The 144,179-nt window shown below is 42.9% G+C and overlaps 4 protein-coding genes across 8 annotated transcripts; 3 read left to right on the top strand and 1 right to left on the bottom strand.

Annotated features, from left to right (window-relative positions):
- The first annotated feature begins 12,696 nt into the window (after positions 1 to 12,696).
- Positions 12,697 to 16,021, top strand: dtx3la (deltex E3 ubiquitin ligase 3L a). Its single transcript, XM_014157421.2, has 5 exons — positions 12,697 to 12,952; positions 13,109 to 13,191; positions 13,299 to 13,453; positions 15,150 to 15,361; positions 15,688 to 16,021. Exons 2-5 carry the CDS (start codon positions 13,116 to 13,118, stop codon positions 15,755 to 15,757), a joined length of 513 nt encoding a protein of 170 aa, XP_014012896.1. The 5' UTR covers positions 12,697 to 12,952; positions 13,109 to 13,115; the 3' UTR covers positions 15,758 to 16,021.
- A 19,567-nt stretch (positions 16,022 to 35,588) lies between these two features.
- On the bottom strand, positions 35,589 to 40,524 carry LOC123728991 (uncharacterized). Its single transcript, XM_045702128.1, has 5 exons — positions 39,585 to 40,524; positions 38,784 to 38,892; positions 37,770 to 37,889; positions 37,506 to 37,584; positions 35,589 to 37,414 (listed from the first exon to the last, which is right to left on the bottom strand). Exons 1-5 carry the CDS (start codon positions 39,731 to 39,733, stop codon positions 37,323 to 37,325), a joined length of 549 nt encoding a protein of 182 aa, XP_045558084.1. The 5' UTR covers positions 39,734 to 40,524; the 3' UTR covers positions 35,589 to 37,322.
- LOC106578523 (metalloreductase STEAP1) lies at positions 40,517 to 53,969 on the top strand. 4 transcript variants are annotated; one of them, XM_045702127.1, is made up of 7 exons: positions 40,558 to 40,776; positions 43,124 to 43,242; positions 43,673 to 43,715; positions 43,920 to 44,277; positions 47,487 to 47,653; positions 52,420 to 52,584; positions 52,832 to 53,969. In XM_045702127.1, exons 4-7 carry the CDS (start codon positions 44,040 to 44,042, stop codon positions 53,147 to 53,149), a joined length of 888 nt encoding a protein of 295 aa, XP_045558083.1. In that variant the 5' UTR covers positions 40,558 to 40,776; positions 43,124 to 43,242; positions 43,673 to 43,715; positions 43,920 to 44,039; the 3' UTR covers positions 53,150 to 53,969. The 4 variants fall into 4 exon arrangements, with proteins under 4 accessions (XP_014012897.1, XP_014012898.1, XP_014012900.1 ...); XM_014157422.2 differs by lacking the exon at positions 43,673 to 43,715 and having other exon boundaries at positions 40,517 to 40,776; XM_014157423.2 differs by lacking the exon at positions 43,673 to 43,715 and having other exon boundaries at positions 40,517 to 40,776; positions 52,886 to 53,969.
- A 531-nt stretch (positions 53,970 to 54,500) lies between these two features.
- Positions 54,501 to 64,114, top strand: LOC106578525 (metalloreductase STEAP2). 2 transcript variants are annotated; one of them, XM_014157426.2, is made up of 6 exons: positions 54,501 to 54,762; positions 55,925 to 56,361; positions 56,557 to 56,715; positions 58,257 to 58,784; positions 62,069 to 62,233; positions 62,493 to 64,114. In XM_014157426.2, exons 2-6 carry the CDS (start codon positions 55,972 to 55,974, stop codon positions 62,775 to 62,777), a joined length of 1,527 nt encoding a protein of 508 aa, XP_014012901.1. In that variant the 5' UTR covers positions 54,501 to 54,762; positions 55,925 to 55,971; the 3' UTR covers positions 62,778 to 64,114. The 2 variants fall into 2 exon arrangements, with proteins under 2 accessions (XP_014012901.1, XP_014012902.1); XM_014157427.2 differs by having other exon boundaries at positions 55,925 to 56,274.
- Positions 64,115 to 144,179: the final 80,065 nt, after the last annotated feature.

A 144,179-nucleotide genomic window follows, 5' to 3' on the forward strand; every position in this document is an offset into this window, starting at 1 on the left:
ATACCACTGACATACATTTCTGAGCTGTTTTAACTGCAACTATGCATATATTTAAAGTAATTTCTATTTTGTACACGTCATACCCAGTTATAAACAGTTATAACCCTAGGTGAGTACATAAGGTGCTCCATCTCTGCAGGTATTTTTGTATTCATTAGGATGCCCATTATCTGCTGCCATGACAGCAGCTACTGTACTCTTCCTGGGGTCCAAACAGGATTAAAACAATTACTTTACAACAAAACGCAACAGCCTACATCCTTAATAGCACAATGCGTCATACGTGACATCATTACATTATTTCACTATTATTACACCTCTACAATATGAAATGTACAATACCACAATACAACAATATTATAGTGTGTGTGTGTGTGTGTGTGTGTGTTAGAGTTTGTGTGTTAGAGTGTTTGTGGGATCTGTCTATCAGGTCAAAATCACTCCAACAGGTCCCCCTCCACCCTCTGAAGATATGTACAACTTAATATTATGTCACCAGAGAAACCTGGATTGAATAAATACTTGTTTATATTTGCCCTAGAATAACTACTCTCATAAAAAAAGGGTTACAAAAGGGTTCTTCTGCTGTCTGTGGAAAAGGTTCTTGTAACGCTTGGACGTCGTGGGTGTGGAGTCGTAAGGAACGAATTAGTTTCTTTCTTATCGATTCACCTGCATTTGCAACTCAGTCTCACAATCAATTCGTGCATATATGCACATAAATCATTACAGCAAATTTCGTGCGTTTTGGTGTGGCTTAATTCGTGCGAAAAGTACCACAAAAGAGAATATGCCCAAAACAACAGGGCGTAACAAAACCCAAAGTCCAAAACACGATCCACTACTCAAACACAGTGAAACTGAACGTAACAAGCCCACACTGTCACGGGCTGGCTCAAGAAAACAGGAGAGGTAGAGTCAGGCGCAGGAGACAGAGAATTCTTGACCACACTTCTTTATTCCAGAAAGTAGATATGGTCGGCAAAAAATAGGGACGCAGTCCTTAAATACTTCTGCGGTGGTGAACACAAAGAAACCAACCACAGGCAGAGGAAAACCAGCACACGTTCCTCAAGCACACAAAACGGACAAGAAACATAATCACGCACAAACACAGACATCCTGCGCTAAACTAAATAATCCCCCACTACTAATAACTAACCCAAAACAGGTGCGTGCCTACCTAGACCTAACCAACAGAAAGTGAAACAAAAAAGGATCGATGGCAGCTAGTAGGCCGGCGACGACGACCGCCGAGCTCCGCCCGGCCGAGGAGGGGCGCCACCATCCGTCGGTGTCGTGACAGTACTCCCCCCCCTGACGCACGGCTCCCGCAGCACGCCGACGCCGGCCTCGAGGACGCCCCAGAGGGCAAGGCGCAGGGCAATCCGGATGGAGGCTGTGGAACTCCCGGATGAGCGCTGGGTCCAATATGTCCTCCACCGGTACCCAGCACCTCTCCTCCGGGCCGTACCCCTCCCAGTCCATGAGGTACTGCAGGCCCCTCGCCCAGCGTCTGGAGTCCAAGATGGACCGGACTGTGTACACCAGGGGCCCCCCGATGTCCAGGGGGGGTGGAGGGACCTCCCGTACCTCATTTTCCTGCAGCGGACCAGCTACCACCGGCCTGAGGAGAGACACATGAAATGAGGGGTTAATACGATAATAAGAAGGAAGTTGTAATCTGTAACACACCTCGTTTATTCTCCTCAGGACTTTAAATGGCCCGACAAACCGTGGACCCAGCTTCCGGCAGGGCAGGCGAAGGGGCAGGTTCCGGGTCGAGAGCCAGACTCTCTCCCCTGGGGTGAACACGGGGGCCTCGCTGCGGTGCCGGTCAGCGCTCGCCTTTTGTCGCTCCCTGGCTCGTTCCAGGGATTCCTGCACAGCGTCCCAGGTCTCCCTTGAGCGCTGAACCCATTCCTCCACCGCAGGGGCCTCCGTCTGGCTCTGATGCCATGGCCCCAGGACCGGCTGATAACCCAACACACATTGAAATGGCGACATGTTGGTAGAGGAGTGGCGCAAAGAGTTCTGAGCCATTTCGGCCCATGGCACGAACCTTGCCCACTCCCCTGGCCGGTCCTGGCAGTAGGACCGCAGAAACCTGCCCACCTCCTGGTTTACCCTTTCTACCTGCCCATTACTTTCAGGGTGAAACCCCGAGGTCAAACTGACCGAAACCCCCAGTCGCTCCATAAACGCCCGCCACACTCGGGACGTGAACTGGGGGCCTCGATCTGAGACGATATCCTCGGGCACCCCGTAGTGCCGGAAGACGTGGGTGAATAAGGCTTCCGCGGTCTGCAGGGCCGTAGGAAGACCGGGTAACGGAAGCAGACGGCAGGACTTAGAGAACCGGTCCACAACGACAAGGATCGTAGTGTTGCCCTGAGACGGCGGGAGATCGGTCAGGAAATCCACCGCCAGGTGGGACCATGGTCGTTGTGGAACCAGGAGGGGCTGTAATTTCCCTCTAGGCAGGTGCCTGGGAGCCTTACTCTGAGCGCACACCGAACAGGAGGAGACATAGTGCCTCACGTCCCTCACCAAGGTGGGCCACCAGTATCTCCCACTAAGACCACACACTGTCCGCTCAACCCCTGGGTGACCCGAGGAGGGAAGCGTGTGAGCCCACCGAATCAGACGATCACGAACACCGAGCGGAACGTGCTTACAACCCACTGGACACTGCGGAGGAGTAGGCTCCGTCCGTAACGCCCGCTCGATGTCCGCGTCCACCTCCCAGACCACCGGTGCCACCAGGCAAGAGGCTGGAAGTATGGTAGTGGGATCGGTATACGAGATGTTAAACTGAAATCTAGTAAAGAACATCGCCCACCTGGCTTGATGCGGGTTCAACATCGCCCACTTGGCTTGAGGGTGACGCGTCCCCTCAAGCCAATGTCTCCACACCTTCAGGGCTCTGACCACAGCCAACAACTCCCTGTCCCCCACATCATAGTTACGCTCCGCCGGACTCAACTTCCTAGAGAAGAAGGCGCAGGGGCGGAGCTTGGGGGGGGGGCGCCCGAGCGCTGGGACAGCACGGCTTCTACCCCAGCCTCTGACGCATCCACCTCCACTATGAAGGGCAAAGAGGGGTCCGGGTGCGCCAGCACCGGAGCGTCGGTGAACAAAACCTTCAGACGACTAAAGGCCCTGTCCGCCTCCACGGACCACCGCAACCGTACCGGGCCCCCCTTCATCAGTGAGGTAATGGGAGCCGCCACCTGCCCAAAGCCCCGGATAAACCTCAAAAACCGCTGCACCTCCTTCACCGTGGTGGGAGTCGGCCAATTACGCACGGCTGATATGAGGTCACATTCCATCACTACCCCTGATGTGGAAATGCGATACCCCAAGAAAGAGACGGCTGGTTTGGAAAACTCACATTTCTCAGCCTTGACGTATAGGTCATGCTCCATCAGTCGCCCAAGCACTTTACGCACCAGAGACACATGCTCGGCGCGTGTAGCGGAGTAGACCAGAATGTCATCGATGTACACCACTACACCCTGACCGAGCAGGTCCCGGAGAATCTCGTCCACAAAGGATTGGAAGACTGCGGGAGCATTCTTTAACCCATACGGCATGACGAGGTACTCATAATGGCCAGATGTGGTACTAAATGCCGTTTTCCACTCGTCCCCTCCTCGGATACGCACCAGATTATATGCACTCCTGAGATCCAATTTCGTGAAGAAGCGCGCCCCGTGAAATGACTCTATCGCCGAGGCGATGAGAGGTAGTGGGTAACTGAAACCCACTGTGATGGCATTTAGACCTCTATAGTCAATGCACGGGCGCAGACCTCCCTCCTTCTTCTTCACAAAAAGAAGCTTGAGGAGACGGGTGAGTTAGATGGCCGAATGTATCCCTGCCTCAAAGACTCAGTGACGTATGTTTCCATAGCCGCTGTTTCTTCCTGAGACAGGGGATAAACGTGACTACGAGGAAGTGCAGCGCCCACCTGAAGGTTTATCGCACAGTCTCCTCGTCGATGAGATGGTAATTGAGTCGCCTTCGTTTTACTGAAGGCGATAGCCAAATCGGCATACTCTGAGGGAATGTGCACGGTGGAGACTTGGTCTGGACTCTCCACCGTAGTCGCACCAATGGAAACTCCTATGCACCTGCCCGAGCACTCATTTGACCACCCCTTAAGAGCCCTCTGTCCCCACGAAATCTTAGGGTTGTGAGTGGCTAGCCAGGGAATCCCTAGAACCACTGGAAACGCTGGGGAATCAATGAGGAAAAGACTAATCCGCTCCTCATGACCCCCCCGCATTACCATGACCAGTGGCACAGTGGCCTCCCTGACCAGCTCTGACCCTAGTGGTCGACTGTCTAGGGCGTGCACGGGGAAGGGTTGGTCCAACTGGACCAGGGGAATCCCTAACTTAGCCGCGACCCCACGGTCCATAAAACACCCAGCCGCGCCTGAATCGACTAGCGCCTTAAACCGGGAGTGAGGGGAGAAACAAGGAAAAGACACTGACACATACATGTGACGGACAGGGGGCTCAGGGTGAGGCTGGTGCTGACTCACCTGAGGTGTCAAAGGAGCGCTCTGCCTGCCTTCTGGACTCCCAGCTGAGTCTCTCCAGCACCGGTCCACAGTGTGCCCTCTGCGACCACATGAGGTGCAGGAGCGAACTCCCCCTCCAGTCTTCCTGGCTGCTGCCCCCCCCTATCTCCATAGGCGTGGGAGCAGGAGGGCTGGAGGGTGGAATGAGCAGGGCCCGGGTCGGACATCTGCGGGTGGCCAGCAGATTGTCCAGTCGGATGGACAGGTCCACCAGTTGGTCCAGGGTGATGGTCGTGTCCCAACAGGCTAATTCCCGGCGGACGTCCTCCCTCAAACTACAACGGTAGTGATCTATAAGGGCCCTCTCATTCCACCCTGCTCCCGCGGCCAGGGTCCGGAACTCGAGAGCAAAATCCTGCGAGCTCCTCGTCTCCTGCCTCAGGTGAAACAGCCGCTCACCCCTCCGGGGGATGATCGAACACTGCCCGAAAGCGGCGGGTGAACTCTGGGTAGTTGTCCCTGGCTGAGTCCGGACTGTCCCACACGGCGTTTGCCCATTCCAGGGCCTTACCCGTGAGACAGGAGACGAGGACGCTGACGCTGTCCTCCCCCGAGGGAGAGGGACGAACGGTCGCCAGGTATAACTCCAACGGGAGTAAGAAGCCCTTACACCCAGCGGCCGTCCCATCGTACTCCCTGGGGGGAGCGAGTTTCACCCCACTGGTACTGGGTGCTGTGGGTGCTGGTGGGGGCGCAGGCTGTTGACCTGCCGCGTTCAGGGGGCCGAGAGCGCTTCAGTCCCAGCTCTCCATGCGCGCCAACACCTGATCCATGGCGGTCCCCAGATGGTGGAGCAGGGTGGAGTGTTGGGCAACTCTTTCCTCCATGGACAGGGTTGGCGCTGAAGCTCCTGCTGACTCCATCAAGTTTGGTGCGTGATTTCTGTCACGGGCTGGCTCAAGAAAACAGGAGAGGTAGAGTCAGGCGCAGGAGACAGAGAATTCTTGACCACAATTCTTTATTCCAGAAAGTAGATATGGTCACCAAAAAATAGGGACGCAGCCCTTAAATACTTCTGCGGTGGTGAACACAAAGAAACCAACCACAGGCAGAGGAAAACCAGCACACGTTCCTCAAGCACACAAAACGGACAAGAAACATAATCACGCACAAACACAGACATCCTGCACTAAACTAAATGACCCCCCCTACTAATAACTAACCCAAAACAGGTGCGTGCCTACCTAGACCTAACCAACAGAAAGTGAAACAAAAAAGGATCGATGGCAGCTAGTAGGCCGGCGACGACGACCGCCGAGCTCCGCCCGGCCGAGGAGGGGCGCCACCATCCGTCGGTGTCGTGACACACACACAGAACAGGTGGGGACACGGGCTTAAATAACACAACTAATCACTTAATTAACACAGGTGCAACTAATAAAGGCATAACCAACAGAAAAAGGAAAAAGGGATCGGTGGCAGCTAGTAGGCCGGTGACGACGACCGCCGAGTGCCACCCGAACAGAGGAGTCACCCTTGGTAGGAGTCGTGACAGTTCTACATGGAACCTAAAAGGGTTCTTCAAAGGGACACCCAAAGAACTCTTTTAGGTTCTAGATAGCACCTTTTATCTAAGAGTGTACTTTTCTAAGAGTCTACTTTTCAGAGAATGTACAGTTGTGTAGAGCATATCTGAGTTCTGTATTGCAGTTCTATGAAGTATTTATACTATTGGCAGACTTTGTATACCATTGGCAGACTTGTATAGATACACAAAAATACGGTAATTTTGGTTATGTACACAGTCTTATGATACGTGGTATAGAAAAGTACAATCTTAGGTGAGTACATGGGAAGCTATATCTCTGCAGGTGATCTGTCTATCTGGTCAAAATCACTGATACAGGTCCCGCTCCACCTCTGGTGGTGTGGATAACTTGTTATCCAGAGAAACCTAGATTCAAATAAAGGTCATATCTTTTAAATTACTATAGGCAGGATTAGGTGTTTTTGGCTGGGGTCAAAATGACCCCAAAATACTTAAATGTTTTAGTTCATGTGGATACAGAAACACAAAACAATGGTTTAGATTTAAGTAATTACCTGTGTCATAGGCTATCTTAGTATGTGAGCTTATTGCTCCCCTTTATAGACTACTCTGGTGGCAGCAGTGGCCTTATTGTCTCACAGATTAACCTAAACCATGCACTCAGTTTAACCCAGGTGCCTGCCTGCCTGTCAATGCAGACAGCAGAGAACACTAGGGCGTTATGGACAGATACAGCCAAAGACAGTCTTCATCCCAACTGGAATCATACTCTCTACATAGTGCACTACTTTTGACCAGATCCTTATGGGTCCTGGTCAAAAGTAACGCACTACATAGGAAATAGGGTGCCATTTGGGACATATTCAAGATAAAGACACATCCTGAGTCAGAGTTGGAGGAGCAAATTGGTGCTCCCGCCTTCCGGGCCAGTAAGTGTACCAGGTGGTTATAAATAGACCATTGAAAAACAGACATTAGATCAGACAGCCTCTCTGAGAGACTGGAGGTTGTCGGCAGGACCCAGGGCCACTGTACCGGTGTTAGTCAGTTGTGCTGCTGTGCACACAAGCATGTTCTCTTCTCTGTTGTTGGACTCTTAAAATGCTGCAGAGATTGTAACATGGAGGTCAAAAGTACACTCTTAGAAAAAAGGTGCTATCTAGAACCTAAAAGGTTTCTTTAGCTGTCCCAATAGGATAACCCTTTGAAGAACCCGTTTTGGTTCCAGGTAGAACCATTTTGGGTTTTATGTGGAACCCTCTGTGGAAAGGGTTAGCCTATGGGGACAACTGAAGAACCCTTTTTCTAAGAGTGTAGCTAAAACAGAAAGATTTAGAATTTATTAATTTTCCCTCTCTCCATCTCTCTCCTCTGAGTATCTTTAGGGTATTCTTTTGTTGATTAGACTCAGTCTGGGTAGAGATAATCATGAATCACATTCATTTCTTCCAAATGTTAATGAGACCTGTGTAGAATCAGCACTGGCATAATGACGTGGGTGCTCATGCATCAGTATCTTTTTGTATTGTTGTGTGTTTTGTCAACGTATTCTATCTCCAGATTTAGTTGTATGTTTGAGTGTGTCTCTAGCAGTACAGTGGCATCAGTCTCGCCCCTGGGCTAAGAAGCAGGGTTACTAAAGGGTTTGACATTCCACAAAACAGAATGTATTTTCACCTAGGCCTTAAAATGTTCTAACCCCTGAGTAACAGTATGGATAGCCCTAAGGTAGGTAGCTAGGAAACTCAATTGATGAGAAGGAGATCCCCAAAGACTATAGCTCACCAATGATCCCTGAGGCTGTGTCCCAAATAGCACCCTATTCCTTATATAGAGCACTACTTCTAACCCAAGCCCTATGGTCCCTGGTCAAAAGCAGTGCACTATACTGGGGTTAGGGTGGGACATAGATATACAGTGATGTATTTTCTAGCCTTAATATATTCGAATGTATTATTTTCATAATCTGCAACCCTGATCAAGGGAGATTAAAGCCTTGTTTACAATTTGTGCTGAAATGTGAGTTTCTTGATCCAATCATTATAATCCAATCACTATCTGATAAAGGTCTGTCGCTTCTAAACATTGTAATAAAATGTCTGTCACGTTCGTTGTACGAAGGAGACCAAGGCGCAGCGTGTGTATCGTTCCACATTTTATTTTAACTGTGAAACTATGCAAGAAATACAAATAAACTACTAAACAAAACAACAAACCGTGACGAAGAGGTGCAACATACACTAACTCAAAATATAATCTCCCACAAACCCAGGTGGGAAAAACAACTACTTAAATATGATCCCCAATTAGAGACAACGATGACCAGCTGCCTCTAATTGGAGATCATCCCCCCCAAAAAACATAGAAAAACGGAAACTAGAACCACACAACATAAAAAAATTTAACTAGTCACGCCCTGACCTACTCTACCATAGAAAATAAAAGCTTTCTATGGTCAGGACGTGACAGTCTCTCTCTGTCCACTGTGTCTGCATTGTGTCTGCATGTTAACCTCCCCTTTTATTGGTAATGGTCAGAGGTTAGCATGTCTTGGAGGCATGATCTTTGACCCTCTGTAACGTTCTCATTATTCACGATTCATTCAGGATTATCCATAATCATATTCAATTCTTATTTATAGTAAAAGATACTCTAAAATGACAAAACACATTGTTTACCATTCATTTCTATTGGGCAAAAAAAATACATCTGAAACAGAACCAAAACTAACTGCAAATGCATCCAACAAGTTTGTAGAGTCACAAGACTGATGTTGTCATTGCGTGCTAGGAATATGGGACCAAATACTAAACTTTTGACTACTTTATAAGATTCTTAGGGGTGTTGATAATTTGGACCCCTACCTTTGAGATTTTTTTTTTAACTTGTTTAACAAAATATTGTTCTCTGTGCAATTATGTTTGTATAAAATTATATAATTTCCAAAAAATGTTTAGCATGCTGTCACGGGTGTCGTAAGGATTGGACCAAGGTGCAGCGGGAACATGTATACTCATCTTCTTTTTAATGTGAAGAAGGAAAACAACAAATCACGTATACAAAACAAACAAACAACACTAACAGTCCTATCAGGTGCTCAGACACTAAACAGGAGACAACTACCCACAATTCCCATTACAAAACACCCCTATACATAGGACCTTCAATAGAGGCAACGAGGAACAGCTGCCTCCAATTGAAGGCCAATCCCAATTAACTAAACATAGAACTAAACAACCTAGATCTAACATATAAATACACTAACCTAGAACATTAACCAAAAACCCCGGAACACTCTAAACAAACACCCCTCTACATAAACACATAGCCCAACAAACCCCGAAACACTCTAAACAAACACCCCCCTGCCACGTCCTGACCAAACTACAATAACAAATAACCCCTTTACTGGTCAGGACGTGACACATGCAATATAAACTCAGCAAAAAAAGAAACACCCTTTTTTCAGGACCCTGTCTTTCAAAGATAATTCGTAAAAATCCAAATAACTTCACAGATCTTCATTGTAAAGGGTTTAAACACTTTTTCCCATGCTTGTTCAATGAACCATAAACAATCATTAAGACACTAACAGCTTACAGACGGTAGGCAATTAAGGTCACAGTTATGAAAACTTAGGACACTAAAGAGGCCTTTCTACTGGCTCTGAAAAACAGCAAAAGAAAGCTACCCAGGGTCCCTGCTCATCTGCGTGAATGTGCCTTAGGCATGCTGCAAGGAGGCATGAGGACTGCAGATGTGGCCAGGGCAATAAATTGCAATGTCCATACTGTGAGAAGCCTAAGACAGCGCTACAGGGAGACAGGATGGACTGCTGATTGTCCTCGCAGTGGCAGACCACATGTAACAACACCTGCACAGGATCGGTACAGCCGAACATCACACCTGTGGGACAGATACAGGATGGCAACAACAACTGCCGAGTTACACTAGGATGGGCACAAACCCAGCGTCGCTGGACCAGACAGGACTGGCAAAAAGTGCTCTTCACTGACGAGTTGCCGTTTTGTCTCACCAGGGGTGATGGTCGGATTCGCGTTTATCGTCGAAAGAATGAGTGTTACACCGAGGCCTGTACTCTGGAGCGGGATCGATTTGGAGGTGGAGGGTCCGTCATGGTCTGGGGCGGTGTGTCACAGCATCATCGAACTGAGCTTGCTGTCATTGCAGGCAATGTCAACGCTGTGCGTTACAGGGAAGACATCCTCCTCCCTCATGTGTTACCCTTCTTGCAGGCTCATCCTGATATGACCCTCCAGCATGACAATGCCACCAGCCATAATGCTCATTCTGTGTGTGATTTCCTGCAAGACAGGAATGTCAGTGTTGTGCCATGCCCAGCGAAGAGCCCGGATCTCAATCCCATTGAGCACGTCTGGGACCTGTTGGATCGGAGGGTGAGGGCTAGGGCCATTCCCCCCAGAAATGTCCGGGAACTTGCAGGTGCTTGGTAGAAGAGTGGGGTAACATCTCACAGCAAGAACTGGCAAATCTGGTGCAGTCCATGAGGAGGAGATGCACTGCAGTACTTAATGCAGCTGGTGGCCACACCATATACTGACTTTTACTTTTGATTTTGACCCCCCCTTTGTTCAGGGACACATTATTCCATTTCTGTTAGTCACATGTCTGTGAAACTTGTTCAGTTTATGTCTCAGTTGTCGAATCTTGTTATGTTCATACAAATATTTGCACATGTTAAGTTTGCTGAAAAGAAACGCAGTTGACAGTGAGAGGACTTTTTTTTTTGCTGAGTTTAGCTCAGTATTTAAATTATTTATTTTGTTCAGCCATTATTGCTCATCTTTATCAAGGGTGTCAATCATTTTTGTATATCTACGTTTGTGTGTGTCTGTGTGTATGTGCCTGCCTATCTGTCTGTCTGCTTGTGTGTGGTACCGCTATCTAGCTATATTGTGTCATCTGTAAAGTGTAACCCCACATGCATCATTGGAAATTAAAGGCAATAAATATGATTCAAATCCATAGAGTACTTGTCATTCTCTCTCATTGTAGCCTAGTGTTTATCAATGCACAGTGACCCCTCCAATTGGCTACTAACTGACTGACCAACCCCTCTTAACCTGTTAGAAAGAATCATAATTTGTCAGCCACACTGAGGTACAGTATTCTCTCTCTCTTCTGTCTCTCTTCTGTCTCTCTCTTTCTTTTTTTCTATATCGCTTTCAAAAGAGTGTGGTTTCAAACTGTATGCATACAGTTTCAAACAAAGGGAGTAGCAAGAGAGAGAGAGTGAGAAGGAGAAAGAGAAAGAGAAGACAAAAAATATTTTAAAAATGTAGACATAGAAAGTGAAAGTAACAAAAAGGCTGAGCAGAGTGGGGGCAAAGGAATCTCCTTAAGGAGCATTAAAGGCGCTGAAAGCATCACCACCCAGACAACAAAACTATTCCTGTTGATCCAGGTCGGTAGCGAACTAGTCCTATAGAACTCTCCTCTCCCCGTCTCCCACTCAGAGCTGTGGACTTAAAGGCAGCTGAGGGCAGAGAAAATTCCAATCTCTCTTCATCATTCGACCATTCCTCCTATGCACTTATTATTGTCCCATAGGACTTGACTTATAGCCCAGGGATACAACTTATTTGTGTCAACACTTGCACCAAAGTATAGACGAGAACGAAACACTGCCCAAAAGAAAACATGTACTATTGTGTAAAAAAGTAATCTGCATTTAAAATCTGCAATATTACAGGTAGAGGTATACAAAATAAATACACTGGCAAAAGAAAGCAACATAAAAATGTAAATATACACTATTCTGTCTTCATTGGAGCAGTAGTGTGTGCTTGTCAGGATGTTAGTTTGTCTGTCAGTGGGTGTGAGACAATACCATTTTGTAATAGTGTGTCAGAATGTCTAATTACGAAAGTACTGTATACTGTCTATCAGTCAGTCAGTGACTACTCCTATCTTCACTTATGGAGATAATGTGCATGTTAACAACATCTCCATTGAAGGTTGCTCATAACCCCATTCACCAAACATTTAAAGGAAACATTTAAACAACACTGTAATTTCAACCAGTGCATGATACTAACTGACATGGTAATCTATGTCCCCATCACACTTACTCCTAAAACACAATAGGACCAGTCTGCCACACCCAGTGACCCACAACACCTGTATCATGCATGACTTGACCTGTCTGGGGAGTTTGGAGCGGTCTGAAATAGTTCTGGTCTATGTTGACATCTACTTGAAGTCACTGTACTGATGGAAAGTCCCATTTCCTGGTGTAATAGCCATTCATTTATCAGTCGAATTAAATTGTCAATGCCACCAAAACACCCGCAAACACATTTTGAGAAATGGCATTGGAAAAAGTGTAGCCTGGTCATTGATGACTCAGTTGACAACTCAAGGAACACAAGAGCTCAAGAACATTGTTATTCATCACCTTTGTTACAATCTACTGTAGATTAAGGCATTTAAGGCATCGACACCAACCCATCTAAATGTGATTAAGAAGGAACCAACAATAAACCACATGATAATGTCTACTTTCTGCCACGCCTCCTTTCGTTGTGAGGCTGAACAAGGAAGAACCTCAACCCCTTTGCATATACTTGCCAAAAGTACCTTCCGCCACACCCACCCACACACACATGACAGGACTGCCAGCATTATTGTCAAAAACATTTGACCGCAGCATAATACTCAGGTGACGGCTTGGTAGAGGAAACAGAGTTACTCAGACCCAGTCCCAGACCGTAATGGTTAGTATTGGGACGAGCTGAATGAACGTGGTCTGAGCTACAGGACCAGAGGAGGAAATAAGTCCCTTAAAGAGAGACCCCAGGAGTAACAAGGCTGTGGAGACCGTCACACAGGTGAGTGTATGGGACTAAGTTTAATACATCTTGGCAATGGCCAATCATCAGACTTGCTGGATGTTTTCACAGTTTAATACTACAATGTCTTCATTGAAATAGTTTAAAATCCTCTCTTACTGAAAGGTACATTGTCTTATTTCTCTCCCCACACAGCCCTGCTATGGGTGCTCAACAAGATAAAATGTACTGCACCAGGTACTTGGATGGACAGGGACCCCCAGCACTGATAGACCAAGGTACACTACCTGGATATTCTTTCTCTCTCTCGCTCATCCCTTTCTTTGTCTCTCTAATGCTTAAGATTGAACTCTGACCCTACCTGGTTGTGTGTGTCTGCCCCCAGCTAATGGGGATGTGAAGGGGAGCTATGCTGAGGTGTCAGAGGGCAGCCAGCCGGAGGGACAGATGACATGGGTCATTCTACACAGAGACCTCCCTGGATACACAGGGGACAACACCATACAGATCAATTATGTATTTGCAGATGGAATACAAACAGTAAGTTAGGGTTAAAACAAAAGGTTCCAGTATTTAGCTATTATACAGAATAGCATACATCATATAGCCTGGTCCCAGATCTGTTTGTACTCTTGCCAATTCCATTGCTGTCTTTGCCAAGCCAAACATGACAATGAGTGACAGGAGGAGTTGGCATGATAGCTCAAATGTCAAATTCAAGTTTGAAGTGTATTTGCCATGTGTTGGATATTTTACATTTTAGTCATTTAGCAGACACTCTTATCCAGAGCGACTTACAGTAGTAAATACATTTCATATTTTTTGTATTATTTTTTCCCCCATACTGGTCCCCCATGGGAATCAAACCCACAACCTTGGTGTTGCAAACACCATGCTCTACCAACTGAGCCACACGGGACCTTTACTCCCTTATTCACTCATACTGTTCTATTCTAAGTGTGTTCCACTTCTGAGTGTTCTGAGGAAAGGAAGCACATTCTACAGGTGCTTAAAGAGTCTGGTGACATTCCATCCTGTTGATGTGATGATGTGGTAAATCAGGTTAGGCTAGTCGCTAGTCATTGAGATGTTGCATACCACCGGGGAGGAAACACAGAATGGGTGATGTAATGCAATCACTACAAGTCAGCAACTAGCATGAAGGAAATCAAATATCTTTGAATGTATTCAGAACAGGTGCACCCCACTGGACAAAAACTGGCTGAATCAGCATTCTTTCCTTGTCATTTCAACAAAAAAGTAAATGTGATGATGTTGAATCAACCCAACTTTTAACCTAAATTTTAACCCAACTTTTAACCTTAATCCAATGTCATGGTGACATTTTCTATTGATTTCAAGTTGAATTTACATTAGTTTATAATGAAAAGGAACAAACACGACCGGTTACCCGGCTTTAACTTTACCACTAATAAAAAGGAAAACATCAAACAGACAGGAGTGTACATAGTATTGCATCTCAGATTTTAGACTGGAGGAACAGTCATTCATGGCAGCTATTTGCTAGACTTTTGGGGGCCCTAAGTAACATTTTGTTGGGACCACCCACCTTTTGGCAATGCGTTTTAGTGGCCCACCTATTGATGGCGGAGAGACAAAATTGAAGTTTTAGAGTTATTTTCTACACATTTTGTCTTGGGGCGTAGAGAAAATGTTGCAGTTTTTAAGCAAGTTTGCTGCAATTCTATACATTTTGCCATGACTTAAGCCAGCCTTTTTTTTGGCAGGGGGGATTGCATCAGCAGTCACTCAATAAGCCCATGTCAGCTAAAATTATTTAGATTGGTAAGTCTACACTCTTAAAAAAAGGTTTCCTAAAGGGTTCTTCGGCTGTCCCCATAGGGAAACCCTTTTTGATCCCAGGTAGAACCATTTTGGGTTCCATGTAAAACCCTCTGTGGAAAGGGTTCTACATTGAACCCAAACGGTTCTACCTGGAACCAAAAGCATTCCACATGGAACCAAAAAGGGTTCTTCAAACTGTTCTCCTATAGGGACAGCCGAAGAACACTTTTAGGTTCTAGATAACCCCTTTTTTTCTAAGAGTGGGGCCCATTGATCATCAGCTATCATACTAAAAACTGCAAACATTTGCCTCCAACCTTTGGCAAAATGTGTAGATTTGCAGGAAATCTGCCGCAAAAAATTGAAGTTTTAGAGTTATTTCACAGATCCATGATTATTTTGGATTAATTCAGATATTCTGATTTTGCAGGACAAACATCCCAATCCAGGGCAGACGTTTTTGGGAATGAGGACATTGGCGTATTTGCCCGACAACCGCGATGGAAGGAGGATCCTGGGGCTATTGAATAAGGCCTTCTACCAGAGACTGGTCTTTACTGTAGCAACCAATGAGAATGGAGAGGATATGGTCACATGGGCGGATATACCCCATAAAACAACCCCTGATGCAGGAAAAGACAGGTTAGTGCTGGATGTGTGTACTACAGAGCAATAGAAAAAGGTCAAGTTCCCATGTTAGTGGACTCTGCATTCACGGTAAACCCTCAATGCATTTTGTCTCAATCGGAAATTACCTTTACATTTAAATCGTGCTATAACACTGAACTTTGGCGATACAGATTGAATCAAGCCCTAAATTATTTATCTTTTAAATACTCGCATTAGGTCTATTATGTCTGTAAATCTATGTAATCTGTCTGACCCAGTGTTTCATCTATATTATCTCTGCATCTGTACACACAATTTCCTTTAGTCATAGATATTCATTTGTTTTTCTGATAATTCAGTGACAGCTATCCAGACCCAGACTACCTGAAGACAGCGAGGAAAATACTGAAAGACAAAGGCATCGAATGAGAGGCGACTAAGATACAATCAACATCAGTTATCAACACTGTCAACGTCAACAGTAATGTCTGAAAGGTGCTGAATGCTCTGTCGTAGCCTACAGGTCCTAGTGTACAATTATTTTAGACCTCTACAGCAGGATTACATACAAGTTTATTAGCTGCTGTAATGTATCGTGTCAGTTTTGTTTCTTGAAAGCTTTGATAATATATTAGTATTTTAGATTACAGGGTCCTTATGCGCAGAATGTACAATAAACAGCTGTTTGCTGTACACTCCCTCTTGTGGTTGTTTATGTCTCTACACTCACTGTGTTTCCCTCCAAAACCAGCTCATAGGCACCTTGTTCCCTATGTAGTGCACTACTTTTGACCAGGGTTGTATCCCAAATGGCACTCTATTCCCTATATACTGACTACTCCTATTGAATAGGAGATGTGCTCTTCAGGATACAGTATTCTGACATATGTCAGTGGTTCCATAAAGATAACAGCATTCATTTGAAAACTAAGGTTTGTCACATATCCACACACCAGCCTCTCCAAACCACACAAATGACTTTTAAGCACAGGATGCTTCCCAACCTTCGTCTACCTCGCTGCAACAACACCCTAAGCCCTAGCCCCTTTTCCTGAGAAAAAAGTTTACCCTTATAGTTATTATTTTTCTTATCTCCTTCCTTCCTTCCTGCTGGCCTAGCGTGTTATTGGTCCAGATTGCCGAGTGTGAACTTTCCCAGGGTGATGGCAAGGCCGCCTGTTCTTTTCAAACTGAATTACAGCCTGGGCTTCATACAGACAATAAAGTCTAATCTCATTGGCTGGTCCCATTAGGGAGGTGTCTGTCATCCAGGGGCGCCTCTTAAACCACTTTCTCCTGGACGTTTCACAGTAGAGTCATCCGTCCCAACTGTCAGGGTCTGGAGCTGGAGCGGCAGCCACAGCCACCGCAACGACAGCTATCAAATCTGTCTCACTGAGGCACTCAAGTCCCCCCTCCCATCCACCTCGCAGGCTCGTATCCTCCAGCACATTCTGGCCCCCATCGTCGCCACTTCCCCTGTCATCAGAAGCCTCCTATCTCTGTCTTTCTTAGAAAGACCCATGAGGAAAAGAGATGACTTGATTCTCAGTGTGTGCATGTGTTTGTCAGATTGAGAGAGAGAGAGAGAGAGAGAGAGAGAGAGTGAGAGAGTGAGAAAATGTGAGTGATCGTGTCTCTGTCTCTGTTAGCAGTGTTTTGTATTACCCTTTGTGACGCAGACAGCCCTGTGTGTAGTTAGTCTTAACTTTGTCCAACTGTATACATACTGTACTTCTCAAGGCAAAGTCAATGAAGGTTAGATATGGTCAGAAATCATTGAGAAATAATGACTACTTAGACCAAAGCCAAAAAACACTTTTTTATCAGCCATAGAAAGCTTGAATTCTCAGCAGAAATATTTTCTCTCTCCCTTTATTCCTCCTCTTTCTCAAATGGCACCATATTCCCTCTCTCCCCTACCTAGTGCACTACCTTTGACCAGAGCCCTATGGGCCCGATTCAGACCAGAGTTAAGCTGTCATAAGTGGAACATAATTCCCTTTTTATGCACTTTTCTCTCTATGCGTATTCTGACCAACTTATTCGTTTGGCGGGGAGATAAAGTAAATTAAGGTGACTTTCACTTAATTCCCTAATAATTCCTCCACCTTTATGCGCAAGGAAACTATGAATAAGGTCTAGCGAACCTTCCAGTTCCAAGTGGGAAAAGCATGTCATTATTTTTGGGGGATAGAAATAACACCATTCTCTATACACTGCAATTTACAACTTGATAAACACTATTGACAAGAGCTAGGTACATTAGTAATCCATTTGGACAAAGGAATTGTAAATATAAATGAATCTTGTTTTAGATATATTTTACCTTATAATCGCTGGAGACATATGGCAGCAAACTGAAGCATATCAACATATAAAGTTTCCCACTGTAAAGTTGATGAAAAACTGTGCCATTATGCAACATTACATTTACACTGCCTTTTAAACATGCTGGGATGGGCACTCCCAAATGTCTTAATTATAAGCTACCCTGACTTTCTCTGTCTCCTATTTCTATCATGTTAAATATTTGCCACTATCAGTATCGACTGTCAGTAGGCCTAATAACTACACATATTCAACTGCCAATTTACTGTATGTTCCCTTCAGTTGGTTTAGCCTACATTATCATTCCATTTCCTTCCATTCTTTCATTTATCTTAATTTGCTTCCTCCTGGCTGTTGCTGAGGATCATAAGTAACAGTGGATAATATATTTTTTTAAAGACGTAGGCTAATTAAATCGTTATGGAGTGGAGTGCAGACCAAGCCATGGCACAAAACTTTGGCTTTAGAAGTGTGGGGGGGGGGGGGGGGGGCATAATTATTATTATTATTAATTTGTTTTGGATAAACACTCCAAACAGCCTACCAGATCATTCAGAGGCGTCCGCATGGTCCTAAAGCACACCGTTGCCTCGTTTTGTATCACATTCCAATTATAAAACTGGGGGGGAAAAAAATGCAATTTCAAAATGTGGGGGGGACATGTAAAAGGTTACGACCTTGTTTGGCCGTGTCATCACACAGTTCCATTGTTAGTGCAGGGAATAGACAAGGCTATAGCCTACTATTGTACACTATTCTCTATTATAATTATATATCAACTAATCTTTCAACATTACCATGGATTGAAGAACTTAATGTGGCAATTTTCAGAATGACTCAATCCAACGTTTTCTTTATTTTGTGCGACATGGCTCTCCAAACCATTTTTTTATGATTCATAAGTACTTTCCTAAACCTAAATAATCCTGAGCTGAAGTAAAATATCCAAGAAATGTTCCATACGCACAAAAAGCTTATTTCTCTCAAATGTTGTGCAAAAATTTGCTTACATCCCTGTTAGTGAGCATTTCTCATTTGCCAAGATAATCCGTCCACCTGACAGGTGTGGCATATGAAGAAGCTGGTTAAACAGCATGATCATTACACAGGTGCACCTTGTGCTGGGGACAATAAAAGGCCACTCTGAAATTTGCAGCTTTGTCACACAACACAATGCCACAGATGTCTCAAGTTTTTATGGATTGTGCAATTGGCATGCTGACTGCAGGCATATCCACCAGAGCTGTTGCCAGAGAATGTAATGCTCATTTCTCCAATGTCGTTTTAGAGAATTTGGCAGTAAATCCAACCTGCCTCACAACCACAGACCCCGTGTAACCACGTCAGCCCAGGACCTACATATCCAGCTTCTTCACCCGAGGGATGATCTGAGACCTGCCACCCGGACAGATGATGAAACTGTGGGTTTGCAAAACTGAAGAATCTCTGCACAAACTGTCAGAAACAGTCTCAGAGAAGCTCTGACTTCAAAATGGACCGAGTTGCTCCTTCTCAAGAAATCAACATTCGACTTATCTGACGTCAAAAACTACAGACCTGTATCCTTATTTATTTTCTTTACAAAACACTTGAGCGTGCTGTCTCTGATCAACTTTCTCATTATTTCTCTCAGAACAATCTTCTGGATCCTAACAAGTCAGGCTTCAAGACGGGTCATTCAGACTGCTGTTCTCTGTGTCATTGAGGTGCTCCGCACTGCCAAAGCTGACTGTCTCTCCTCTGTTCTCATCCTCCTAGATCTATCTGCTGCCTTCCACACTGTGAACCATCAGATCCTCCTCTCCACCCTCTCAGGGCTGGGCGTCTCAGGCTCTGCACACTCCAGGATTGCATCTTATCTGGCAGGCCGCTCCTACCGGGTGGAGTGGAGAGGAGTTGTGTCTGCACCACGTACCCTCACTACTGGTGACCCCCAGGGCTCGGTTCTAGGCCCTCTCCTCTTCTCCAAGTCACTCGGCTCCGTCATATCCACACATGGTCTCTCCTATCATTGCTATGCAGATGACACTCAACTGCTTTTCTCCATCCCCACTTCTGACACCGAGGTGGTGACACACATCTCTGCGTGCCTGGCACATATCTCAACTTGGATGTCGGCCCACCACCTCAAGCTCAACCTTGATGAAGACGGAACTGATCTTCCTCCCGGGAAAGGACTGCCCCACTCAAAGACCTCTCCATCACGGTTGACAACTCCACAGTATCGCCCTCCCAGAGTGCAAAGAATCTTGGTGTGACCCTGAACAATACCATGTCATTCTCTGCACACATCAAAAGAGTGACCCGCTCCTGCAGGTTCATGCTCTACAAAATCCGGAGAGTACGACCCTACCTCACACATGAAGCAGCACAGGTCCTAATCCTGGCACTTGTCCTCTCCTGTCTGGATTACTGCAACTCACTGTTGGCTGGGCTCCCCGCTTGTGCCACCAAACCCCTATAACTTATCCAGAATGCTGCACCCCGCCTGATTTTCAACCTTCCCAAGTTCTCTCATGACCACTACATTGACCATGGTGCAAGAGGAACTGCCCCTCCCTACCTTCCGGCTATGCTCAAACTCTACACCCCAACCCGAGCACTCCGTTCTGCCACCTCAGGTCTCTTGGCCCTCCCAAGCCTACAGAAGAGCAGCCCAGTCCAAGCTCTTCTCTGTCCTGGCACCTCAATGGTGGAACCAGCTTCCCCCAAAAGCTAGGACAGCAGAGTCCCTGCTCATCTTCCAAAAACATCTGAAACCCTACCTCTTCAAACAGTATCTTAAATAATCTTCCTCCTCACCTCGACCCCTCTCCCCTCAAAAAAAATAAATAAATAAATAATAATATGGCATCGTGTGGGCGTGCAATTTGCTGATGTCAACGTTGTGAACAGAGTGCCCCATGGTGGCGGTGGGGTTATGGTATGGGCAGGCATAAGCTACGGACAACGAACACAATTGTATGTTATCAATGGTAATTTGAATGCACAGAGATACCATGATGAGATCCTGAGGCCCATTGTCGTGCCATTCATCCGCCACCATCACCTCATGGTTCAGAAGAATAATGCATGGCCCAATGTCGCAACGATTTGTACAAAATTCCTGGAAGCTGAAAATGTCCCAGTTCTTCCATGGCCTGCATACTCACCAGACATGTCAACCATTGAGCATGTTTGGGATGCTCTGGATTGACTTGTACGACAACGTGTTCCAGTGCCCGCCATTATCCAGCAACTTTGCACAGCCATTGAAGAGGAGTGGGACAACATTCCACAGGCCACAATCAACAGCCTTATCAATTCTATGCAAAGAATATGTGTCGCGCCGCATGAGGCAAATGGTGGTCACTAAGGCTGTTGCGTTGACCGTATTACTGCCACACAGGCGATCATGAGTCATGAAGGCAGTCAAATTCCACGTGACCGTTTAGTCATGGTAATTAGGCTTCTCAAAGCTCTGATGCTGCTGATGGTCATTAGTAGCCTACCAACTTGCTAACTGCCTGGTACTCAGCACTTTATTGTCCCTCTAATCACTCTGACATCAATGCAAATGTAATCGAAAATCTAATCAAACACTTCATGAGAGCCCATCAGCTCATGTTGTGCAACGTTTCTATAGGCTATGCAATTGAGCTAGACAACAGAGCGATGACCTCTATTAAAAAGGGGAGGATCCCATCAGCTTTCTGGCTAGGCCTAATATATTTATTTTTCAACTTTCCTAATATTAAGCACATTGCTTATCTTTACAACAGGCTGGCATGAAAATGAACCATGAACCATGAACCATGAGAAAAGCTCCTCCATTCGCTATTTAAGTGCACAGATGCCATATTTTTTCCCGCTGCCCCTGTTTGGAGACAAGTGCATGATAATGGTGCATTCTAAATTAAAACAAATTTCACAAATATATGATTTAGTATATGTAAAGAGAAAATCAAGAATAGTCTGACGAGTGACACTATTTATTAGAATCATAGCCACACACCTCATGTAGCCTAGCCCATAGGCCTCAACTAAAGTGGCCAAATTACTTCTTAAAATTAAGCACGTTAATCGGCTTTACAGGGGGTGTAGAGCCTAACTGCATACATAAGCAGCGTGTGAGTTTTAAGTTTGGGGAATATCATTTTCACCATAAAAATTCACCTTTATAATAAACTCAGTTAAATATTTCAAATTGTTGCATGTTACGTTTATATTTTTGTTCAGCGTAGATGGCTTTCTTTCATTGATCCCTAATATTCTCAACCTGTTCCCTCGATATATTCTAGTGAGTCTGTAGATTTTTTTTTAACTATGTAAAAGGCACACTGTATTTAAAGGGATGGCTTAAGATAAATGTACTGAAAACCCTATTCAATGAAAACTCCACCACAAAATCTGTTGGCCAGCAAGTGGCAGGGTTTTCAGCAACTGAATGAAATGTATTCAGAGTGTGCAAGGTAGCCACACCTGAAGAGCGCATTACACGACTGAATAAGGTAGGCTAAGTCTGAATACCAACAACTGAGAAGTGCGTAGTAAAAGCATGTGGGCCCCTACGGGAATAGGTGCCATTTGGGATGCAACCAATGTCTCTCTGTACTAAGCGGTGTACAGTTCCCTTGTTAGTGGTGATGAATGGGCTGTGGAGCTGGTTTCATTAGAGTCTTTAATTTGAACCACAATTAGATGCAATCCCTTTCAGAAGACAAAGCAGATTCCCAGACAGTTCATTAAAAGACATGGGCCACAAACGCTGAAGATGGATGCTTCTGTTCTCACTGGCCTGGGTCTCTCAGTCTGGGCCTTGTTCACAGTTTACTGAACTGAACCCCCATGAGGCAACTTTCCCCTCTTTACTCTGTAGTCCCCACACTGGCAGAGAAATGGTGGTGATTTTAGCAGAAAAAGTAGGTAAAAGGAAACAGTTAATTTCTATGTAAAAGTGTTGATGTTGAAAATACCACACTTTTCTCATACAATAGTGATAATTATGTCACATTGTTAAGAGAAATTAGACTATAATCTTTAGATGAATGGAATGTAAAACACTGTTTGGTTAGTGTGGTTAGCTAGCACCATGCGAACAGATCTAATATTTTAGTTATCTTATCAAACAATAGGGATGATGATAAAGTTTGATGATGGTCAGGTTGTTCATAGAACTGACTGAGTGGGGGCAAACCCATTATTATAAACAAATACCTCCGGACAAACACGCAATCAGTAGCTGTGTGCATTATTGATCAGGGATAGAGAGGAAGGAGTAATGAAGCTATGCCTTGTGTCCAGGGTTTTGGAGTGAGAGAAGAAGAAGAACTTTTAGGTCAACCAAGAGCTTTAACCACACAGAAAGTGCCTGTGGGTTTCTTGGAAAAACAGTGTAAAAAAGAGGAATGAAAACACAACATAGAATTGAATCGTCAGGGCTGTCATATGAGCTATTGTGTCTCGTCAGGGGAACAGCCAGTCTAGCGTCCCTCCCTGTCCGTCTGACAGAAGTTTGCGCTGCATCCCATTTGTGTCACTGTGTCTCCTGTTTTACAGGCCCTATAAACCCTCCATGACAAGGGGGAAAAGAGATGGTAAGCCATCAATTAGACCTGAATGGTGTCCGTAAAAAAAAACAGGCTGATGCCACAAAGGTGAGCTGAGTCAATCTCAGAAGGAAAATGGTTTACGGTGTGATAAATCTTACAGAGAGAGGTGGATAGCATGGAGACATCTCCGGCCCTGTGGAGGTTAGGGGATGTCCTCTCCTCTTTCCCTGAGGTTATCAAAACAGAAAGGTAAAAAAAAGAGTTATTTAGCTATCTGATCCAGACAGAACAGATCCGTGTGTACAACAAGGTCATCTTATTTAGAGAGCAAACTGGCCAAGATGTTGATTGGCTTTTTTCATAAAGGTTGAAATGAACTTTGACAATCCCTGAAAAGGCACATGGAAAAAGATTTGTTTACATAGGACAAGGTTTATCAACAGCGTACAGAGGAGGGAATGTGTGTGTGATACGTTAAGGGATGGGGGAGACCAGCCGTCTGTGAATATGTCTGTGATTTCCAACATTCTGGTAAAGACAGGATTCCAAGATTCCAATGCATCATCGGGGGTACACTGCCTGCACTCCAGGACACCTACCACACCCGATGTCACAGGAAGGCCAAAAAGATCATCAAGGACATCAACCAGCCGAACCACGGCCTGGTCACCCCGCTAGCATCCAGAAGGCGAGGTCAGTACAGGTGCATCAAAGCTGGGACCGAGAGACTGAAAAACAGCTTCTATCTCAAGGGCATCAGACTGTTAAATAGCCATCACTAGCCAGCCTCCACCCAGTACCCTGCCCTGAACTTTGTCACTGTCACAACCAGCTACCACCCGGTTACTCAACCCTGCACCTTAGAGGCTGCTGCCCTATTTACATAGACATGGAATCACTGCTCACTTTATGATGTTTACATACTGTTCTACTCATTTCATATGTATATACTGTATTCTAGTTAATGTCATCCTATTCAATTATTGCTGTATATATACTATTATATCCTACGTATTGTACAGATATACTAAATATTCTATCCACATACTGTCCATAATGTCTATAATGTTTATACATCCAATCATATATATATATATTTATACTCCGGACTCCGACATTGCTCGTCCTAATATTTATATATTTCTTAATTCCATTCTTTTACTTTTAGATCTGTGTGTATTGTTGTGAATTGTTAGATATTACTGTTTTGCTGGAGCTAGGATCACAAGCATTTTGCTACACCCGCAATAACATCACGACCAATACAATTTATTTGATTTTTAAGGTACCAGACTCCATGCTTTCAAAAAGCCACCACACAAACCTCTGTCTCACACACACATTGAAAAGGCAACACTCGTCACATACCCACTCAATCCCTATAATGCCATTCATATCATATCTAGACCCTGGCTCTTTCCACCCTTCCCCTTTCCCTTCCCCTGTATCTCTTTGAGGCTGTGCTCTTTTCATTTCTGACAGAGACCTGTCACACACTCTGTGCCCCCAGTGTCCCCACTTTGTCCTCTTACATGGCTAGCCAAAGACTCAGAGATGGCCCGACCTGATAGCCCTCAGGCCGATTGTATACTAAGGTTAGCTGTTTGCTACTCTCATACAGAGACACTACAGTGTGTTGATATCTTTCTATAGCCCCGAAGAGCAACGCTTCTATGGAGTCAGAGATCTGATACAGTGAGACCTTCATTGGCCCCTCGCCTGCACTCCTCCTTTTAGCTAACATTCAGTCTTTTGAGAGGCCAGAGATGGAGGGCTGTGATACAGTCAACCTAGAGTCGTCGTCTTTCTCCAACTTGTGTCACTCACTCAAAACCCAGTGACGCACTTCACGTTGCCTTTATGCTCTCTGGACACTGTTTAAAAAAAATGCAAGTCCATTAAATAGATACAGTATATGACCAAAAGTATGTGGACACCTGCTCGTCAAACATCTCATTCTAAAATCATGGGCAACAATATGGAGTTTGTCTACTATAATAGCCTCCACTCTTCTGGGAAGGCTTTCCACTAGATGTTGGAACATTGCTGCGGGGACTTGCTTCCATTCAGCCACAAGAGCGTTAATGAGGTCTGGCACTGATGTTGGGCGATTAGGCCTGGCCACGGGTGAGGCTGAAATAGCCGAATCCACTCATTTGAAAGGGTGTCCACATACTTTTGTATATATAGTGTAGGTGGTAAAGACAAAGAAAGGAAACCACAAGACACATTTGTCAGACCAACCACATCTACCGTATGTCTTACAGGCCCTGCTAGTGAGAGCCCCTTGCTCTGGCTCAATACCTCCTTACCCCAATAAAGCTCCAGTGTAGTGCTCTGTTTTCAGATGAGACCAGTGGGACCACTCTGCTGGTGGTGTTCTCTACTGCCATTTAGATAGAATAATACAGAGAGAGGGGACCATGTTACATAGAGAGTAGTGCGTTTGTAGATACAGTAGCTAGCTGCCCATAGAGAAAATGTGTCATTGCAAGTACAGTGCAATACAGTACAGTACAGTACAGTACATGTGTCAGAAGGTGAACATTGACAGGTTCTTTAGGATCTGGGTTGAGCAGGCAGAGTGAAGTAGAGACAAAACACAAAAAAATAAAAAGCATATAAAATGGACCCCTACTTTACAACTGCCCACTCAGAGGCCCAGATCTTGCCGACTACGCCAAATATCACACAGTGGAAAAGTGACAGGTACTTTAGGATCTGGGTTGAGCTGGCAGTGTGATCCCAGCTTCAGCCCAGACTTAACCCCAGCTCAGCCAAACCCAGCCCCAACCCAGCCCATGCAGCTCCTCTCCCAGCCATGATCCTGACCTTGCAGGTCCCTGGGTGCTCCAGCATGGGTCCTGGATGGATGGGGTGACCCTGCTTGCTTAGTCCCCAGTCCCCTCAATGCACAGCACAGCCCCCCTCAAAACTCGATTCAGTGATTAATGAGCTTTAAGGTGACAAATCGCCCCTGTGGCTCAGCTGTGGGATCGAGCACTCCGGCGCTTCATACGTTGGCCATCGCCACCCATTCAATCGATGCTGCAATGTTTCTTTTTTTTAATCCTCATTTTCTCTCTTTGTTTCTCTCTCTTCATTCCACTTTCTCTATTACCCCCCTCTCTCTGTTTGTCTCCCTCTGTCTCTCTCTGTCACTCTCTCTTTCTCTACCTCTCTCTCTCAAAGGGACATCACAACAAAGCAGAGAATAAAATCTCCTTTTTCAACACTTTTGACACACTCATTTGATCTGACAGAATGCAATGTACTAGTGCGCAGCCTTTATGCTTTCCCGTAAAGTGTGTTTGTGGAGGTTTTGTGTTATTTCAATGTACTCAACCCATTTTCAACCCAAATGGAAAACTCACTTGACTAATATTATGTTGGCCATTGAGGATGTAACGCATAACCCCTATGCGTTATCAAAGCAATAACCTTGATATTTACACTTCCCAACCCTTGCCATAATATTCTAATATCCTGGTTCTATTTGCTCTCTTAACGATGGGTGTATTTTAATAAACAGAGTGGGTGGAGAGGTGTGAGTTGGCAACGGGGACATAAAAAGCTATTCACACAGTGGCAATGAGGACGTAATCAGAGTGTACACAGACACAAATACACACACAAACACACGCACGCACACACACACACGGGCAGAGGCGATTCAACGGGTAAAGGTCAGATCCGAGAGAAAATTGGCTTTTCTATATTGAATAATTAATGTGATCATCTTCTCTCTGATGGCCCTGCTCTCATTCGCTGGGACACTGCTTCATGTTAAACAAACAGGACATCTGATTGGTCAGGGGAAGACTTAAGGGGTTGTACGATATGCTGTCAACATTATACAAGCTCAGGGGACTCCAGTGACATGTAAAATGTTTGCCACTTGGCTAGCTGAGCTAAAGACATAGTTATTTCACCTGAAATGAAATAGGCTTCATTCCTTTTGAAAATTCTTATAAATAACCAACCAGACAACATCATTATTTGTGAGACTTTTAAAGCAGCGCCAAGGTTTCAGCTTTGTACTGTAACAAAACACGCTCTTTCTCTCCTGAGATAGACCCACATGCTTCCAGGATAAATGTCATATCTCTCTATGTGCAGCCGGGCTGGGCAGCAGGTAGCCTCAGAGACAAAGTTATTACAGAGGCAGAGCTGCCAAAATGGATGACACTGTGGTGGGTAGACCACTTCTCCCTTTTATTTCTTAATAAAAGGATTTCTCTCCCCGACGGCTGATAGATTTCTGCCTGTTTCTGCCTGGAGAGAAGCAGAGGAGAGGGGAAACCCAAGGAGGATATGTTTCCTGACAGTGGGTCTGTCTTCTTAATGACATAGACTTCAACATAACCTTCAATAGCCGCTCGCCACACATGGTGCCGGGCAGAGCCGCCCTCTTCACTGACAGTTTACCCAGGTCCCCCGGCTCCAATAAATGTCATGCGCTCATCACTCTCTGACCACCGGCCAATTTGAAACCCCCGACTTAACGGACGAGTCATAAATCGGAACATACAGACACCATTTCTCGCTCTCTCTCAGGTCTATCTATGTGTGTGTGTGTGTTTGGCCTGAGGAATCTCCACCTCTCCACCATAATATTCCATATGTTCATTTCAGCTCCCTCCCTCCCTCCACCTCCTCCTCCTCTTCCACCTATCTCTCTCTTCATCTTCTCTTTCTTTATGGCCAACATTTAAAGCCCTGATGGTCTCGCTAAGCTAGCATTTGTCTGGAGGGCTTATGGGGTGTTGGAGTGGGTGGGCAGAGGTAATATTTACCATGCGTGAGGGACTTCATAACTCACCACTGGTATAGGCAGTTTTCATAGGGTTGATGGGGTGATATTAGAGGCATGGTATAGGCAGAGTGAGACACTCTTTAGATAAGGTTGGGGGAGGTTAGGGGCATGGAGATATGAAGAGGTTACCGCAAATTACTATTTCCCACTGCAGGAATGACCTGCGAGATTAACAAAGATGATAGATTATTTGAGGCTGCCAAATATAATAAAAAACAAGAGCAGTAAAACCTGAAATCTGTTTTCTTGATGAACGCTCCACACACTGGTGACCTTACTTATAGAGATCAAAACTACATTTCAAGGAGTGACACTTGTTACCCATAACCCTCCGTTTAACTTTCCATGGCTATGTCCAAAATGGCACCCTATTCTCTACACAGTGTACTACTTTTGACCAGAGCCCTACAGGCCCATGGTGCTCTGGTCAAAAATAGTGCACTATATACACTCTTAGAAAAAAAGGTGCTATCTAGAACCTAAAAGAGTTCTTAAGCTGTCCCCATAGGATAACCCTTTGAAAAACCCTTTTGGTTCCAGGTAGAACCCTTTTGACTTCCATGTAGAAACCTTTACATGGAACCCAAAAGAGTTCTACCTGGAACCAAAAAGGGTTCTACCTGGAACCAAAAAGGGTTCTTCTATGGGGAAAGCCGAAGAACACTTTTGGTACCCTTTTTTCTAAGAGTGTAATGAATAGGGTGTCATTTCTTCCCCAGTACTCTCTCCCCGTGCTCATTTTCCCTGGTCATCAGGACCTTGGCTGTCAGAGGGTTGTTGGACGAGTGCAGCCTCTCACAGTGACAGGTATTCATGTGTGATTAATGGGCCAGGACCAGCTCTGTGTGGGTGAGGCAGAAGTCCTATCAAACCAGAGAAAATCACAGCAATTAGTGACTGACTGATGAGGTCACTCACCATGCTGCTTCCTGCTGGGGGTTTAGAATATCCTGTTCACCCTGACACTACTCAGAAGGACTATAATACACCACATAGACAAATAGATAAAGGCTTTGTCCGTCCTGTTTGGGTTGCATTTGTTTCTTGCAAAGCTGAAGACATTTGTTTAGTCTCTGAGTCATTCAATTATAAGAACCCAGCATTCAAAATGCAACACAAGCAATTGACAAAGTGAGACATCCATCCTATTCTCATCCTATTCTCATCCATAGGGATCAAGCGTGTGTGTGGGGGGGTGGAGGTCGACATGGGAGCGTAAGGTGTTTTTAAAGAGGAACCAAAGAGCAATCTCCATTCTTGTCACCTGTGTTCTGACCACCCCAGAGGACAGGGGACACGGGCGGACCTGGACATCTGACCCACACATTTAAAATGGAGGCTTGAACAAGGCCCCTCTATCACCAAGGGTCCAGAGTGATGAACTACACCTACACCTCCATGAGACAGCAACAATACATCCCTTCAATTCCTCCCTCCCTCTGCCCATACCTTCCAATAACTCCTTCTCCTTCTCTCTCTCTCTCTCTCTCTCTCTCTCTCTCTCTCTCTCTCTCTCTCTCTCTCTCTCTCTCTCTCTCTCTCTCGCCCTGCACGAGCGTCTAGCCTTCACCTAGGTTTACCCATTCGACTCATCCCCCCTTCAACTCTCCACCCCTTCACCTCTCCACCTCTTCTCCGATCCATCCATCCCTCCACCCAGCCCACCCGCCTCCTCAACCCCTCCTTAAAGACATCGCGGAGATACAATCATTTCCAAACTCCTTGTGAGTGATCCCCCAGCCCGAACGTATGCGTGTTAGGGTGTTAGGGTATTCAGGCCCATGGGTGGCAGATGACTGATAGCGCTGTGTCTGCGAGGGGAAACTGAATGATGGCTGTTGGACCACATGGTAACAGAACAGAGGGTGTGTGTATTTAGACAGAGCTGAGGAGAGGAAGGATAGAGCAGCAGCCAAACCTACCCTGTCCTGCAGCTCAGATCCTACCAAATCAGCACAAGCAAGATTATTAGACTTATTTAACATTATCATACCTTGTATCATACCTTTCTAAGGCTGATAAGTCATTATTTTCTAGAATCACTTTATGCAACGTACATTAATTCTGACCTAATTAACACATTATAAATGCATTAATAGAACACCATAATATTTGCGCGGTAGGTAGTCTAATGGTTAGAGCGTTGGGCCAGTAACCAAAAGGCTGTTGGTTGGAATACCTGATCTGACAAGGTGAAAAATCTGCTGATGTGCCCTTGAGCAAGGCACTTAACCCTCATTTGCTCCCGGGATGCCGTACTACTATGGCTGACCCTGTAAAACACATTTCACTGCACCCATCTGGTGTATGTGACAATAAAACATATTTGTTGTTAGTCGGTATAAGTGATCCAGAAAATCTGAGTAAGTTGGGGAAAAATATGACTATGAGTACTCTGAGTAGTCTTTTGCCAACTCACACCTGGCCCTGGCCATAGTAGCAAACCATTTCCTTCCAGTTGAAGTGATTCAGAAGAACCTCCTGTGTGGAATCAGGTCCGCCCACACAAACAAACCACAACAGACTGTTTACAGGACAATAATCATACTCACATATTGGTAATTAGGTGTCAAAGGCATCCTCAAGTCTAGCAACCCTCTGGAAGGTATTGATCCCTAAGCTGTGGTAAACAACAGAGTTAATTGTGAGTTAAATGGAAGACACAACCACCAGTAGTCATAATAGCTTTAATCCGCCTTAAATTCGGCTGGACAGTTATCAACCAGACGGAAGGGGGCGGGAGAGGGGGGTTCTGACAGCGCTATCGCCGATGACGACTGACAGGCGGGTGTTTTGGAGCGCTGGTTGCGGTGTTGGGGAGGAGTGACGCATTGTCTCCTGGGTAATGCTGGCCTACGGTAATGAGTCCTCAACGTGGCTGTCTCCCAGGCTCCCGGTTTGTCTGGAGGAGGAAAGTTTACTACAACTTATAGCTGTGATCACAGAAGCTGATAAGCCCAGGGGCCGTATGTATCAAACATCTCAAAGTACTGTAGAAGTGCTGATTTAGGATCAGTTTTTCCTTTGAGATCAAAATGAATTAGATTACATGGACAGAAAGAACCTGATCCTAGGTCAGCCCTCCTATTCTGAGATGCTTGATACATACGACCCCAGCCCAGCTTTGCAAGGTGGCTGTGGGATTGTTGTTTTTGAAGTTGTGCTGTTGGGTCCACTACAGCCCCCACAGAGTAAGGCCCCCATTTGGGTTTCTCCCAAAGAATAGACATGCATACGTATGCACACGCACACACACGCGCACACACCCCTCCCCTGCCACACCCCCTCCAATAGGGTTTTTCAAATCTCCGCCTCGGCCCAGCCCTCCTCGATTTAATAAGGAATTACAATTATTTGTCATTCTAATCTGTCTAGTCAGACAGAAGGAGATATAAAGACGACGGTAAGGCCGTGTTGGACAACAGGGCGTGTGTATGATTCATCACTCTGTCCTCCGGCCCCAGATTAATATTTGAATGTAATTATTACTTCCCTAGCCATTAGCGTACTGGCTAAATGAAATCACGTGAAAGAGGTATTTCATTAAAGTTACCACAGATGGGGAAAGGAGAAATCACTGGCGAGGCGATCCCAGTCCTAGATGACCGATGGGACCCTACAGACAGACATGGAACACTCAGGGTTCTGGAATGCTGTTCTGCATTTTAATGTGGAACTGGTATGATCGTTGCAGTGTAGCCATGGCTATAAAACATTCAGAAGGACATCCCTTTATTATTTAGGCCACAATAAACAAGACATAAATCAATGACTAAATCTAAATGTTTGGATTGAATTGGATTTTATACAAACACTTCTAATGTGGAAATATTGAGTAATTGAAAAGGGGTCAGCGGCTTTATGAATAGGCTGAATGAAATCAAATGTACAAGGTGAACAGGTGTTGAGAGCCACAAAAAATGCATTATAGTTGAAATATTAGAAGACCAATATAACTTATTTTATATAAACTTGATTCATAAACATTTTCTAGGGAATGTATTACTTTATTTTTCTTCTTTAAAAGGAAAACAAATTGTATGTAAAACTGTTAGCCTTTGAGACAGACTGTTACTGTTCCTATAATACATACTGTAGATATTTTTTTAAACAGAGCTGCAGTTCAATCAATTACAAAGCTGGCACCCCCACCACTGTTTAGGTAAAAACCTCCGGGATGGGGTTGGAGAAATGTGTGCGTGTGTGTGGGTGTGTGTGACAAACGCACCCAGTGGAAGAAAGCCAAGTGGAGTTAGCCAGCTGGAGGTGACAGCTTAAAGACTGTCAGGTATGTTCCTGTCCCACTGTGTTAAAGAACACACACACCATGCTACATGGCTCTATACTCACATATCATTTGCACTGCTGCTATAAGGGCGTCAAAAGAATGGAGACATTTTGTAAATGAGAGGTTTGGAGAGAATGATATCATACAATAGATCCATACCAACTCAGATGGATCTCAAGGGGCATTAACACACACACACACAGACACATACATACATATATACACACACACACACACACACACAGTGAGGGAAAAAAGTATTTGATCCCATGCTGATTTTGTACGTTTGCCCACTGACAAAGAAATGATCAGTCTATAATTTTAATGGTAGGTTTATTTGAACAGTGAGAGACAGAATAACAACAAAAAAATCCAGAAAAACGCATGTCAAAAATGTTATAAATTGATTTGCATTTTAATGAGGGAAATAAGTATTTGACCCCTCTGAAAAACATGACTTAGTTCTTGGTGGCAAAACCCTTGTTGGCAATCACAGAGGTCAGACGTTTATTGTAGTTGGCCACCAGGTTTGCACACATCTCAGGAGGGATTTTGTCCCACTCCTCTTTGCAGATCTTCTCCAAGTCATTAAGGTTTCGAGGCTGACGTTTGGCAACTCGAACCTTCAGCTCCCTCCACAGATTTTCTATGGGATTAAGGTCTGGAGACTGGCTAGGCCACTCCAGGACCTTAATGGGCTTCTTCTTGAGCCACTCCTTTGTTGCCTTGGCCGTGTGTTTTGGGTCATTGTCATGCTGGAATACCCATCCACGACCCATTTTCAATGCCCTGGCTGAGGGAAGGAGGTTCTCACCCAAGATTTGACGGTACATGGCCCCGTCCATCGCCCCTTTGATGCGGTGAAGTTGTCCTGTCTCCTTAGCATAAAAACACCCCCAAAGCATAATGTTAACACCTCCATGTTTGACGGTGGGGATGGTGTTCTTGGGGTCATAGGCAGCATTCCTCCTCCTCCAAACATGGCGACTTGAGTTGATGCCAAAGAGCTCCATTTTGGTCTCATCTGACCACAACACTTTCACCCAGATGTCCTCTGAATCATTCAGATGTTCATTGGCAAACTTCAGACGGGCATGTATATGTGCTTTCTTAAGCAGGGGGACCTTGTGGGCGCTGCAGGATTTCAGTCCTTCACGGCGTAGTGTGTTACCAATTGTTTTCTTGGTGACTATGGTACCAGCTGCCTTGAGATCATTGACAAGATCCTCCCATGTAGTTCTGGGCTGATTCCTCACCATTCTCATGATCATTGCAACTCCACGAGGTGAGATCTTGCATGGAGCCCCAGGCCGAGGGTGATTGCCAGTTCTTTTGTGTTTCTTCCATTTGCGAATAATCGCAACAACTGTTGTCACCTTCTCACCAAGCTGCTTGGCGATGGTCTTGTAGCCCATTCCAGCCTTGTGTAGGTCTACAATCTTGTCCCTGACATCCTTGGAGAGCTCTTTGGTCTTGGCCATGGCGGAGAGTTTGGAATCTGATTGATTGATTGCTTCTTTGGACAGGTGTCTTTTATACAGGTAACAAGCTGAGATTAGGAGCACTCCCTTTAAGAGTGTGCTCCTAATCTCAGCTCGTTACCTGTATAAAAGACACCTGGGAGCCAGAAATCTTTCTGATTGAGAGTGGGTCAAATACTTATTTCCCTCATTAAAATGCAAATCAATGTATAACATTTTTGACATGCTGTCAAGATTCCCACCGAAGGTGGCGCCCCCTCCTGCTCGGGTGGCGCTCGATGGTCGTCGTCACCGGCCTACTAGCTGCCACTGATTCCCTTTTTGTTTTCCCCCTTTCTGTTATTGTTTGCACCTGTTCTTAGTGGGGGTGATTAGCGGGGCTATATGAGCTAGCTGGCCCGCCTGCTCTTTGTGCGGGATTGTTTATCTGTTGTATGCTTGTGTACACGCTGGTTGTGTTTTTGCGCTAGTGCGTTGGTTTTGCGCCGACTGTGTTTTCCCCTGTGTTTGGGGCACTTTGTTTTGTGTGCGCTCTCATCGCTGTTTGGGGTGGCTTGTGTTTTTCGCCATTTGGCCCATTAAAAGTCACTACCCTGTATTCGCTGCTTCCTGCGTTTGATTCCTCACCCACGACGCCCGAGCATTACCCATGCATTGTTCTGGATTTTTTGTTGTTATTCTGTCTCTCACTGTTCAAATAAACCTACCATTAAAATTATAGACTGATCATTTCTTTTTCAGTGGGCAAACGTACAAAATCAGCATGGGATCCCCTCACTGTACATATATACACACACACACATATATACACACACACACACACACACATATACATATATATATATATATATATATATATATATATATATATATATATATACACACACACAGAAGCCGTCACAGTATGAATGTGGTGATCTGAGACAGGGTGATCCTTAGTGCTAGTGACTGGGTCACATGGTCATATGTAACGGAACCCTCCCACTCTAGAACCATACTAGCTCCATTCTCCACTCCTCCACTGAGCTAATGTTCTGTCACAGCTAATGAGAGTGGTGGAACCAGAGTGATGGATCCGCTCTGGCATCTCCTCACAGAGAACTAGCCTACACTCAGTGTGGTGGAGATAGAGATCTCTGCTGCTTAGACTCCTATAGGGATGTGTTGTGTGTAAATGTGTATAATACAGAGAGACACATTCGCTAATTACTATTAGCTTGTGTCATGTTAGGTCCTTTCTTACTTTGAGCCAACAGTTTGTCAAAGAAACCTAGTTCTCTTCATATACTGTAAAACATTATGCATCAACTATATTTAATTGTGAATTACACCAAAACAAATCCTAACAGTTTAACCATTAAGGCAAGGTGGTCTGCGGGCTACAGTCCACAACAATAACACTGCCTTGTATAAAGCGAGCAGACACTTTTTACAAGGTTGGTTCCCTTCCGGCTAGAGGGGACAGCCTGTTTTGTCCTTGAGATCCTGTACTCAGCATAGCTCTCATACTCTCAATGGTGATTTATAGATGGTATTGTTGTGCTTCTCAATATTGTTCAATACACAGCCTGTGATTACCTTGTCCCCCTGCCACCCCGGACCTTGTCAAGGCTTCCTTCCAAATGGCACCCTATTCCCTATGTAGTGCAATACTTTTGATCAGGGCCCATAGGGCTCTCGTCAAAATGTGTGCACTATATGTCATTTCGGACATAGTCCCTGTCTCAGATGTCTGCCTGGTGCTATAAGGCCCCTGATGGCCCTGGGGCCCCTTGACAAAATCATTGGTTTGGGCAGAATTTTGATAGCTTGGAATCCAAACTGATATGCTCTGTTTTAATGAAATTGAGCATATCAGTTTAGATTCCAGGCTATGATTTTTTGGGTCTTTCAGTTTTAATAAGAGGGAATTCAACACTGTTTGTGTTATGTGGGCAGGAAAGGGGATGCACTGTCATGGGCCTGTCCTGTCTAACCATATAAAGCACCCGTTGAAAGGGAGGTAAGGGCACATACAACCACATACGCATGAAGCCATGCACACAGCATAGGATCATATGCACTCCAAAATACTGATGCCACAGGGAAGAAGTCGTAATACATCCTTTTTCCAAAAAACATAGTGAACGAGAGTTTGGCCATGCTTTCAAAATATCTGTAACTTGACACGCCTAAAACAAAAACTATTTTCATGTGTTACAACATACATGTTAAATAAACAGCTGTTAAATTGGACTGGATGGAATGAAGTGGAACAGCATTCATCCACATTTGGATGGAGGACAGGACGGAGCCAATGCTAACTGTCAGATGGACATAAAACTGTCAATTAAAAATGATCTTTCAGAGCCTATCCATTTTGAAGTCAGTTCCACGACCACTATCCCAATTTAAGCCCTGATATTACCGTAGTGTAAGTGTTAGTTGAAGAGCTATTTCAATTCAATCATTATATTGGATAACATATTCACAGAAAATAATAGTCTACTTACTATCAGAATTAAACAATTCGTTGATCTCTTTGAGCACCCATCATTCGGTTATGTTACACTTCTTCAGAAAGCAGGGAAATCTATGCCTTTAAGCTGTGAAGCGTGGTGGCTCGTATGTGCTGGAAAAATGAAGTATCAAAGCAATAGCCTTTATGCAATGCCTGCTCTCTTCCTAGCCCACTTTCTCTATCCATAGTGAAATGCATACACCTTTTCTTTGAAATATTGGAATTGCTGTGGTTTAATGATAATAAAAGTCAATTTGTGCAGATAACCGTAACAAGACAAAGGAGCTTGCAGACACTGCCACCTATTGGCAAGAGAGGAAAGCTATCTGGCTAAACTAAAGCATAGATTGTCTAACTCCCAAATGGCACCCTATACCTATAAAGTGCACCCTGTGGGCCTATGTCAAAACTAGTGCACTATATAGGGAATACGCTGACATTTGGGATACAGCCATAGACATTGATGTCCGTGGCAAAGTGTCTTCTAGCAGTGATCTGAAAAGCCTTCGCTGTGATGGATGGCAAAGCCCAGCTGACCATATTGCTGTGCTAATAAAAACCTGCCCTGCAATTCACATAGCTCACTGTGGTTTTTTTACCCCGGCACCATTGCTTTTAAGAGGAAAACTGGTTTAGGTGTCAAAAAGAACGATGCCCCTCCTCAGACCACGACTCACCTCAGAGGTATAGAATGAAAGGAGAGCTATATTTACAACTAAGTTTTCGCCCAGCTTGAGACAGCAGGAAAGACCTTACAGATGAAACTTTTACCCCACTACTCCTTACTTGAACGTTTTGACTTCATTGCTTCATTACAAGATGGGCAGTTACCGTACAATAACAATGATTTTAATCAAAATGTAAAAAATAACAAGGATAAAAAGATACAGCATAATAATTAAAGATCAAATAAAAAAGAAGACCTTGAAAAAAACAAAAGCAGTGTGTGTATAAAATACGGTGCTGCTAACACTATCAAATGATGAGGAACGATCTGATGGTGAGCAAGCTGTCACCGTGCAATATTAACCATGGGCCATCATGGTGTCAGTATACAGTGCAGTCAGCAGAAGATCGCTGGGTACACAGGAAGTCACTTGTTATCTCTTTGCATCCAGGGGCGTCTGTAAGGCCACTTCCTGTTTTAATTACAAGGAGAACAATTAGTGACAACATTTTATAATTCATGTGCAGATGATCCTATATATGTATTGGAGTTAACCATCTCACCTTCCATGAGATTATAGAGGTTGCAGTAGTTTGTGCCGTGATCTCTAATGGCATACCAGCTCTCTGAGACAGACATGGCCTGCAGAGAAAGAATGGCTCTGGTTAGAAGTGTTTAAGACCTGAAACATGTTACTGTAGTGTTAGCTGCAGATAACCCACGAAAAAAGATGTGATCCCTAAATAGGCCTACACATTATATTATTGTCCTTATATGTCATATGGATGTATAGAAGTGACGACAGGATCAGAGAATATCCCTCCTACCGAGACGTGACAGTGGGTGAAGAACTCAAAGGAGACCAGACGGAACGTCAGGTCATCGACAGACTTCTTAAATGGTGTGGTGTGTTTGGCTGCTATGAAGTGGATAGAGGCTGCCTGGAGCTGGGGAGCAGAGAGAAAGAGATAAACAGAAAGAGATAAACAGAAAGAGATAAAGAGAAAGAGAGAGAGAGAGAGAGAGAGAGAGAGAGAGAGAGAGAGAGAGAGAGACACACATAGGGTTGTAAAACTACCAGTATTTTATCAAAGTTACTGGAATTTTCTCTCATTTTGGTAATTAACAGGTAATCTATGGCAATCTATGGTAACTTTGGCAATTTATACTTAAATAACTGAAAATATATATTCATATAAAATATGAATTCAAGAGAAAACAGCTAAATTCATTTTAAAAAGCATCTAAACAACAATTACATAATTTCCAATTAACTCTGCAACTTTTCCAACAATTTACTTTTTTGACAACTGCCACTAGTTTGGCACCAAAACATTTACAACAATCACATATAGACAGAGTAAATAAAGTTGAGTAAAAATATAAAGGATAATTCATGGTGAAACCCTCACATTAAACACCAACGGTATTCCCTAAGTTGATTGAATATATTTAGGTCACATGCGGTTGGTGGCACCTTAATTGGGGAGAACGGGCTCGTGGTAATGACGGGAGCGGAATCAGTGGAATGGTATCAAATACAGCTAACACACGGTTTCAAGTTGTTTGATGCCATTCCATTTGCTCCGTTCTGGCCATTATTATGAGCCGTTCTCCCCTCAGCAGCCTTCACTGATTTAGGATAATGTTTTAAAGCTTTGTTACAATGTTTTATATTAAAATCATCTCAATTTATGATTTTATATATTTTACATGTTTTGAAAATTCCATAAAAGGCTTGAACGTTTCAACTTTGAAAGTTACCAGTAATATACTCTTCGTTTGCAACACACACAAGTAATTATACGATATAAAAACACACAAACACACATACACCATACCTTGTAGAGGCACCTCTGTCCCCCCATCGCACAGCTGGACATGGTCCTCCACTGCTTGATCTGAGTGACCAGACCTTCATAGACCTGTCTACAGGGGATCCCAAAGTACCTGTAGTAGGACCCAGAACATAGAAACACATCGATGACAGGGCTTAATACTTAGTCTCGTCGGGCCATCAGCTTGTCTAGTTGAGAAGCCTGGGCCCCGAGGCTACTCATTACTAGTATCCACCACAGTCATTTCAGGTAAAATGGTACTGGCACCATCTTGTGGATACAGAGGGTAGTGTTCAACTGGGCCTAACAGAACTGCTAATTAAATTAACAAGTGGTTGTAATAAATCAGCACTATGTAAAGTTATTGATTTTTATTTGGAGCCATTTTGCACAGAGAGCTATAATAAATGATTAGTCATCATGAGGGGAATGTCCATGAGATCATATGTTTGTATTTATTTTATTTAACTAGGCAAGTCAGTTAAGAACAAATTCTTATTTACAATGACAGCCCACCCCGGACAAACCCTAACAACGCTGAGCCAATTGTGCGCCGCCCTATGGGACTCCCAATCACAGCCGGTTGTGATACAGCCTGGAATCGAACCAGGGTCTGTAATAACACCTCTAGCAGTGCCTTAGACCGCTGCGCCACTCGGGTATGGGTCAGACCATAAAACAGCAAGAGTGAACAACAGCAACAATTTGTTTTTAAAACAACCAGCACAGTAAAAACAGCACGCACCATCTGGTCAAAACATAGACATATAGTCATAGCATAGTAATGGTCAAACAGTAGCTTACCATTCTACTTTGCATTGTGCATGGAGCGGTCCCGCGGATATGATCTTGAGATTTGAGGTCCCAAAAACTAGAGCCACCGAAAGGATCCACCCTGTCAAATGCATCTTGTGAAAAGTAATATTTTTTGAAGCAGTATCCAAGTAACACATTCACAACACCAACAACAAAGTTCTGAGGCCTGTTTTGGGAGACGGATAGAAAATCACAGGATGGTCATGTGCGTTAGGAGGAAAGGAAACAGCCTAAATTCAATTAACTTTAGAAAAAAGATCCATCATTCTACAGAGCAGAGACAGAGCTACAGAGGACAAGACTAGAGAGACATCTATGGGTCATTGAAATGAAAGCATCCACTGTGAACTTGTGAAATTGTAAACTGCTTCATCAATGAACATACATTACAGCCATACATTCCAGGCACGTGCATGTTCAGGGTTCAATAATGAATTGGAGACTCTCCAAAAAGGAGAGAAAAACGTTATTTAAAGTTGTTGTAAGAGGATAAATCGGACATTCAAGATACAGTGTGGTTGTTGAAAGCTTTTTTGTTGTTGCAAATAAAATCACATTTTTATATTGGTTAACTCAGTCTTTAGAATAGAATATAACTTATTTGATCGCTAGAGGTGTCTGTATGTGTTCGTTGCTCATGTTTGCCCATGTCTTCTAGAAATAACTAAATATTACAGAAAAAAAAGAGTAGTGTAGTCCACAGTAGGCTACAGACAATCCTTCCTGTATCGTTCACGAGGACACACCATTCAAAAGTGTGGCTGTGATTTGTATCCGAGACCCGCCCCGAAAAGTCGTATTAACTCCGCCTCACGGGCGTACTTACCTATCCTTGTCCAGAGGTGTGTAATAGATCACGCCCCTTCCAAATCCAACTTCCAATCCGTGGACAGAATTTGCCAGACCCCCTCCTTGCCGCGGTCCTTTCACTACAGAACGCTCAATGCCCCACGTCCGCATCATTTTGAAGGCACGTAGGTTGTGGAGCTTTTAAATAGATGTAGTCCGAGCCGCGAGCTCGTCGAGGACTGAACACTTCTCTTCATAATATAAACGAGCCCCGTGTCCTCCACGCGTGTTGAGAGTTGTTCACGCAGCGCGCAGTTTCCCCCACAACTTTCATCCCTTTGGACCCGTCCATCGGCAGGATAAATATTTGTACAGATGACCTAAACTTCCAGTAAGTCACTGACATAACACACATACAATAGGTTGACAGATTGTCCACATTTATGCCATTGTTTGCTTTTACTAATGCTATTTGCGCATATGTTCTCTGGTAAGGATTTTATAGACACTTAAAAAAAAAAGTTACAACAACGAAATCTTCAAGTAAACCAATAAAACATTTATACAGGTATCACATTTCCATATTTGCTTTCTACTTTAGTAGGCTACACTGCACTATACTAGGCTACAAATGTAATACTGTTTTTCTTCCTATTCTATTTCTGTCACAATTATGTTATTGTGTTACATTTTGCCAGTCCTGTTTTTTTAATCCTCGGGTATTAATGGTTTCGGTTTAATGCCGTGGGAATAGAAGTCATGTGGATTCTGCTCTCAGATCTCGAGTTCTTCACATTCCATTTTGGGAATTAAACCCAGGAGAGTTTGATTGGAACAGGCTAATTATTCATAGATTTCACGTCCGTCACATTTTTTTTATAGTCTTTAGCAATTGAGTTTTAAGAGTATTTATTGCGCCTACCTAGCTCAAATTAAAACAAGAATATAGAGTCCATAAAGTGACCATTCAATTAAAAAATACCGGATTGACAAAATTTGTAGGTGCAACAGTTTTTTTAGTTTTTTTTATAACATGTATAATGTATCGCTTTCACGTGCACATTTCCGTCAGTTAAGAAACAACGATGTGCTGCTACCTTCTTTTTTTGTAACATTTCTGACAAAACGATTATTTTTTTTTTTGCTGAAACTCAAGAGTTCTAACACCAAGTCGGTTGCGCGATAACAACACAGCTGCTTGCCCCACGCTGCCAGTCTTAAGTGTTTGCGAACAACTTAGGCTACTGTATATAGATCGCTACATTGTGGTATTCAAGCTGAGGTTAACCAATACATGCAAACCGATATTTTGATTATCTAGGTAGTTAACTAGCTACAAAGTCTAGCAAACACCAGTCAGCTGTAAACTAGCTAACAAACAGGCAAATAAAGGTAGCTAGCCAATGAATGCGATTGTTTTGATTAGCTAGGTAACTAGCCAACGTTAGCGTTATACCAATCATATGAGCGCTAATGTTGGCTGGTTAGCTAACCAACAAGCGAGGAAAGCTAGCTATCTATATTTTTACAAGTAAGGTTTTTCTCGCATAAGGCTGAAGTCATCAAGGGGAAACTGCTGATGTAGACACTTGCGTATAATCGGAGCACAAATAAACTAGCGAACGTCCTTGGCTGCTATGATATCCAATTAACTTTAGCTAGCTAAGTAACCTTAGCCAACGTAAGACTAACGTTAGCTAACGTGTATGGCCAGTTCATGCACCACAATATATTATACTTTCTTACACACAACTTAACTAGTTCGTTAACATTAGTTACGTTAAGTTTAAAACCACCAATATTTGTGAAACTGCCACGCTGATCACGTAGGTAGCCAGATTTCAGACTAGACAAACACTGCAGTTAGCTATGCTATATTTCCTTGACTAAGAACATCCAAGACCACAACACAAACCGTAGCCAAGAAAACAAATTGTTTTGTTAAGAAACAGTAAATTACATACGTTGAACTGCATATAGTAAATGGTTGAATCCTAAACTAACAAGTATAAATAAAACATTAAGCTACACATTATTTTGACAGAGGCAATGAACTGTCCATTGATCAGCAAAGCAATTGATAAAACAGGACCATATTTGAAACGTGGTCCTGTTTTATCAATTACTGTGCTGATCAATGAGCTTATGTCAATATTACACAGATAAGTTAACAGTTACAGAAATCAGAAATGCAGACAGGCTCTATCAATCTGAGCTACTGTGTCCAACACACCACCACCTGTGTTTATGTTGGGTGCCTAGTGACCAAAAAAAGGATGTTATGATTTTTTTTTGCTAAATTAAAGGTTTAAGGAAATGCACCACATGCGGTACAACTCACATTATTGTGGAAGCACCTCCTCTAAGAGTATGAATTAAGCTGTTTGAATCCTAAGCAACCTGCCTACCAATAGTTTGAAGTACAGTACCAACATAGCTACTTTAGTAGGTCAAAGCTATGTGCTGGAAAACCTTGGTTGAGCATTGTGGTGCACATGTGAATTTGACTATTTTTGGCTTCAGACCAATGCCTATTCTCACTTAAAATGTAGTTTCTTGTTTTTAATAATGTTCTATTGATCAGTAAGACCACATAGTCAACTCTATAGGAGTATTAGCCAAACTATGCACTACAATTAAGAGGAACTACCAAGGGTGTTTCCAGACGTGTAATTCCAGGATGTTGAAATGCCTTAATCTATGGTGAAGGCATGATGTCTCTGTTCCTGTCTGCCCAGTCTCTGAAATGATGGAGAAAAGACAAGCAGATTCACAGACCACTGTGGTGGAGGACCAAGACACATGGCAAGAGCTAGCTATAATGGACCCAGTGGACAAACCACACCTGGTACACAAGGTAAAACACACCCATTGCCCATGTCAGTGAATCAGGCTAAGCTCTCTGGTGAGTAGGAAATCATTTCCCGAGGGGAAATATGCCGTGTGAATAGGGGCCGTTGTTTAATTAAAAGTTGTCTTGCTTACCCTGTTGCTGTTATTAGTCATTTCAACTGGTTGTGACTCAGAATGTGAACCGTTTGTTTGCATTTAAGCTACCCCCACAGAAAACCAACTATATAGTCAGTTAGTTGTATGCCGGCCATACATTGCTGTAGTATTACTGTGCTTTAGAAGAGGAAGCTTATAGACACATTTCCCGGGCCATTTCCCAGAATCAGAAATCTCTTTGTTTCCCTAGCAGTGGATACGATCACATGCAACTTCAAATGCAGCTCATGACAGTTAAAAAATCCGTAATGAAATGGTTATTGTCTACAATATTACAGATGTCATCAGAGGATTGATTACATAGCAAGCCAGCGACGTAAGGTAAAATATCACAAATAGAGCTAGATAAAGCCAGAAGAATAATATACCTGTTGAACATAGCTATGGTTGTTTTCATGGTCATCACTCACTCACTGTTAAGTTTGTCAAGGTTCCGACTTTAGTGTTAGCTATTGTTCTACAGAGATTTCTGGTTGGGGAATACATGCGCATCACTCAAACGTGACGTCTCCTCTCTTCCCAAAGGCCTCCGAGGACCAGGAGGCTCTGTTATTGAACAGGGCTAAACATCCTAAACATCGCCCTCTGCTGGTCTCCTTCGCCCTGGAGGAGTTTGAGTTTCCCTCCAGCATCTGTTTAGAAGAGATGCCCCTCTTCCCCCAGTGGCACCTACCCCTCAAACTGATGGCCATCTTGATGGCGCTGACCTTCCTGTACACTTTTATGAGGGATGTGCTGCAGCCCTTTGTGTCTCAGAGCAGGAGTGACTTCTATAAGATCCCTATACTGGTGATGAATAAGACCCTGCCATGGACGGCCATATCTCTGCTTGCTCTGGTCTATCTGCCTGGGCTACTGGCTGCCCTGCTACAGCTGCACAGAGGTAGGCTACACACGCATACACATACTGTATGTATGAAGGCAGGGGGACACACACACACTCGTAGGCATGGGCACAGACACACACAAACATGCAGGCAAGCACAGACATATACACCTAAGTGTGCTCAAAGTCCTACACTTAAATTTGCCCATTGCTAAGGGCTACACGTGGTGTTTTTCCTTTGAGACTTAAGGCGTCCGCATACTTCCCAGCCGAAACAGTTCAGAAGAGTTTGTGCATATATTATGATGGCATTTTGTGACGTTTCTGTTTGTTTTGGACTTATGTTGGCTGTTCTGGCACACAACCTGTTTTCTGGAGGCAAGCCGAAGTCTACGCCCCTTCATCGATGATTGGTCAAGAGTAGAGATTCTTCAATAAAGTCTTAGTTGTCATTCACATTTTGTCGTTGAAATCCTATTTATAGTTATGAATTAGCCCAAGGTTGACTTTCCCTGCAGGAAGGTCTACTCTTGTCTGCCTGGCAGAAGAACCTCAACATATTCTGTATCATTGGGTCAACACCAACACCCTAGTCCAAAAACAAATCCCGTTTGACCTTACTACCCCCCTCCCCCCCATCCTTGTCTGACCCTTCCCCTCAATCTCCCCTCCCCCTCTTCATCTCTCTCTCTGTCCAGTCACTATTCGTAAGGGTAATTGGAGCCATGCAGTGTATAAATATAGGTTGAGGTTTCCTCAGTGCAATGTAATTGCAGGGGGTTGAAAATATGCAGCCAGCCACAATGGAAGCAAGCTTCATAGATAGGATAACACATTGGATTTTTTGGGGGTGTCGGTTTCTCTACGATAAAGGTCAATGGATCATATGAAAAGTACTGAAGTTAGTCTATATTAGGGTTCCAGTGAGAGCCAGACAGCCAGGATGTGGCAACATAGTGTCAAACCAGAGCTAGGGTGTTTGTTTTGACATGACACACATTATCTTGAGGTTCTTCTGCCAGGGAGACGAGTAGTAGATCCACCACGTAAAAACTACTTTCCCAGACAACTGTAAGCCTTTTGTAGCCTGACAGTTTGCGCCCGCATACTTCCCAGCCGAAACAGTTCGGAAGAGTTTGTGCATATATTATGATGGCATTTTGTGACGTTTCTGTTCGTTTGGACTTATTGTTGGCTGTTATGGCACACAACCTGTTTTCTGGAGGCAAGTCAAAGTCTACGCCCCTTCATCGATGATTGGTCAAGAGTAGAGATTCTTCAATAAAGTCTTAGTTGTCATTCACATTTTTTCGTTGTGAAACAATGTACCAAACATCTTAGATGTGAAATTGCACGATTAAGAGCTCCTCTGCAAAAACGTCAAAATTAATGACAGATTTTTTTTGTTATCTTAGATTCCTTCTCACTCTTTTGAGGAATAGTCTGGCTACGGCATCTCAAAATGGACAAACTATTGCTGCTTTTTTCACGTTTTTCAAGCCAAGGTCTTTTTAAAGGAGTATGCGAGCACACTCGTTCAGTTCGCCAAGCCAACTTCGGCTAGCCGCCAACCAAAGCATACTGATGCCTTTCCCCCCACACCACTGGGCCGCCAATGTGTTATGTTAATGTTACCTCTAGTGTTATTATATCAAGAGTGCCACTAAAGACCTATGGCGAGCAGAATCAACAACCTCTGCATCATGGGGCAGCAGCGTAGCCTAGTGGTTAGAGTGTTGGACTAGTAACCGAAAGGTTGCAAGTTCAAATCCCCGAGCTGACAAGGTACAAATCTGTCGTTCTGCCCCTGAACAAGGCTGTTAACCCACTGTTCCTAGGCCGTCATTGAAAATAAGAATTTGTTCTTAACTGAATTTGTTCTTACCTTTATTTAACCTTTATTCAAAACTGTTGCTTTGTGAGGTGTTAAAGTTTATACTTAGCAATTGTTATGTAAATTACATATGAACAGTTGAAATCGAAGTTTATTTGTCGTGAACACAGATTTGAAGATGTTATCACAGGTGCAGCTAAATGCTTTTTTTCTAGCTCCAACAGTACAGTAATACCTAGACATAAAACAAATTAAAACACAATACACACACAAAATAAAAATCCAAACAAGCGTTTACATTTTCTAGATACTCTTATCCAGAGCAACGTACAGTAATGAGTGGACACATTTTAATATTTTGTTTGTACTGGTCCCCCACAGGAATTGAACTCACAACCCTGGCGTTACAATTGCCATGCTCTACCAACTGAGCCACACCAGATGTCATAGAAGGTAGAGCAGGTCTGCCGGAGCCATGAGACACGGGTGCTGGCCTGCATAGATGGAAACTGAACATTTAAAAAGTGAATTGTCAGTGGAAATGCGCGATTAGGCCTACTACCACAAACAATTTAATTTGAAAGTCATTGGAGTGCACAGTTGTACACATACTCCCACAAATACACACTGACATGAAATCAGTGCAGTGAGACACACAGTTTGCATAAGCGCAGTCAGTGGATTTATTTACTTATTTATTTAAGTTTAGAGAATAAATGAAATCCTATTTATAGTTATGAATTAGCCCAAGGTTGTCTTTCCCTGCAGGAAGGTCTACTCTTGTCTGCCTGGCAGAAGAACCTCAACATATTGTGTATCATTGGGTCAACACCAACACCCTAGTCCAAAAAAAAATCCTGTTTGACCTTACTACCCCCCTTCCCCCCATCCTTGTCTGACCCTTCCCCTCAATCTCCCCTCCCCCTCTTCATCTCTCTCTCTGTCCAGTCACTATTCATAAGGGTAATTGGAGCCTTGCAGTGTATAAATATAGGTTGAGGTTTCCTCAGTGCAATGTAATTGCAGGGGGTTGAAAATATGCAGCCAGCCACAATGGAAGCAAGCTTCATAGATAGGATAACACATTGGATTTTTTGGGGCGTCGGTTTCTCTACAATAAAGGTCAATGGATCATATGAAAAGTACTGAAGTTAGTCTATATTAGGGTTCCAGTGAGAGCCAGACAGCCAGGATGTGGCAACATGGTGTCAAACCAGAGGTAGGGTGTTGGTTTTGACATGATGACACACGTTATCTTGAGGTTCTTCTGCCAGGGAGACGAGTAGTAGATCCACCACGTAAAAACAACTTTCCCAGACAACTGTAAGCCTTTTGTAGCCTGACAGTTTGTCAGCCATTTTAAAAATGTGTTGAGAAGCACTACTAATCCCCCCCCCCCTCTCTCTCTCACACACAATCATCCCTCTGTCAGGTACCAAGTACAGCAGTTTCCCAGGCTGGTTGGAGAGGTGGATGTCTATGAGGAAACAGCTGGGCCTGCTAGCTTTCTTCCTAGCAGCACTCCATGCTATCTACAGCCTCTGTTACCCTATGAGACGCTCCTACAGATACAAGCTGCTCAACTGGGCTTACCAACAGGTAGATGGCTACTGGCTAGACCAGGCTTGTTTCAAAAATCTGAAAATTGCATTTCTTTGTATAACTGTTGAGATGTGTTTTATACTATGATGAACAGAAGGCTGCTTATTTCAACAATATGGCATATATTCAAGCAAACTCAATCAATCAAATGTATTTTATAAATGACTTTTTACATCAACAATTGTCACAAAGTGCTTATACAGGTACCCAGCCTAAAACCCCAAAGAGTAAACAAGGCAGATGTAGAAGCACGGTGGCTGGGGAAAAACTACCTGGAAAGAGAAAGGGGGATACCTAGTCAGTTGTCCAACTGAATATATTCAACTGAAATGTGTCTTCCGCATTTAACCCAACCGAAAGGCAGGAACCTAAGCAGAAACCTAGAGATGGACCAGGCTCCGAGGGGTTGGCCAGTCCTCTTCTGGCTGTGCTGGGTGGAGATTATAAGGTTACGTGACCATTTAGGCTAGATCGTTCCTCAAGATGTTCAAACATTCATAGATGACCAGCAGGGTCAAATAATAATCACAGTAGATATAGAGGGTGCAACAGGTCATCACCTCAGGAGTAAATGTCAGTTGGCTTTTCATAGCCAAGCATTGAGGTCAAGGCAGCAGGTGAAATAGAGAGAGGTAGAAATAGAGAGAGGTAGAAAGAGAGAGAGGGTTGTATATTGGTATAACATTTCATGACAGGGTAAACCAATTCTTACATGACAAATTACGGTGCCAGGTTTCTGTTGGTATTGAGGTGTGGGAGTTTTGGTATGTGCTGTAGGCCGGCCAGAATAAACAGAACAACCTGATCGTTGTGTACTTTTCTCAGTATGGAATCTAATGTGAATATGAAGAACAGATATTACTGAAAGAGAATTTTATATTGACTGTTGCTCATCCCAATGTGCCAGTTCACAATCAGGCATAGTTGTCAGATGTCACTTTGATATGTGCATGTGAAATGCTTATTTGACTGAATATACGCCATATTTATCAATCAAAAGTATTTTATGAGGCCCTTATTTACATCAACAGTTGTCACAGTGCTTATACTGATACCCAGCCTAAAATCCCAAAGAGCAAGTAATGCAGATGCAGAAGCACGGTGGCTGGGAAAAACTCCCTAGATAGGCGGGAAACCTAGGAAGAAACCTTAAGAGGAACCAGGCTCTGAGGGGTGGTCAGCTGAGCTCCCTGCCATCCAGGACCTCTATACGGTGTCGGAGGTAGGCCCTAGAAATTGTCATAGACTCAAGCCACCCAATACATAGACTGTTCTCTCTGCTACCACACGGCAAGAGGTACCAATGCACCAAGTCTGGAACCAACAGGACCCTGAACAGCTTCCACCACCAAGCCATAAAACGTTCAAATAGTTAACGAAATACAGTGCCTTGCAAAAGTATTCATGCCCCTTGGCGTTTTTCCTATTTTGTTGCATTACAACCTGTAATTTACATTTATTTTTATTTGGATTTCATGTAATGGACATACACAAAAGAGTCCAAATTGGTGAAGTGAAATGAAAAAAATAACATGTTTCAAAAAATGTAACGGAAAAGTGGTGCGTGCATATGTATTCACCCCCTTTGCTATGAAGCCCCTAAATAAGATCTGGTGCAACCAATGACATTCAAAAGTCACATAATTAGTTAAACAAAGTCCATCTGTGTGCAATCCAAGTGTCACATGATCTGTCACATGATCTCAGTACCTGTTCTGAAAGGCCCCAGAGTCTGCAGCACCACCAAGCAAGCGGCACAATGAATACCAAGGAGCTCTCCAAACAGGTCAGGGACAAAGTTGTGGAGAAGTACAGATCAGGGTTGTGTTATAAAAAAAGATCAGAAACTTTGAACATCCCACGGAGCATCATTATATCCATTATTACAAAATTGAAAGAATATGGCACCACAACAAACCTACCAAGAGAGGGCCGCCCACCAAAACGCAAGGATCAGGCAAGGAGGGCATAAATCAGAGAGGCAACAAAGAGACCAAAGATAACCCTGAAGGAGCTGCAAAGCTCCACAGTGGAGATTGGAGTATCTGTCCATAGGACCACTTTAAGCCGTACACTCCACAGAGCTAGGCTTTACGGAAGAGTGGCCAGAAAAAAGCCGTTACTTAAAGAAAAATATAACTGAATACATTTGGTGTCCGCCAAAAGGCATGTGGGAGACTCCCCAAACATATGGAAGAAGGTACTCTGGTCAGATGAGACTAAAATGTAGCTTTTTGGCCATCAAGGAAAACGCTATGTCTGGCACAAACCCAACACCTCTCATCACCCCGAGAACACCATCCCCACAGTGAAGCATGGTGGTGGCAGCATCATGCTGTGGGGATGTTTTTCATCGGCAGGGACTGGAAAACTGGTCAGAATTGAAGGAATGATAGATGGCGCTAAATACAGGGAAATTCTTGAGGGAAACCTGTTTCAGTCTTCCAGAGATTTGAGACTGGGATGGAGGTTCACCTTCCTTCAGGACAATGACCCTAAGCATACTGATAAAGCAACACTTGAGTTGTTAAGGGGAAATATTTAAATCTCTTGGAATGACCTAGTCAAAGCCCAGACTTCAATCCAATTGAGAATCTGTGGTATTACTTAAAGATTGCTGTACACCAGCAGAACCCATCCAACTTGAAGGAGCTGAAGCAGTTTTGCCTTGAAGAATGGGCAAAGATCCCAGTGGCTAGATGTGCCAAGTTTATAGAGACATACCCCAAGAGACTTGCAGCTGTAATTGCTGCAAAAGGTAGCTCTACAAAGTATTGACTTGGGGGGGGGTGAATAGTTATGCATGCTCAAGTTATGTTTTTTAGTCTTATTTCTTGTTTGTTTCACCAAAAAATAGTTTAATTTTCAAAGTGGTAGGCATTTTCTGTTTATCAAATGGTACAACCCCCCCCCCCAAAAAAAAATCCATGTTAATTCCAGGTTGTAAGGCAACAAAATAGGAAAAATGCCAAGGGGGTGAATAATTTCGCAAGCCACCGTAGCTACCCAGACCATCTGTATTGACCCTTTTTGCACTCTTTTAACTCATCACATATGCCGCTGATACTGTTTATTATCTATCCTGTTGCCTAGTCACTTTACCCCTACCTATATGTATATTATCTACCTCAATTACCTTGTACCCCTGCACATCGACCCGGTACTGGTACACCGTGTATATAGATGGGAATTTTGGGAAAGTTACTGGAATTTTGCAACCTTAGACAATCACAATTGGATTAATCAATCAAATGTATTTATTAAGCCCTTCTTACATCAGCTGATGTCACAAAGTGCTGTACAGAAACCCAGCCTAAAACCAGGTGTAGAAGCACGGGGGCTAGGAAAAACTCCCTAGAAAGTCCAGAACCTAGGAAGAAACCTAGAGAGGAACCAGGCTATGAGGGGTGGCCAGTCCTCTTCTGGCTGTGCCAGGTGGGGATTATAACAGAACATGGCCAAGATGTTCAAATGTTCTTAAATGACCAGCATGGTCAAATAATAATAATTACAGTAGTTGTAGAGGGTGCAACAGGTCAGCACCTCAGGAGTAAATGTTAGTTGGCTTTTCATAGCCGATCATTCAGAGTATCTCTACCGCTCCTGCTGTCTCTAGAGAGTTGAAAACAGCAGGTCTGGGACAGGTAGCACATCTGGTGAACAGGTCAGGGTTCCATAGCCGCAGGCAGAACTGTTGAAACTGGAGCAGCAGCACGACCAGGTGGACTGGGGACAGCAAGGAGTCATCAGGCCAGGTAGTCCTGAGGCATGGTCCTAGGGCTCAGGTCCTCCGAGAGAAAGAGAGGGAATTAGAGAGAGCATACCTAAATTCACACAGGACACCGGATAAGACAGGAGAAATACTCCAGATATAACAGACTGACCCTAGCCCCCCCCGACACATAAACTATTGCAGCATAAATACTGGAGGCTGAGACAGGAGGGGTCGGGAGACACTGGGGCCCCGTCCGACGATACACCCGGACAGGGCCAAACAGGCAGGATATAACCCCAGCCACTTTGCCAACATAGGAAGATCACGTCAGTGACTCAACACAATCAAGTGACACACCCCTCCTAGGGATGGCATGGAAGAGCATCAGCAAGCCAGTGACTCAGCCCCTGTAATAGGGTTTGAGGCAGAGAATCCCAGTGGAGAGAGGGGAACCGGCCAGGCAGAGACAGCAAGGGCGGTTCGTTGCTCCAGTGCCTTTCCGTTCACCTTCACAATCCTGGGACAGACTACTCTCAATCATAGGACCTACTGAAGAGATGAGTCTTCAATAAAGACTTAAAGATTGAGACCAAGTCGGTGTCTCTCACATGGATAGGCAGACCATTCCATAAAAAATGAGCTCTATAGGAGACAGCCCTGCCTCCAGCTGTTTGCTTAGAAATTCGAGGGAAATTAAGGAGGCCTGCGTCTTGTGACCTTAGCGTACCTGTAGGTATGTACGGCAGGACCAAATCGGAGAGATGGGTAGGAGCAAGCCCATGTAATGCTTTTTAGGTTAGCAGTAAAATCTAGCAGTAAAACCACAGGAAGCCAGTGTAGAGAGGCTAGCACTGGAGTAATGTGATCACATTTTTTAGTTCTAGTCAAGATTCTAGCAGCCGTGTTTAGCATTAACTGAAGTTTATTTAGTGCTTTATCCGGGTAGCCGGAAAGTAGAGCATTGCAGTAGTCTAATGTAGAAGTGACAAAAGCATGGATACATTTTTCTGCTTCATTTTAATTTATAATATGGTAATCTCTCCATCAGGTCCAGCAGAACCAGGAGGACTCATGGGTAGCAGATGACGTGTGGCGTATGGAGATCTATGTCTCCCTGGGTATCATGGGTTTGGGTCTCCTGGCTTTATTAGCCATCTCCTCCCTTCCCTCCATTTCTGACGCCCTCAACTGGAGAGAGTTCACCTGGATGCAGGTGAATCTTTTGACCCTGAAAAATAAATAATGATGTCTGTCTGCATGTCCTTCCATCCACCCGTCTGTCTGCCTTTCTATCGATGACTTAAGTGGTCAGGGTTTCCTCTCCAGTATCAATTTCTCTGTTTGTGTCAATGACCCTGAATTTCACTGTCAGTCTGTCTGTTTGGCAGTACCCGTGGAACTGTCTCCTTGTTTACCAATTCTCCTGTTTGTCTGTCTGTCCGTCTGTCTTTTCTTAGTAGCTGTTGACAGGCCTCCTTTTTGTTTACCTATCTTCTGGTCCTTCCATCCTGCAGAGGACTCTGGGATATGCTGCCCTGGTCCTGTGTACAGCCCATGCTCTGGTCTACGGCTGGAGGAAGTGGGTGGAGCCTAAGCACTACGTGTGGTACACCCCTCCATCCTTTATCCTGGCCTCGCTCCTCCCAGCCACCGTCCTATTGGTCAAGGCTGTGCTGCTGCTGCCTTGCCTGGACCGGAGGCTGGGGCAGATTCGTCGAGGCTGGGAGAGTCCCTGCCCCCCAAGGGGAAGGGGAGTGACTGAAAAAGACTCGCTATGAAAGATGACACGTCAAAACCTGGGATGCAGCAGTGACGATTGATAAATTGTTTCAATTTTGGGATAAGGCCGGAAGCTTGGTCTCTGGACCTCAAGGAGAATCGGTGCTGGTTGATGGGCAACATAAAGTGGCCACTGTACAGTTCTACTCTTCTGCTTATTATACAGATATCTGAGGTGACATACTCTGTAGTCTACACACAGTGTGCTTACTGAATCGATGTCTTGAGAACATAACCTGGTTAAGCAGGCTGACCGCTGTGCTCATGTTTTGTTTAATTGAGATATTGCAAGATCAGACTGGTTTCACAAGGCTGCTGAGGAAGCTCAGTTCAGTTGAAGGTAAAAGTAAAACGAATGACCATCTTGTGGCATGTTTGCACCCAGTCAGGGAAACATGGAGAAGCCAAAGCCTGCTCCTCTTAGACAATTATTCTATAAGTAAGTAGTTAGTGCATAGTAATGTTATTTAATGTCAGACTAGACAATGGCTGTAGACAATCCCTGTAGACAATGTAAAATGTAGTGCACTATATAGGGAATAGGGTGCCATTTGGGAAGCAACCATTGAGAGCATCATCATAATTCCGATTTAAGTAGACCCATGATAATTTATATGAATGATTTCGAAGCTTACTTTGTGCTTGTTTTCACCTGTATTTTCTCTGGCGCTAGAATATCCATTAGAATATATTGTATTAGAATATGTTTTATCGAGACAGCAGCAAAAAGTCCTGAAATATCCCAAAATGCAGTTGAAGGTAGAGGAACTACCCTCAGTTTCACTCTGAAATAAAGATTTGAACATGATGAGAGTTCAACTGCTTGCCCTTTCATGACTACAGTTCACTTTTGACATTCACAATTGTTATTTTTTTTAAACACATGAGTATAGTTCTTTGTCTAACTGAGTACCAGAGTCAAAGAGGTAATTGTTTTAGATGAATGTGTCTAGCTGTACAGTGACACTCTTGTTTATAATTCCTGGTCTGTGCCCTTCCTCATTCCACTTTATCCTCAGACTTTGGATAAATATGGTGAATATGTTGGAGAGATAATACAGGTGTTTGTTTATAATTTGTTTATAATTACTTCTGTATTCTTTATTATTTCTAATGTATAAAAACGTGAGTAATGTTAAAAAATATGACTTTATCCTATTCTAACTGGTACTTGGCTCGTTTTTGTATGAAACCGTTTAATCTGAGGATGCTTAACTAGTCCTTTTCTTTCATCAAAATTCAACCTCACATGGGATTTAGCCTTTGCAAATGAACACCAACACGGAAATCCTAAAAGCATAGGCTCTGTGTCCCTAACTGAAGGAGACCTCGTTTTGAGGACATAGTGTAAACGGCAGTTACAGATCTACCTGCGTGGCGCTACCTCCCCTTTGTGCGTGGTGTGATGCTCGTCGCTGGTACGTGCTCTGCCTGCAAGACAGGAATCCGCTCAGTGTCTGTATGCATGACAGCGCTGCTGAGCAGAAGCACAGCCACAGCCAGATCCACCTAGGAGAGAGAGGGAGGGGAGTCCGACAGACAGACCTGTGGCGGAGCAGCTGGCTGGATGTGTGTTATTCGTGCAGTGGTGTCCTTACCAGCTCCATGAAAGGTATGGCTGTAACCTTGCGATTGACGGACGAATTTGCACACTCTTGACACGCAGCCTACAATCTATGTACATACACCTGTGAGCTATAGTAGGCTGTATTTGTAAAGCGTAATAATGTATTGCATTGTATAATGGAGTCTGAAGCTAAATAATTCCTCTGCGATGTGGAGCCTGGCTATTCTGCACTAGCAGCAATCTATTCTGGATGAGATGAGTCATATTGTCTAAACCTCGATTCGCGGGATTATTTTTCTAACGTTAGGAATACAATGTTTACTGTGAATTCTTTTTTAGCATATTGTAAATTGTTAGTGGTAATAGTTCTACAGGTTAATAAATCGCACATTTTACGAGAAGATATTTCAAAGTCACCAAAGGACATATTGTGACATGCTAGTGCCGTTCAAAAATGTTGAATGTGTAGATTATACTGTATTTCTCAAAATATGTCATAGGTTAGATAATTTAAAATAGTATGATCTCTATATGATAAGATTACATTGGTGACATATTTTGAGAAATCTTTTTTTATAACCTGAAAGCAACCTATAGCCTACCATACTGATTTAATATGTTGTAGTTGGTAGTGTAGTAGCTTAATATAATTTTAATATGAATTAGACAACATATATTTTTTGGCTGGTTACACATACAGTGCATCAACCACATATATTATATTCCACCCTTATCTAATTTGATTTAATCTACAATTTGCAGGCAGTTAGATAATTTAATATAACCAATTAAGGTCCCCAAGCTTTGCATCATCATAATGTGTTCCCAGTATTAAAACGTCCAGACCACCAAAGAAGGAACAATCAGCATCCCAAACTAATAACACTCTGCAATGAATGTCTCCAGTGTGACTGTGCTTGGCCTAACAAGCTGTTGCTGCATCCTGCAGAGTAAAAGGGAGGAATTCCTTCTTGATAGCCTAGGGAACCAGGCAGCTGGGTGGATAGATGTTACCAAGGGTACTTAGTCTCTTCTGGTCAGAGAGCAAGCAAACCGCAGTTCACACAGTTGGAGGCAATGTACTACACTGTGAATGTTCAGTGTATTTTTATTCGTATAATGTAAAGTTATTGCCAGACACCATCTATCTCTATGCTCAAAAATCAAGTGCTGTACATAACTAACTAACCATATTCCACCATCCTAGAACCTGAGACGTCCTCCTAAAGGACAGGAGAGGTCTGGAGCCTGAGGATGGACACCATCTCCATGCTGGGCAGTGGCTGCAGCAGCCCGGCTTACACCGACACAGCCCACCCTACCACCCCCTCCCTGTTCCTCCCCAACGGGGTGAGGAAGAATGGCCCTAGGGACCCTCCTCCCCACGGCCCCCTCCCCAAGCCTGTCATAGCCATCCTGGGTTCGGGTGACTTCTCCAAGTGCCTGACCATCCGTCTGCTCCGCTGTGGCTTCCACGTGGTGGTGGGGAGCCGCCAACCCAAACGGGCCGCTGAGTTCTTCCCTCATGTTGTTGATGTGACCCACCATGAAGACGCTGTGGGTAAAGCTTCTGTGGTTTTCCTTGCTATCCGCAGGGAGCATTATTCTGTTCTCTGGGACCTCAAGCATCTGCTGGCAGGGAAGGTGTGTGTGTGTGTGTGTGTGTGTGTGTGTGTGTGTGTGTGTGTGTGTGTGTGTGTGTGTGTGTGTGTGTGTGTGTGTGTGTGTGTGTGTGTGTGTGTGTGTGTGTGTGTGTGTGTGTGTGTGTGTGTGTGTGTGTGTGTGTCAGGGGATTGGGTTGTGAGCAAAAAGACACATTTCCATTCTTCTTCTTCTAAGGTTCTGGTGGACGTGAGCAACAACCGCCGTGTGAACCAGTACCCTGAGTCCAATGCTGAGTACCTGGCCTCCCTGCTCCCCGACTCTACAGTTGTGAAGGGCTTTAATGTCATATCTGCCTGGGCTATGCAGTCTGGACCCAAAGATGCCAGCAGGCAGGTAAGATGGAAGAAGAGGTCTGTGTCCCAAATGGCTCACTGTGTCCCAAAGTGCTCTGCTCAAAAGTAGTGAACTATTTAGGGAAAAGGGTGCCATTTGGGACACACACAAGGTTCATTTCAGGATTTACTTATTCAGAATTAATTCAGGCTCAAACACTGTCCCACTCTTTAACTCATTGCACAGTTAGTCATTCATTTTTAACTTATAAATATTGTATTGCATAAACCACGCATAGCGACTTATGACTAAATTAGTATTTTTACATGAATAGAATGTCTCCCCTGGTACAGACTTGTTGCAGGTAACAAACCACTCAGTCTATTAAAGTTGGACCCAGAGCTGAATCTGCTGAAATAACAGTGTTGGCAGCCAAGGCAGTATAGATGTTGACCTGTCTGTCTAGCATGGTTCCAGGTCTCTTTCTGCTGTGGTGCCGAACTGGCAAGACCGCACAAACAGATCTGGAACCAAGTTAGGCTAACATCCGTCTACAGAGAAATTAAATGGCAGCATCAGACTCTGCAACAGGATCAGCCAAATGGCTGCAGATAGTCTCTAAGCATCCATTGTCCTAACACTCGTTTGTTGTGATCTTTTGTACAGCAGCTACCTCTCTCTACATCATTCTCAGTTGTTCAATGTCAGTTGTTACAAACCATTGTTGTTGACACAATCTGATTGGCTGACCTTTCAAAGAGGTGCACTGACATTCTCCTCAATACATACCCTCCCCCTATGGCATGATGATGTCATATGCGGGGGACAGATCAAACATGATTATGACATATCGCATCTCAGGGTAAAGTCACTGCACCCTCGTCTTTATTCCTATGATATCCTCACTAGAAGGAGTGTAAGGCAGGCTACTGAGCTGGTTAAAGCATTAACAGTCTGGTCTGTGCTTGCCTGGGAAGGAGACTAATTCCTCCAAATATTATGCAAGGATTATAGTGAGACTCTACAGCTGAGAAGAACATTTTACGCTGCCATCCTTCTTCAAATAAAACCATTCTGGTCACACACACACACACACACGCACACGCACACAGTAAATTCAATTAACACAATTGGGACAATGAAAAAACAAGCACGATATTATGAACCAGGGAATCATTGTGTTTGTGTCAGTCACAAGGGATAGAAACAACCACATCCATGTTTTCCTTTTACATAATTATATCTGCTAATTATATCTGCTGTAGCTCAGTTGGTAGAGCATGGTGTTTGCAACGCCAGGGTTGTGGGTTCGATTCCCACGGGGGGCCAGCACAGAAAAAAAAAAAAGTATGAAATGAAATGTATGCATTCACTACTGTAAGTTGCTCTGGATAAGAGCGTCTGCTAAATGACTAAAATGTAAATGACTATGATAGACAAGATAAGCCTTCCCCGAGGTTGTTTAGAAAAAAATGTACACTACACATTACATCACATTCACAATACATGCAATGCACATTGACCATGTCATACATATTAGATTGATTGACTGACTGATTGACTACCTTGATATATTATTGCTTGATTACCCATTCCTCAAGGTGTACATCTGCAGTAACTCTGTAGAGGGCAGACAGCAGATCATGGAGCTGACCAGGCAGCTCAACTTCACCCCAGTGGACATGGGAGCCCTCTCCTCCTCCAGAGAGATTGAGAACATGCCCCTGCGCCTCTTCCCCGACTGGAAAGGCCCCGTGCTAGCCACTGTGGCTCTCTCCATCTTCTTCTTCGCCTATTCCTTTGTCCGGGACATCATCCACCCGTATGTGAAGAACAAGCAGAGTGACTTCTATAAGATCCCTATAGAGATGGTGAATAGGACTCTGCCCACAGTGGCCATAACACTACTCGCTCTAGTCTACCTGGCGGGCCAGCTAGCCGCGGTCCACCAGCTGTACTATAGGACTAAGTACAGGAGGTTCCCTCACTGGCTGGAGGGCTGGCTACAGAGCAGGAAACAGCTGGGGCTGCTGAGCTTCTTCCTGGGGTGTGTCCACGTTCTCTACAGCCTTTGTCTACCCATGAGGAGGTCAGAGAGATACCTGCTCCTCAACATGGCCTACCAACAGGTGGGTGATGGACAGAGGAAGGGAGGGAGGAGAGGGAGTTAGAGAGAAAAGGAGGGAGGAGAGGGAGGGTGTGTGTCAAATCAAATTTTATTGGTCACATACACATATTTAGCAGATGGTATTGCGGGTGCAGTGAAATGCTTGTGTTCCTAGCAACAACAGTGCAGTAATATCGAACAATACACTCTAAAAGTAAAATAATATAATTAAGAAATATAGAAATATTAGGACGAGCAATGTCTGAGTCCGGAGTATAAGTATATATACTGTATGTATATACAGTACCAGTCAAAAGTTTGGACACAACTACTCATTCAAAGGTTTTTCTTTATTTTTATTATTTTCTACATTGTAGAATAATAGTGAAGACATCAAAACTATGAAATAACACATGGAATCATGTAGTAAACAAAAAAGTGTTAAACAAAATGCATTTTAATTAACAGATGTGCCTTGTTAATTTGTGGAATTTCTTTCCTTCTTAATGCGTTTGAGCCAATCAGTTGTGTTTTGACAAGGTATGGGTTGTATACAGAAGATATCCCTATTTGGTAAAAGACCAAGTCCATATTAAGGCAAGAACAGCTCAAATAAGCAAAGAGAAACGACAGTCCATCATTACTTTAAGACATGAAGCTCAGTCAATCTGGAAAATGTCAAGAACTTTGAAAGTTTCTTCAAGTGCAGTCGCATAAACCATCAAGCGCTATGATGAAAACGCCAAGAAAGGAACCAGAACTGCTGGATAAGCATAGAGCATGGAGTCAAAAAATGCTTAAGAGTAACACCCCCTGTAAGAGCCTATGGTGAGTGCAAAGAAACATATAAAGAAAATAAGAAGAATGGGAAGAAGCATGAGCAATGGACATTAGACTGATGGAAATCTGTCCTTTGGTCCAAATTTGAGATTTTTGGTTCCAACCGCCGTGTCTTTGTGAGATGCAGAGTAGGTGAACGGATTATCTCCTCGTGTTGCACCCACCGTAAACCATGGAGGATAAGGTGTGATGGTGTGTGGATTCTTTGCTGGTGACACTGTCAGTGATTTTATTTAGAATTCAAGGCACACTTAAACATTATGGCTACCACAGCATTCTGCAATTATATGCCATACCATCTTAGTGGGACTATCATTTGTTTTTCAAGAGGACAGTGACCCAACACACCTCCAGGCTGTGCAAGGGCTATTTGGCCAAGGAGAGTGATGGAGTGCTGCATCAGCAGACCTGGCCTCCACAATCACCTGACCTCAACCCAATTAAGATGGTTTGGGATGAGTTGGACCACAGAGTGAAGGAAAAGCAGCCAACAACTGCTCAGCAGTTAGTGGCTTGCGAAAGTATTCACGACCTTTGCCATTTTTACAATTTTGTTGCCTTACAACCTGGAATTAAAATATATTTTTTAAGGGTTTGTATCATTTGATTTTCACAACATGCCTACCACTTTGAAGATGCAAAATATATTTTATTGTGAAATTAACAATAAATAAGACAAAACAGAAAACTTTAGAGTGCATAACTATTACATTTTTGCCCATTCTTCAGGTAATTGGTTGCACCAGATCTTATTTAGGGGCTTCATAGCAAAGGGGGTGAATATATATGCACTCACCACTTTTCCGTTTTTTATATTTAAAAAACAAAAATGTAAACAAGTTATTTTTTAAATTTCACTTCACCAATATGGACTATTTTGTGTATGTCCATTACATGACATCCAAATAAAAATCTATTTAAATTACAGGTTGCAATGCAACAAAATAGGAAAACACCAAGGTGGATGAATACTTTTGCAAGGCACTGTACGTGGGAACTCCTTCAAGACTGTTGGAAAATAATTCCACATGAAGCTGGTTGAGAGAATGCCAAGAGTAAAAAATAAAGAAAAACCCTTGAATGAGTAGGTGTGTCCAAACTTTTGACTTGTACTGTATATGTAATGGGATGTATAGACAATATGGACAGTACATGGATAGAACATTTAGTATATCTGAAGAATAGTGTTTGTGTCAGGTCAAAGACACCCTTCATAAATGCTGTTGTTTATGTAATTGAGGTCTGTAGATGTTTTATCAGATTAAGTTCACTTTGGAATCGTGAATCAGCAGCAATGCAGCAACACTGTAACCGTTATGCACTTTTATTCTCCTCTATAATTCTAATCTTGAGAGTGACCCACATTGAAGTGATTGGATGTTTGGCCTCAGAGTGACTCATCTATTTGTGCTGTGGCTCCTGAGGCATGGCCATAAACAACACTTACGACAGCCAGCCAGCTGCACTGGGAAGACCACAGAGGGACAAACAGCATGCACATACTGTCGATCCTTTGGTTACCATATAGTACACATCTTGTTCTTCACAAACGAATTGCAATGCATCTTTTACTGATGGTGTTCCTTCTTGTTCATATAAGTGAAACTATAAGCTATGTTCTCATTCCAATTGGGTATTGTGAACAACATACATACTGCAGTGTATGTAACGGTTGTACATCCAAAATGTACCTGCAACATTTATCTACTGATCTGTGTGGCATACCGTAGTGTGTCATATCTGCATCTTCACCGGTTTAATCTCAGTTTATTCATTCACGTCCTCCTCTGACCTTCATCTGTCTCTTACTGCAACTCCCTACCCAGCATCCTTCATTCTCACGCACACACAAACCCTTCTAGCTGTGTGTGTCTGTCGATCCAGGCCATAGCATCAGCTGCACTCTCAAGCACATCTCTCGCTGTGTGTTTTGCTTCTCAAACACACCTCTGGCTGTGTGTTTATGTGTGGTGTGTGTGTGTGTGTGTGTGTGTGTGTGTGTGGTGCGTGTGTGTGTGAATCCAGGCCACCTCACCCTGTCAGCCTGTCCTCTAGTTCAGGCCTGTTACACCCATATGACCTCTGAGGTGCTCCTGCAGTTGTATTGAAATTGCTTGATATGCCGCATGCGGTTTTGCTTTATTCACCTTGTGTGAGGCGCACACACACACACACACACACACACTGACACAGCCAGTGGACTGTAGAGGCTTTTGTTAATGAATGAACACTGCCAAATTTAGACCGAAAACTAGGTCTCCTCATTTAGATAAATCAGGCAGCGGCATTTTTGAGGGGATGATATTTAATTTTTTTTGTCATTTTTACTCAGGTGTGTGTGTGTGATTGTGAGCGTTTATTTCATGTTAAGTGAGTGTTTATTTGTGAATACACTATGTTTGTGACTTTTTGTATTCATACAGTATGTGTTTACTGAATGTATGTGTGTCTGTGTTCTCTCTGCAGCTCCATGCTAACGTGGAGAACTCGTGGAATGAGGAGGAGGTGTGGAGAGTGGAGATGTACCTGTCCTTTGGTATCATGAGCCTCGGGCTCCTTTCTCTCCTGGCCGTCACCTCCATTCCTTCTGTTAACAGCGCCCTCAACTGGAGGGAGTTCAGCTTTATTCAGGTACTCAGACAGACACTGTTGATGGTGAGGAGGATGATGATGAAGATGGTGACGAGGATGATGAACATTCTTATGGAAAGGCCTCTGATTAATAATACTGACTAAGAAATAATAACAAGCTGTCAACTCTGGGTAAAACATTTGTTTGTTTTCTGAGTAGTCTTCTACATGTTTTTTGTAATCATGTTCTTACTGTAGATGTAAAAACGGTGATATAATTTATTGTTGATGCATGTGTTTCTCTCTCCCTCTCCCCTAGTCGACGCTGGGCTACATCGCTCTGCTTATCGCTACGTTCCATGCTCTACTGTTCGGCTGGAAGCGGGCCTTTGAGGAGGAGGCTTACCGTTTCTACCTACCCCCTAACTTCGTGGTGGCCCTGGCCCTGCCCGTGTGTGTCATCCTGGGGAAGGTGTTCCTGCTGATCCCCTGTGTGGGACGGCGGCTCCACAGGATCAAACGGGGAGCTGAGAGCAGCCAGTTGCGCCAGGACCCTGTTGGCGCAGCAGCACACGTCTCACCAGAGAGGGTCACTATCATGTGAATGATTGGATGGATGGATGGATGGATGGATGGATGGATGGATGGATTGGATGGATTGGGTGGATTGGGTGGATAGGTGGATGTGTAGATAGACAGGCAGATGTATGACTGGATGGATAAATGAATGAATGAACTTTATTGATCCTCAGAGGAGAAATTGGATTGTGGAACTGGACTGTGAAGCCAGAGCCCTGGGTTGGTTGGACTACACAACCAGACTGGGCCAGACTGCAGCATAGCCTATCTAGCTATCAATATTCTGCCAATGCTCTACCAGTGCTCTAGTTAGCTACCACTGCCCTGCCAATGATCGATCAGACATACGTCTTTGCTCTTCAGTGACACTTTGATGACACGCTGCCATGACCAACCATACTGTAACATTTCCAACAGCATTTAATGAGTCCCTAGTTCCAGACAATATCTATAAAGGATAATTAGCCTATATGCTATATGCCCTTGGATCTGTGGTTTGGTCAGTGCTGCAAAAGGCACAATGTGGTTCTGTGACTGTTGTCTGAGTATTGTCTGCAAATTGCCAATTTCCTTGTTGTAGAATTATAATAGTCATCATGGAATTATGTTCAGCCAAAGTACCATGTATTTTTAGACATGTACTTTTAGGAATTATGATATATGTGAAAATAGTATTATATGTGAAATCAATGTAAGAATGTTAACTGAGAATCACACACTTGAGAAAAACATATTTCGATGATCTGTCTCACTGTGTTCAACGGTCAGAAAAATGTGCCAAAAAAACCACTGTATTTTTTACACGGTCAATAGAAATTATGTAGCAGGTTATTGTTGAATCAAGCTATTTGTTGTCAATTGAAGTCATGTAATTATGGAACAACTTTCATGTATACTGTGTGTGTATTGATAATGCAATACTGTATGATACACATACATCCTAAAAATGATAATTTCATGACACTATCCTTGGTATAAAATGTATTTACTAGTAGTCATCCTTAACAACAACAACAGAGAGCCTAGTCAGTAGGAGAACATATTGGCTATCAACCTGCAACATGCCAAACAATCTATCAAATTGTCATCTAGCCTATCCCCCTGTATTAGAGTTTGTTGAAATAGCATGTGTGACAACGTGTTTGAAAATACACTGAACAAAAATATAAACGCAACATGTAAAGTGTTGGTCCCATGTTTCATGAGCTGAAATAAAAGATCCCCAAAATGTTCCATACACACAAAAAGTTTATTTCTCAAGTTTTGTGCATAAATGTTATTTACATTGTACATCGTTTACATTGTAAATGAGAACTTGTTCTCAACTTGCCTACCTGGTTAAATAAAGGTGAAATAAAAACATCCCTGTTAGTGAGCATTTCTCCTTTGCCAAGATCATCCATCCACCTGACAGGTGTGGTATACCAAGAAGCTGATTAAACAGCATGATCCTTACACAGGTGCACCTTGTGCTGGGGACAATAAAAGGCCACTCTAAAATGTGCAGTTTTGTCACACATCTCAATGCCACAGATGTCTCAAGTTTTGAGGAAGCATGCAATTGGCAAGCTGACCTCAGGAATGTCCACCAGAGATGTTGCTAGAAAATTGAATGTTAATTTCTTTACCATAAGCCTCCTCCAATGTCGTTTTAGAGAATTTGGCAGTACGTCCAACCGGCCTCACGACCGCAGACCACGTGTATAGCATTGTGTGGGCAAAAAGTTTGCTGATGTCAACATTGTGAACAGAGTCCCCCATGGTGGAAGTGGGGTTATGGTATGGTTAAGCATAAGCTATGAAAAACAAACACAATTGCATTTCATCAATGGCTATTTGAATGTACAGAGATACCATGACGAGATCCAGGGGTGCATCTTTCACTGGGGGGGGGGACATGTACCCCCTACATCCTGAAATTCCATTTTTGTCCTCCCCAGTTTTATCATTGGAATGTGATACAAAACTAGGAAACGCTGTGCCTTAGGACCATCCGAGCAGTCGGGTTGGTTGTTTGGAGTGTTTATCTGACAGAAGAAAAAAATAATATATATATGTCCCCCCACTTCTAAAATCAATTACGCCCCTGACAAGATCCTGAGCCCCATTATCGTGTCATTCATCTGCCACCATCACCTCATGTTCAGCATGATAACGCACAGCCTCATGTCGCAAGTATCTGTGCACAATTCCTGGAAGCTGAAAACGTCCTAGTTCTCTGGATCGACTTGACAACAGCGTGTTCCAGTTCCCTCCAATATCCAGAAGAATCACACAACCATTGAAGCCTCTACCTTTTTTTTATCTGTAACCAACAGATGCATATCTGTATTCCCAACCATGTGAAATCCATAGATTAGAGCCTAATGAATGTATTTCAATAGACTGATTTCCTTATATGAACTGTAACTTGAAATTGCTGCACGTTGCATTTATATTTTTGTTCAGTATAAATATTATTTACTGTGTATTTCTCTGTATTCACTTTCTTCTGCCGTGTATTACAAAATGTTGCCGATTGTTTAATATATTGATGAATAACCACCTACTCTGAAGAGAAAAGAGGAGACGGAGAGGAGCACAGAGGAGAGGAGCAATGCATGCACTCAGGCCAGTACTTCACCTTAACCACTAGGGGTCAGTGCCTAACAACATTGATGGACTTGGTACCTCTTATGGATTCCCACCCTCTAAACAAGTTATCTCTAACTGGTTTCTCACAGCAGGCAGTCAATTTATTGATACCAGCAATCCTATCCCCGCTTAGAGCATCTAGCACACATGCTTAATTCCATCCCCTTTTGATTCACACCTGAAAAGCAGCTTATCTTTAGAGGCTGGTCAATTCTAATGGACAGCAGTGGAAATCAAATGCAGCTAAGGCTAATGATTGTGATAATATGTTTTGTATGCATGCTATTCATAGCCTGCATCTTAACATAAAGGAATGGTGAATGTAGGTCATGGACCAAGCATATACATGTGTCCCAATGGAACCCTATTCCCTATATAGTGCACTACTTTGCACTACTATTGTTTAATGTGTAATGCACTATAAAGGAAATTGGGTGCCATTTGGGACAAGAACTATATGATTCTGGTCATGGTGCCAAGCACGCTTGACCTCAACCCCCTGCTAGCAGTTGTACAAGCCTAAAGTCTACAATCAGAGGCTGTTTGTCTGTAATACCTTCGATAGTCACCATCAACAATTCGACAACCAGCTCTCCAACTCATCCGCCACACACCTCCAGTGTTCTCTCAGTCCTAATGGAGCAGCTCCTCATGTGAAGTGGGCTGGCTGTACGAGACATTGTCATGTCATTGTGCTTTAGCAATACCAGCCCCATAGTGAATGCTACTTTTCTATTTCCATTTGTCCCATAATTCCTCTACAAATAATGAGGACGAGTCGGTGGGTAGAGGAGACACACACACACACACACACACACACACACACACACACACACACACACACACACACACACACACACACACACACACACACACACACACACACACACACACACACACACACTAGAGGAACCGTACTTCTACACTGTGTCACGATTTGGGAGAGCGGGTTGGATCGAGCGGGTTGCCATGGACACAAATATGCTTCCTGTCGCCGCGCAGAGACGGGGGAAGAGATTAGTCTTAATTAATGCTTGTGATCAACAAACAACAAGAGATGGGCCTCCTCTTATCCTTCGCCGCAGGTTAGCAACACAAACCCTTAATAACGACAATAATGGTCCCACAATGAAAGCCTGGATGGGTGCTCAACATTACAATGAAATAACAAGATGCTGCGTTTCAATGGAACTTTAAAAGATAAAAAAATGTACTTTGAAAACAAACATTTTTTTTTAACATATATTCTTCTTGCCAAGCCCTAACCCAGGTGTGTGCTAAAAATAGCATACAAGCAGTTTTAATATGACCTCTGCAGTGCATGGCTTGACTCAAGTCTCGGGCAATTCTACACAATTGAAAGCTAATTTCCTGCAATTCTACCCATGCTGCCTGGGGCAGCGAGAGCATTTAGCAGTTTTAAAGCTAATTTCTTGCAATTCTGCACATTTTGCAATGGCGCAGAATGTTTTTAGGCTTAAATTACAGTGATTTTAAGTAAAAAACAACATTTTGGGGGAATACAAGAAAAAATGTAGCATTGATAGAGTACTGTGGATAACAATATCCCTGTGAGCCTCGCGGCCCATGTTATCCATCTAAGGGGTTAAGAACATACATTGTGGATGAATAATGTTGCATTATATTGCAGCCTAAACCCATTCAATGGATCCCTTGTCCAAAATCTGTTGTTGCTAGCAATATTCATACAAAAATCTGTTGTAATTATGATTATATTTTTAAATAAATATATTGAGATCTGGCCTCTGACCCGAAACCCCTGCCCTAACTAACTGAACAATACTTTTTCCTGATAGCAGGCCCAATGATAAAGTGCAATGACAGGAACGTTTGTGGTCAGTACAAAACAAAGGGTTGCATTCTTCTGATACAAACACTGTTTCCCTGGCTGAAGCGGTACCTATTGAACACTTAGCTCAAGTGGACGCCATCAATGCCCCGTTGACTGGTCATATTGTGGACCGCCATACTAAATACATTAGCAAAACAATCCAAAACTTTATACTTCATTGTAAATTATCAGACCTTACTGTGCTTTGTGGATGTTGATTTGCGGTCTTGGACTGCAAACAACTATTTCACTGTAGAGTGACTGTGGGTGGAAGGATGCTATTCTGAACAGTGGCTCTCTTTATTATCGATGGCTGGCTGTATAGCAGTTCTCACCCACTGCCCACGTAGAAAAGAGAAGGCAGATTATTCCTCTAATTACTAAATCTAGTTACTAAATCTACTATCAGCGTAGTACCACACATTTTATAGAGCATCTTAGGTATTGTTGTACTCAAACCTCCTCTCTTTCCCTGTCTGTGTCTCTCTCTCTCTCTCCCCTCTCTCTCTCTCTCTCTCCCTTTTTCACTCTCTTTCTCGATCGCCAGATCACTCTTTATAGCCTGACTTCATTTCCCATCTTGTTGAAGTGCGTGGTGAGTCTGCAACAACCCCTGCTCCTCTCTGTTTAGCTGTGGGTGGTTGGAGCGTTGTTTCTTCACTGTTTTCCTCCCGCTCTCATCACTCACTATGCCATGACACAGTTTGTACCATCAGCCCACACAATGTAGAGGACAGCCTTCCTCCTGTACTCAACTGACAAGTCCCTCTTTGTCTTGTTCCTCTGATTTTGTTTTCTAGCTCACACTCATCTTGGCATCCATTATGTCTGTCTTTGTCACTCTCACGTTGTCTTTCTCAATATTTAACTACTTAAAAAAAAACATTTCTCTTCTCTCTACATCTAAACCAACTGCAGTTTGTTGTGCAATTGAGTTCTTGTTACAGCAAACTACATTTTTTTGCGGACCCCACTATACCCCCTTAAGCCTGGGCCATTTTGGCCATGGAGGGTGATCTTGTTCTGATCTTGTGCCCATCCTCTTAATGAAAAGAAAACTGCTTTGCCTAATGTTATGTGCAGATCCGTCTTTATCATGCAGGGCATCAAGAAACTTGCCTGCATCCCACTTCTGAACAACTGCCAATAAAGGCAATCAGAGCGTGTAAAGGAGAGGCCCCCGGATACAGAGAGAAAAAGAAAGACAAAGAGATGGGGAGAGAGAGAGATGGAGAGAGAGCGAGGCAGAGAGAGAAAGGGGGGAGATAGAGAGAGCGTGTCAAAAAGACAGCCTCAGAGAGGACACCCAAGGGTACATTATCCCTTCTAGACACAAAAGCATCACTCATGGAAAGTGCTTATTTCAACAATAGACATAGACCTTTGTGCTTTTTGACCCTATAGGCAGTGAGAGCAATAGGAAGCAAAACACCCATTAAAATGAATGAATAGACAATTAAGCAATCAAGCATGGAATATGATGAATATCTGTTGGATGCTAACCTTCAAAACAGGATGTTTGTCACTTTGTGACCAAGCCACCAGACTATACTGCAGTGGGAGGGAGTGGCATTTGGAAGGCTGTTGCTATGTGTGACAGAATCACTGTGACAGTTGATCAGGCAGAGGAGTGGGAGGGTGGCAGCTGCTCCGAACAGCCTGGTGATGAGTAGGAAGGGCTGACCCCCCTGCTACTGCACTAATTAAGATCTTATGAAGATTATTCAAGTGTGCTTTATGGACGTGAGACTAATGTGCTCAAAGGTAACACAATATATTTTGTATAGTAGCTTTAGTTTCAACTATGGCTTTTCTTGGTCTATTCGCTGTCAAACCCATTGATGGATGGTGTCATTTTAGGAAGAAGGAAATAAACCGCAGCATGCTACTACTGCTTCACAGCGACTCTTTTCTAAAATATCAAGCATCATGACACTAGAGAAATGACATAAAATCACTTTCTAGCAAATGTTCTCAGTAGAAAGTAATCTGGCTTATATGTTACAGTGGTCAGATACAAATGCGACTCAGCGTTTCTCATTTCTTAGAGTGGTATCTTAACTACTATTTGACATATGGAGCCGCTGAGTGGAGGCAGCCAGTGTCGGGTCCAGCCGACGTACCGCCTGAAGAAAATACAACTGGTGTTTTTATTGGAGCACATCAAAGACTGCCAGTTGAGAAAGGTTTGCATGTGATGTATTGGTGCCCACGTAAAGAGCTCCATCAAATCATCACCCTGAAACAGTTCTATTTGTCAAAATGAAGGCTGTGTGTGTGTGGTTGGTTGGGTGGGTGGGTGGTTGGGTGGGGGGACGGGTGTGTGTTGGGCAGACATAAAGAAAGGGAGAGAAAAGCCTACCCCACTTAATATACACAGCATCTTCAACATGTATCTAATCCCAACCACTAACCCTATAGCCACACCTTTATCCTAAACCCATACCTCAACACTATACTCACCACCAGCTCCTTTCGACAAACCCCCAAATTATTTGTCTGTGTCTGGGTTTATCCAGATCGACAGCCACTGGAGATAATAATTTTACATGCAAGTTTTGTATTCTCTTATCAAAAGATTAGCAGCTAAATCTATTTCTGCAAGCAAAGAGATGCCCAATGAGGGTTGTTATTTCACTCTGTTTAAGCTCTTGTTAGTTTAGGCATTCTAGCCAGACTTCATCTCACATCTTGATGTGTGTGGTAAGTTTCATACAGTGTCTCTCTCTCTCTCTCTCTCTCTCTCTCTCGCTCTCTTCCCTCCCTCCCTCCCTCCCTCCCTCCCTCCCTCCCTCCCTCCCTCCCTCCCTCCCTCCTCCCTCCGGGAGCTGTGGGTGGTAGAAATGTTGTTCCGGGCTGTTCTCTTCCCTCTCTCATCAATCGCTGTGCTGTGCCACTCTAACCCAATTTACACCAGCCCACACAAGGAGAAGGACAGGCTCTGCTACTTGCCTGGCAAACTCTTTCCACTCTATCTTGTCCTTTCTCCCTCACAGCATCTCTCTGTTATTCTCTCTCTGTATCTTTTGGTCTTCCTCTCACCATCGTTCTCTAACTGTTTGTTCTTTCCTTCTTGGCTGTCTATTGTCATCTCATTGGAGACTGTTGGACACAATGCAACATCAATTTACAACAGCATCAGCCATAACACCTGGGAATTTGTATTATGGGAGTCTTTGGGTTGCAATAAGTGGGAGACACATTAGCATAGCAGTTTCTCTTCCAACCAGAGAGGGCAGTGGGAGTACATCAGTTACTTTCAATGCCACAAAATGCAAGTGTCAATGTTCTACAGACTTGGTTGGTGCTTCTGATGTGGTGGTCAATAGCCCAGTCAGTGAAAACTGACCCTGGTTAGGGTCAATACACCCCAGAGAGTGTTGCTAATTTAGACATGCAGATGTTGATGGTGGATAGACTAAGCAGGGAAGACAGAGACACCCTTTAGGCCCACGACCGGGCTTGGAAGGCTTGAGGAGGAGGGGGGTCTGTCTGGAAGCCTCATATGTGTTACTAAGTGAGTCACTTCCCTCCTCAGCCTTATTGACCTTTATCAAAACGTGTAATCAACACCTCAAAGACGTCAATAACCACCACATGAGTCACTGTCACTGTTACCAGTTGGGTTCAGACTGGAGAAATGTATTCTGAACTGAATCAGAAAGAGCAGACGCAGTGGCTCTGTGTATAACTCAACTAAAGTTTTGTTTAGAGAGTCCCTCGCTGGTGTATTCAGTTTGCTGATTAGACAAGAGAGAGTTCTGTCACGTCCTGACCAGTAAAAGTGTAACGCCCTGGCCATAGAGGGGGTTTTTTGTTCTTTATTTTGGTTAGGCCAGGGTGTTACATTGGGTGGGCGTTCTATGTTCTGTTTCTATGTGTTTGTATTTCTTTGTTTTGGGCCGTGTGTGGCTCCCAAATCAGGCACAGCTGAAGTTCGCTGCTGTTGATTGGGAGTCACACATAAGTGCATGTTTTTCCGTTGGGGTTTTGTGGGTAATTGTTTCTGTTTAGTGTGTTTCACCTGACAGGACTGTGTTGGCTGTAAGTTCCTTGTTTTGTTTGAATAGTGTTACGGCAATAATTAAATATGTTGAACACTAACTCCGCTGCATTTTGGTCTTCTTCCGACGACAGCCCTTACAGAATTACCCACCAAACCAGGACCAAGCAGCGGAGGAGGAAGGAGCAACAGGAGAACAGCTTGATGGACTCGTGGACATGGGAACAGATACTGGACGGAGAGGGACCATGGACTCAGGCTGGGGAGTATCGCCTCCCGCAGTGGGAGATTGAAGCGGCGAGAGCGGAGAGGCGATATTATGAGGAGAGAGAGCGCAACGAGCACGAGAGGCAGCCCCAATCATTTTTTTTGGGGGGGGGCACATGGGACAGTCGGCGGAGCCGAGGTCGGAACCAGAGCCAGCCGGGTTGACATTGGAGGTGAGCGAGGGGTATGAGGCAGAGACTGTGAAGGAGTTAATGGGGAAATTAAAGGAGAGAGATGAGAGAGCTGCTAGTTTGGTGCATAAGGCACGGCATTTGCCCTACGGAGCGTGTCGTGGATATGATGTCACCTGAGGCAGCTCTCCATACTCGTCCTGAGGTGCGTGCTGGTTGTCTGGTGAAGACTGTGCCTGCGCCCAGAAACAGGCCTCCTGCATGTCTTCCCAGCCCTGCACGTCCTGTGCCTACGCCCAGAACCAGGCCTCCTGCATGTCTTCCCATCCTGGTCAAGCCCGTGCCTCCTCCACGGACCAGTCCTCCAGTGGGTCTCCCCATCCTGGTCAAGCCCGTGCCTCCTCCACGGACCAGTCCTCCAGTGGGTCTCCCCATCCTGGTCAAGCCCGTGCCTCCTCCACGGACCAGTCCTCCAGTGGGTCTCCTCATCCTGGTCAAGCCTGTGCCTCCTCCAAGGACCAGTCCTCCGGTGGATCCCTCCACCCTGGTCTCTCCTGTGCCGGCTCCTCAGACCAGGCCTCCAGCGGGTCTCCCCAGCCTGGTGAGTCCAGGGCCTGCGCCCAGAGCCAGGCCTCCCTCATGTCTCCCCAGCCTGGTGAATCCTGAGCCGTATCTGCCAGAGTGGCCCGCCGTGCCGTATCTGCCGGAGTGGCCCGCCGTGCCGGATCTGCCCGCCGGAGTGGCCCGCCTGTTCAGCGCAGCCAGAATCGCCCACCTGTCCTCCAGCGCAGCCAGAATCGCCCGCCTGTCCTCCGGCGCAGCCAGAGTGGCCCGTCTGCCCGGAGCTGCCAGAGTGGCCCGTCTGCCCGGAGCTGCCAGAGTGGCCCGTCTGCCCGGAGCTGCCAGAGTGGCCCGTCTGCCCGGAGCTGCCAGAGTGGCCCGTCTGCCCGGAGCTGCCAGAGTGGCCCGTCTGTCCGGATCAGCCATCGCCGCAGCAAGCGCCGCCCGCCAGCCGGGCGCAACAAGGGTCGCCCACCAGACCTTCGGCGAGGCCAGGTGCGCCACCCAAGAGGGCGACGCCAAGGGTGGGGCAGAGGCTACGTCCCGCACCTAAGCCGCCGCCGTAAGAGGGCCCACCCAGACCCTCCCCTTCAGTGTCAGGTTTTGCGGCCGGAGTCCGCACCTTGAGGGGGGGTACTGTAACGCCCTGGCCATAGAGGGGTTTTTTGTTCTTTATTTTGGTTAGGCCAGGGTGTTACGTTGGGTGGGCGTTCTATGTTCTGTTTCTATGTGTTTGTATTTCTTTGTTTTGGGCCGTGTGTGGCTCCCAAATCAGGCACAGCTGAAGTTCGTTGCTGTTGATTGGGAGTCACACATAAGTGCATGTTTTTCCGTTGGGGTTTTGTGGGTAATTGTTTCTGTTTAGTGTGTTTCACCTGACAGGACTGTGTTGGCTGTCAGTTCCTTGTTTTGTTTGAATAGTGTTACGGCAATAATTAAATATGTTGAACACTAACTCCGCTGCATTTTGGTCTTCTTCCGACGACAGCCTTTACAAAAAGGGGTTATTTGTTATTGTAGTTTGGTCAGGGCGTGGCAGGAGGTGTTTTCTGTGTGTTTTGGGCGTTCTATTTTCTATGTTTTGTATTTCTTTGTTTTGGCCGGGTATGGTTCTCAATCAGGGACAGCTGTCTATCGTTGTCTCTGATTGGGAACCATACTTAGGCAGCCCTTTTTCCCACCTGTCCTTGTGGGTAGTTAACTTTGTTTGTGGCACTTTGCCCTGTAAGCTTCACGGTCGTTTTGTATTGTTTATTGGTTTTGCTGGCGACTTTCAATAAAGAGAAAAATGTACGCTCACCACGCTGCACCTTGGTCTACTTCATCTGACGATCGTGACAAGTTCATACTTTCAACTCTTCAAACCCCACTAAGGTCTATTTGGACTGAAGAAACACAACTTCAAATTAGCTGATGCTAGACGGGAATATTAAAAGGTGGGCTCATTTTGGCCAATTCAACTGATGGGCCATGTCTAAAGATTGTTGTGTTTGAACAAAGAAATAAAGTTTTCTATACTAACAAAAACTTTGTACAGGATAATTCAACTATACCTTAGAAACTAGGGATGTGCATCTTTCCCTCTCAAGACGATTCAATACGTATCTAGATACATGGGCTCCGATACCATACAGGAATGATTTGTTTTAGTTTGAAACGATCGGTTGGAGTTGTTTTGGTTAGAGAATGATTCGGTTAGATGCGACACAATACAATTCAATGCACTAACAACTGTTTCATAAACGCATTCATTTTCCATTCTAAATTAAAATCAGCTGCTCATGAGCTGGGCCTGTGAACTGGATCTGTCTGACCTGACCTGTGTGTGTATAAATGATGTATGTCCGGGGTGGCAGGTAGCCTAGGGGTTATAGTGTTGGACTAGTAACTGAAAGGTTGCTAGACTGAATCCCTGAGCTGACAAGGTAAAACTCTGTCATTCTGCCCCTGAACAAGGCTGTTAACCCACTGTTCCCCAGTAGGCAGTCATTGTAAATAAGAGTTTGTTCTTAACTGACTTCCCTACTAGTTAAATAAAGGTTAATAAAAAATATTATGTAGGCACCTGAGCAGAGCCTTAACCTCTTGGGGCTAGGTGGGACGCTAGCGTGCCACCCGTGGTGCACTCCATCAACAGCAGGTGCATTTCAAGAGCGGCAAATTTGAATCCAAATAAATGTCAAAATTCAAATTTTTCAAAAATACAACTATGTTACACCATTTGAAAGATAAACATCTCCTTAATCTAACCACGTTTTACGATTTCAAAAAGGTTTTACGGCGAAAGCATAAATTTAGAGTATGTTAGGACAGTACATTTACAAGAGTTGTGTGTAATGTTTTGTCAAGTCAAAGACAGGGTCACCAAAACCATAAAACCAGCTAAAATGATGCACTAACCTTTTACAATCTCCATCAGATGACACTCCTAGGACATTATGTTAGACAATGCATGCATTTTTAGTTCTATCAAGTTCATATTTATATCCAAAAACAGCGTTTTACTATGGCATTGATGTTGAGGAAATCGTTTCCTCCAATAACCGGCAGTCAAGTCAGCGTCACAAATTAAATAATTAAAATTAGAAAACATTGGTAAAATATTATATTGTCATTTAAAGAATTATAGATTTACATCTCTTGAACGCAATCAACTTGCCAGATTTAAAAATAACCTTACTGGGAAATCACACTTTGCAATAATCTGAGCACTGCGCCCAGAAAAATACGCGTTGCGATACAGACTAGACGTCATGTTGGGGAGATCTAAAATCGAAAATACTATGTAAATAATCCATTACCTTTGATTCTCTTCATCAGATGTCACTTCCAGGTATCACAGGTCCATAACGAATGTAGTTTTGTTCAAAAAAGCTCATCATTTATGTCCAAAAATCTCCGTCTCGTTAGCACATGATGTAAGCCAGCCGGACTTCTCGTCATGAACGAGGGGAAAAAATATATTTCCGTTCGTTCAAACATGTCAAACGTTGTATAGCATAAATCATTAGGGCCTTTTTAACCAGAACATGAATAATATTCAAGGTGGACGAATGCATACTCTTTTATAACGTATTGGAACGAGGGTACCCAACATGAACTCGCGCAAGGTGTCTAATGGGCCATCATCGTTCCATGGCTCTTGTTCGGTCAGATCTCCCTCCAGAAGACTCAAAACACTTTGTAAAGGCTGGTGACATCTAGTGGAAGCAATAGGAAGTGCCAAAATATTCCTAAACCCCTGTGTTTTTCAATGGGATAGGTTTAAAGTCAATACAACACATCAGGTATCCACTTCCTGTCAGAAAATGTCTCAGGGTTTTGCCTGCCAAATGAGTTCTGTTATACTCACAGACACCATTCAAACAGTTTTGGAAACTTTAGAGTGTTTTCTATCCATATATAATAAGTATATGCATATTCTAGTTACTGGGTAGGATTAGTAACCAGATTAAATCGGGTACATTTTTTTTATCCAGACGTGCAAATGCTGCCCCCTAGACCCAACAGGTTAAGGGAGACTAGGCATCTACCACCAGTACAACTATCAGATTAGGGGGGGTCAATGTAGCCTTTTTTTGTCCCTCCACTTTGGAACTGAAATCACCATCACCCACTAATTAACTTGTTCTTTTTGCAGATTAAATATTTTAGCTAGTAATGTATCAATATGACATAGCCTGTGGCGACCCGTCATTCAGGGCAGGTGTGGCTTGTTTTGAGCCCCACATTGTTTGTAAAAATAAAATAAATAATATACTGTATGTATATAGATGTATTTTTTCTTTTTTGGTGGGGGGGCTTGCCTGTTTTGCATGTTATTTTGGCATTAATACGTATCACATATCAATTTGCAAACAATGTAAAAAATATACATCATTGAGTTAATAAAGCTGCATAAAAACAGACAAGTGTTTCAGCCTAGCTCAGTGTTTTCTGTGGTGGTGGGGCAGGCCAGCACAAAATAGGAGCATTGCACCGTGATTGGCTCAGTGTTCTGTCACTCATTGGGACACTACATCACCTGCCTTTAGTAAGGGTAGACATCACTGCACCTGTACATAGCCAATCTGTAAATAGCCCATCCAACTACCTCATCCCCATACTGTATTCATTTATTTATCTTGCTTCTTTGCACCCCAGTATCTCCACTTGCACATTCATCTTCTGCACATCTACCATTCCAGTGTTTAATAGCTATATTGTAATTACTTCGCCACCATCGCCTATTTATTGCCTTTCCTCCCTTATCTTACCTCATTTGCACACATTGTATATAGACTTTTTCTACTGTATTATTGACTGTATGTTTGTTTATTCCATGTGTAACTCTGTGTTGTTGTATGTGTTGAACTGCTTTGCTTTATCTTGGCCAAGTCACAGTTGTAAATGAGGACTTGTGCTAAACTAGCCTACCTGGTTAAATAAAGGTGAAATAAAATAAATAAAATCAAGAATGTGAGCCCTTTGGGTGCTGCCATAGAGTTACGTTAGAAGTACCCTTCCAAGAAGGCTCAAGGTCATTGGACGCAGATAAAATGACGTCAAATCACGTTATATCTACAGTAGTTTTGATTGGACTTTTACTTTCAAAATCTTAGCTAGCAGTCATCATCATTAATCAAGTAGACAATCTACTGGCAAAGCCTTTTACATACTTGTCATATGAAGATAAATAATGAAGATAAATTACAGATAAAATGTATCGGTGCTCATCGGCCATTGGACATAAACATTACACAACAAGTTGGAAATCACAAGTACAACAATGAGTTGTTTGGAAGGAATTGGTGACAGTGGCTAACCGCAAGCATTGCAACAGGGAAGTCAGACTGGGAAAATACGTTTTGAACAGTCATCCAACTCAGAATTGTAAATCTTTTTCTTTAATGACAGACTTTGACAAACAAAGGACTGCCACGCACAACAAGGTGAGTCCAAAAATGTTTTATATGCTGCTGCATAAATTATGTAATATGCCACGGAGATATGGTCAGCCATATAAGCTATGTTTTGTTTGAATGAATTGAACTGAATGAATTGTTTTCGCTGCCAGACAAGGCTTCGCTGACAGCCAAGTGTAGAGGTGGTAAGGATTCACTCCATTGTGCTGGAAAGAAAGCTCTGCTGTTGGGAAAGCTTTATGTAGTTCCTAACAGTTTGTGGTCAGCGTTTGTCACCGTTATAGTGCAATTAATGTATTGTTTAGTGTTGTGTTGAGTAGTGGCTTTGCTGGCATGCATCTAAAAAAATTGGGGGGGAGTTTTCCCCACCAAGATTTACTAAAATCTTCACTGGACAACTTTGGATTTCACCCCATTTCAAAATTAAATGGTTTTGACTGTTTGGAAGTTTTTAGGAGTGATCCTCTCTTGAAAGAAACTGGGGGGGAGTTTGCCCCACCAAGATTATCTAAAATCTTCACTGAACAACTTTGGATTTCACCCCCATGTCACGTCCTGACCATAGTAAGATGTTATTTTCTATGGTAGAGTAGGTCAGGGCGTGACAGGGGGTGTTTTGTGTTTTTCTATGTTTTGTATATCTATGTTTAGGATCTAGTTTTCTATTTCTATGTTGTTGTTTTTTGGGATGATCTCCAATTAGAGGCAGCTGGTCCTCGTTGTCTCTAATTGGAGATCATACTTAAGTAGGGTTTTTTTCCACCTGTGTTTGTGGGTAGTTGTCTTCTATTTAGTTTATGTACATGACAGAACTGTGCGCGTTTGTTTTTTCTCTTTGTTATTTTTCCTTTAGAGCAATCAACACGCTGTGCTTTGGTCCCCTCTCTATGTCAGTCGTTACACCCCATCTCAAAATCGAATGGTTTTGACTGTTTGGAAGTTTTTAGGAGTGATCTCTTTTCTTTTTCTCTCACTTCGGCAATGCAGTGCACCTCGCAAAAGTGATTGCTGTCCTCATTAATGTATCAACTTTACCTTGTATATCTAAAAATGACCATATAAATGGATTGTTCAAAGCAAAACTACCAAAACTATTGTTGATGCTGAACCTGGACAATTAAAATAAAATATATTTATTGTATGCCAGCAGGTATAGCAGGTATAGCCAGATGAGAGTTGTGGTAACTTACTTTTATTCCGGTAAAACAACATTTTCAACAGCGGATAAATAACAATAACCTTGCAATTTACACTTAACTAATGAAGCCTAATATCACGCAAGTCATTTTAGCATTTGAATGATAAAGGTGCCGTGCAGATGTAGAAAATCAGGAACAGGCCGCCTACCTTGCGTTGGTCAGTGCGTGAAGCTGGGCACAGTGCAGAGTTTGACTAGGCTACTGCTATTTGCCTGGGGTTATTCGGCATCGTTTCTCTTTACTTATTTGAGCTGTTCTTGCCATAATATGGACTTCGTCTTTTACCAAATAGGGCTTTCTTCTGTATACCACCCTTACCTTTTCATAACAGAACCGATTGGCTCAAACGCATTAAGAAGGAAAGAAATTTGACAAATTAACATTTAAAAAGGCACACATGTTAATTGAAATGCTTTCCAGGTGACTACCTCATGAAGCTGGTCGAGAGAATGCCAAGAGTGTGCAAAGCTGTCATCAAGGCAAAGGGTTGCTACTTTGAAGAATCTCAAATATAGACATTACACTATTTTGGTTACTATATGATTCCATATGTGTTATTTCATAGTTTTGATATCTTAACTATTATTAAACAATGTAGAAAATAGTAAAAATAAAGAAAAACTCTTGAATGAGTAGGTGTGTCCAAACTTTTGACTGGTTCTGTAGGTCTTGGATGGCAGGAAGCTTGACCGCAGTGATGTATTGGGCCGTACGCAATACCCTCTGTTGCGCCTTATGGTCAGATGCCGAGCAGTAACCATACCAGGCGATGATGCAACCAGTCACGATGCTCTCAATGGTGCAGCTGTATACATTTTTGAGGATCTGGGGACCCATACCAAATCTTTTCAGTCTCCTGAGGGGGAAAAGGTGTTGTCTTGCCCTCTTCACGACTGTCTTGGTGTGTTTGGACCATGACAGTTTGTTGGTGATGTGGACACCAAGGAACTTGAAACTCTCGACACGATCCACTATAGCCCCGTCAATGGTGGCCTGTTCAGGCCATCCTTTCAGTTTGTCTTTGTCTTTCTCACATTGAGGGAGAGGTTGTTGTCCTGGCACCACACTGCAAGGTTTCTGACCTCCTCCCTATAGGCTGTCTCATCATTGTCGGTGATCAGGCCTACCACTGTTGTGTTGTCAGCAAACTTACTTGTTCATATAAGGAACAGTTACAGTTCATACAAGGAAATCAGTCAATGGAAATAAATTCCTTATGCCCTAATCTATAGATTTGACATGACTGGGAATACAGATATGCATCTGTTGGTCACAGATACTATCATACACATCGATCCAGAGCATCCCAAACATGCTCAATGGGTGACATGTCTGGTGAGTATGCAGGCCATTGAAGAACTGGGACATTTTCAGCGTCCAGGAATTGTGTACAGATCCGTGTGACATTGGGCCGTGTATTATCATGCTGAAACATGAGATGACGGTGGATGAATGGCACGACAATGGGCCTCAGGATCTTGTCACAGTATCTCTGTGCATTCAAATTGCCATCAATAAAATCCAATTGTGTTCGCTGTCTGTAGCTTATGCCTGCCCATACTATAGCCCCAATGCCACCATGGGGCACTCTGTTCACAACTTTGACATCAGCAAACCGCTCGCCCACACAACGCCATACACACTGTCCATGCCATCTGTCCAGTACAATTGAAACCGGAATTCACCTGTGAAGAGTACACTTCTTCAGCGTGCCAGTGGCCATCTAAGGTGAGCATTTGCCAACTGAAGTCGGTTAAGATGCCGAATTGCAGTCAGGTCAAGACCCTGGTAAGTACGATGAGTGTGCAGATGAGTTTTCTGATACGGTTTCTGACAGTTTGTGCAGAAATTCTATGGTTGTGCAAACCCACAGTTTCATCACCTGTCTGGGTGGCTGGTCTCAGACGAGCCAGATGAGGGGGTCCTGGGCTGGCATGGTTCCATGTGGTCTGTGGTTGTGAGGCCTGTCAGACGTACTGGTCTTCCCTGTGGCTCAGTTGGTAGAGCATGGTGTTTGCAATGCTGGCATGGTGTGTGCAACGCCAGGGTTGTGGGTTTGATTCCCACGGGGGGGCCAATACAAAAAATCTTTTTTTTTATGCATGAAATGTATGCATTCACTACTGTAAGTCGCTCTGGATAAGAGCGTCTGCTAAATGACTAAAAATTTTTAAAAATTAAAATGTACTGCCAAATTCTCTAAAATGATGTTGGAGGCAGCTTATGGTAGAGAAATTAACATTATATTCTCTGGCAACAGCTCTGGTGTACATTCCTGCAGTCAGCATGCCAATTGTACTCTCCCTCAAAACTGAGACATCTGTGACATTGTGTTGTGTGACAAAACTGCACATTTTTTAGAGTGGCCTTTTATTGCCCCAACACAAAGTGCACCTGTGTAATAATCGTGCTGTCTAATTAGCTTCTTGATATGCCACACCTGTCAGGTGGACGGATTATCTTGGCAAAGGAGAAATGCTCACTAATAGGGATGTAAACACATTTGTGCAAACAATTTGAGAGAAATAAGCTTTTTGTGCGTATGGAAAATTTCTGCCATCTTTTATTTCAGCTCATGAAACATGGGACCAACACAATGCGTGTTACAGTTGGATCGGTTTGGATCTGCTGCGGACCGATGCGCTTGTATTGTAGCTACCCTTTTCCTGCAGTCAAATGTCCAAATCGCCTTATAGTGGCCTCATGGGTGGAATGTTATTCATATTTTTTATACTTAATAACCAATTGAAAAAAATTCTACGCAGAACATCCGGTGTTTCTATATCAGAGTTTTTATTATAGTTCTGTGTTCTGTGATGAATATAAAGTGTAATATTAGGATGTAACCTCAAAATTGAATACATTTCAACTCTATATCTGACATGGTACAGGTGTCTTCTTTTTGTTTAACCATGTGTGTGAGGTCTATACTTTTGTTTCAAAGTAGATTTGTGTAAGACGACCAAGAAACACTCTGTGTGACCTTCCTTAGGCCACTGCAGTAAATGTAATATCTGAATTGGTGACTGATGCGTATCGATGAATCGTTACATCCCTATTAGAAACCTTTTGGTCTTTTTTCATTTTAATTTTTTTTATTTTGTAGGCAGAAATAAAGAAGAGCACAGGTATGAGTGAGTCACAGGTCCTCCTTTATGTTTGTCAAGCCTAATGATTGAAAGCAGCGGAGCCATGTCAGGGATCACGACTAACCCAGGGCTGTGAGCATCCGGCATCATGGCAGGTCCTGTTCCCAACCATTTGTTTCTCAGCAGCAGAGGGAGGAGGCAGAGCAGTGGTGTTAATGTGATCTCAGAGACAGATGTCTTCCTGTGTCTTACACACACACACACGCACACACACACACACACACACACACACACACACACACACACACACACACACACACACACACACACACACACACACACACACACACACCCCTCCTCTACCAGCCAGGTCACACAAGATCGACTTCAATATTCAACATCTGTCCAGGTCCCTAGGACGTTGGGACATGACTTCAATACCGTCCACCACTGTTAATTTTGGCAGCTATTTTAGATTTAGTTTTAGTCTTAAAAATACCTTTTAGTCTTAGTCACATTTTAATCATTTCATCCTTCGTTAGTTGTAGTTATTATCAGTTGACTAAATCCCTGGAAAATGTTTGTCTAGTTTTAGTTGCAGCCATTTTAGTCACATAATATTGTCTGTGAATTTGTTTATATTAAATAATGAATATTTAGGCTACCTCTAACTTCCATCATGTGCACATCAGTGGAGGCTGGTGAGGGAAGGACGACTCATAATAATGTCAGGAATGGAGTGAATAGAATGGCATCAAACGCATGGAAACCATGTGTTTGATGTGTTTGATACCTTTCTACATATTCCGCTCAGCCATTATCACGAACCCTTCCTCCCCAATTAAGTTTCCACCAACCTCCTGTGGTGCACATTCAGATAGCGTTGTCCAACTAGGCTTAATATCCCCTCATATAGCTTAGCTGACAACATTGATATTGTGGCAGATTGTAACCAATACCAGCCATAATGATCCATATAGGCTATAAAGCATTGGCTACATGTTAAACATTTACAGCTCAGATTTTCTCCCGATTATATCCGTCAAGGGTGCTCAATAAAAGGGGTTTCCTTGAAAAGGGGAGAATTGAGACGTACAAAAACGACAGAAGTATAACTGTACTCCTAATATTCAACAAATAGCATTCGTTTTTCCTATAGGAAAAAAGCAACCACAACTCGCATTTGCGGACTGCGGCAACACAGATGAATGGATACAGCATACATGGGAAAATAAAGCTTTTGATGCGAAAAAAGCAAGAGAGAGAGTAAACATTGATTCTAGTTGAGGTTAGTTACAAGTCAAGTGTCCTAGCTTCGCATCAGATCAAAAGATTGATGAGTGACTGAAGTGACCACCTGGGAGCTGTGTGGGAGAGCTGGGCAGAGCAGCTCAACCAGACCATGCAACTGAAAGATGTCAACTCTGCCAATGGGAGGATTGCATGAAATATTCTGCATGCACGCCTCCTTAGGATTGGACAAAACAGATGAAACGGAGGTTCATGTCAATATAGTTATAATTTTTTTATCCAGGGCATCTGGTCTCGTTATTGTCATAGTTTTAGTCAGGAAAAAATAGGTAGTTGACAAGTATTTTTCATCATAGTTGTTGACAATTCAACACCGCCGTCCACTAGGGGCAACGTGAGCACCTATTACCATCTAGTAGGCTGGCGGCTTGCTAGGACATTGTAGAAGGGGATAGAGGAAGGGCATAAACCACATGCCCCAGCTCAGAAGATTGCTGGTTCAATCCCAGTGCTAAGCACTCATTTTTTTTTCTGTTTTAATCCTACCCCAAACCTTAACCCTTACCTTAACCAGTCGGAATGAATGCCTAAACCTAACCATTGACAAATATTGAATACTGAAATGAGACTGTGAGATCTTGTTGCCTCTACGGCAGACAGCCGGTCACTGGAAGGCAAATGTTTTGTTTGCCATATCACATAAATGTAAAATACTGGACCCATAATAAAGGCAGACAGGTAATTTAATAAGTGTTTGCGCGTGTGTGGGTGCGTGCGAGCGAGCATGTGGAAGGGGTGGGATGAAGGGCCATTTTGGCGTTTTCTCTCTCTCTTTATCTCTCTCTCTTTATGTCTCTGTCTCTGTCGCTGTCTCTTTATTGGTATGGGAAACATATGTTTACATTGCCAAAGCAAGTGAAATAGATAATAAACACAATTTTAATAAACAATAAAAAATGTATTTAAAAAAATAACAGCAAGCATTACACTCACAAAAGTTCCAAAATAATAAAGACATATTAAATGTCATATTGTGTGCAAATAGTTAAAGTACAAAAGGGAATATAAATAAACATAAATATGGGTTGTATTTACAATGTGGTTTGTTCTTCACTGTTTGCCCTTTTCTTGTGACAACAGGTCACAAATCTTGCTGCTGTGATCTCTGTTAATTCAATTCAAGGGGCTTTATTGGCATGGGAAACATATGTTTACATTGCCAAAGCAAGTGAAATGGATAAAACAAAAGTGAAATAAACAATAAATAGTTAACATTAAATATAACACTCACACAAGTTCCAAAAGAATAAAGACATTTCAAATGTCATATTATGTCTACATACAGTGTTGTAATGATGTGCAATAGTTAAAGTAAAAAAGGGAAAATAAATAATATGGGTTGTATTTACAATGGTGTTTGTTCTTCACTGGTTGCCCTTTTCTTGTGGCAACAGGTCACAAATCTTGCTGCTGTGATTGCACACTGTGTTATTTCACTCAATAGATATGGGAGTTTATCAAAATTGGATTTGTTTTCAAATTCTTTGTGGGTCTGCGTAATCTGAGGGAAATATGTGTCTCTAATATGGCCATACATTCTCTCTCTGTCCCCCTCTCTCTCTCTCTCCCTCTCGCTCTCTCTCTCTCTCTCTCTCTCTCTCTAAGGAAATGAGTGCTCTGGCCCATCAGTCTGAGAGCAGAGAGGGACTGTAGTGCTGTACTGCACCGGGGCCACAGCCACACCTCCTTGGCCTGCACCTTTCACATTGACTACGAGCAAATGTGTGGTCTCTCTTACACTCTGAGCAGGTTCAAACCCCCTGTGCTGTTCTCTCTTTTCTTCTGAAGGTCAACACATGACATTATATCAAACATTACATGTTTGGCATGACAAGAAGTTGACATTATAGCACAAACAGATCTGGGACCAGGCTATCAAAAGGATGCCTTTTTCCTTCCATCCCTAAAGCAGAAATCAATCCCTATCAAAACTGACCTAATTCAGGAAATCATTTATCAGTCCCGGTATAACTTTCCCTTCCTCATTTCATTAATGTTTTCTTTCAGGCTTAGGCAGTGTTTAAAGTGCAGTTCCTCCCTGGCTTCCAGTCCACAGCAAACGCCAGCTTTCTCTCCCAGATTCAAACTGTGTCTGACCCACCAAGCCGTTTCTTCTATCGTTGGCATCCGCAGATGGCGTCGAAATAAACTAAAAACCTGTTGCTTGTTCCTCTCACCCAGCTCCTCTGATCTGAGGAACCAATGCCTGCCTGCCTGCCTGCTTGTCCTAATAAGGAAGAAGAGACAAGATTGGCATGTAATTGGCAAGGAGAGGAATCAGAAATGTAGCGCAACTGGCCACATCTCTGGTCCTGGAGTGAATCTTCATTTCAGGGAATTTTGATTTTGAGTTTTGATGTCTTCACTATTATTCTACAATGCAGAAAATAGTAAAAATAAAGAAAAACCCTTAAATAAGTAGATGTTCTAAAACTTTCAATCGGTAGTGTACGCACAAAGGAATGTGTGACAGCCAATGTCATTCACTGACACTCAAGACGGATTGTGCCTCTGCAATAAGCTGAAATCCCTCATAGGGCAGCCAGAGGTCAGCGTTGTGATCAGGGGTCATCCTTAAAGCAGCTTTCCCTCATCTGTTAATATCCCTTGAAGAGGGACTGCCTCTAACAAGCAACGGATCCCTTTGAAAACGGCCTATGTGGCATCGATATGAGTCATAAACAGTTATTCTAGTGTTAAACTTGACTACAATGTGTAAATAGGATAATTTTGGTCATAAAGTCAGTCTCGTCTAAAACGGAGTTGGGAACATCTGTGTGTCACAACGGGAAAATTAAGGTTTGGTGTTGATTTGATGATGTCCATTTGCCCACTAACATGGGGTTAACAGCTGCAGTGACTGCTCTCTATCCAATAGCATAATGAGACAGACCTGCCCAGCAGCCCAACCGTATTTTGTAACTTGAGAAATACTGCACCAAACACCTTGGATAGATGTAAAAGGAAGCAACTAAAACATCCTCGTCATTACTGACTTCTTGTGTTATCCTAGATTCATTCTGGGGATTTTGATGCATTGAAATAGGTCAATAAACACCTCCAAGACTGAAATATTGTTTTTCTAATGAGCAACAGTGTTCAGTGGCTCTGTAGCCCTTTCCTGCAGTCAATGACCAAAAGCGACCTCTTTGGCCTCATGTTATTCATATTTATCATAATTTCATAGTTAATAAAGATTATATATGTATATATATTTTTTTAAATCCTGTGTTTCTATCTCAAACAGTTTTGTTATATTTCAGTGTTTTTTGATGTATATAAAGTGTAATGTTGGGATGCAAACTCAAAATTGAATACATTTAAACTCTATTTCTGACATGGTACAGGTGTCTTCTCTTTTCTAAAGTCCATAACCATGTGTGTGAAGTATATACTTTTGTTTCATAGTATATTTGTTTAAGACCACCAAGAATCACCCTGTGTGACCATGATTTTGCCCACTGCAGTAAAATGTTAACATTGAAAAGAACCGACACAAAACAAAATAAAACAAAACAAGCTCTCATCCCTCCAAGAATCCTCACCCCTTTTTCTTCCCACTTTGTCCCTGACTGTTATTGACCAAAGCATATTGCTTTGCGTGGGGAGTGGGGATGACTCTCGCTCAAGCTTGACTACAGTAGCAGGGAATCAAAGTTGTGCCAAGCTCTATGAGCTCTTTCCCTTCCAAGACGTTTGCCCACCCAAGCTTTACAAATCACTATACATCCACAACCAATCCACTGCTCTAGGTTGTCACGACTGCCATCCGCCCGCCAGGATGCAGCATTCAGTATGCTTTCTTCATTCGGCTCAGACACATTTCCATCTTCTTCTTCTTCTTCTTCTTCACTTCAGACCTGAAATCTGGGGCTCTTCAGTGCAACACTTACACATCATATCAACACTAGCACATCATATTAAAGGGAAGTGAAAAGCTGCAGGTGCTGCAGCTCGGCTGCCTCTGCACTCTTGGCTCTGCCTTCTACTGAATGTGTCTTTTCAGTCTTTATTCATGGCTTTGTAACTCAGCCAAATGCTGAGTTTTAATGCACTAGTCAATGGCCTGGCCTAATCAAAGGAGTGTGCAAAGCAGAGAGGGGTGTGGTTACTGCAGGGTAAGTGGCTGTGGGCCTAGTTTGTTCTTACAAGCCTGGTAACGATTATTAAACAAAGCTTTTATTCCTAATGGTAAATCTATTGTAATTATACTGTAATTAGACAAACTGTAATCTAGTAGTAAAGGAATGTTCCAGTACCTCCTGTGCTTAGTGAAATGTAACACAGACCCTTTTCTTTGATTCATTACACTATCTGCTACTACTGTACTTTGGTTGTTTTTAAAGCATTATATGATTTATTTAGTACCATGCCTGCTGAATATAGATAAATAATAATGATATAGGACACTTCATATAGTATATATGTTCAGTTATATGTAGTGTGTCGTTAGCCTGGTTCCAGATCTGTCTGTGCTGTTTTGCCAACTCCTATGGTAATTGTCAGGCCAAGCACAAACAGATCTGGGACCAGGCTAGTGTATCGTGTAATAGTAAATAAAATGTGTGAACAGTTTACTGAGTTCGAACCTGTATCTTTCTGTCAGAGTGGTGTTGGGGCTCTCGGTCTATCAGACCACAGGGTTAATTTAGCAGAAAGAGAGCTGATATTTTCTTCACCACACACGGTCGATCTGATGGTATGCCAGTCTGTTCAGAGCTAGAGGCTGCATTACAAATGGCGTCCTATCCCCTGTATAGTGCACTACTTTTGACAAGGGCTCTGGTTAAAAGTAGTGCACTATAAAGGGAATAGGGTACCACTGGGCACAGGGACACACCCATAGGAGGATGCTGACGCCACAAGGTTTGTTATGATCTTAATCCTTCACTCGTCCTAAATTCTGACAAAAATGAGATTTGAGTCTGCTGAGCCATATGCCCAGCTGGTCCAATACTCATAATAACAAATCAAAAGTCAAAAAACAAATAGAGTACAAATCAGGGATTACAGCACAATACAGAACATCTTTTAACTTCATGGAGGTCAGGCCGAATCCATTTTGACTTAATATCTCTTTATTTTCCACACTTCCACACTCGTTGTTTGGAGATTTGATGTTAAATGTAAATCCCCTGCTGCATCAGAGAGTGCTGGTTGTTTTTCTAAGGCACATGGATAAGATGGTGGGAGTGGCACGGTCAGGGTGCAGTTATTGGTAAACATTCAGTCTCCCTTGAGTATCCCACTTGTGAGTAACTGCGGTTGATGCCATTCCATTTGCTACGTTACAGCCATTATTATGATCCATCCTCCCCTCAGCAGCCTCCTGTGACACACACACTGTAGTTCCTCTTTTCTCTCCTGGACAAGGTCCCCACTCCAACGGGGGGAGAGAAGAAGAGACAGGGAGAAGGAGGAGAGGAGGAGAGAGTAATGTTGAAAGAGAGGAGAGTGTGTGTGAGACATATCACTTTCCTCCAACTCAACCGGCTATATACGCAGGCCCACCCACCCACACACATAGGCCACAATTAACAAAGGTCAGCGAGCATCACGTCTCTAAGGGACTGATGGTTACGTAAAGCCCTATGGTTATTCTGGCTCATAATTCAACCCACTGTACAGACAGAGTCCCAAATGCCAACCTGTTCCCTATATACTGTCCTGCACCACTTTTGACCAAAGCCCTATGAGCCCCCCCTATATGCGCAAAAAAATGGTGTGCTAAAAACAATCCAATGTGGGTTATTTGGTAACCCAGGGCTGGGTAAATATTGGACAGAACACACACTGGCTTATTTTGACCAGCCAGTTGGGTTGCGTTTGGAATACCCAAACATGGGTTGATTTAACCAAATAGTAGCTTGTGAAAGTATTCAACCCCTTGGCATTTTTCCTATGTTGTTGTCTTACAACCTGAAATTAAAATAGATTTTTGGGGGGGTTGTATCATTTGATTTACACAACATGCCTACCACTTTGAAGATGCAATTTTTTTAAATTGTGAAACAAACAAGAAATAAGACAAAAAAACTGAAAACTTGAGCGTGCATAACTATTCACCCCCCCCAAAGTCAATACTTTGTAGAGCTACCTTTTACAGCAATTACAGCTGCAAGTCTCTTGGGGTATGACTCTATAAACTTGGTACATCTAGCCACTGGGATTTTTGCCCATTCTTCAAGGCAAAACTGCTCCAGCTCCTTCAAGTTGGATGGGTTCCGCTGGTGTACAGCAATCTTTAAGTCATACCACAGATTCTCAATTGGATTGAGGTCTGGGCTTTGACTAGGCCATTCTAAGACATTTAAATGTTTCCCCTTAAACCACTCGAGTGTTGCTTTATCAGTATGCTTAGGGTAATTGTCCTGCTGGAAGGTGAACCTCAGTCCCAGTCTCAAATCTCTGGAAGACTGAAACAGGTTTCCGTCAAGAATTTCCCTGTATTTAGCGCCATCCATCATTCCTTCAATTCTGACCAGTTTCCCAGTCCCTGCCAATGAAAAACATCCCCACAGCATGATGCTGCCGCCACCATGCTTCACTGTGTTGATGGTATTCTCAGGGTGATGAGAGGTGTTGGGTTTGCGCCAGACATAGCATTTTCCTTGATGGCCAAAAAGCTCAATTTTAGTCTCATCTGACCAGAGTACCTTCTTCCATATGTTTGGGGAGTCTCCCACATGCCTTTTGGCGAACACCAAACGTGTTTTCTTATTTTTTCCTGGACACTCTTCTGTAAAACCCAGCTCTGTGGAGTGTACAACTTAAAGTGGTCCTATGGACAGATACTCCAATCTCCGCTGTGGAGCTTTGCAGCTCCTTCAGGGTTATCTTTGGTCTCTTTGTTGCCTCTCTGATTAATGCCCTCCTTGCCTGGTCCAGGAGTTTTGGTGGGCGGCCTTCTTTTGGCAGGTTTGTTGAGGTGCCATATTCTTTCCATTTTTTAATAATGGATATAATGTTGCTCCGTGAGATGTTCAAAGTTTTGGATATTTTTTCATTACCCAACCCTGATCTGTGCTTCTCCACAACTTTGTCCCTGACCTGTTTGGAGAGCTCCATGGTCTTCATTGTGCCGCTTGCTTGGTGGTGCACCTTGCTTAGTGGTGTTGCAGACTCTGGGGCCTTTCAGAACAGGTGTATACAGTGAGGGGAAAAAGTATTTGATCCCCTGCTGATTTTGTACGTTTGCCCACTGACAAAGAAATGATCAGTCTATAATTTTAATGGTAGGTTTATTTGAACAGTGGGAGACAGAATAACAACAAAAAAATCCAGGAAAAAAACGCATGTAAAGAATGTTATAAATTGATTTGCATTTTAATGAGGGAAATAAGTATTTGATCCCCTCTCAATCAGAAAGATATCTGGCTCCCAGGTGTCTTTTATACAGGTAATGAGCTGAGATTAGGAGCACACTCTTAAAGGGAGTGCTCCTAATCTCAGCTTGTTACCTGTATAAAAGACACCTGTCCACAGAAGCAATCAATCAATCAGATTCCAAACTCTCCACCATGGCCAAGACCAAAGAGCTCTCCAAGCATGTCAGGGACAAGATTGTAGACCTACGCAAGGCTGGAATGGGCTACAAGACCATCGCCAAGCAGCTTGGTGAGACGGTGACAACAGTTAGTGTGATTATTCGCAAATGGAAGAAACACAAAAGAACTGTCAATTTCCCTCGGCCTGGGGCTCCATGCAAGATCTCACCTCGTGGAGTTGCAATGATCATGAGAACGGTGAGGAATCAGCCCAGAACTACACGGGAGGATCTTGTCAATGATCTCAAGGCAGCTGGGACCATAGTCACAAGAAAACAATTGGTAACACACTACGCCGTGAATGACTGAAATCCTGCAGCGCCCGCAAGGTCCCCCTGCTCAAGAAAGCACATATACATGCCCATCTGAAGTTTGCCAATGAACATCTGAATGATTCAGAGGACAACTGGGTGAAAGTGTTGTGGTCAGATGAGACCAAAATGGAGCTCTTTGGCATCAACTCAACTCGCCTGGAGGAGGAGGAATGCTGCCTATGACCCCAAGAACACCATCCCCACCGTCAAACATGGAGGTGGAAAAATTATGCTTTGGGGGTGTTTTTATGCTAAGGGGACTGGACAACTTCACCGCATCAAAGGGACGATGGACCGTCAAATCGTCATATCGTCATATCCCTCAGCCAGGGCATTGAAAATGGGTCGTGGATGGGTATTCCAGCATGACAATGACCCAAAACACACGGCCAAGGCGACAAAGGAGTGGCTCAAGAAGAAGCACATTAAGGTCCTGGAGTGGCCTAGCCAGTCTCCAGACCTTAATCCCATAGAAAATCTGTGGAGGGAGCTGAAGGTTCGAGTTGCCAAACGTCAGCCTAGAAACCTTAATGACTTGGAGCAGATCTGCAAAGAGGAGTGGGACAAAATCTCTCCTGAGATGTGTGCAAACCTGGTGGCCAACTACAAGAAACGTCTGACCTCTGTGATTGCCAACAAGGGTTTTGCCACCAACTACTAAGTCATGTTTTGCAGAGGGGTCAAATACTTATTTCCCTCATTAAAATGAAAATCATTTTATAACATTTTTGACATGCGTTTTTCTGGATTTTTGTTGTTGTTATTCTGTCTCTCACTGTTCAAATAAACCTACCATTTAAATTATAGACTGATCATTTCTTTGTCAGTGGGCAAACGTACAAAATCAGCAGGGGATCAAATACTTGTTTTCCCTCACGGTATATACTGAGATCATTTGACAGATCATGTGACACTTGGATTGCACACAGGTGGGCTTTATTTAACTAACTATGTGACTTCTGAAGGTAATTGGTTGCACCAGATCTTATTTAGGGGCTTAATAGCAAAGGGGGTGAATACATATGCTTGCACCACTTTTCCGTTTTTTATTTTTAGATTTTTTTTAAACAAGTAATTTTTAAAAATTTTACTTCACCAATTTGGACTATTTTGTGTAGGTCCATTACATGAAATCCAAATAAAAATCAATTTAAATTACAGGTTGTAATACAAAATAGGAAAAACACCAAGGGGGTGAATACTTTTGCAAGACACTGTAAAATGGATTTTTATTCACTTTCATGCTGAGTTGACCCAGCAACTGAGTCTTTTTTAATGTAATCCATAAATTATTTTCAGGAGGCGTGACTTAGAGGTGTGGCTTTCAGATACTAATATTTGTGCCCCATGAGAGTAAATGTTATTCTTGTTCATCCTGTTAAGCTTGTACACTTCAAATGTACATGTTCCTTGAATATTTATGCATATTACATATTCTAATAGAATAAATAGTAACATTGCTGATTGCTAATTGTAACAGTAGTAACTATCCTAACATTGGTATATGCATAGGTTATTGAGGAACTCCTTCACTTTATAAGTCAAATTAAAGCTACAAAAGTGTTGGTGTTCAACCTTAACATGTAATAACAATACAACAGAACAGATGAACCGGAATAACATTTACTCTAATGGGTGGACAAAAATAACTATCTGAAAGCCACACCCCACACACCTGACCCAGCATCAATAACCCAGCATTAACAACCAAAATCTTTGGGTTCTTTTAAAGAAAATAACCCAACTAAGCGACCAATTCCATACAACCAAGCAATCTTTAGGGTATAGGTTGCCATTTGGGAGGCACACAGACTGTAGAGAGTTCTCAGTAGCATTTGGTGCTGGACAGTATCTCTACTGTCAGCTTTCAGTTGCCTATGAGAACTGATATAAGAGGTAAAGAGGTCTGAAGTATTTTGAATTTGACATTCTGTGAATTAATCTGGGTTGAGGAGGATCAGAGTGGGCATTGAGCAGGACATAGTTCAATGTCTGTATCATGTGCCCCTATTGGGTTGAAGTGCTTAGAAGTTGCAGCATCAAGCTTTCCCAGAGGGATAAAGATGTGCCCCAAAGGGCTTTGGTCAAAAGTAGGGCACTACATAGGGAATAGGGTGCCATTTGGGACACACCCCTAGACTTTAAATCCCTTTAGTCACACCATTAGTCTTTTGACGATATCACACTCTCTCACTTCACTAAAAGTCAGAAGATTGCAAACTAAGACAATAACAATAAATATATCCTATGAATAATACATGTATTTTATAGCTTTCTTCATCTTTTAAAAGTGTGAGTACTTGGGTTTGAATCCTATAACATACCGAGGCATATAAAGTGCTCTGTGAACAAAGACAAAGTCCAAGAGATGTACTACAGACGATAAACATGACAGACACAGAGAACAGACCAAGCAGATTAGCATTTCAGAGGGGATTTATATGAATGTGTTTGGGAGTCTTCTGCGTGTCCATCAACAAGACGGGTCTACATTCCAAATGATACCCTATTCCCTATTTAGTGCACTACTTTTACCCAAGGCACAGGGCTCTGGTCAAAAGTAGTGCACTATATAGGGAATAGAGTGCTATTTGTGACACCGAGGGATAACAAAACAATACGGCTGCTGTGTAGAATGCCTGATCACTTCTTAGACCGTTACTTCACTGAAGCAGAACAATGCGATAAAACAAACAAACGATGGCGTAGCTATCAGGCTATATTTCAAGAAATCCCGTAATATGGGCTACCTTTGAATAATACATTTAAAAAAATAAGTCCCCAAGTCGCATTTCGATTGCTTTTCAAAATAGTCTGTTTTTAATTGGCCTGTTTAAGCTTCCAACAACACCATGTCATTATCCTGACTTCAAAAGGTGATTAGTGCCAACGAATGTTATCAATATTACAGGTATGTAAATGATTTAGATGCTATTTACCCCTCTATCCTTCTCAGCATAGGATGATGTATTTTGTTGTTTTCATATTCTCCCCTTCCACTTCTACTCAAACCCACTAGAACTGACCTGGATGATGATATTAAAGTAGTGAGCCATCATTCTGCTCTGGTCAATTGTAGTTCACTAGGTAGGGAATAGGGTGCCAGTTGGGAAGTAGCGATTATGTAACTCTTTCCAATAGGTCGATGATCACTGTGCTCATAATGTCATGATGTAGTCGACTTCTCCACCAAAGCCTTGGTCAGTTGACCTTCAGGCCAGCGATAAGTCATTCGTACCCACAATTCCAGTCAGTCTAACCTAGATATGGATAGAGGGGAAGGCAGTGTGAGTCACAGACTGATTGTAGCTTAGATGTAAGAAATATCAGATTTCAACAACGCATTTGAGAGAGTGTGTGTGTGTGTGTGTGTGTGTGTGTGTGTGTGTGTGTGTGTGTGTGTGTGTGTGTGTGTGTGTGTGTGTGTGTGTGTGTGTGTGTGTGTGTGTGTGTGTGTGTGTGAAACCTCCACATTAATGCGGCTCATTACGGTAAGTGAAAGCCAGCGAGGGCCTGTGCACTGATCCGTGACTCGCCCCTATCTTCATCTCCATGGCTACAATAACAGCGCTGGTATTTGGGTGGGAATCGATGCTAGAAAGGTCAGGCTCGTGCTAGCGCTACTTAATATGTGGCGGAAGGCTAACCTTTTCTTCCCGCCTCTTTCCTTCAGTCCGTCAGTGAGCAAATGGTAATTCTCATTTGGGGCAAATAGACCTGTAACCTTTCAAGAAAAGGTGGATTTTTTTGAGTCCACTCTGGTGGTAGTATTTTCCTTGAATGAAATATTAGAAAAATGTCAATGTCTGAAGGGTTTTAGACATGAAGGGAGGATTTTAGACATGTAGCTAGTGTTAGGGTTTGAACTTGGGTTAAGGTTAGAGTTGAGGCGAGGGTTAGGATTGAACCAGGTTGTGGACATGAAGCTCGGGTTAGGGTTAGGGTTGAGGGTTAGGATGGAACCAGGTTGTGGACATGAAGCTAGGGTTAGGGTTAGGGTTGAGGGTTAGGATGGAACCAGGTTGTGGACATGAAGCTAGGGTTAGGGTTAGGGTTGAGGCGAGGGTTCGGATTGAACCAGGATATGAACATGAAGCTCGAGTTAGGGTTAGGGTTGAGGCGAGGGTTCGGATTGAACCAGGATATGGAAATTAAGCTAGGGTTAGGGTTAGGGTTAGGATTAGGGTTAGGGACCCATGCAATACTGATTGATTTCACTTACTACATCATATAAATGTTCTGGACTCTAACATGCTCGTTCCGATCCTGCATGTTCTGATGTTTCTGATGTTTCTGATGTTTCTTATTTGTTTACTAGTATTGTACTGTTAGAAATGTACTGCACTGCTGGAACACAAGCATTACGCTGCACCTGCTTCAACATCTGCTAATCTGGGTACTCGACAAATAAACGTTGATTTGATTTGATTTATATGAGCACTTCAGGTCCGTCCATGGTAACTTTCCAAGAATATTCCCTGAAGCCTTATCTAACATGTTCCCAGTTAACTTATAGCATCATAACTTCTTTGTTAGTTATGCATCACTTCTTCTCACTCACTCTCTCCAGTGCTCTCTCTCTTTCCTTTCATTCTTCCCTCCCTATCTCCCTCTCTCATCTCACTTTATGGAAACCCGTTCTGCCCTTCTATTCATCCTCCCATTGTTCTTGTCTCTTCCTATTACGTCCTCTCTGATCTCTCACTCCACTCTCCTTTTCCCAGCATGCCTCACCTCCTCCCATTGATTCATCATTTACTCATTTTACCGACCCACACATGGAACATGATCTAACCAGGTAATGACATCATGTAATATGATCTTGTTAGATGAATGACATCATCATATGGGGACAAATATGCCTTGGAGTGTTTGAGTGGACGTGAGGACCAATGTATCCTTTGAAAGTACATGCACTCAAGTTCTACCACTGGCATTGACCATACCCTCAACCTCAACCTATAGCACTGAGCCACGCCACCAACCCTCTGAAAGGTCTGTTGGTAAATTAGGTCCTTCTGAAGTCTCCTTTTTATTTCTTTATTTCTTTTTACCTCTTTTACCTATTTTTCTCCCCAACTTCGTGATATTCAATTGACAGTTACAGTCTTGTCCCATCGCTGCATTTTTTGGTTTTGCAACCAAAAAAAAACATCTTCATTCTGGATAGAAATGCTACATGACAACATGAACATATTAACATTGATTTATAATCAAGTGCATAATGCACACAGCTTTGTGTCGTCCTACAAGATTACATCTGCTTATGAACATTTTGTTTTTTTACTGTGGATAAGAAAAGAGTCCAGAGGGTTGTGAGTTTGAGTGGACAGATGTATAGCCTACAGATCATAGCCATAGTCTCTCTCTTGCCTCGCCTGAGTTGCATCACAACTTTATTTCAGGATTTGACCTCTTTTGATGACAGCCAGCCACATGGTCCTGTTAAATATGTATGCATTTATAAGAGAGTAAACATGTAAAGTTATTTCCCCATCTTAAAATACTCGGGACAGGCAAAGATTGAGAGCCATGCGTTCCCCCCGAAACACGATCCTGCTAAGCCGTACTGCTTCTTGACACAATGCTCGCTTAACCCGGAAGCCAGCTGCAGCAATGTGTCAGAGGAAACACCATACAACTGGGGACTGTGTCAGCGTGCATGCAAACCCTCCCCTAACCCGGACGACGCAGCCGGCTGGGACACAGCCCGGGATCGAACCCGGTTCTGTAGTGACGCCTGAAGGCTCTATTCTGATGAATTGTGATTATGTCAGGAGGCATGATACCATTGGCTCCAAGTCAATACAGAGGACTTTCCTATGCTCCGATGTATTTTGACTCCTCTTCACAAATATTCTGTACATGTCTAACATACAGAAACATGTATGACATCAGCATGTTGACTTCCCACCACACGGAAACATAGAAAGCCTAAGTCATGTGTGGCTTAGGGCTTGATTCCAAGTATTTTAAGATGGGGAAATAACTTTACATGTTTACTCTCTTATAAATGCATACATATTTAACAGGACCATGTGGCTGGCTGTCATCAAAAGAGGTCAAATCCTGAAATAAAGTTGTGATGCAACTCAGGCGAGGCAAGAGAGAGACTATGGCTATGATCTGTAGGCTATACATCTGTCCACTCAAACTCACAACCCTCTGGACTCTTTTCTTATCCACAGTAAAAAAACAAAATGTTCATAAGCAGATGTAATCTTGTAGGACGACACAAAGCTGTGTGCATTATGCACTTGATTATAAATCAATGTTAATATGTTCATGTTGTCATGTAACATTTCTATCCAGAATGAAGATGTTTTTTTGGTCGCAAACAGACTCAATTGCTCACTTACTCACACATGGGGTACACAGGGGTGCACACATGCACTTGACGCAGGCCACACACACACACACACACACACACACACACACACACACACACACACACACACACACACACACACACACACACACACACACACACACACACACACACACACTATATACACTTCTTCCATTATCCTCTTTGAGCAATCTCCCCGGTCCATTCCTTTGTGAACAATTTGCAGCTCCAATCATCGCTCACTTCACACACTCTGAATGCATCCCAAATTGGCCACTATTGTGCACTACTTTTGACCAGGGCCCATGGGGCTCTTGTCAAAAGTAGTGCACTACATACAGAATAGGGGTCCATTTGGGACACGCCCTCTGTTCAGCTCACTGCACCCTGGGCCAATGAGAAGTGATCTGAAATGAAAATGGAATCACGGCTGCTCTGCTTTGGAGGTAACAATGCCAGACCGGGGCTGTTTATTCCCAAACGTGTGAGTGTGAGTGTGTGTGCGTTTGTGTATGTGTGTGTGTGTCATTTCCCAAATTTGAAGTGAGAGTATGTGACGGGGTAATCTATTGGTTACCGTGTGTCTCTCCCCCAGCATGTTCTTTAGGGGTCAGCTCCATTTTGGCTCCATTTCAGCATCAGTTGTTCATTTAATTGTGTTGACAGCCCTTAGAGAGCCCTTACACAATGTAGGTTTCTCACAGATTGTTTATGTCACAATCCTACCTCAGTCTGCTCAATTTCGGAGAGAGTTTGTATGTGAAAATCTATTGTCTTGAATTGTGTTGAACACGCATTTAAACACACACACACACACACACACACACACACACACACACACACACACACACACATAAGCACATGCCCCTCCACCCCTGACCCACCCTGGTCTATAACCCTCCTCTGTCTATCCATCACCTCTCGTGCCCATGCAATGTGATGGCTGACTGGATGGCTGGGTGGCTGGGATGGAGCCATGCTGCTGATATTCCTAATGCACCCTGTGCTTGACGCAGAGGTTATAAATTAGGCTCAAATACAAAGCAGCCTGCCCGTGCCAACCTCATCTGCAAAGTGAGTGTGCTGCTTGAGTGGAGAGAAGAGCAGCGCTGGTCTCTTATCCTTCATGTTGTACGTGTCTGAGGCACAGGCCCTGAGGCACATAGGACCAGAGGCACATAGGACCATAGGCACATAGGACCAGAGGCACATAGGACCTGAGGCACACAGGCCCTGAGGCACACAGGCCCTGAGGCACATAGGACCAGAGGCACATAGGACCAGAGGCACATAGGACCAGAGGCACATAGGACCAGAGGCACACAGGACCAGAGGCACACAGGAACTGAGGCACAGGAACTGAGGCACAAGACTCGAGGCACACAGGCCCTGAGGCACACAGGCCCTGAGGCACAGGAACTGAGGCACAGGAACTGAGGCACAGGAACTGAGGCACAGGACTTGAGGCACAGGACTTGAGGCACACAGGACCTGAGGCACACAGGACCTGAAGCACAGGACCTGAGGCACAAGCTGGACCATACAGAGAGATAGAGGTCTGAGGTGGCCAAGGCTTTGACGGAGTCATGTATGTACTGTACTTATTTTATTTTTATTTAACATTTATTTAAACTTTATTTAACTAGGCAAGTCAGTTAAGAAAAAAATCTTATTTTCAATGACGGACTAGGAACAGTGGGTTAACTGCCTTGTTCAGGGGCAGAACGACAGATTTTTACCTTGTCAGCTCGGGGATTCGATCTTGCAACCTTTCGGTTACTAGTCCAACGCTCTAACCACTAGGCTTCCTGCCGCCCCTGTATACAGTATTTACATGATAAAGCATTACGAAGATAACATCAAAGTGTTACCCAAAGTTCTATCCATCAAGTAAAGTAATAAAATAAACTTTATCGCTAGGCTAGTTTACTTTTATGTCTTTTAGGGTAGACTATGGTTAGGGTTATTAAAGTGTTATGCTAATTAGTATAGTTAACTAACCCTAATCTACCCTAAACCTAACACTGTAGTCTGTGCTGAACCCTAACACTTATTTAGAAAAGTTCTCTCATTTTAAATCTTCAAATAATTCATGGAGAGCAGGTCTGAGCAAGACAAGTTCTATATTCATATTCGTATTAATTTGAATTTTTATGAGTAATAAAATATATTGCATTCCAATATTATGGCGAAGCAAAGATAAGGACCTCAATTTACTCTGAGATAACATTTTCTTTGGAAAGGCTCTTTTAAAAGCCCTTTAACAGTAGATAATTGAATATGAGATATGTTAGAAGGAAAACAGTCCCGTTTTATTTTAACAGTCATTTCATTTTCATGACCTTTGCTCCATAAAGGATATTGAAAATTATTACTTTATAGAGCAAATGAAAACTTTATTTCCCGCCCTCCGAAGAACTACTTATTATCAAAAAAATGTCTTAACCAAAGGCTAAATTGATGTCTGCTGTCGTCACTTAGTTTTGTCGTACCATATTTGGCCATCACATTATGGATACAGTTCTCCCTTGTTGAAATATCCCTGTCAGAGTAGTCTGTACCAAAGCCCTGTGAATCTTGAAAAAATGTATCCATGACAGAGGATACTAGACTGACCGATCCGGTCCCACTATTAAAACGAAGTACAACTTATAAAGGCTGTATATAGCATACATAAAGTTTTTTTGTATGCTATTTAAAGCCTTTCTAAATTGTACTTTGTTTATTGCGGGACCACTTTTATTTTATATTTTTGGTCTTGATATATTTGGTCTCTGCCTTCGGGTTCACATTAAGGTTTTGCCTCAGAAGATGACAGGGCAAAAGGCAGACGCTAAGACAAAGTCGAACGGTAAAGTAACTCTGTCTCAACACAACTCCACCACTCGACACTCTAGCTGCAGCTGAACACTTAAGATAATGAATTGCTGGAGGAGGAGAACAGAGATCTTTACAACGCCCTCTATAAAAGAGCACTCTCTCGTCCTCTGGTCCCAAGAGGAAAAAAAACCTGGGACAGAGGCTGGTTGGCCAACTCACTCAAGGACAATGATTGGTTGGCCAACTCACTCTACTCTATAAACCGCATTGTGATTTTTATGCTTTCTCTTTGGCTGTGAACTGAGTGTTAAAAGTTCCCTTAAGGTCACCTATAGGATTTAAAATGGATGAGGATTAATGGTTCGGAGAAAGTCATTGTATGAAAACAAATCTCTACTGTCCATATGATGCCATATGGATTGTAACACGTAATTTGTAATGTCAAACAATGCAAAACATGTCACCGACCAAATCATAGACTGTTGACCATTATTGCATATTCTATTCTAGATTTTCTTTTACATAAGAAGTATGAAAATAGTCTGAACTAATGCTTAATAAATAGGTCAAGGATTGAGAGGGGATTTGTGAAATGCAAGATCCATTGTATCCCTTTTTTGGTTTTTAGAAGAGAAGGGATAGGAGTGAATCTGAAACAGAGCAGGTGTATGTCCCAAATGGCACCCTATTCCCTATATAGTGCACTACTTTTGACCTGGACCCATAGGGCTCTAGTCAAAAGTAGTGCACTATCTAGGGAATAGGGTGCCATTTGGGACATATCCATGGTCTGTTTTGAGTGTCTGGTGGTAAGAGTAACTCAGGATCAAGTGGGTTATTGGAATGGGATCTTGCCCACCTCTACGGCCATAGCTTAACAGGTTCCATCGAGCAGCAACAATACTGTGAGATGTTCCCATGAGACCGATTTGAATAGCTATTGCTCCAAAGCAATTTAGTTATGTCATGGCCTGGCCTGGTTTGGGAAGTTGCTTGCATAATGAGTCTGACTCTTTGTAAAGCACTTCACTGCAGGCTGCTGTCCAAGTGTAGCTGCTGACCATTATATCTCTTCGTAACATTGCTAAACCCAGATCATAACGGGAAACTGGTGCTTCTTATTTCTCTGTCTAGTAAGGTCTATTATGTCATTTTGTATATGTCCATTTCAGATAGAAATGCGAGTTATAGATATGTCATTCTCATTGATAGCAATGTTTTCTATGTGCAATATTTCAATGCTTCCTCTAAGTATGTTTTATTTTGGTTTATCTTTACTCCCAGTTATGTACACTTACACTCTACTGTTACAGATACAGGTAACATAAGTGGTTACCAAACAGTGTGTTTAAAAATAAACCTTTGGTGTTTGACGGTAAATTTCAGTTGTCTGTGGTTTTTTTGTTCTCACTGTTACTTTTCCACTATTATAATTTGCATGGGTTATGTTACGGGTCTCGTCTCCATCCCCCTAGACTGCAGGGCCAAAGGAATTCGTAACATGCTTCCAAAGACCCGTAAACTTCATGACACTGCATTACATGATGAAATAGGTCAATCTCACAGCATTTCACCACCATTTATTGACCTAAACATGCTCCTCTATGAGTTACCTGCCACTTGTTAATGCAACCAGACAGACAGCTACACTTACAGTACAACTAAATGTCCTCAATGTCCACTGGTGGAGTAGACAGTGATACACACTCACTGTGCCTCTGAGGAATGAAGATATGTTTTGTTCCTGTGTCCGACTGAGCACATACACACACACACACTGACCCTGACACACACACATACATACACACTGACACACACTGACACACAAGCACACAGCGAGAGAACCAGATGGAGAAGCCGCATGGGCATTTGGCCTTTCACACTGTGGCCACACCACTTCCTTTCACTCACATTGTCCTCTTTTTATTTCTCCTCATTGGACTCTCCATCTTCATTCCAAATCTTCCTAACCATCACCTGCTATCTTCCCTAACACATTAAAATCTTTCTCAAAATATTATCCACTCTGTTTATTGTATTTTATTTTGGTTCTATGGAAACTTGGTGCACGTTCATATCAGAACAAATGTTCAAATGCAGGGGTGCACATGGGGTGGGGGGTGGGGGGGGGGGCACAATCTGAAATTGCGTTTTTGTCCCTCACAGTTTTATAATTGGAATGTGATACAAAACAGGCAACGGTGTGCTTTAGGACCATGCGGATGTCTCCGAGCGGTCGGGTAGGCTGTTTGGAGTGTTTTTCCGACTGGATAAAAACAGTTAAATAATAATATGTCCCCCCTCTTCTAAAACCAAAGTTGCGCCCCTGTCCAAATGAATTCTACTCTGACTTCAAAACAATTTACTTTGAGCCCGTCTTTTCCTCGAGATGTATTTCTCTGAGCAGACTGACAAACAAGAAGAGCAATGTCAGAATTCAGACCAAACCTGATGTAGTACCTCCAGAGCTATAACATGGACGTGATCCACCATTCCAACTGAGCCTTAATCCAATTAGAGCTTTGGAGATAGAAATGCTTAGTCCTCTTGCCCCTCCTGTTGGAGAGTGCTCCGTAAATATTGATTATAGCTTAAAGGCAATTCAAATAATGGAGAAAAAACCTGAGGACTCTTGCCAAAGTGTTCTTGGCATTGCGACACAGTCTGTAGCACAAAGTCGTTGGATGAATAGCGAGCGAGCTATAGCGTGGTCCTGATTTAAAGACATGGAGTGTCTTACTGGAATAAGCCTTTAATTCGTCTTGGGGTGGATAATGTGCATTATACGCGACTGACAGAGTCTGAGCAAGGGAAATCTCCTGCCAATGCCCCAGAGCTTAAGGCATCCCACAGAAAGCCAAGTAAGGGTTTAAGAAAATAGCTTGCCCACCTAATTATTAAAAGTTTAATTAATAAAAACAAGCTAAGTGTTGCAGCTCTTAGAGCCAACAGGATGTGGGATATGTCCTAAAGGAAGATATGTCCTAAAGGAAGATATGTCCTAAGGGAAGATATGTCCTAAAGGAAGATGTGCTGAACTAATTTAACTTTCCCTGTGATAGTGAGCCAATGAAACAGTATCCATACATCACCTCATGTCGACAGAGGATCTACTTGTCGCCTTCGTGCTTGTTCCTAAGCTACAGATGGCAGAAACCCCAGGCTCTACACATGCCAGAGAATCATGATACATACTATACCATGTCCTATTTTGTGCTGTTCATATTCTATTCTGTGCCATATACCCTAGGGCAACACTGACAGTTTGTCACTCCCCCACTTCTCCTGTCTGTTAACACACACACACACACACACACACACACACACACACACACACACACACACACACACACACACACACACACACACACACACACACACACACACACACACGCTAACTCCAATAAATGGTATGTAAATACTTTAAGTCTTATCGTGGGACAGCCAGAAAGCTGAAATAGACAGGGGGCTGGAGGAGTGGATTGCGGGGCAGAGCACACATCCAATCGAATCCATTTTCTGGTTGGGTGCCAACACATTTCTGCAAGTGGCGAGCCCCATGCACACACATCAGATCACCCCACTCTGATTGACTTCTCTCTAGGCCCCCCTCTCCACCACCCCTCCCTCTCTATCTCTCGCTCTCTCTCCTCATCAATTATAGCCATTACATTAGCAATGCAGTGGAAATATTCCATTAAATCAATCAACTCAAATAATGCAAAGTGTCTCAGCTAACACACAGGCTAACACGCTAGACTGTCAACTCACAGAAAGTTGGAGAGCGGTGTGCCATTCTATCTCCACTCAACAATCAATACATGTTAAAATTATCAAAAGTGATGGGCATTGGTATTTGATTTGTGGGATTGTATTTTGTCCACGACATTACTGACAGAACCGGTTATGATAATGCTTAATTCAATTATGATCATTTTTATTAATGGAAATGATTGTGCCATGTTGTGATGGATGACATACCAAGACATCAGAATGAAGTCACAGAAGAAATGTGTTTCGTGCAACATAGTCAAACAAAAAAATGTACAATCTCAACAGAAAGGAGAGGTTTTGAAATGATGATGGTCCTTCTGCATGTAAGGGCATCTGTTTTCAGTAACATACCAAGTCAAAAACATCACTCATAACTGATGATACAAATATTTGTCCAGGCCTCCACATTGAAATTATGGAAAATAGCAAGCATGCCTATCATACATGGAAATCATGGTTGTTATGACCGCAGAGTTTTTCTCTAACACTAACTCAACCTCCAAATCACCATTAGCTACTGACATGACATGTGTGTCCATTCCAAACCCCCTCTGCAGTGCCCCTACTACACCACAACCCACCCTGGATATATACAAGCTCAGTCTCCACTCACCATTTCCCAATTCTGTATAAATAAACCAAACCAAGGCAGGCCTAGCTCACTCCCCTTCACAGCACAGCTTCGGACATTCAGTTCCCCTGTAGCAGGAATGTATTCTGGGTAACGTTTCACCTCAACATCAATATGGGAACCCCCCTGTACCTCAGCGGCTCTCACACAGGCTGTTGAGTGTTAGCTACATGCGTTCATATAGGGGAGTTTGAATGGAAGACCTGTGATGCAACAGAGCAGGAGGGTACAAGGCTTCCATGGAAGAGAGTGAGTGAGTGAGTGAGTGAGTGAGTGAGTGAGTGAGTGAGTGAGTGAGTGAGTGAGTGAGTGAGTGAGTGAGTGAGTGACGAGGGAAGAGGTGGAGGTATAAGAGGAGGGGCGATGCAACCCTTCAAATGACAGTGTGTGTGCATGCGTGTGTGCTTGTGTATGTGTACATACAATGCATTCGGAAAGTACTCACACCCTTAGACTTTTTCAAAATGTTGTTACATTACAGCCTCATTCTAAAATGAATTAAATTGTTTTTTTCCTCATTAATCTACACACAATACCCCATAATGACAAAGCAAAAACAGGTTCTTCGAAATTCTTGCAAATTTATTAAAAAAAACAACAACTGAAATATCACGTTTACATAAGTATTCAGACCCTTTACTCAGTACTTTGTTGAAGCACCTTTAACAGCCATAACAGCCTCAAGTCTTCTTGGGTATGACTCTACAAGCTTGGCACACCTGTATTTGGGGAGTTTCTCCCATTCTGCTCTGCAGATCCTCTCAAGCTCTGTCAGGTTTGATGGGGAGCGTCGCTGCACAGCTATTGTTAGGTCTTTCCAGAGATGTTTGATAGGGTTCAAGTCCGGACTCTGGCTGGGCATATCAAAGGCATTCAGAGACTTTCCCCGAAGCCACTCTGCGTTGTCTTGGCTGTGTGCTTAGGGTTGTTGTCCTGTTGGAAGGTAAACCTTCACAGGTCTGCTCTGGAGCAGGTTTTCATCAAGGATCGATTTGTGTACATTTCTCTGTTCATCTTTCCCTTGATCGTGACTAGTCTCCCAGTCCCTGCCGCTGAAAAACATCCACACAGCATGATGCTGCTACCACCATGCTTCACCGTAGGGATGGTGCCAGGTTTCCTCCAGATGTGACACTTGGCATTCAGGCCAAAGAGTTCAAGTTTGGTTTCATCAAACCAGAGAATCTTGTTGCTCACGGTCTGAGGGTCCTTTAGGTGCCCTTTGGCAACTCCAAGCGGACTGACATGTGCCTTTCACAGAGGAGTGGCTTCCATCTGGCCACTATACAATAAAGGCCTGATTGGTGGAGTGCTGCAGAGATGGTTGTCCTTCTGGAAGGTTCTCCCATCTCCACAGAAGAACTATGGAGCTCTGTTAGAGTGACCATGGTGTTCTTGGTCACCTCCATGACCAAGGCCCTTCTCCCCTGAATGCTCAGTTTGGATGAGCGGGCAGCTCTAAGAAGAGTTTTGGTGCTTCCAAACTTCTTCAATTTAAGAATTATGGAGGCCACTGTATTCTTGGGGACCTTCAATGATGCATATTATTTTTGGTACCCTTCCCCAGATCTGTGCCTCGACACAATCCTGTCTCGGAGCTCTACGGACAATTCCTTTGATCTCATGGCTTGGTTTTTGCTTTGGCATGAACTGTCAACAGTGGGACCTTAAGTGTGTACCTTTCCAAATCATGTCTAATCAATTGAATTTACCACAGGTGGACTCCAATCAAGTTGTATTAACATCTCAAGGATGATCAATGGAAACAGGATGCACCTGAGCTCATTTTCGAGTCTCATAGCAAAGGGTCTGAATACTTAGAGTACCAGTCAAAAGTTTGGACACACCTACTCATTCCAGGGTTTTTCTTTATTGTTACTATTTTCTGCATTGTAGAATAATAGTGAAGAAATCAACACTATGAAATAACACATATGGAATCATGTAGTAACCAAAAAAGTGTTAAACAAAGTAGCAACCCTTTGCCTTGACGACAACTATGCAAACACTTGGCATTCTCTCAACCAGCTTCATGAGGTAGTCAACTGGAATGCATTTCAAATAACAGGTGTGCCTTGTTCAAAGTTAATTTGTGGAATGTTTTTGCTTCTTAATGCGTTTGAGCCAGTCAGTTGTGTTGTGACAAGGTAGGGGTGGTACACAGAAGATAGCCCTATTTGGTAAAATACCAAGTCCATATTATGGCAAGAACAGCTAAAATAAGCAAAGAGAAACAACAGTCCATCAATACTTTAAGACATGAAGGTCAGTCAATCCTGAACATTTCAAGAACTTTGAATGTTTCTTCAGGTGCAGTTGCAAAAACCATCACACACTATGATGAAACTGGGTCTAATTTTTATATCCCTAGGTAAGTCAGTTAAGAACAAATTCTTATATTCAATGACAGCCTTGGAACACTGGGAAAACTGCCTTGTTCAGGGGCAGAATGACAGATTTCTTTATCTTGTCAGGTTGGGGATTTGACCTTGCAACCTTTCGGTTACTAGTCCAATGCTCTAACCACTAGGGTACCTGCCACCTAATGAGGACCACCACAAGAAAGGAAGACCACCTTTACTGCAGAGGATGTTTATTAGAAATAACTGCTCCTCAAATTGCAGCCCAAATAAATGCTTCACAGAGGTCAAGTAACAGACACATCTCAACATCAACTGTTCAGAGGAAACTGTGTGAATCAGGCCTTCATGGTCAAATTACTGCAAAGAAACCACTACTAAAGGACATCAATTAGAAGAAGAGACTTGCTTGGGCCAAGAAACACAAGCAATGGACATTAGACCGGTGAAAATCTGTCCTTTAGTCTGAAGAGTCCAAATTCAAGATTTTTGATTCCAACCGCCATATCTTTGTGAGACGCAGAGTAGAGGAGCGTGGAGGAGGTGTGATGGTGTGGGGGTGCTTTGCTGGTGACACTGTTTGTGATTTATTTAGAATCCAAGACACACTTAACCGGGATGGTGTATCGCTGCAGAATGCTGTGGTAGCCACAGCATTCTGCAGCGATACACCATCCCATCTGGTTGGTGCTTAGTGGGACTATCATTTGTTTTTCAACAGGACAATGACACAACACAACTTCAGGCTGTATAAGGGCTATTGACCAAGAAGGAGTGTGATGGAATGCTGCATCAGATGACCTGGCCTCCACATCCATCCGACCTCAACCCAATTGAGATGGTTTGGGATGAGTTGGACTGCAGAGTGAAGGAAAAAAGCCAACAAAGGCTCAGCATATGTAGGAATTCCTTCAATCAATCAATCAATCAATCAAATGTATTTATAAAGCCCTTCTTACATCAGCTGATGTCACAAAGTGCTGTACAGAAACCCAGCCTAAAACCCCAAACAGCAAGCAATGCAGGTGTAGAAGCACGGTGGCTAAGAAAAACTCCCATGAAAGGCCAAAACCTAGGAAGAAACCTAGAGAGGAACCAGGCTATGAGGGGTGGCCAGTCCTCTTCTGGCTATGCCAGGTGGAGATTATAACAGAACATGGCCAAGATGTTCAAATGTTCATAGATGACCAGCAGGGTCAAATAATAATAATCACAGTGGTTGTAGAGGGTGCAACAGGTCAGCACCTCAGGAGTAAATGTCAGTTGCCGATCCTTCAGAGTATCTCTACCACTCCTGCTGTCTCTAGGGAGTTGGAAACAGCAGGTCTGGGATAGGTAGCACGTCCGGTTAACTGTCAAGACTGTTGGAAAAACATTCCAGGTGAAGGTAGTTGAGAGAAAAAATTCCACAAATTAACTTTTAATAAGGCACACCTGTTAATTGAAATGCATACTAGGTGACTACCTCATGAAGTTGGTTGAGAGAATGCCAAGAGATTGCAAAGCTGTCATCAAGGCAAAGGGTGGCTACTTTGAAGAATCTCAAATATGAAATATATTTTGATTTGTTTAACACTTGTTTGGTTTCTACATGATTGCATATGTATTATTTCCTAGTTTTGATGTCTTCACAATCATTCTACAATGTAGAAAATAGCAAAAATAAATAAAATCCCTTGAATGAGTAGGTATGTCCAAACTTTTGATTGGTATTGCATGAAAATTAGATATTTCTGTTTAAGATCTTACATTTTTGTCATTATGGGGTATTGTGTGTAGATTGATGAGGGGGAAGAAATTATTTAATACATTTTGTAATAGGACTTAACATAACAAAATGTGGAAAAAGTCAAGGGGTCTGAATATTTTCTGAATGCACTGTACGTGTGTGTGTACATAGTGTGTGTGTGTGTGTGTGTGTGTGTGTGTGTGTGTGTGTGTGTACATATGTGTGTGTGTATGTCTGGGGTTAAAAAAAATTGCATCGCCACCCTGGCTGAGCACCAATAGCTGTCTGTTTACGGATAGTGATGCTGCCGTAGCGACAGCTGGGGAGCTCAGAGCCTGAGGGGTTAATTGTGGCTCAGAGTGCAGTGGCTTATGACGCGGGTGTGACTGGGGAGAAGGAGGGATGGAGGAGAGGAAAGGGGGTTGTTGGATTGCAGAGCCTCGGTTGTCTTCATTTGCCTGCAGGTCACTTGTGTGATGGAATACAGCTTAACAGGAAGAGAGGGGGTGGGGGAGGGATGTAAGGACAGCAAAACTCAGAGTCACTACAGGGAGAGAAACATACAGGCAGTAAAAAGAGGAGATTCACAGAGAGAGAGAGACAGAGAGAGAGAGAGAGAGACACACACAGAGAGACAGAGACACAGAGACAGAGAGAGAGCAAGACACATGATGAAAGACCAATGGATGCTAGTGGGAGGAGCTATAGGAGGACGGGCTCATTGTAATGGCTGGACTGGAATGAATGGAACGGTATGAAACACATCAAACATACTGAAACCACATGTTCCATTTATTCCATTCCAGTCATTACTATGAACCCGTCCTCCTATAATTCAATCCATCAGCCTCCACTGTGAGAGACATTTGACCAAGTTAAACTCTTTACTTTAAACATCAAGCCAAAACAGGGGCATTACCAGAAACAAGTCTCTCACTGTTGCCGCTTGCTATAGAACTCCCTCTGCCCCCAGCTGTGCCCTCGATTCCATATGTGAATTGATTGCCCCCCATCTATCTTCTGAGCTCGTGCTACTAGGTGACCTAAACTGGGACATGCTTAACACCCCGGCCATCCTACAATCTAAGCTTGATGCCCTCAATCTCACACAAATGATCAATGAACCTACCAGGTACAACCCCAAAGCCGTAAACATGGGCACCCTCTGCTGTTTTCAATCAAGATCTCAGCGATCACTGCCTCATTGTCTGCATCCGTAATGGGTCTGTGACCAAACGACCACCCCTCATTCCTATCAAACGCTCCCTAAAACATTTCTGCGAGCAGACCTTTCTAATCGACCTGGCCGGGGTATCCTGGAATGACATTGACCTCATCCCGTCAGTAGATGATGCCTGGCTATTATTTAAAAGTGCCTTCCTCACCATCTTAAATAAGCATGCCCCATTCAAAAAAAATGAACTAGGAATAGATATAGTCCTTGGTTCACTCCAGACCTGTCTGCCCTTGACCAGCACAAAAACATCCTGTGGCGTTCTGCATTAGCATCGAATAGTCCCTGTGATATGCAACTTTTCAGGGAAGTTAGGAACAAATATACACAGGCAGTTAGGAAAGCTAAGGCTAGCTTTTTCAAACAGAAATTTGCATCCTGTAGTACTAACTCAAAAAAGTTCTGGGACACTGTAAAGTCCATGGAGAATAAGAGCACCTCCTCCCAGCTGCCCACTGCTCTCAGGCTAGGAAACACTGTTACCACCGATAAATCCACTATAATTGAACATTTCAATAAGCATTTCTCTACGGCTGGCCATGCTTTCCACCTGGCTACCCCTACCCCGGTCAGCATCCCGCCAAAGCCCCCACCATTTCTCATTCACCCAAATCCAGATAGCTGATGTTCTGAAAGAGCTGCAAAATCTGGACCCCTACAAATCAGCCGGGCTAGACAATCTGGACCCTCTCTTTCTAAAATTATCTGCCGAAATTGTTGCAACCCCTATTACTAGCCTGTTCAACCTCTCTTTCGTATCGTCTGAGATTCCCAAAGATTGGAAAGATGCCGCGGTCATCCCCCTCTTCAAACGCTAGACCCAAACTGCTACAGACCTACCCTGTCTTCGAAATCTAAGTTAACAAACAGATTAGCGACCATTTCGAATCCCACCATACCTTCTCCGCTATGCAATCTGGTTTCAGAGCTGGTCATGGGTGCACCTCAGCCACGCTCAAGGTCCTAAACGACATCATAACCGCCATCGATAAGAGACATTACTGTGCAGCCGTATTCATCAACCTGGCCTAGGCTTTCGACTCTGTCAATCACGACATTCTTATTGGCAGACTCGACAGCCTTGGTTTCTCAAATTATTGCCTCGCCTGGTTTACCAACTATTTCTCTGATAGAGTTTAGTGTGTCAAATCGGAGGGCCTGTTGTCCGGACCTCTGGCAGTCTTTATGGGGGTACCACAGGGTTCAATTCTCGGGCCGACTCTCTTCTCTGTATACATCAATGATGTTGCTCTTGCTGCTGGTGATTCTCTGATCCACCTCTACGCAGACGACACCATTCTGTATACTTCTGGCCCCTCTTTGGACACTGTGTTAACAAACCTCCATACAACTCTCTTTCCGTGGCCTCCAACTGCTCTTAAACGCAAGTAAAACTAAATGCATGATATTCAATCGATCACTGCCCGCACTTGCTTGCCCGTCCAGCATCACTACTCTGGATGGCTCTGACTCAGAATACATGGACAACTACAAATACCTAGGTGTCTGGTTAGACTGTAAACTCTCGTTCCAGACTCACATTAAGCATCTCCAATCCAAAATGAAATCTAGAATCGGCTTCCTATATCGCAACAAAGCATCCTTCACTCATGCTGCCAAACATACCCTCGTAAAACTGACCATCCTACCGATCCTCGACTTCGGTGATGTCATCTATAAAATAGCCTCCAACACTCTACTCAACAAACTGGATGCAGTCTATCACAGTGCCATCCGTTTTGTCACCAAAGCCCCATATACTACCCACCATTGCGACCTGTACGCTCTCGTTGGTTGGCCCTCGCTTCAAACTCGTCGCCAAACCTACTGGCTACAGGTTATCTACAAGTCTCTGCTAGGTAAAGCCCGCCTTATCTCAGCTCACTGGTCACCATAGCAGCACCCACTCGTAGCATGCGCTCCAGCAGGTATATCTCACTGGTCACCCCCTCAGCCAATTCCTCCTTTGGTCGTCTTTCCTTCCAGTTCTCTGCTGCCAATGACTGGAACAAACTGCAAAAATCTCTGAAGCTGGAGACTCATATCTCCCTCACTAGCTTTAAGCACCAGCTGTCAGAGCAGCTCACAGATCACTGCACCTGTACATAGCCCACCTGTAAACAGCCCATCTATCTACCTACCTCATCCCCATACTGTATTTATTTATTTATCTTGCTCCTTTGCACCCCAATATCTCTACTTGCACATTCATATTCTGCACATCTACCATTCCAGTGTTTAATTGCTATATTGTAATTACTTCGCCACCATGGTCTATTTATTGCCTTATCTCCCTTATCTTACCTCATTTGCACTCACTGTATATATACATTTTTGTTTTATTTTGTTCCACTGTATTATTGACTGTATGTTTTGTTTATTCCATGTGTAACTCTGTGTTGTTGTATGTGTCTAATTGCTATGCTTTATCTTGGCCAGGTCGCAGTTGCAAATGAGAACTTGTTCTCAACTAGCATACCTGGTTAAATAAAGGTGAAATAAATAAATAAAAAAGAGGAGAAAGACAAGAAGGAGAAACAGATAGAGATGCAAGGGAAACAGAGGGAAGATTTGCCAGGATAGAAATAGAATCCAAAGAATGGGTTTGGATCTTCTAAACCATGGCAATTTGACTGGTAAACTCATGGGTACACTCATTGTCTCATGTCAGATGGCGTCACTCCTCCGCAATGCTCATCTCTCAACCAATTTGTCTTGTAGGACGTGGAACTCATATTCAAATGTGAAAATAGAGCATCCCCCTTAAAAATGTTTAAAAGATAGTTCCAAATTTCACAATATCACTGCGCTCCCGTATGACTCTCCATGATATAGACAGAATAACTAGGCAGATACATTATTAAAAGTTGTGACAGTAATGTAATAGTTTGCAATTGTGAGAAAATAAAAACCTAGTGGTGCAAATTCTATGCCAGGATGTTGGTCGCCATTGCAGTGACTTGCTGTGCAGCTGTTTAACTAACTGTTGTAGCTAGCTAGCTTACTGACACAGTTTCTAGCTCTTCCTCCACTGACATAAATAGCTTGGTTAGCCTGTCTAAATTATCCCGGAGTTGTAGGCATGCAGCCCCACAATTAAGAGGAATTGACTGTTATCAGAAATCAGTCCGTAGATCAGCATGTTTCTCCACGATTGTATCATTGGGTCATCTGAGCACAGTTAGCAGCTGACTTTGGAGGCTACAGCAATGACTCGTGGCAGAAGAAAAGCTGCTTCATGAAAACTCATAATAATGTAAGCATAAGCACTACTACCTACAGTAGCTTGCCAGCTAGCTTTTGTCGGAAGATTTAACATTGTGTGTGCAGTACTAAGTAGGTAGCTGGTTGGTTAGCAGCATCGTTTTAATGAAATTAGGTTTATAGGGAATGGCTAAAATAACGTTAGCAAGCTAAGGTTAATGTTGGACAAATTTATGCTAGCTTTCGTGCCATAGTCAAACTTCAGAAATACTGCTCAATGAAGCACAATAATTATTAGCTAAATGTAAAAAGGGGCGACTAAGACTTCCTCATCAAAAAAGCATCAACATTATTGACATATTTATTGTTTTAGTTTATATTTATTCAGACGTTTGAGGCAGAAATGGGGTTTAGCAGATTATGTCACCTAGATAATATTTTCGAATAGCAGAACTACTTTCAAGCTATCCCATCACCCTTTGCATGATCCGAAACAGATTAGTGGAATCGATGCCCTATCTGACATAAGACAATGGGGTACACTCACAATGGCTGACCTGGTATTGTGAAGCAATTTTTTCCATGGTAATTTGGGATGTTCTATCAATTTATGCTCGATTGCCATGGTAGGCTACTGTAGAATTTTCATTCAAATTATGCTAACTGATGTGGCTCATGGAAGCGAATGTATTTTTTTTAAATGTCAGTTGAGTTGACTCAACAAGTAACAGCAGAGATTGAAGTGTACACTTCCTGCCTTCACTTCCTAATTTGCTCCTAGGTTGAAGCATTGTTTTACATCAGATAGCGCATCGATTCCGACCGATATGATCTGTCTCGTATCTCACAAAGAGACATGGGGTAGATCAAATGTCGTTCAGCTACAATGTGCTGTCTAACATTAAAAAAATCTAACCTGCTAGGTGACATTGCAATGGCTTATTATTAAATCACTGTCACAACGTGTGTAATAAATTAGCTAGCTATTCCGCATATTTCATAAAGATTGAATGAGAGCGCAGGGATATCATAAAAAAGGAACTATGTCTTAGTATTTGAATGGCGGATGATCGTTATTATTCAAATGTAAATGAGTTCCACATCCAACAAGACAGATTGGTTGATGGAAGAGCGTCACATAGGAGTGACACCATCTGACATGAGACAATGAAGTTGAAGATAACAAAGGTTAAGACAAGAGGATTCTAATTAAGTGATAATGCCCTCGAAGCTGGTGTTTGGAGGATATATTGACCCAGTCTTTGTCTTTTTGTTCTGTATTTATGTACCCAGTTGTTTGCTCTAAATGTTCCATTGCCATGCTGGCTGGCAATGTTCTTATCCTTTGCTTGCTAGCTAGCCAACTACGGCTAACTTACAGTCACATCAAACAGTGCAGACTGAATAACAACAGTGGTTGCATTTGTTTAAGCTGTTTTCTAGTGACATTTATTTGGATACATCCACAACAATGATCTAATGAGGCACGATTTCGCCTGGCATAGAAAATGGGCTCTCGTTAGGACACTGTTGTTCAGAGGAGCTAGCCAACAACACAGGTAACACCATCACTTCAAACTGAAGCTGGAAACACTGCAAACTAGCTTATCCAATTGACATTTCTTTGTATATATCCTTAAAAATGATGCCAGCTGATTCATGATTTTGACAGGCTGAGAAATGCTGCCTGCCTCTCTCTCATCCCGACTCCTATACGTTCATTACTATGGGACAGTTAGAGATCGAATTTGAATATTGTAACAATGTTGCAAATGTCGGAGAGACAGACAGTAAGGTTTATACAAATCTCCGCTGTTGAAAACTAAATGTTAGTCTAAAAGAAATGTGAGATAATGTCTAGATGCTTTTTATAGTGGAGATCAAATTTATAACTTCGCTGCCTGGGCTGATGAGACAGTGGATTGCCCAGTCAGATGGAACCGGGTAAATAGGCATTTTAACGTCATAGATTTAGCCGGTGGTAACTTGTGGAATAGACACCGGCTGTAATGCACTTTTAACCAATCAGCATTCACGATTAGACCCACCCTTGGTATAATATCCCATAACTCTTTGCATTAATGAGGAAGAATTCTAAACTAAGGGACCAGCAAGGCTAGTTAGCAAAGGCGCTGGTCCCCTGTTTCTTTTCAAAAGCTTCCGTATTTAATGATTACTTGGGTATCTTTAACCTAGCTTTGCTCCTATGGGTACACTCAAAATGGCAGCCTGTTCTATGGATTCTATTTGTTATGGTGCCAGGTCCCTACTCAGTTTAAACACACACACACACATACACACACACAGGGTGGAAAGCAAGTAATTGGGCTACATTAGGCATTTTGCCAGCGCTCTGCAGAAATCAATTGAATAAATGTACTTATGAAATATGCAGTTATGTCCCCCCTCCTGATTCACTGAACCCTGACGACTGATAAAGAAAGCAATCTAAGGTTGTGGAGCCCAGACAGACTCATGCATGTAAAGTACTGCTCCACTGTCATTACCCCTGAATAATGTCAAAAAGAGCCTGGTTAACTCTCTGCACAGTCTGCAGATATAAGACACGGACAGAGACACACATGCACACAGACACGCACACAATGTTGTAAAATACTTAAGTAAAAATACTTCATAGTACTACTTAAGCAGTTTTTTGGGGGTATCTGTACTTTATTATTTATCTCTTTGAAGACTTTGACTTCACTATATTCCTAAAGAAAATTTATGTACTTTCTACTCCATACATTTTCCCTAACACCCAAAAGCACTTGTTACATTTTGAATGCTTAGCAATACAGGAAATTGGTCCAATTCACGCTCATATCAAGAGAACATCCCTGGTCATCCCTACTGCCTCTGATCTGGCGAACTCACTAAACACAAATGCTTTGTTTGTTAATTATGTCTGAGTGTTGGAGTGTGCACCTGGCTATCCATAAATTTGAAAAACAAGAACGGTGGCATCTGGTTTGCTTAATATAAGGAATTTGAAATGATTTATACATTTGATACTTACGCATACTTTAGCAATTACATTACATTTTTATACTTAAGTATATTTAAAACCAAATACTTTTAGACTTTTACTCAAGTAGTATTTTACTGGGTGACTTTTACTTGAGTCATTTTCGATTGAGGTATCTTTACTTTTACCCAGGTATGACAACTGGGTATTTTTTCCACCACTGCGCGCACACACACACACACACACACACACACACACACACACACACACACACACACACACACACACACACACACACACACACACACACACACACACACACACACACACACACACACACACACACACACACACACACACACACACACACAGATACTCAGCAACCCTCACTCCCACCCTCCACTACACACCCTGCCAACAGCCCTGGAGGCTTTTGAAGGTTGCGATGACACACAGATCTAGAAGGACAAAGCCCCAGTTCTTTAGGGGGGGGCTTCCTTTCTAGTCTCTACAGGAGAGATCTAGAGAGAAAGGTGAAGAAAGGAGGAGGTAGAAAGGAGAACTCCAAGAGTTGCAGAACAAGCAGAGAGGGGAAACATGCCGTCTGGGATTTCCTATAAATCTCGCAGATTATAGAAGGCGGGAGGGAGAGAGAGAGAGAGAGAAAGGGACCGAGAAAGACTTTAACAATTGCAGTTTCTCCATCCAAGTGGGGGAGATCAACCATTTCCAGGCACAGGGACATGTACTTGTCTGTGGCGACCTAAATGCCAGAACTGGACAAGAACCTGACACTCTCAGCACACAGGTGGACAAACACCTACTTGGAGGTGACAGTATTCCCTCCCAAATACAGTGCATTCGGAAAGTGTTCAGACCCATTGACATTTTCCACATTTCGTTACATTACAACCTTATTCTAAAGTGGCTTAAATCATTTTCCCCCTCATCAATCTACACACAATACCAAATAAAGACAAAGTGGAAACAGGGTTTTTGAAATGTTTTAGAAATGTATTAAAAATGAAATAACGGAAATACCATGTTCAGACCCTTTGCTATGAGACTCATTGAGATGTTTCTACAACTTCAGTCCACCTGTGGTAAATTCAATTGATTGGACATGATTTGGAAAGGCACACATATGTCATTATAAGGTCACACAGTTGACAGTGTATGTCAGAGCAAAAACAAATCCATCAGGCCGAAGGAATTGTCCATAGAGCTCCAAGACAGGGTTGTGTCGAGGCACAGATGTGAGGGAGGGTACCAAAAAATGTCTGCAGCATTGAAGGTGCCTAAGAACACAGTGCCCTCCATCATTCTTAAATGGAAGAAGTTTGGAAGCACCAAAACTCTTCTTAGAGCTGCCCGCCCGTCCAAACTGAGCAATCGGGGGAGAAGGGCCTTGGTCATGGACATGACCAAGAACCTGATGGACACTCTAACAGAGCTCCTGAGTTCCTCTGTGGAGATGGGAGAACCTTCCAGAAGGACAACCATCTCCGCAGCACTCCACCAATCAGGCATTTATGGTAGAGTGTCAGATGGAAACCACTCCTCAGTAAAAGACGCATGACAGCCCGCTTGGAGTTTGCCAAAAGGCACCTAAAGGACTCTCTGACCATGAGAAACAAGATTCTGGGCCTCCTGAATGGCTCAGGGGTCAAAGGCACTGCATCGCAGTGTTGCAGCGTAACTACTGCCTAGGTTCGATCCCAGGCTGTGTCACAACCAGCCGTGAACGGGAGTCCCATAGGGCGGCACACAATTGGCCCAGCGTCGTCCAAGTTAGGGTAGGGTTTGGCCGGGGGGGCTTTACTTGTCTCATTGCGCTCTAGCGACTCCTTGTGATGGGCCGGGATCCTGCAGGCTGATTTCGGTTGTCAGTTGAACAATGTTTCCTCCAACACATTGGTGCAGCTGGCTTCCAGGTTAAGCTAGCGGGTATTAAGAAGTGTGGCTTGGCAGGTCATGTTTCGGAGGACACATGACTTGACCTTCACCTCTCCCGAGCCCTTTGGGGAGATGTAGGGATGAGACAAGATTGTAATCACGAAATTGGGGAGAAAAAGGGGGCAATAATTAAAAAATATATATAAAAAGAAGTAAAAACAGAAACAAGGTTCTCTGGTCTGATGAAACCAAGATTGAACTCTTTGGCCTGAATGCCACGCGTCACGTCTGGAGGAAACCTGGAAGCATGGTGGTGGCAGCATCATGGTGTGGGGACGTTTTCAGTGGCAGGGACTGGAAGACTAGTCAGGATCAGGGGAAAGATAAACAGCGCAAAGTACAGAGAGAGCCTTGATGAAAACCTGCACCAGAGCGCTCAGGACCTCAGACTGGGGCGACGGTTCACCTTCCAAATGGACAACAATCCTAAGCACACAGCCAAGACAATGCAGGAGTGGCTTTAGGACAAGAATGTCCTTGAGTGGCCCAGCCAGTGCCCGGACTTGAACCTGATCGAACATCTCTGGAGAGACCTGAAAATAGCAATGCAGCGACGCTCCCCATCCAACCTGGCAAAGCTTGAGAGGATCTGTAGAGAAGAATAGGAGAAACTCCCCAAATACAGGTATGCCAAGCCTGTAGCATCCTACCCAAGATGACTCGAGGCTGTAATCGCTGGCAAAGGTGCTTCAACAAAGTACTGAGTAAAGGGTCTGAATACTTACAGTATATCTGACCTTTCAGCTTCCCTATCAAATCTAAACATTTCTAGCAGACAACCTAAGAAAATTAAAAACAATGACAAATGGTTTGATGAAGAATGCAAAAACATTAGAATGAAATTGAGAAACCTATCCAACCAAAACATAGAGACCCAGCACACCTGAGCCAATGCCTTCACTATGGTGAAACACTAAAACAATACAGAAATACAATACGGAAAAAGAAGGGACAGCACATCAGATGTCAACTCAATGTAATTGAAGAATCCATAGAATCTAACCACTTCTCGGAAAGTTGGAACACACTAAACAAACAACAACACCAACAGTTATTTATCTGAAATGAAGATGAATGGATAAACCACTTCTCCAATCTTTTTGACTTTATAACAAAGAACAAACTGCAAAAACATATATACAGAACAAAAATATACACGCAACATGTAAAGTGTTTGTTTACATCCTTGTTAGTGAGCATTTCTTCATTGCCAAGATAATCCATCCACCTGACAGGGGTGGCATATCAAGAAGCTGATTAAACCGAATGATCATTACACAGGTGCACCTTGTGCTGGGGACAATAAAAATGTCACTTTAAAAAGTGCAGTTTAGTCACAAGTTTTGAGGAAGCATGCAGGAAGGTCCACCAGAGACGCTTTTATTTTTTTGGCCAACAAATTCTTATTTACAATGATGGCCTACTGGGGAACAGTGGGTTAACTGCCTTGTCCAGGCGCAGAACGACAGATTTTTACCTTGTCAGCTCAGGGATTCGATCCAGCAACCCTTCGGTTACTGGTCCAACACTCTAACCCCTAGGCTACCTACCACCCCATGTTGCCAGATAGTTGAATGTTCCTTTCTCTACCATAAGCTGCCTCCAACGTCATTTTAGAGAATTTGGCATTATGTCCAACCGGCCTCACAACCACAGAACACATGTAATCAGGCCAGCCCAAGACCTCCACATCTGGCTTCTTCATCTGCGGATTCATCTGAGGGGTGGTGGGGGACAAAAAGCCCTTTTGTGGGGAAATTCTCATTCTGATTGGCAGGGCCTGGTTGCCAAGTGGGTGGGCCTATGCCCTCCAAGAGCCACCCATGGCTGCACCCCTGCCCAGTCATGTGAAATCCATAGATTCGGGCTTAATGAATTTATTTAAATTGAATGATTTCCTTATATGAATTGTAACTCAGTAAAATCTTTGAAATTGTTGCATGTTGCGTTTATATTTTTTCTTTGTATACATGATCAATTACAAATCTTTGAATCAGCTATTAAATACTATCAGAACACACTGGATGATCCAATTACATTGAATGATCTACAGGACAAAATACAAACACTCCAACCCAAATAGGCCTGTGGTGCTGATGGTATCCTAAATGAAATGATAAAATATACAGACCACAAATTCCAATTGGCTTTACTTAAATTATTTAGCATCATCCTCAGCTCTGGCATCTTCCACAATATTTGGAACAAAGGACTGATAACCCCAATCCACAAAAGTGGAAACAAATTCGACCCAAATAACTACCGTGGGATATGCATCAACAGCAACCTTGGGAAAATCCTGTGCATTATAATTAACAGCAGACTCATACATTTCCTCAGTGAAAACAATGTACTGAGCAAATGTCAAATTGGCTTTTTACCAAATTACCGTACGACAGACCAGGTATTAATCTTGCACACCCTAATTGACAAACAAACAAACCAAAACAATGGCAATATCTTCTCATGCTTTGTTGATTTCCAAAAAGCTTTGGACTCAATTTGGCATGAGGGTCTGCTATACAAATTGAGGGAAAGTGGTGTTGGGGGAAAAACATTCAACATGATTAAATCCATGTACACAAACAACAGGTGTACAGTTAAAATTGGCAAAATCTACACACATTTGTGACCCGATTCAGGAAACTAGGCATATGTCGCAAGTCACAACTTCACAAGAGAGCCGTTTGAATGTAAAAAAATATGTTTTTATCAAAGTGCGTTTTTTGGCAGAAATGCCTTCTCGAAAATGTGAACTTTCATGTGCCTTAACATCAAACTTGTATGCCATCTGTAAATACAAATACAATTGTTAAATTACAAGCCTAATTGGTTTAGCCACAGAACAAGGGAGCAACCTTCCAGCTAGCCATGATTGGCTGAGATAATGAGTGGGCTGGACATGCCGAGAGATAAGTTTGGATTGGTCTGCCATATAGCACGTGTCTGTCTATTGGAGCTGGTCAGTATGTCTAGGTAACTTGTTGAACGCTGCTTTTAAACAAATGTATTGCATAGTAAAACTGCATAAACCTAATATCAAGTTAAAGTGTACTGTTAGCTAGCTTACGTTAGCTGGCTGGCTCGCTAGCTTACGTTATGTGTATGCTCTCCACTTTCTGGAGGACCGAGTTTTGAAATCAGTGTAATTCGAGTATGATAGCTAAGGAGATGGAGAAAATACCAGTCTGGATTACATCTTCAAACAAGGGCAACCATGCATGGCATCAGACAAGAGACGTTTCTAATTTTGATTGAAAGTGGTTTCATTTCAAGTGTACTGTTAGCTAGCTAACATTAGTTGGCTGGGTCGCTAGCTAACGTTATGTGTATGATCTTATTCTTTGTATATCAGACACATTTGCTTGACTAGTTATAGCCATAGAACTGGTTGGTTAGTTACCTGCAGATTCATGCAGGGTAGTAACGTCATGAGTTGTGATTATGGTCCATTGTTTAGGTAGCTAGCTCACTATGCAAGTATCCATTTCAATAGAATGTCACTGGAACTGTTGATAGATGTACTAGCTGGTAAATTCGCTCTGGCAGTCTACTCGGATTTCAGACCACGGGTAAGTTAGTCTAGTTATCTACATTTTCAGATATTACGTGTTTCTCATTTTGACTAAATATTTTCATTTCAAGTTAAAGTGTACTGTTATCTAGCTAGGTAACATTAGATGGCTGGCTTGCTAACTAACGTTACGTCATGTGTTGGGATTCATTGTTTACCTAACTAGCTTCAGTTGAAGTCGGAAGTTTACATACACCTTAGCCAAATGCATTTAAACCCAGTTTTTCACAATTCCTGACATTTAATCCCAGTAAAAATTCCCTGTCTTAGGTCAGTTAGGATCACCACTTTATTTTAAGAATGCGAAATGTCAGAATAATAGTAGAGAGAATGATTTATTTTAGCTTTCATTTCTTTCATCACATTCCCAGTGGGTCAGAAGTTTACATACACTCAATTAGAATTTGGTAGCATTGCCTTTAAATTGTTTTACTTGGGTCAAACATTTCGGGTAGCCTTCATCAAGCTTCCCACAATAAGTTGGGTGAATTTTGGCCCATTCCTCCTGACAGAGCTGGTGTAACTGAGTAAGGTTTGTAGGCCTCCTTGCTCGTACACACTTTTTCAGTTCTGCCCACAAATTCTCTATAGGATTGAGGTCCGGGCTTTGTGATGGCAACTCCAATACCTTGACTTTATTGGAAGTATGCTTGGGGTCATTGTCCATTTGGAAGACCCATTTGCGACCAAGCTTTAACTTCCTGACTGATGTCTTGAGATGTTGCTTCAATATATCCACATAATTTTCCTGCCTCATGACGCAATCTATTTTGTGAAGTGCACCAGTCCCTCCTGCAGCAAAGCACCCCCACAACATGATGCTACCACCCCCGTGATTCACGGTTGGGATGGTGTTCTTCGGCTTGTAAGCCTCCCCCTTTTTCCTCCAAACATAACGATGGTCATTATGGCCAAACAGTTCTATTTTTGTTTCATCAGACCAGAGGACATTTCTCCAAAAAGTATAATCTTTGTCCCCATGTGCAGTTGCAAACCGTAGTCTATCTTTTTTCTGCCTGTTTTGGAGCAGTGGCTTCTTCCTTGCTGAGCGGCCTTTCAGGTTATGTCGATATAGGTCTCGTTGTACCTGTTTCCTCCAGCATCTTCACAAGGTCCTTTGCTGTTGTTCTGAGATTGATTTGCACTTTTTGCACCAAAGTACGTTCATCTCTAGGAGACAGAGCACGTCTCCTTCCTGAGCGGTATGATGGCTGTGTGGTCTCACGGTGTTTATCTTCTATGGGCTAGGTGGGACACAGCCAGTGAAATATCAGGGCGGAAAATTCAAAAACAACAAAATGTCAAAATTCAACTTTCTCAAGCATGCAACTATTTTACACCATTTTAAAGATAAACTTCTCGTTAATCTAACCACATTGTCCGATTTCAAAAAGGCTTTACAGCGAAAGCAAAACATTGGATTATGTTAGGAGAGTACATAGACAAAAATAATCACACAGACATTTTCCAAGCAAGGACATGTGTCAATAAAACCCAAAACACAGCTAAATGAAGCACTAACCTTTGACGATCTTCATCAGATGACACTCCTAGGACATTATGTTACACAATACATGTATGTTTTGTTCGATAAAGTTCATATTTATATCCAAAAACAGCATTTTACATTGGCGCGTGATATTCAGAAAATGTATTCCCATCAAAACGTCCGGTGAATGTGCACATCAATTTACAAAAATACTCATCATAAACGTTGACAAAATATATTACAATTATTTTAAGAATTATAGATAGACTACCCCTGGATGCAACCGCTGTGTCAGATTTTAACATAGCTTTACGGAGAAAGCACATTTTTCAATATTCTGAGTACATAGCTCAGCCATCACGGTGAGCTATTCAGACACCCGCCAAGTTCGGGGCAACCTAAACTCAGAATTAGTATTCGAAATATTCTCTTACCTTTGCTGATCTTCGTCAGAATGCACTCCCAGGACTGCTACTTCCAAGAAATGTTGTTTTTGTTCGAAATAATCAATATTTATGTACAAATACCTCCGTTTTGTTCGTGCGTACAGATCACTTATCCAAAGGCATAATGCGCGAGCGCAGAACGAGAGACGAAAAGTCAAAATGTTCCATTACCGTACTTAGAAGCATGTCAAACGCGGTTTAAAATCAATCTTTATGGTATTTTTAACGTAGAATTGCGATAATATTCCAACTGGACAATAGCATATTCATTCAAGAAGAAAAAGAAGGAACGGCGTGCTCGTGTGACCGCACATGTCCAATCCCTTTGTTGCCAGGCAGACCACTCAGTGAATGAGCTCCTATACTCTGCCCAGTGACAGGTAAATGCTCAAACCACTTTCTGAAGGCATTAGACAGCCAATGGAAGCCTTAGGAAGTGCAACGTCACCCCACAGACACTGTAGCTTCAATAGAGAATCAAAAGAAGAACTACAATTCTCAGACTTTCCACTTCCTGCTTGAATTTTTCTCAGGTTTTCGCCTGCCATATGAGATCTGTTATACTCACAGACACCATTCAAACAGTTTTAGAAACGTCAGAGTGTTTTCTATCCAAATCTACTAATAATATGCATATTATAGTTTCTGGGCCAGAGTAGAAACCTGTTTAAATTGGGTACGTTTTTCATCCGGCCGTGAAAATACTGCCCCCTAGCCCAGACAGGTTATACTTGCGTACTATTGTTTGTACAGATGAACATGGTACCTTCAGGCGTTTGGAAATTGCTCCCAAGAATGAACCAGACTTGTGGAGGATTACCATTTTTTTCTGAGGCTGATTTCTTTAGATTTTCTCATGATGTCAAGCAGAGGCACTGAGTTTGAAGGTAGGCCTTGAAATACATCCACAGGTACACCTCCAATTGACTCAAATGATGTCAAGTAGCCTATCAGAAGCTTCTAAAGCCATGACATCATTTTATGGAATTTTCCAAGCTGTTTAAAGGCATAGTCAATTTAGTGTATGTAAACTTCTGACCCACTGGAATTGCGATACAGTGAATTATAAGTGAAATAATCTGTCTGTCAACAAGTGTTGGAAAGATTACTTGTGTCATGCACAAAGTAGATGTCCTAACCGACTTGCCAAAACTATAGTTTGTTAACAAGAAATTTGTGGAGTGGTTGAAAAACAAGTTTTAATGACTCCAACCTAAGTGTATGTAAACTTCAGACTTCAACTGCATCTAGCTACATTTCTTAAGAAAAGACTCTCGTCTTAGTGTGCCAGAGCGCAGAATAACTGATGAAATTTGAACGCTCAACACCCGTTGAATATGTCCGATGTCAGCAGCACAATTGCTGTCACCAACACTCTAAATAACATGAAAACAGCCTAACCAGCTCTGCTGTGTGAGTAACATGGTCAGAGTGGGGTGTTCTCTCATTATGTGTCTGTAAGTAGCTAGCCAATGTTAGCCAGTTAGCTAGGGTGCTTGACTGTTGTTGTGAGGTCAGAGCTTTTGGATCAACACTACTTATTGGCCAGAGTGTGCAGTGTGCTCTCTTAACACGAAACTCTCTGCATTTACGAACGGACAATCTGACAGCACAGTTGCTTTCACCAACACTCTGGATAACATAACAGACTAACCAGCTCTGCTAGGGCGAGTAATGTTCAGTGAGCTGTTCTCTCTCTCTCTCTTAAATGTCTGGAAGTAACTGTCTGGAACTGTCTGGAACTGTCTGGAAGTAACAGAGCCTTGGATTGAAACAGGGATGCAGCTTGAGCCCCACCCTCTTCAATGTACAGTATGTATCAATGAATTGGCGAGGGTACTAGTACAGTCTGCAGCCCCCGGCCTCACCCTATTAGAATCTGAAGTAAAATGTCTACTGTTTGCTGATGATCTGGTGCTTCTGTCCCCAACCAAGGAGGGCACCTAGATATTCTGCACAGATTCTGTCAGACATGGGCCTTGACTGTTAAATCTCAGTAAGACAAAAATAATGGTGTTCCAAAAAAGGTCAATTTTCCAGGACCAATCCATCTAGACACCGTTGCCCTAAAGCAAACACATTTTTTTTAACCCTCCTCTGCCTAAACATCAGCACCACAGGTAATCTGCGAAACAAGGCAAGGGCCTTCTATGCCATCAAAAGGTACATCAAATTCGACATCCCAATTAGGATCTGGATTAAAATACTTGAATTATTGCCCTTTATGGTTGTGAGGTCTGGGGTCCAGTCATGGAAAATTACAGTCAAATTATTAGTCATGCTATCCTGTGTTTTACTACTTAAAAAGTTGTCTCTTGTTATATGCTAGTGTTTTTTTCTAACCTGATATAAACTTGTCTTTTTGTGACTTAGCTGTGAGACTGGGCGCATAGCTAAGATCCGTTTGGGTGTGACCGCAGTATGTGAGACATCCCATGGTTTTACTATCTGCAGGAAGTCAGCTGTATGGAAACTTGCAGGAAGGAGCACATTATAGTGTGAACTGCGACAAAACGCAGATATACTGTTGAGCCCTCGTGCTATCAACCTCGGACTAACCAATCGCCTTTTACACCATGTTCTCTCGCTGTTTCCACACATCTGCTAACTGCCACATAGACAAAAGAGGTTGTACTTTTTCTATAAAAGCTGAGACCCAACTATGTTTGTTGGGCTCTTAACTCTGCACTGTTGAGTGGTTTGTTAACCGCTCCATTTTTGCAAATCTTATAATAAAGTTGCTGTTTGAAGAATTCTACAGGCTCTGGTTAGAATTTCCACCACAGTCCGCTCACCAACCAAGATTTCACAAAATGTGACAAACACCAAATTGAGACTCTGCATTCATAATTCTGCAAAAACATCCTCTGTGCACAACGTACAACAAAGCAAATATGAGCATTCCCAGACAAGCTAGCCTGAGTGTTTACGGACATATTCAATCTCTCTCTATCCCAGTCTGCTGTCCCCATTTGGTTCAATATGTCCACCATTGTTCCTGTTTCCGCGAAAGAAAAGGTAACTGAACTAAATGATTATTGCCCCAAAGCAATCACTTCTGTCATCGTTAAGTGCTTTGAGAGGCTAATTAAGGATCATTTCACTTTCACCTTACCTGACACCCTAGACCCACTTCAATTTGCACAACGCCCCAATAGATCCACAGACGATGCATTGCAATGCACAATGCCCTATCCCCTATCCCATCTGGACAAGAGGAAAACCTATGTAAGAATGCAGTTAATTTACAACAGCTCAGTTTTCAACACCATAGTACCCTCTAAGATCATCATTAAGCTCAGGGCCCGTGGCCACGCATGCTTCCAACTCAATCATCAAGTTTGCAGAAGACACAATAGAAGTAGGTCTGATTACCAACAATGATGAGACAGCCTACAGGAAGGAGGTGAGTGCCCTCGCGGAGTGGTGCCAGGAAAATAAGGAGCTGATTGCAGACTTCAGGAGACAGCAGAGGGAGCATCCACAATGACGGGGCCACATTGGAGAAGGTAAAAAGCTTCAAGTTCCTCGGTGTACACATCACTGACAAACTGAAATGGTCCACCCAGACAGACAGTGTGGTGAAGAAGGAAGCCTCAGGAGGCTGAAGAAATTCGGCTTGACCTCTAAGACCCACAAACTTTTAGAGATGCACCATTGACAACCTCCTGTTGGGCTGTGTCCCTGGCTGGTATGACAACTGCATCACCCGCAAACGCAGGGCTCTCCAGAGGCTGGTGCGCTCAGCCCAATGCATTACCGGAGGCACAGTGCCTTCCCTCCAGGACACCTACAGCACCCAATGTCACAGGAAGGCCAAAAAGGTCATCAAGGACATCAACCACCCGAGCAACGGCCTGTTCACCCCGCTGTCATCCAGAAGGCGAGGTCAGTACAGGTGCATCAAAGCTGGGACCGAGAGACTGGAAACAGCTTCTATCTTTCACTGGCCAGCCTCCACCCAGTACACTGCCCTGAACTTAGTCACTGTCACTAGTCGGCTACCACCCTGTTACTCAACCCTGCACCTTAGAGGTTGCTGACCTATTTACATAGACATGGAATCACTGGTCACTTTAATAATGGAAACTGGTCATTCATTTAATATGTATATACTGTATTCTAGTTAATGTCATCCTATTCAATTATTGCTGTATAGATACTATTCTATCCTACGTATTCTACAGATATACAAAATATTCTATCCACGTACTGTCCATAATGTCTATACATCCCATCCACACACACACACACACACACACACACACACACACACACACACACACACACACACACACACACACACACACACACACACACACACACACAGTACCAGTCAAAAGTTTGGACACACCTACTCATTCAAGGGTATTTCTTTATTCTTATTATTTTCTATTTTGTAAAATAATAGTGAAGGCATCAACACTATGAAACCCCTCCCCCCCCAAAAAATACAAAAGTGTTAAACAAATCAAAATATATTTTACGTTTTAGATTCTTCAAAGTAACCACCATTTAACTTGATGACCGCTTTGCACAATCTCGGCATTCTCTCAACCACCTTCATGAGGAATGCTTTTCCCACAGACCTGAAGGAGTTCCCACATATGCTGAGCACTTGTTGGCTGCTTTTCCTTCACTCTGCAGTCTATTAGGTTTGAACTGGCTATTTGTTTGCATAACCTATATAATATACCGGGGAAGCTATGCTACAATATTAAGTATATAAACTACGGATAAGTCAACTGCTGAAGACAAGAACTACACCCGGCGACAGGAAGTGCGTCACGAGGCTGGGACCAGCCTGCATGCCGACGATAGGATGAGGAAGTTTAAACCATGCTCATCCTCGCCCTGACAGGCCAGCATTGAGCGGTAACTATCTCTGTCAGAGTATATAAGAGAGAACAATAGGATGTGACGTTCTCTTCTCTGTCTGCCCTGCGTGGTGTCACAGCGAGACCGTATATATACGAACATCATATTTTCCATTTGTACTATCATTCTATTTATGAATTAAATAATCATTGCAAAACTAAGTTGCATGGTTTGTTTATATCCTAATACCAGATTCGAATTGACGCGACTTGACAAGTCCAACTCATCCCAAACATCTCAATTGGGTCGAGGTAGGGTGATTGTGGAGGCCAGGTCTTCTGATGCAGCACTCCATCACTCTCCTTCTTGGTCAAATAGCCCTTACACAGCCTGGAGGTGTGCCAGGTCATTTTCCTGTTCAAAAAGTATAGTCGAACTAAGCACAAACCAGATGGGATGGCTTATCGCTGCAGAATGCTGTGGTAGCCATGCTGGTTAAGTGTGCCTTGAATTCTAAATAAATCAATGACAGAGTCACCAGCAAAGCACCCCCATATCATCACACCTCTTCCTCCATGCCGTACGGTGGGAACCACACATGCGGAGATCATCAGTTCACCTACTTTGGACTCATCAGACCAATGGACAGATTTCCACCGGCCTAATGTCCATTGTTCATGTTTCTTGGCCCAAGCAAGTCTCTTCTTCTTATTGGTGTCCTTTAGTAGTGGTTTCTTTGCAGCAATTCAACCATGAAGGACTGATTCACGCAGTCTCCTCTGAAAAGTTGATGTTGAGATGTGTCTGTTACTTGAACTCTGTGAAGCATTTATTTTGGCTGCAATTTCTGAGGCGGGTAACTCTAATGAACATATCCTTTGCAGCAGAGGTAACTCTGGGTCTTCCTTTCCTGTGGAGGTCCTCACGAGAGCCAGCTTCATCATAGTCCTTGATGGTGTTTGCAACTGCACTTGAAGAAACTTGAAAAGTTCTTGAAATGTTCAATATTGACTGACCTTCATGTCTTAAAGTAATGATTTTTCTTTGCATATTTGAGCTGTTCTTGCCATAATATGGACTTACCAAATAGGGATACCTTGTCACAACACAACAGATTGGCTCAAACAATAAGAAGGAAAGAAATTTCACAAATAAAATTTTAACAAGGCACACCAGTTAATTCAAATGCATTCCAGGTGACTACCTCATGAAGCTGGTTGAGAGAATGCCAAGAGTTTGCAAAACTGTCATCATATATATATGGGGTTGTAACACACACACACACACACACACACACACACACATATATATATATATGTATACAGTGGGGCAAAAAAGTATTTAGTCAGCCACCAATTGTGCAAGTTCTCCCACTTAAAAAGATGAGAGAGGCCTGTAATTTTCATCATAGGTACACTTCAACTATGACAGACAAAATGAGAAGAAAAAAATCCAGAAAATCACATTGTAGGATTTTTTATGAATTTATTTGTAAATTATGGTGGAAAATAAGTATTTGGTCAATAACAAAAGTTTATCTCAATACTTTGTTATATACTCTTTGTTGGCAATGACACAAGTCAAACGTTTTCTGTAAGTCCTCACAAGGTTTTCACACACTGTTGCTGGTATTTTGGCCCATTCCTCCATGCAGATCTCCTCTAGAGCAGTGATGTTTTGGGGCTGTCGCTGGGCAACATGGACTTTCATCTCCCTCCAAAGATTTTCTATGGGGTTGAGATCTGGAGACTGGTTAGGCCACTCCAGGACCTTGAAATGCTTCTTACGAAGCCACTCCTTCGTTGCCCGGGTGGTGTGTTTGGGATCATTGTCATGCTGAAAGACCCAGCCACGTTTCATCTTCAATGCCCTTACTGATGGAAGGAGGTTTTCACTCAAAATCTCACTATACATGGCCCCATTCATTCTTTCCTTTACACGGATCAGTCTTCCTGGTCCCTTTGCAGAAAAACAGCCCCAAAGCATGATGTTTCCACCCCCATGCTTCACAGTAGGTATGGTGTTCTTTGGATGCAACTCAGCATTTTTTGTCCTCCAAACACGACGAGTTGAGTTTTTACCAAAAAGTTATATTTTGGTTTCATCTGACCATATGACATTCTCCCAATCCTCTTCTGGATCATCCAAATGCTCTCTAGCAAACTTCAGACGGGCCTGGACATGTACTGGCTTAAGCAGGTGGACACGTCTAGCACTGCAGGATTTGAGTCCCTGGCGTCGTAGTGTGTTACTGATGGTAGACTTTGTTACTTTGGTCCCAGCTCTCTGCAGGTCATTCACTAGGTCCCCCGTGTGGTTCTGGGATTTTTGCTCACCATTCTTGTGATAATTTTGACCCCACGGGATGAGATCTTGCGTGGAGCCCCAGATCGAGGGAGATTATCAGTGGTCTTGTATGTCTTCCATTTCCTAATAATTGCTCCCACAGTTGATTTCTTCAAACCAAGCTGCTTACCTATTGCAGATTCAGTCTTCCCAGCCTGGTGCAGGTCTACAATTTTGTTTCTGGTGTCCTTTGACAGCTCTTTGGTCTTGGCCATAGTGGAGTTTGGAGTGTGACTGTTTGAGGTTGTGGACAGGTGTCTTTTATACTGATAACAAGTTCAAACAGGTGCCATTAATACAGGTAACGAGTGGAGGACAGAGGAGCCTCTTAAAGAAGAAGTTACAGGTCTGTGAGAGCCAGAAATCTTGCTTGTTTGTAGGTGACCAAATACTTATTTTCCACCATAATTTGCAAATAAATTCATTAAAAATCCTAAATGTGATTTTCTGGAATTTTTTTTCTCATTTTGTCTGTCATAGTTGACGTGTACCTATGATGAAAATTACAGGCCTCTCTAATCGTTTTAAGTGGGAGAACTTGCACAATTGGTGGCTGACTAAATACTTTTTTGCCCCACTGTATATATATATATATATATTTATATATTTATAACAGTTAATTCGGAAATAATTCAGACCCCTTGACTTTTTCCACATTTTGTTACGTTACAGCCTTATTCTAAAATGGATTCAATTGTTGTTGTTTTTTACAATTGCACACATTTCTAAAAACCTGTTTTCGCCTTGTCATTATGGGGTTGTAACGTGTACGCTGGGAGTCGGGAAGCAAGTACAGGGAGTGAATAATTTAATAAACAAACAAACATGGAACAAAACAAGAAACATGAAAAGCATACAGACTTGAAACAGACACAGAGTCAATAACGCCTGAGGAAAGAACCAAATGGAGTGACAGATATAGGGGAGGTAATCAGGAAGGTGATGGAGTCCAGGTGAGTGTCATAAAGGCGCTGGTGTGCGTAACGATGGTGACAGGTATAGATGATAATGAGGAAACTGCCGACAATGAGCGCCAGAGGCGGAGCGGAAGTAGACGTGACAGGGGTATTGTGTGTACATTGATGGGGATTTGTTTTTTATTTCATCCATTTTAGAGCAGAATTAGGCTGATACATGCTAAGGATCAAAATCCAGAGAAGAGCCTTCAAATTCCACAACCACCTAAAAGGAAGCCATTCCGAAACCTTCCATAACAAAGCCATCACCTAAAGAGAGATTAACCTAGAGAAGAGTCCTAGAGCTAGTCCTGGGGCTCTGTTCACAAACACAAACAGAGCCCCAGGACAGCAACACAATTAGACCCAACCAAATCATGAGAAAACAAAAAGATAATTACTTCACACAAAAAAACAGAGCTAACTGGAATGCTATTTGGCCCTAAACAGAGAGTACACAGTGGCAGAATTCCAGACCACTGTGACTGACAAAATTAAGGAAAGCTTTGACTACGTACAGACTGAGTGAACATAGCCTTGCTATTGAGAGAGGCCACCATTGGCAGACCTGGCTTTTAAGAGAAGACAGGCTATGGCACACTCCCCACAAAACTGAGCTGCACTTCCTAACCTCCTGCCAAATGTATGACCATATTAGAGACACATATTTCCCTCAGATTACACAGACTCACAAAGAAATTGAAAACAAATCCAATTTTTGTAAACTCCCATATCTATTGGGTGAAATACCACAGTGTGCAATCACAGCAGCAACATTTGTGACCTGTTGCTACAGGAAAAGGGCAAACAAACACTATTGTAAATACACCCACATTTATGTTTATTTATTTTCCCTTTTGTTTACTGTTTACTGTTCATTTTTGATTGTTTACATGTATTTCACTTTTGTTTATCAATTTTACCTGCATTGGCAATGTAAACATATGTTTTGAGAGAGAGAGAGAGTGTGAGAGAGAGAGTGAGAGAGAGAAAGAGTGAGTGAGTGAGTGAGTGAGTGAGTGAGTGAGTGAGTGAGTGAGTGAGTGAGTGAGTGAGTGAGTGAGTGAGTGAGTGAGTGAGTGAGTGAGTGAGTGAGTGAGTGAGTGAGTGAGAGGGCATACTGTCCCACTTCCCAAATTGTTTCCAGCAGCTTCGAAGAGGAAATACCATTCTGTGAGCAAGATCCTTTTGTCTGTGTAAAACATTATTGCCATTGTTTCTGTCTGAGGATTTTAAACTAAAACACCTGCCCAGAAACAGAGGCCCAGGTTAGAGGAGACTGGAGGGTTTGATTTACTGTTGTATCTTTATTGGAGGTTTGCTTTCAAACCATGAAAGCCAAAGCCAAAATGTACTTCAAGAAATGGCCCAGATTGGAACCTGTGTGTGTGTGATTAGCATTTAGCATAACTATTCACATTTGGAGGGAAAGCATGTTCATACTAACTGTTCATGGAAAATAGCCAAATCGTACCAAAACACCCTGTTCACTATACAGTGCACTACTTTTGACCAGGGTCCATATAAAATAAGCTGTCATTTGGGATGCATATCTTGTTCTCTATGAAAATAATTTGCTTCTATCTCTCATCTTATTGTATCTCTACCTACCTTGGCCACTTCATATTGCTCTTCACTCCCCTTCTATCTCTAATAAAGCTGTCTTCCATTCTAAGAGCTCTGAGACATTGGCTCTATTGAAAAGCCCAAGGTATACTGTAGAATGCATATTTGTGGTAAAGAAGTATAGAAATGTGTGAAAATGTTTAAGCATCCAAAGAATGCACGTCTGCGTAGAGTGAAAGGAGGTCAGTCAACCTGAATGGTTTAACATTTAGGCTGCGTCCCAAATAGCACCCTATTCCCATAGGGCTCTGGCCAAAAGGAATGGACTATGTAGGTAGAGTAGAGGGTGCCATCTGGGGCGCTGACGTAGATTCTTCCGATTCCAGTACCCAGACATAATGACCCAAAGGCATGCATGAAATAACAGCATATACTTTCACCTTAAACCACATCACAGAATTGTTCAGTCTTGTCCTTACTGCAACTTATTTTTTTATTGGAAAGTATGTATTGTATAATGTAACTCAAATACGGCCGGAGTCTTATGGCTACATCCTCAATGGCAACCCTGGTCAAATGTAGTGCACTACATAGGAAATAGGGTGCAATTTGGGACGTAACCTAATATCTGTTTCATGTTGTTGAAGGGAACCAGCAGCAACAGATTGTCAAGTTGAGTACCTTAATGCACCATAATGTGGAGGCGAGAGAACATCTTCCAGTGGACGAAACTGGCAGAAGAACCATCATCCTCTTCACTTTCCCAGCCAGACAGAACACGGTTGATATTGTCACTGAAGAAAAGAAAGAGATTCCATCACGAAGAGCAGTGACTCAGACTTGTGGAGAAGTTCCCTTAAGCTTTTAGAGAGGTGTCTAATTTAGGCCAATGAGTGAAGCTATCACATAACCCAAATCTCATGAGAGGAAGCATTTGGTCAAATCCACCCTATTAGTGCACTTCTTTTGACCAGAGCCCTACATCGTGTAGAGAATACAGTGTCATTTGAGACTACACTACAGGGAGAATGGTCATCATATCATGTCATTCTAGAGTCAGAGTCATCTCGTCTACAACCGGATTTGTGCACAGTTGAACGAGCAGCTCGCAGAGTTTATTGAGAACACTACACGTTTACAACATACCGTGTAACTATATCATCATAATCCTGGCCCTTTGTATTAAGATACCAGATTTAATTCTGACAGATGACTCAGTTACTGAATACGACTATCGCCCAATATAGCCTCGGTGTCCTCTTGTTCACCCTCTTCACTAGTAGGCATAATAGAGCCTATTCTTCACTGTCCCATTAAACACATCAGCTCTATTGAATACAAACCATTTGAAAGCGGCAGTACCCTTGAGCATAGCAATTAACCTAGTAGAGCTGCATCTTATATTCACTAATACATATATGAACACATAGTCCATGCCTATTGCCCTCTGCTAGATGGTGTGATAAGCCATTGAGTCCCATAATAATATCCCCATCGATCACAGGTGATCACCAAGACTTGAGTCCCAGGGGTGGCTTGGAATGCTTTACCAAGACGGAGAATTTAGAGGTTGAGAGGAGCATGGTTACTTTGCTTTGAGGCACTAATTCGTATCTATAAAGCTACAGCATTATCATTGAATCATATCTCTGAGGAAACCTAGGTAACATAGGTTACATGGGAGGTGGGGTAAAGGGGAGGGAGAGAGAGAGAGAGAGTGAGAGGGAGAGACACAGAGGGAGAGAGAGACGAGGTGTCTATAGGTCAATAGTAACCTCATCAGGAATATGACGGCAGTAACTCAACGCTAAGACAGGGGCGTGTAGCGTATCTCTGCAGTGTAGTCATGTCAGTCATTGATTTAAGGCATGCTTGTCCTTGGACCTTGACATGAAGGTACTTCATTGTAAGTGTAGATCAATTGGCTAAGCTGACAAGGAGCAATACTGATAGATTTCTTGGTAGCCTTCATTTGTGTGTTAGACAACATAGATGTGTGACAAATAAAACACACGTCACTGAATGTATTCCGTTCATTTCACAGAAAAGCCTTTCCAAGAAAAGTACAAGTGTATTCCGATACCTTGCTATGTAGTCTCTAATGACGACAAAACATAAATGTTACGCCCTGTCATGAAACTGGGATCTGAAGGAGAATGTGGAACAATTCCTGCAGTGCGCTGGTTCTGCATCGTTAGAATTTCGGAAGTAGGATTGGCAATGTACAACACATCAATAACTCCTACCACTATTATGATGCGTTTTTAGAGTTTCCTGAAGTTCATATGCAATAATCAATCCACAGGCGACGATTTCCAACTTGATTTTTATGACACAATTGTCTCCGCTAGCTTCCATAAAATCTTCATGTCCTTTCATAACAAGTATCGGCCGGACTGCTGGTGTGTTATTGTTTTATTGATGATGTTAATGATGATAGAAAATTGGAGCGTTTCCAACCCCCATGGAAATTGCCGTCAGCGAAAAGATAGTAACCAAAGAGTTGAATGTCTTTTATGGCTTTGTTTTCATAGTGCAATTCAGTAATACAATTAGGTTGTTATGGTTCTCACTGGGTGGAGGCTCATCCTTAAAGTTTGTCTCAAAGCAGTGATCCATGGCAAATGGCTAGAGTCAAGAAGATCATTGCGACAGGTTTATAATATAAATCAAACATTGGCCAAAAGGAAAGAGGAGATCAAAAATAATAGAGAACTGTGCAAACAGAAAATCTGCTGTTTCAAATGGCCCTCTTGATAATTTGCCAAACGAGAAAACTTTTTGGAGTTACTCGTCGTTTTTTTTCCTGTTTCACTTTCACTGGTATCAACAGAATATACACACAATGCCTATTGCAAGTTCACTGACTACAAGTTGCCACTTGAGCCAAATATGGTTTTGTGCAATGATTGTTTTTATCACATTGATACAGAGGTTTGAATGTTCAATGCTAAAGTATAGTCCAGTGGCTAAGTGAAAAAAAAGGTATTTTGGGATAACGGCACCAACATTCCCCCACAGCTAGGGCATATCCAAAGAAGTATTTTTGGCTATAGTACCATCTCAGATTTTGTCTATTACCCCCTTAATTGTATTGAACTAAACTAAAAGTATTTGATTCATCCACTCACACACAAAACTAATTTAGCACAATATACCCCTCCCTTATCATATCCTCTTATTTTGTTTTATTAATCACCAATGTTTTTTATGTTCACTCACATTTTATGTTCACCGTTGGTCATTTGCCATTCCCCCATAACTGAAATTGCCTTTGTAGCCTGAGAGCATTTTTGCATTTCCTAATGTTTCAAATCATCTCTCTTTTGTAGTCTGATGTGATTGGGTTATAGCTCTTCCGTAGTGTATGATAGATTATAGAACACCTCTTTCTCAAGAACCATAGTATTGCCATTGCCATCCATTTAAAAGCTTCACATTATTAAAAGCTGTTTACTGTATAGCAGACAGCAAGTCTACCTAAAGACTTCACTACAAAACGCACAACATCTATGGTCCATAGAACTGTGATACCACAGACCACGGAGCGCTATCTAATGTAAAACAATGGAGGTTTTCACTCATATCGTGTCAATGTCTCCCTATAGAACTTCTCACTGGTTCAGTACACATGCACATATAATTCTCTGGGGAGATCACTTCTAAATTCTATTGTGTACAGAGCCTCAAGTCAATGCTTTTCTGAAAAGCGCAGCCATTGATCAAAATATGTAGCTGACCAACTCGAATACTGTTAAATGCAACAGTTCAGGGTACACTTATTTTTTGGTTGTTATAAAAGTACCATCCCTGAAATGTTCTTCTTTAATTCGTTGAGATATATTTTTCGGTCATGTCCTCCTTGTAAAGTGGGCTACCAGCTGAGGCTGTGTGAACCCGGAGCAAGGATCCATCTGGATGCCCAAACGGGACGTAGGAGGAGGGGAGAGTCATAGAGGGAGGTGTGAAGAAAGGACCAGAGTTGGCCACTGACACAGCCTTCCTAAAAGTCAGTCAGTCAGTGCCATAATAAGAACAGATTGTGGTAGGAGGGATGGAGGGTTAGAGGGATGGAGGGATGTGTCCCATTTCTAAAAGTGAGTAACAGAGAGACCAGATGACAGCAGGCTCTGAAACTCAGTCAAACAGGCCATCAGAGAGCGAGAGAGAAAGAGAGAGAGAGAGAGAAAGAGGAGGTATATAATTGGAAAGAGGAAGATGATGATGATGAGCTCATTCACAGCCAAAATTGGTTTCACAATAACACCATGCACAGGGGAACACTTTCAAAACAACAAACATAAAATAACAAACTGTTTTGGTAGGATTTGTCCCATGATTACAGTTCATGAAGTCCTCCATTCAAAATTGAGACCGAAACGAATCTGAAATATTGGGTTGCTAAGGAAAAATAAGATGTTATCCTATTGTATAACCTGGCATATGGTGAAATAATGGATGGTGCGTGTGTGTGCGTGCATGCGTGTGCGTGTGCATGCGTGCGGTGAGTTCATGCTTGTGTGTGTGTATTGTGTGCTTGTCTGCAGACTATATGTCTTGTCCTTCAACCCCCACTGGCACACATATGGTCCCCTGCCACCTCGCCATGTGTGCTGCAGGGTTTAGAGTACTGTACAGTTAGTATCCTGTTCTCAGAGTGGCGTCACTCTTGTTCCCTATGCCAAAGTCAATAACTGCACCACCCGTAATTGTAAATGGCAAGATTAGATCATTCAATTGAACCTGACTATACTCTACATTGATCCAACGAGCTGGATGTGTAAGGTTATAAGTAATTGATTTGAGAGGCTCTTGGAAACGCTATTATAGTTTAAGATAAAGCTTTTCTAGCTGGTGCAGAGCTTTACTCTATTTAGTGAAATATGATTATTATCCACATTGCCCATTGGAATTTGATACTCAACCTGAATTATCAATCAAATGTATTTGTGAAGACATTTTCACATCAGCAGTTGTCATAAAGTGATTTACAATAACCTGGCCCTAGACACCAAAATGCAAGCAGAAGCAAAATCATATTGTCCACAAATCATGTTAGTAAAATGGTGGCCTTCCTGGTTGATAACATGTAGAGGGCAGACAGACTACACTGTACAGGTCCACGCTCAGCAGATTAAGACAACGAAGAAAGCCTGACATGGAAAAGGGCTTGGCCCCCGACAGAGAAACACAAAACCCAGAGACGTATCAAAGTCCGTCTGAAAAACGACGTTGATCGATGTTATCTGAGAAACGTGCGGCCATATTCTACTCCCCCCCACTATCTCAACACGCACAACAATTCAGTTAGCGCTCCTCTCCCACTACACATAACAAGATTAGCGCCGAGCGAGGAGCCACGGCGATACACATCTCTCCCCTCGCTCGCTCATGTTTCATTCCCGTTAGGAAAGAAATAAATGAGGAGAAATAAAGCTTGGCTGTTAACAATGGGCCTTCCTTCCTTCATCTGTATTCAGAAGCGCTACCTATTGTTGATCACCTGAATTGTAGTGTGTTTGCTTATCACGCCGACACACTCCCGTGCCCTCTACACTGTATTCCTTGTGGCATTAGAATGTTGCAGGCTACATTTACTTTTAATAATCCAATTCAGTGTATCCAATGTGTTTATATTAGCTTTGAGCCACTTGTCATATCATTGACATTCACTTTGAATATCTAGCTACAGTGCATCTTCCCTGAACACGTGTACTTGTTTCGGAAGACCTACTGTATGTCGATGATGGCTAGGTTATTGTAATGTCTCTGGCCTTAATAGTACTGACTGACTGTCATGTGTGTCATGGTTGTATGCAAAAGGTTTGCCTACTGTATACGGCTTGACCTCAGAGTTAATGTGAGTATTAATGGTTAATAGGTAAGGCCAGGGGGTTTAATATATCATCAAATTATATTATATATCTGAGCTGACAACAGATCAGTTTTAAGAAACCATCGATTTTTTGTGTGTGTGTGTGTGTGTGTGCGTGCGTGCGTGCGTGCGTGTGTGTGTGTGTGTGTGTGTGTGTGTGTGTGTGTGTGTGTGTGTGTGTGTGTGTGTGTGTGTGTGTGTGTGTGCGTGTGTGTGCGTGTGTGTGTGCCTATGTGTGATATTAAAATAGGAAGTCTAAACTAGAGACAGACAGAATATTTCCTCTCCCTCCTCCTGTCACCAAATCCTCTGATAATCCAACAACCTGTCTGTCATTATGTAACGAAGGCTGGCTTCTTAAAATACGTTCCCACAGTCCTCCTGGTGATGGCCTGTTAAAACATGGTATAATCCCAGGATCCCCCTGGGTCTGTCATTACATGGTATAATCCAACACCCCCCACCCCCCACCCCATCCTCCACCGCCACGTGGTTCTGGTGCCATGGGTCTTGCCAGCTGCTACCAATTCTTATAATCTTCATCTACATCATGATTCTCTTCATGTGGTCCCTCCTTATAAGGATCAGCTAGAGTAGAAAATCTCCCATTTAGTCAAAAACCTCCCATAGAGTCAAAAATCTCCCATTTTGCAGCATTGGTTTCCCATGTTGGATCTTGATTGCTTTTCATGTGTGATATGACTGTATTGTCTGTAATGTCCCAGGGATGTAACATACTACATGCCTGTCTTGTCCGTGTGTTGTGGTTTTTACCTCCATGTTGCATGGACAGGAATACAATGATGTCATTGTGACTGTGTGTAATCTGTTTTCTCCGAGGGTGATCTGGCACCACCAGACCTCCACACAGAGCCTGTACACATGTCACTTCCCCTCCCAGCAGCCCCATGTGTAAACGTATCACAGGAAATGTGCCTTTTCTTGATAACCCTGACTCACTGACTAAACTGTGCCGTGCCAGTCAGCAAGTGCAGGTGAGGGAGTGTTATACCTGGTTATACAATGGTAGACAGTTTTTGGGATGAGTCTGGTCCTGGAAGCAGAACTGAGCGATTTCCGCTAGATGGGCGAGCTGCAAAGTCAAAATTGGCTATATTGTAAAAATTCATGAAAATAAAAATTTGCTTTTTGGTCTTCATTTAAGGTAAGGGTTAGGCAATAGGGTTAGCGGGGTGGTTAAGGTTAAGGTTAGGTTTAAATCAGTTTTTCTGACTTTGTGGCTGTGCCAGCTAGTGACTATTCTGCAGAGCTGCCTCCAGAAGTCGAATCATGACAAAAAACGCCAACCTGCCACTGGTAGCCTGGGATACAAACCCTCTGATGGAGCTGCCCCAGAATGAATCAGTGAAGTGAAACAACAGTGAAGCGGAGAGTTATTATACAATGTGGATTCCAGGCTATGACACTGGTTAGACACCATAATCACCAGCAAAAAAATATACTAGATCCACATTCTAGCCAACCCATTCACTAACAGTCTGTGGATGTGGTTCTTATTGATGTTCACTTGAGGTCTTTAGTCTTAAGGCTATGACACTAGTTGGACATGATACAGAGATGCACAGCCCAGCCGAAGACCCATCCATTTTCCCAGAGTCTCATTGTGTGCCCACCATTGCATATATGTCCTACTGGGCAATTCATTTTCCTGATGCATGTGAGACTCTATTTAGATAAATGGTGCAGATATCTGAATGGCAAACATTAAACCCTGACTGGTAGATTTATAGATCAATCTGCAAGTCTGCTGAAAACACCACGGATCAGCTCTTTCTTTCCCCTGCAAAGGTTCCTTTTCCTTCACCACAACGTTTTTAAAGAAAGATTACACTAACAATTAATAATATATTGGCGGCAATAAAACAGTGGGATTTATACTAGTCATTTTTTTCCTGAGTTTGTGGTGATGTGTACTTGATGATGTGATGTTATTAGCTCATTTTGAAATGTTTACAAGGCAATAATCCACACTGCACTCTTGTATGCTTTAAGTGAAGCGAGAAAAACTGCCCAACTGAGCATTTTGCTTAGGAGACTATGTTGGGCAGTAGGAGAGACCAAGGGAACAAAGTAATTGGGTCACTTGTAAACAGCTTAATAACTCAAATTAGAAACTACTTAGAAAGCTTTTATCCAGTGTGCTAATGCTTGGTTAGTGTCTCTTGAACTAACAGTTGATTTGCTATGGCTCAATTCATCAATCTAGCAAGAAGGCAATATTTGGAATAATGTAGTCGTGCCCCCCCATAAATGGATTATTTACGTCTGAGAAAGAAAGCCCATATGATCCAGTACATAATGCAAGTATAATAAACCATATACAAATATGATAATATTATAGTGAATTCATGACATGTGAATGAATTAGCCCTTTTCATACTTTATAATGTCTATATATAGTTGCAATCAGTTTTAGCAACATCTACCCAAAATATTTCACATTCTTTATTACTTACCCTTTATTACTACCCAAAATATCATGGCATTAGTGATAGTCAAAAAAGCTCGCTTTTTCTTAGTTCTACTGTGCTTACGTCTCCGATTACGTCTCCACACAAAATGACTCCTTTACTTATCTTAGGTTTAGAGAAGTGTGTCGGTCACATTCGTTATCGTACAGCTATGAAAGTTATATATTTAGAACCACATCCTCGGTAGGAATCCAGCGATGGCTGTGTGACAGTGGGTGTCAACCTTTTCTAAAGACGGCCCGTTTGAGGTGACGTGGCAAAGAGCTGGCAAAATGGATTGTAATGACTCAGCCAAGAACTGGATAGAGCCAGAGACATGTTTATTCGACAGAGAAGCGTCTGAATGTCCTAGAACAGTGGGTTTTTTTGTGTTCTGACTTAGAAAACAGTGGGAAATGAATCAAATAAATAATGTAAACATATTAGAAGTAATTACCAATAAATCTAGTGTTTTATCGACAACATTTTTTGTTTTGAGACCCTAAAGTAAATATACACTTCCCTATGTATTTATTTGGACAGTGAATCTAAAACTTTTAATTTGGTTGTATGCACCAGCATTTTGGATTTGAGATCAAATGTTTAATAACAGTCGAAAGTACAGAATGTTACCTTTTATTTGAGGGTATTTTCATACATCTCTCTTTTACCATTTACAAATGAATGCACTGTATCTAGTCCCCCCATTTGAAGGTGTCATAAGTATTTGTACAAATTCACTTACAGTGTATTACATTTTGTCAAAAGTTTAGTATTTGGTCCCATATTCCTTGCACACAATGACTAAATCGAGCTTGTGACTCTACTACTTGTTGGATGCATTTGCAGTTTGTTTTGGTTGTATTTTAGATTATTTTGTTCCCAATTGAAATTAATGGTAAATAATATATTGTGTCATTTTGGAGTCACTTTTATTGTAAATAAGGGTAGAATATGTTTCTGAAAACTTCTACATTAATGTGGATGCTACCATGATGACAGATAATCCTGCATGAATCGTGAATAATGATGAGCGATTAAGTTACATGCACAAATATCATACCGCCAAGACATGCTAACCTCTCACCATTACAATAACAGGGAGGTTAGCATTTTTGGAGGGGGTATGATATTTAAGATTCTGCAACTTTCTCACTGGTCAATATGACATCAAATCATAACATTTTCAATTACCCTTTTTATTTTTTTTTACTATTGAAGACAATGTTACATTTAACCCCGTAGTCTGTTAATTTAACCCCGCCTACTGGGTCAATTATAACATTTAGCTTCTGCTACTTTCGTTTGAATTGTAAACAACTTGTATGTCCTAGAAACCGTGTTGCTGTTTGTAATGGTAGCCGAGATGCATGTTGTTCACATAAAAATATCATTAATCTAACTCGAATAATATTTTCATAAAAAGCAAAAGCCTAAAAGTGTTACTTTGTTCCCCAGTCTCCCCTTTAATTAAGAACATTTTAAACTGGGGAAGGGATCCTCCCATGTAAAGGGGTATTACGTCCTGACCCTAGTAAGATGTCATTTTCTATAGTAGAGTAGGGCAGGGCGTGACAGGGGGTGTTTTTGGTTGTTCTATGTTTTCTATTTCTATGTTTTAGTTCTAGTTGTTCTATTTATATGTTGGGATTGTTTGGGGTTTATCTCTAATTGGAGGCAGCTGATCATCATTGCCTCTGATTAGTGATCATATTTAAGTAGGGGTTTTTCTCTTCCTGTTTTGTGGGTGATTGTATTTTGTGAGTGTGTTTGTTCCTCCTGTGTCACGGTTTGTTGTTTTGTCTTTCAGTTTATTTTGGCATTGCATTTAGTTTCACAATCTAATAAATATGTGGAACGAAACAGACGCTGCATTTTGGTCCGCTCCTTCAAACAGCCGTGACAAGGGGAAAATATACACAACTAATGTATTTACAGATCAGATACGCCAGAAGCTTACTATGTACACTACAGCTTCATATAATAAAATGAAGATTATTCTGATGTTACAGTGGAAGTGAGTCTAAAATGTGTTCTTTAAAGCCCACATCTTCATTCCCACCATCTGGTTTGTATATCCAGTTATGGCAGGAGAAAATGGGAACTATCACTCACTGGGGTTGGTTATACTATGACTGTGTGTTATGCTATAAACAGATTTGGGATGGCAGCCGTCCTCCATATTTTCACAGACTTGGGGAGTCTTCAAGAAAACTCTCTTGGTCACTCTGAGACACACTCGCCACAAGCACCAGCAGAACAGCATCCATAGCAATCGTCCCACTTCCAATTTTGGTGTGGATCAGATTGGAGAAAAGTGAGCAGTGAGCAAAGCGCTGATGTATTGTAAGTATGTTTGTCACAGGAATTATAAAAAACGATGACATGTTCTGTGTTTCTCTGGGAGAAGGGCCAATTACCCGGGGTTTCCCTCTCCAAACTGTACCCCAGTGAGAGTGGACTTTCATCATCATCTTGTTGGTGGATAGTGTGGGTTAAGCCTGGGTGATGCTCCAATTACTATGACTCAAAGTGACTTTCTGAGAATAGCTAGCTGCTAGCCTCTCACTCTCAGGCTCTCTAGGGACTGTATCCATTATAGCAACTCTAATTTCCAAGCAGTACAACCTAGAAGAAAACACACACATGAACACACTTAAACACACACACATGAACACACACGCTGTACACGATCACAAACTCACACACTCTCAATTCTCACCACAGATGGCAGAGGCCCCATCACTTTCACAAACTCTAGCTGGTTTCTTGGAGAGTTGGCTCGTGTAAATCTGACTGCATGGTTAAGCTTATTATGTAAATACCCAGTCTGTTCACAGTGATGGGAACGTGTGGGATGTAATCAGGTTATTTTTATACCATGCACTGCGACACTGTCTGTCTGTCTGTCCTACTCTCTCTGGCCAAGCCTAAACAGCCAAGCATCCTTTCCATTACTGATAGTTCTCAAGCTATGGTTAGAGTAACAGGCCGATCAGTGCAATGCCTTATGTCTCCTTTCAAACTTCCTAGAATGAAGTCCAATGAC

Source organism: Salmo salar, chromosome ssa19 (genome assembly GCF_905237065.1).
Source record: "Salmo salar chromosome ssa19, Ssal_v3.1, whole genome shotgun sequence".
Classification (NCBI taxonomy): Eukaryota; Metazoa; Chordata; class Actinopteri; order Salmoniformes; family Salmonidae; genus Salmo; species Salmo salar.

Coding starts and splice junctions, on each gene's coding strand:
- dtx3la (XM_014157421.2), top strand. CDS start 13,116: ATGGGTGCTCAACAAGATAAAATGTACTGCACCAGGTACTTGGATGGA. Junction 13,454..15,149: donor TTGCAGATGGAATACAAACA/GTAAGTTAGGGT, acceptor CTGATTTTGCAG/GACAAACATCCCAATCCAGG. Junction 15,362..15,687: donor CCTGATGCAGGAAAAGACAG/GTTAGTGCTGGA, acceptor CTGATAATTCAG/TGACAGCTATCCAGACCCAG.
- LOC123728991 (XM_045702128.1), bottom strand. CDS start 39,733: ATGTGTTACTTGGATACTGCTTCAAAAAATATTACTTTTCACAAGATG. Junction 38,893..39,584: donor GCACAATGCAAAGTAGAATG/GTAAGCTACTGT, acceptor GTCCTACTACAG/GTACTTTGGGATCCCCTGTA. Junction 37,585..37,769: donor TCACCCACTGTCACGTCTCG/GTAGGAGGGATA, acceptor CTTTCTCTGCAG/GCCATGTCTGTCTCAGAGAG.
- LOC106578523 (XM_014157422.2), top strand. CDS start 43,132: ATGATGGAGAAAAGACAAGCAGATTCACAGACCACTGTGGTGGAGGAC. Junction 47,654..52,419: donor TCAACTGGGCTTACCAACAG/GTAGATGGCTAC, acceptor TCTCTCCATCAG/GTCCAGCAGAACCAGGAGGA. Junction 52,585..52,831: donor GAGAGTTCACCTGGATGCAG/GTGAATCTTTTG, acceptor TTTTCTTAGTAG/CTGTTGACAGGCCTCCTTTT.
- LOC106578525 (XM_014157426.2), top strand. CDS start 55,972: ATGGACACCATCTCCATGCTGGGCAGTGGCTGCAGCAGCCCGGCTTAC. Junction 58,785..62,068: donor TCAACATGGCCTACCAACAG/GTGGGTGATGGA, acceptor TTCTCTCTGCAG/CTCCATGCTAACGTGGAGAA. Junction 62,234..62,492: donor GGGAGTTCAGCTTTATTCAG/GTACTCAGACAG, acceptor CCTCTCCCCTAG/TCGACGCTGGGCTACATCGC.